This window comes from Antechinus flavipes, chromosome X, assembly GCF_016432865.1.
Source record: "Antechinus flavipes isolate AdamAnt ecotype Samford, QLD, Australia chromosome X, AdamAnt_v2, whole genome shotgun sequence".
Taxonomy (NCBI): Eukaryota; Metazoa; Chordata; class Mammalia; order Dasyuromorphia; family Dasyuridae; genus Antechinus; species Antechinus flavipes.
This window is the reverse complement of record NC_067404.1, coordinates 32,118,472-32,260,214: the sequence shown is the minus strand read 5'-3', so window position 1 is coordinate 32,260,214 and position 141,743 is coordinate 32,118,472. Positions and strand designations below refer to the sequence as shown.

The window sequence follows — 141,743 nt, the reverse complement described above, 5'->3', positions numbered from 1 at the left end:
ACATTCTAATGGGGGAGACACACGCCCAGGCTCTATAACTAATGAATCAGCCGGCATGTCTTGTCACTCATTAGGGATAGCTTGGTACAATGGACAGGAGGCTGGGCCTGAACTCAGGAAGAGCCAAGTTCAAATCGGGCCTAAGACATGTATTGCCTGTGTGGCCCTGGGCAATTCACTTCACTTCTGCATGCCTCAGTTTCCTCATCTGTAAAATGGGGAGAAGAAAAGCACTTTCCTCTTAGGGGTATTGTGAGAGTCATAAGATAATATTTGTAAAGTGCTTAGCACAGTGACTGGCACATAGGAGGTGCTTAATAAAAACCACTTATTCCTTTTCTTCCCTTCCCTTGCCTTGTCTTTCCATCCCTTCCCTTCCCTCCCTCCCTTCCCTTCCTTTGCCTTTCTCCTTCTCTCTCTTTCTGTCTCTGTCTCTGTCTCTGTCTCTGTCTCGGTCTCTGTCTCTGTCTCTGTCTCTCTCTGTCTTCTCCTGTCTCACTCTCTCTCCTCTCTTTGTGCCTTTCTCTGTCTCTCTCTGTCTCTCTCCCTGTCTCTCTCTCTGTGTCTCTCTCTCCTCTTTCTCTCTCTTTCCTTTCTCTCTCTCTCCTCTCTCTCTTTCTCTCTCTCTTTCCCTTTTTCTCTATCTCTTTCTCTCTCTCCTCTTTCTCTTTCTCTCTCTCTGTCTTTTTCTCTGTTTCTTTCTCTCTCTGTCTCTCTCTTTCCTCTCTCTCTCTCTTTCTGTCTGTCTGTCTCTCTCTCTCCCTGTCTCTCTCTCTCTGTCTTCTCCTGTCTCGCTCTCTCTCCTCTCTTTGTGCCTTTCTCTGTCTCTCTCTGTCTCTCTCCCTGTCTCTCTCTCTGTGTGTCTCTTTCTCTCCTCTTTCTCTCTCTTTCCTTTCTCTCTCTCTCCTCTCTCTCTTTCTCTCTCTCTTTCCCTTTTTCTCTATCTCTTTCTCTCTCTCCTCTTTCTCTTTCTCTCTCTCTGTCTTTTTCTCTGTTTCTTTCTCTCTCTGTCTCTCTCTTTCCTCTCTCTCTCTCTCTCTCTCTCTCTCTTTCTGTCTGTCTGTCTCTCTCTCTCCCTGTCTCTCTCTCTCTGTCTTCTCCTGTCTCGCTCTCTCTCCTCTCTTTGTGCCTTTCTCTGTCTCTCTCTGTCTCTCTCCTTGTCTCTCTGTGTCTCTCTCTCCCCTCTTTCTCTCTTTCCTTTCTCTCTCTTTCTCCTCTCTCTCTCTTTCTCTTTTTCTCTATCTCTTTCTCACTCTCTCCTCTCTCTCTCTCTCCCCCTGTCTCTCTTTCCCTCCCTCCTTCCTTCCCTCCCTTCTTCCTTCCCTTTCTCCCTCCCTCCCTCCCTATCTTTTCCTTCCTCCCTATTAAGTTCTTTTATGCAGCAGGCATTGTGTGGGTGACTGCAGGTGCAAAGAAAAGCCACAACAGCATCCGCCCTTAAAGACTTTCCATTCCAGTGAGGGCGCCGTGTGCCATACATTGGGCTACACAAGATACCCATAGAGAGGAAAGATAAGTTCTGAGGAGAGCGGGAGGGCCGCCCTACAGGAGAGAGACATTTGAATTGAATTGCAAGATTGAGATTCTAAAAGGCAGAGGTGGGGGGGAGCATTCCAGGCAAGGGGCACAGCTAAAGCAAAGGAACGGAGGTAGGGGATGAAGTGTCCTGTGGGAGGAATGGCACGAGGGCTAATAGGACCACAGCACAGAGTGCATGGAGGAGACCAGAAAGGGGAAAGGATGCAGGTTGAGAAGAGCTTTGAGAGCCAAACTGAAGACTTTATCGTTGATCCTGGAGGTGATAGGGAGCCACTGGAGTTTATTGAGTAGAGGATACGTGTCCGGACTCAGACTATAGGAAAATCATTTTGGCATCTGTGTGGAAGCCGTATTGGAGTCGGAGGAGATCTGAGGCAGGAAGGCCCGCCGGGAGGATACCGTGACGGTCCAAGTGAGGGAAGTCGTGGGCCTAAACTGGAGAAAGGAGACGGAAAGGGGCACACGTCGCAGACACATGCGGGGTCAAGGGACACGTATGAAGGGCACATCCATAGGACATACGGTACCGGGAAGTATGGGCAGTTGGGACTACTCCTACGTCCGGTGCTTCAACATTACTGCTATCCTCTGGTGATATGATATTGCTTTCTACTATTCTCTCAAAGGCTACTCCAAAGCATCCTTTGCTGATGCCCATCATGCTCCTCTCTCTGGAGGGGGTGGGGGTGGGTTATGATGCCTCTGGAGACCTTGGTCACCCTGTCCGCCTCACGAATGTTGAACCGCTCTCGGCTCCCACGTGCTGGGGCGTAACGGCTAGTGAGCCCGTCCCCGGCGGGGGTAGAACTAAAGCCGTTTTAACGTGCGGCCTACACAGGTCAAGCAGAAAAACAACAACAATAAAACCCCAAACTCCCGTGGTAAACTTAAGCCCGCTCTTCAAGGTAGCTGGGCAATACCGTGGCCCGGATTCGGGAGGACCCGAGTTCACATCTGACCTTGGACACTTACCAGTCTGGGCAAAAAAAAAGAGGTAACAATAGCATGCTTTGTAGGGTGTGTGAAGATCAGATTAGAGCGCTTAACACATTGTAGGCTCTAGACAAATGATGCTTCTTTCCCATCTTTGCCCGATGTTTCACCCTTGCTGTTCACTCGAGGCCCCTGGCCCCAGCCTCCAATCTGACTTGGGGTTAGAAAGTTCCTTCTTGAGCCTTATGGGATTCCTAATTGTCAGTCTATGCCCCCATACCCACTTCAGGTATTCCACTCAACAGAGCCCCACGGGAAGTGTGTGAGGGCTGGAATCGACAGGCTCCCCTCAGCTCCCATAATGCTTTTCAACATGCAAGGAAACCCAGGGAAAGGGCAAAAGGAACACGTGGAGCCCTCGTTCTCCCTTCCACCTCCATTATGCACAGCTGTCAGTCCCGAGACCGCCGACCGTTCGGCCTCCTGCTTAGGGCCCCAAAATGACTCCCCCCAAATGACGTGGCTAGGAGGTGGGGACCCAGACCTCTGCGTCCAGATTGAACGCTCTGTGTCGTCCGGCCCCAGCGCCTCGCGAGGAAGGCCGGTGGGGCACCGCTGTGAAAGGTGGGCCGGAAAACCACGCGGGAGGCTATTCACATAGGCCAAGTGAATGAAGAGCTGGCCCAGAGCCCCTTGAGGAGACAGTGTCTGTCCGCAGGGGCCAAGAGAGCAGAAGGCACCCGAATGGGACACCGAGGCCTCCAACCCGAGACCAACAGATACAGGCCGGTGGGGGAAAACCACAGCGCTGGGCTGCTCGGAAGAGTCCTGGGGGTTCCCTGCACGCTCCCCCCTGTACAGACAGACATGGCACTCCCAGTCGGCCAGGGAGGACGCAGAAGGGTAACCCAGTGGGCTCATCTGGGGCCCTCTCCCCACATTAGGCCTGGCCAGCCTGCCAGAGGCCTCTGGGGCCTGGGGGAGCCGCGGCAAGCAGCCCCACACTGGGAAGAAAGCCTCCTCTGTGCCGCCGCCGCCGCCGCCGCATATTAAGGCTGGGGGGGGTGGGGGTGGGCTGGTGGCCAGAGCTGCCGGAATGTGAAGAATGTGGTCTTGTGACCGTGGCCCCGAGCCCGGGCCCCCGTGGCACTGGGGAGGGAAGGAGGCCCGGGAGAAGGCCACGGAGGGGCCCGGGAGGAGGCCACAGAGGAGCCGGCCTGAAAGCTCTCGGTCTTCCCCGGGAGATCCGAAGAGCTCTGCTCGGACTCAGGCCGGGAAGGATAGGGTCGGCTCCCAGCATGCTGCAAACAGGGACGCCCCACCTCGGGCACTGGGGACCTCCAGAGTCCTACCTGAGTCAGCAAAGGCTTTCCTACCCAAATTGCTGCCTGCAGGACCTTGGGCAAGTCACTTTACTTCCCTGGGCCTCAGTAAAATGAGGAGGGGGCATGGTAGAGTAGATGGCCTCTGAAGACCCTTCTAGCTAGATCTGTGACCCTAGGCATGACCTTGGCAAGTCCTTTCAGCTCTGTGAACCTCAGTTTCTTCATCTGTACAACGAAGGGGTTAAACTAGCTGGTCTGTGAGGTCCCGTCTGGTTCTAAATCTGTGCCTCTGTGTGTGTGTGTGTGTGTGTGTGTGTGTGTGTGTGTGTGTGTGTGTGTATGATCCCTTGACCCTCTGCCTCCTCAAATCTTTTCTCCTGGGAGCTCTCCTTCCTGCTTTTCTGGGACTCTCTCCTGATTTCCCCCATCTCCCACCTATGTTCCCAACCCTGACATGAGCATTCATTATTCCACAACAGATTTCTTTCATCCAAGCAAAAGCCAGTTCCCTGCTTCCTGGGAACCGGCCCAGAACAAGGTCCAAACCAAGTGGACCAGGTCTCTCAGAGAGACAGTGGGAGCTCAAAGGTAGCTACTTTCAGAATCATCCTGGTGACTTTGGGGTGGCAGGAGGGGAAGATCTTACCCCTGAAATTTACTCCACGTCGCCTTGGACGAGTCACTTTGGGCCTTAGTTTCCTCCTTTGTAAAATGAAAGTTTGCTTTCTTGTCTCTCTGTCTTTGTTTCTATGTCTCTGTGTCCCTGTCTCTCCATCTTTGTCTCTCTCCATTTCTCTCTCTTGCTTTCTTTCTTCCTCCTCCCTTCTTCCTTTCTTCCTTCCTTCCTTCCTCCCTTCCTTTCCTCCTTCCTCCCTCCTATCTTTCTCTTTCTTTCTTTCTTTCTTTCTTTCTTTCTTTCTTTCTTTCTTTCTTTCTTTCTTTCTTTCTTTCTTTCTTTCTCTCTTTCTTTCCTTCTTTCTTTCTTTCTCTCTTTCTTTCCTTCTTTCTTTCTTTCCTTCTTTCTTTCTTTCCTTCTTTCTTTCTTTCTCTTTCTTTCTTTCCTTTTTCTTTCTTTCTTTCCCTTCCTTCCTTCCTTCCTTCCTTCCTTCCTTCCTTCCTTCCTTCCTTCCTTCTTTCCTTCCTCCCTTCCTCCCTTCCTTCCTCCTCCCTTCCTCCCTTCCTCCCTTCCTCCCTTCCTTCCTCCCTTCCTTCCATTGTTTATTGCAGCCTAAGTTTTCTTTTTTTTAAAATTGCCTTCAATTCTCCCATCTCCTTCCCTTGTAACCAAAAACAACCTCCCTGTACTTCCTACATGGACAGGCTCTGGTAGCCTATGCAGTGTTTCCCCCCAGTCCCTCACCACTACAAGGAAGAAAGGGAGGTTGACTCTCATCTCCGGGGTTAAGCTTGGCCACATCACTTTGCCCTTTCTAGGGGCAGTTCTCCTGCCAGCTAGTCCTCTCCCCTCTCCCGATTGGTCCTCCCCTCTCTGGCCCCACCTAGATCCTTTGTAGTTCTGCTTCCTTATCAAAAATTTGAGCTCTGGCTTGGAGTCATGAAGAGCCCGAGTTCAAATCCAGCATCAGAAACTTTGTAGCTGCATGACCTAGGCAAATCACTTAAGTTCTTTTTGCCTTCAGCCATCGGAGAAGGAAATGGCGGCCCACTCCTGTACTTTTGCCAAGAAAACCCACCGGACAGCTATGACGTGCTTCGGGGTCATAGAGTCAAAGACGACTGAAATGACTGAACAAGTGTTCTCTGGGGGGGGGGGGGGGGATACGTTGGCAAATATAGTTGTCAAAAACAAAAATATCAATAAAATATATTTCTGGGAAAATATTCACCTTAGCAAAGTCTTCCCTTAGAATAGCAGCCATTGCCTAGATAATAAGGAACTAGAGGTAACGGAATCGGGAAACAAGCTTTGATTTTCTCCCGGCCTTGTGAAATGGAGTCTTTGGGCCGGGGGATTTCTAAGGTCTCACCGAGCTATTGTGTCGAGTGACTCTAATAAAGGAGGTGGAGGATTGGAATCCTGACAAATGCTCCGGGCAAACCATACCACAGTGGTAGCCTGGCTCGGTGAAAGGATGCCGAGCTGGGAATCGGGAGCCGTGGGTTCAGATCCTGCCTTTGTGTGATCGTGGCTGTGTCGCTGACCCTCTCTAAGCTCTGGGCTCTTCATAAAGCTGTTATGAAGGAAGGTCTCGGTGAATCTTAAAATAATATAGAAATGGGAGCTAGTATTGGTATTATCCCAAAGGCAGTTGTATGGACATGATGACCTTCATCTTCTTCCAAGATGATCACTTCTATGCTAAGGATTTTTTTTGGTCTAGACTGTGATTTTATTGGTATAGGGAACTCCTAGTGAGAAAATGCCCTCTTCCAGGGCTGATTCCTGCCCTGCAGTAGAGTTTCAGAAAGGTTCCTGAGGCAGTGAGAGGGGAAATAACTTCCTCCAGAGGTGTGACTCGAACCCTGGCTTCAGAGCCGGCTCTGCATCCACTAGTGCTTATGGGCCACATAGACGGCCAGTATAACGCCGATCCCTCCCTGGCGATGGGGCTCTCCGCTGCTCGGCACGTCCATAAGCCCTGAATTCTGGGAGATCTCTAGTTAGGAGTGACAGCAGCACAAGGGCTTGGGCTGTTGAGGCAAAGGAAGTGAGCTTAATTCTTCTCCTTGTTTTGTTTTCAGTGTTTCCTGACAGAGGAGGAGCAGAAGGATGTAGGTAAGTGAACTCGGCGTGCGGACCGGGGTGGAGTTCGGGAACGCAAGAGAAGGGAAAGGAGCCTTTCAAAACGGGCTCCCGTCCATGTGGTCCCGAAAACGACGGCCACCGTGGAAGCAACGGCGAGTAAAAGACCTATGTCTTTTACTAGCCGTCCTCTGTGGCTTATGTTACAGGCTGTCACACTGAGGAAGCTCAGGGCCAGCTGCCAGTAACCGTGTCCCTTGTAAGCAATTACAGGAAACAGAGCTATGGTCCAAATATTGGCTGACCTTGAATATAGGCCACACCCCTAAAACAAGATCTCTTTGCAAAGAAAAAATAAGCATCCACTGGAAAATCCTTCCATAAGATGAATATATTTTGAAAACTGGGAAAGGCTTGTTTAAAGAGCTTTCGGGTCGAGTAAAGATATTTTAGTCTTTTCGACTCGTCACCGTTAACTCATCCAGAGCACGACTGAAGAGGGAATTGCAGATTTTGAAGCGGCAGACACAATGGATAGAGTCCGGACCCGGCATCGAGAAGACCGGAGTTCAAATCTGGCCTCAGATACATAGCTGTGTGACCCTGGACAAGTCATTTAACCTCTATTTGTCTTGGGGGCAGTCAGGTAGCTGGGATAGAACGCTGGGCATAACATTGAGAAGAGCAGAGTTCACATCTCTGTGTCTCGGACACTTCCTAGCAGCGTGACCCTGGGCAAGTCACTTCATCTCTGCCTCAGTTTCCTCAACTGTAAGAGGAGGATAATAATAGCATCTACCTCTCAGAGTTGTGGTGAGGATCAAATGAGATAATATTTGGAAAGCTTCTAGCCCAGTGCCGGGTATATAGTAGGTGCTATGTAAATGCTTATTCCCTTCTCCCCCACCCCCCAACTCTGTAAGAGTCCTCTTTGATAAAATGGGATAAAATTGGCCAGCGTACAAGAGCCCAGCAATGTTTGTGATCACGGGGCAGGCTTCTGAAGCAGAAGGGATGGCGTTACTCCATTGTTGTTCAGAAGCACCACTTAGGAGCCGGGTTCAGAATTTGCCTTCGTGCTAGCTACTCACGGGCATCAGAGGCTGTGCTTTAGCCAACTGTTTGTGTGGGATGAATGACTCCCTTTAATTTCTGCTCATGGGATCAGAGCCCTCTGTTCTGTAGGCATCTTGGGAACGGGTAAAATAACTCACCCAAGGTCACATGGCTAGTAACTAGCAGCCAAGAGTTCATCCCAGGTCTTTTGATACTCTGTCCAATGTCCTTTCCACTTCTTAAAGCAACACCTGGGATGAAGTTCCAGGGAGGGTGCAGGGAAGAGATGTTCACAAAGATCATAGTGGCTCAACAGTAGCAGGGATGGGCACCGGGATGGGCACCGGGATGGGCACCGGGATGGGCGTGAGACTGAAGAGTCCGGAAGCTACCAGAATTGGCTGAAACGATGCTGACAGACTCGGTAGGGATGGGGGGACACCGGCACCCTCCTCAATCCAAGCTAGCGGGATGCAGAGCACCCAGAGCCCTGCTGTGGCACTGGACACAAAGCTCAAGTTCTTGTCTTAAATGAATTTAGGTGAGCAGTGTGTGGGCCTCAGTTTCTCCATCTGTAAAATAGCTATAATAACCCTTGCACCACTAACCTCATGGTGGGGGGGGGGATTGTGACAAAATGTTCTGTAAACTGTAAGGAGCTTTATAGAAGTGGGACCTATCATTGTTTATAGTTGTTATTATAGAAAATGATTCTCCTCTTGTTCTATGGAGATCAGCTAGAAATGGTCCCGGGACAGGTCACTTTATTGTTATCCTTTTATCATTTCAAGTTCTGCACACTGTTACGCTTTCAAACTGTGGTGACTCCGAGCAACCTTCTGTGCCTCAGTTTCTTCCTCTGTAAAAAGTAGGGGTTGAACTTAAATGGCTTCTGAAGTTCCTTCTAGCTCTATATCTGTGATCCCTATGAAGACTTATTAGAGAACAGCATGACTTAATGGATAGTGTTGATCTCCAAACCAAGAAGACGTGGGTTCAAGTCCTACATATATTTGCTGGATGTATGATCCCATCACTTCAGCTCTCAGTCCTCTAGGGATCTCTCTAAGACTAGAAGTTACAGAGAAGGGACCAGAATCCCCCACCTAGAGCAACAAAATCCCAGATCTGGCGTTTGTGTCAATTCGAGTGTATTTCCCAGTCATCGGACAATTACATAGGTATATAAAATAACTGCTTTTTGTAATTGAATAAGAGCATTGGGATGTAAACTTATCTTCTTCAGGGTCACTAAAAGCATCCTGGGTACGATTAAGGTAGGAGACAATACGAGATCATGACGCATGTGTCTTCCGGCCCACATGGTTTTGAATTCTTCTCAGTCTCTATGTTTCGGAAACATTTTGTTCCATGCGATTTGGAGATTATATGAGTACTTGGTATGGCAACATCTATTTCCAAAGCCGTTCCTAAGTTTCCGTGGAATAGTGTTATGTTTGCGCAATTGTGACCAACCAGTCAATATGTGCTAATGTTCCTGTTCTAGTCCTGTCGATCAGTCAGTTCTTAAAACTATTGTGAGATCTAAATCAATAATTTGGGGATTTGTCATCTGATAGTCCACCAAATATTATGAGCTTCTGATGTCTAATTCCGGCTCCCAGGTCAAATCTTGCTAAATATTCAATAGATGCTGGTTTTTTTTTTTCAGATTGTAGTGTGTTATGTACCTTCTATCATTTTCTTGCATGATTTCCATCAATCATTCAATCCAGGCTCCTTAAGGACAGCCCTTTGGTAATTTCTGGTGGCAATGACCTGGTTCGTCTTAAACCTTCCTAGTTCCATAAACAAATCCGTGCCACTCATTTATTTATTTGACACTTCTTTGTCGACATAATTTGTGGCCTAAGTACATACAGATGTTGCCCATAGAAGGCCTTGTGATTCCACTCTTGGATCTGACTGAGCCTTTTATAAGTTCTATCTGGAAATAAATCTGAAGACAACAAAGTCCCCATACAATCTTTTCTCCTAAATCCACTCTTTTCCCGAATTTCTCTATTCCTGTCAATGGTATCACTCTCCTTCTATTTCCCTAGACTTATAACCTTAGTGTAACTTTGGATTTCTCATTCTCCCTCACTTAACACATACATTCAGTTGACAAATCTTATATAATTGTCACTTCCGTGATATCTCTCACATATGTAGCTTTCTCTCCATTCAGACGGTCACGATCCTAGTTTAGACCCTCATCATCTCTCACCTGAATCTCCTAATTATCATCTGTGCCTCAAGTCCCATCTCACTCCATTACATTTTCCACACTGCTGCCAATGAGATTGTCACTCTCCTGCTCAGTAAACTTCAATAGCTCCCTCTAGGATCAATATAAACTCTTATGCTTGACATTCATAACCCCCCCATAAGTTGGCCATTATATTCTTTCCTGAATTTACAACACATTACATACTCACCTTCACCCATGGAACTATCCAATTGAACTGAATCCTTATTGTTTCTTCCACATGGCGCTTCATTTTCCAACTCTGTTCCTTTGGGTTGGCTGTGTATACCTGGAATGCACTCGTTCTTCCCTTCTGCCTTTCAGAATCCCTGGCTTCCTTCAAGACTCAGTTTAAGCACTCCCTTCTCCATAAATCATTTCCAGATCCCCTCAGCAGGCAGTGCCCTCCCTCTGAAAAAAAAATCTATTTTGTATACAGGTATACCTTGGAGATTTTGTGGGTTCAATTACAGATCGCGGCAATAAAGTGAATATCGCAATAAACCAAGTCACACGACTGTTTCGGTTTCCCAGGGCATATTAAAATTACGTTTATACTATATTGTAGTCTTTTAAGTATACGATAGTATTATGCCTAAAAATGTACATGCTCTAATTTTCAAATACTTCATTACTAACAAAAGCTCACCCTCATCTAAACCTTCAGCGAGTCTTTCTCCTGGTGGAGAGTCTTGACTCAGTGTTGATAGCCTCTGATGGATCAGGGTGGTGACTGCTGGAGGTTGGAGTGGCTGTGGCCGTTAAAGTAAGACAGCAGAAAAATCTGCTGCATCGATCAGCTCTTACTTTCACTTGAATACTTAGAGGCCATTGTAGGGTTATTAATGGGTCTAATTTCAATAATTTTGTATCTCAAGGAAAAGAGAAGTGTGAGGAGAGAAGGAGAGATAGGGGAACAGTCAGTGGGTGTAGCAGTCAGAACACAAAACTATCTTATACGGGCACTGTTCATGGTACCTCTAAACAAGTACAATGGTGACATCAAATGGATCGACATAACAAATAAAATAATAATCTTTGAAATATTGAGAGAATTATGAAAAGTGACACAAAAATGATGTGAAACTGATGTGATGCGGTTCGAGAAATAGCACTAACAGGCTTGCTCTATGTAGGGTTGCCATAAATATTCTATTTGTAAAAGATGCACTATCTGCAAAGTGCAATAAAGAGCAACAAAACGACATATGTCTGTATACGTATGTAGCCCATATGAGTTCTGAGCATACTTATCCCAACTCCCATTCCGACTCCCACAGATAATTCATCTCCCTGAGCTTGACTACATAGTTCTGTCTGGGTTCCCCTAAAGAGTCAGGTGTGATTTTCTAATATTACCCCCCCCTCCTATGTTGTCCCCAGTGTTTATCAGCTGAGAATCATTTAGTTAGCCATTCTTTTGAAAAGGAACATTTAGGAAGGTGATAGAAGAACAGTTCGTACAAAATGTCCCCCCTAAAGTCGGGAAAACAATCTCCCACAAAGACGTATGTCTGTGTAGAGCCAGTAGGAGTAGATACAACCACAGAGAGCAGGGAGTCCTTTTTTTCCCCATTCGTGGAATATTGAAAAAATTCGCTTTAGGCAAGGCCTAATAGCTTCCCTGGGTTCCTTGTATAGCCCCGAGTCCAGTCTGTCCTTGGCTCCTAATGAAATAGACATTGCCACCAGTTGGTCCAAGGATGCCATTTAGGACACAGATGGAAAGATGAGAAGTCTGATACCCTTCATGGCATCCAGGAAAGGTGGAAAAGCAAAGCTCAGAGGAGCCTTGGAATTCCGAAGGTTGGAGCTGGGAGGGGCCTTACAACATAGAATGACAGAACTGAAAGGGGCCTTAGAACATGGAATGGTAGGGCTGGGAGGGGCCTTGGAACAAAGAACATAAAATATGGAGTGCTGGAGCTGGAAGGGACCTCCCCTCTAGACTGCTTCCCTGCCTTGGTGGCAGCATCTCTGTGGAGGTGTTTATTTTGATTGCTATGGCGGCAGACAAGAGGGGACCTATTCTGGGGTGGGAACACTGCTTTGATCAGCACACATCTGCTTCCCCCTTCCCCCCACCATTTCTGGCCTGTCACTACCGGCAGTTCCTGCTTTGGAAATGAGCATTCTGGGGGCACAAGGTCCGTGAGCCTCCCTCCCTGTCTGAGGGAAGGACAGACTTCTCTATATCAGAGACACCAACTGCAAAGGCTAAAAAGGAACCCCCAAAGCCTGAAATAACCCAAACACCAGCCCACAGCTGCTGCGATGGAGCTGAATCACTGTTGGGTTCCACTGCAGGTCCCTGTGTGTGCATGCGAAGCATGCGTGCTCATGGGGCACGTGTGCTCCGGAGGGATCCGCTGCTTCAGGTTCCTGACGAATGTGCATTTGCATGAACATGGTCACACAGGGTGGATGCGCACACTAGGAAGAGCACTTCCTGGCTCTGCTTGTGGGATCTATGTGTGTGTGGTTACACATGCGTGTGTCTACGTGTGCCCTGTGGTCTGTAGATCCACATCACGGACACCGTGTATGCGACACATGTGTGTATACACGCGTGTGTTACTATGTAGCCGTGATGTATGTTTATTTATGTTTGCACGCCTCTCTCTACACACAAAAGAACCAGCTTTTCCTCCATCCATCATCCCCCACCTCCACTGTAAGCTTTTACAAGGATAGGGCTGTGTCTTATATAATGTACCCTTGTGTGGTCATCCAAATTTGCCCTTATAAGATGTACAATCATAGATTTCAAGAGCAAGGCAGGACCTTGGAGATCATCTCTTCCTAACCCGGCGTACGGTAAATCTGAGAGCAGAAATTGGAAAGACTTTCGCCAGTCACATTGTGCGCCGGCGACCGGCCGAGCCACGCCTTAAGGACATGTCTTCTGATTTTCAGGTCCAATGGCCTGGTAGGCAATTATTAGCTTTGAGGGCCAGAAGGAAGTCACTTCCTTTCTCTAGCTTCCATTTTGATTCCCGTGAAGTAGGGAGAAAAGGAGGGCTGCCGAGCTGGAGCTGCTCTTAGAAGTGATTATAATGGAATTCCCCTTTAATCCCTCTGAGTCCCAAGGCATTGGGCCCAAAGTGACTTTGGACCTCAGGTCCCAGTGGTAAAGGCCTAAAGCATGTGGTATTGTCATCTGCCATTTGGACTGCTGCCCTGAGCCTTTTTCATAGACTGGAACCCAGCCAACACCTTTGACCTTAGCTCGGGAGTATCACGGTCCAGCCGTAACTCCAAGCCCCAAGATACCATAGTGTTCCACACAGGCCTCCCACTCCCAGCAGTTTGCAGCTTGCCTCCCCATGTTATAGCACTCGATTCCCAGCTCGGCTCGCCCCAGGCTCAAGCCGCTGACTTTTAAAATTTCCCCCAGATAGCTGCTCTCCATCAATCAAAGAGCTTGCCTGGTGATGTCCCAGGGCACGGTTCTCTGGAAACCCGAGTACAGAGACTCTCTCTCCGTAGCAATGCTCGCTCAGAATTGTGGGAAATGAAGTCTCAGAGAAATGCTCACAGAATGCATGAGTCTGGGTGTTTACTTGCATGTGTGCATGTGTGTCTTCACGTTTAAGCAGCTGGCATTGGGCAACTTTTAAATTTTATTTTTATTTGATTTATTTATATTATTATTATATTATTTTAATAATTTATTATTTATCATTATATAGCATCTGATATTTTATTATCTATTTATATGATAAATAGATAATATTTATATAATATATATATTTTATATATATACTATAATGTATAATTTATAATATAATAAATATATAATATCTGTTTATATAATAGATGAATATAGATTAAAATAAATTTAATAATAAAATATTATTATATGTTTCTAATAAACTTATCTTGTTTATTAAGCACATGCTATGGACCAGGCTCTGGGCTAAAGCTCTGGAGGTACCCTGGCAAGCAGAGACTTACTGCCCTTAAAGAAAACTTACATTCTAATGGTGGAAGACTGCCCCCCCCCAAAAAAAAAAGGGAGCTAGAAAGGGGGAAGAGGAGTGGAAGCCCATAGAAGCAGAAGCAAAAGCGAGAGAGGGAAGGACAACCCGCCTCTGCCCAAAATGGAGATGTGGGAGAGCATCCCTAATGGGAGCAAGAGCTCTCCCAGGGATGTTCCGGGATGAGAAAGCAGCTGTGACAGTGGAAAAGTGTCAAGAGTCCCAAATCGAGCTGGGAGGGAATTCTTCCTGATGGAGATTTCTTCCGTTGCTGATAAAGGGGGAGAGAAGTCCCATTAGAGCCCTTTGTCCCCTGAAATAACTTCACTGTGGATTGCCTCAGACTGAGCCAGTAATCATTTGCATGCAGTTTGCATTGCATTGCATTTGTCTGGAAAGTCTCTCCCCACTGAGATGCATCAACAATTCCCCAGGCCATGTGTTTCCCGACTTCCCACTGGCCTGGACTCCTTTCCACAAGGGCTGCCTGTTTGCAGGATTATCTTGGGGGGCTGTGCAGAAGTGTAAAGACACCTTCTGTCTCACCTGGGTTGATAAGCGCTGATGGGCTAAATGAGTTCCACTCCTCATGTGTTCTCGCCCTTCCAGGGTCTCCTTATTCGTCGCTATATCACAGGCTCCTTTTGGAGGCTACTCCCTGGTTAAAAATCGACTCTGGGAGGGACAGGGGAGAATCCAGCGGGAAAAAGAACCAGATTTTCCTCCATCCGGCACCCCCCACCTCCGCCGTCAGCTTTTACAAGGACAGGGCTATGTCTTAATCATCTTTATATCTTCCCCCACCTGCCAGCACAGTACTTTGATCCTCAGGACAATCCTAGGAAGTTAGATAGTCACAAGTAATCCATTTTACAGATGAGGAAATTGATTTTCTGAAGGCCACACAGTTGATAAGGACAGGACACAGACGCAGCTGTCTTGCAAGCAAGTCCAATATTCTGTCTACTATCTGTCTCCCGTAGAGAGGAGACCCACAGGGATTGGAAGTGCCCCAAACTCTGCCTTCAGATCACATGGAATGATACGAGATATACAATATGATATATCCAAATAAGCGTGATACAGATGGGAATACAGTACATGGATAAGAGGAGCAGGCCGGGGAGGGAGATCAGGAAAAGGAGAAGTCGCTCCATTCAAATCTGATTCTTTGTGGGCCCAGCTGGAGTTTGCTCGGTAAAGATACCGAAGCAGGCGGCCATTTGCTTCTCCGGCCCCTCATTTCCAGGTTGGGGGAGAACAGGGAACGCTTCATGAAGAAGAAAAACCCAGAGCAGATTATTAGAGATGGCTAGTGCACCTCTGGAAAAAGAAGCAGCACACAGGGAACTCTCTGGGCTCTGTCGGGAAGAGCTTAGGACAGACTGGCTCTTCTTTTGACAACTCTACTAAAGGAGTAGATCAGGAAATGCTCGAGCTATAACCTACCTAATCTAGGTGGCTCCATGGAGACCATGCTGCTGATGGGCCTCTGTTTAAATTCGGTTTTACATATTTCTTAGCCAGGATGAAGTCGCTTAACCTCTGTGTATTTCACTTTCCTCTTCTGTAAAATGGGGATAATAAGAACACCCACCTTCCAAAAAAAACCCCAGTCTTACCTATTTCTTAGCCAGGATGAAGTCACTTAACCTCTGTTCATTTCACTTTCCTCTTCTGTAAAATGGGGATAATAAGAACACCTTCCTTCCAAGGTCAACGTGAGAGTCGAATAATTATTGTAAAGTGCTTATCACATAGTAGGTATATATTTAAAAAGCCAGTCTTACCTATTTCTTAGCCAGGATGAAGTCACTTAACCTCTGTTCATTTCACTTTCCTCTTCTGTAAAATGGGGATAATAAGAACACCTTCCTTCCAAGGTCAACATGAGAGTCGAATAATTATTGTAAAGTGCTTATCACATAGTAGGTATATATTTAAAAAGCCAGTCTTACCTATTTCTTAGCCAGGACTAAGTCACTTAACCTCTGTTCATTTCACTTTCCTCTTCTGTAAAATGGGGATAATAAGAACATCTACCTTCCAAGGTTGATATGAGAGTCACATAATTATTGTAAAGTGCTTATCACAGTGCCTGGCACATAGTAGGTGTATATTTAAAAAGCCAGTCTTACCTATTTCTTAGCCAGAACTAAGTCACTTAACCTCTATGTATTTTACTTTCTTCTTCTGTAAAATGGGGATAATAAGAACACCTACCTTCCAAGGTTGATATGAGAGTCACATAATTATTGTAAAGTGCTTATCATAGTGCCTGGCACATAGTAGGTGTATATTTAAAAAGCTAGTCTTACATATTTCTTAGCCAGGACTAAGTCACTTAACCTCTGTTCATTTCACTTTCCTCTTTTGTAAAATGGGGATAATAAGAACACCTTCCTTCCAAGGTCGATGTGAGAGTCAAATAATTATTGTAAAGTGCTTATCACATAGTAGGTATATATTTAAAAAGCCAGTCTTACCTATTTCTTAGCCAGGACTAAGTCACTTAACTTCTGTTCATTTCACTTTCCTCTTCTGTAAAATGGGGATCATAAGAACACCTACCTTCCAAGGTTGATATGAGAGTCACATAATTATTGTAAAGTGCTTATCACAGTGCCTGGCACATAGTAGGTGTATATTTAAAAAGCCAGTCTTACCTATTTCTTAGCCAGAACTAAGTCACTTAACCTCTATGTATTTTACTTTCTTCTTCTGTAAAATGGGGATAATAAGAACACCTACCTTCCAAGGTTGATATGAGAGTCACATAATTATTGTAAAGTGCTTATCATAGTGCCTGGCACATAGTAGGTGTATATTTAAAAAGCCAGTCTTACATATTTCTTAGCCAGGATGAAGTCACTTAACCTCTGTTCATTTCACTTTCCTCTTTTGTAAAATGGGGATAATAAGAACACCTTTCTTCCAAGGTCAATGTGAGAGTCAAATAATTATTGTAAAGTGCTTATCACATAGTAGGTATATATTAAAAAATCCAGTCTTACCTATTTCTTAGCCAGGACGAAGTCACTTAACCTCTGTGTATTTCACTTTCCCTCTTCTGTAAAATGGGGATAATAAGAACACCTACCTTCCAAGATGGATGTGAGAATCAAATAATTATTGTAAAGTGCTTATCACAGTGCCTGGCACATAGTAGGTGTATATTTAAAAAGCCAGTCTTACCTATTTCTTAGCCAGGATGAAGTCACTTAACCTCTGTTCATTTCACTTTCCTCTTTTGTAAAATGGGGATAATAAGAACACCTTTCTTCCGAGGTCAATGTGAGAGTCAAATAATTATTGTAAAGTGCTTATCACATAGTAGGTATATATTAAAAAAGCCAGTCTTACCTATTTCTTAGCCAGAACTAAGTCACTTAACCTCTGTGTATTTCACTTTCCCTCTTCTGTAAAATGGGGATAATAAGAACACCTACCTTCCAAGATGGATGTGAGAATCAAATAATTATTGTAAAGTGCTTCTCACAGTGCCTGGCACATAGTAGGTGTATATTCAAAAAGCCAGTCTTACCTATTTCTTAGCCAGGATGAAGTCACTTAACCTCTGTTCATTTCACTTTCCTCTTTTGTAAAATGGGGATAATAAGAACACCTTTCTTCCGAGGTCAATGTGAGAGTCAAATAATTATTGTAAAGTGCTTATCACATAGTAGGTATATATTAAAAAAGCCAGTCTTACCTATTTCTTAGCCAGAACTAAGTCACTTAACCTCTGTGTATTTCACTTTCCCTCTTCTGTAAAATGGGGATAATAAGAACACCTACCTTCCAAGATGGATGTGAGAATCAAATAATTATTGTAAAGTGCTTCTCACAGTGCCTGGCACATAGTAGGTGTATATTCAAAAAGCCAGTCTTACCTATTTCTTAGCCAGGACTAAGTCACTTAACCTCTGTGTATTTCACTTTCCTCTTCTGTAAAATGGGGATCATAAGAACACCTACCTTCCAAGGTTGATATGAGAGTCACATAATTATTGTAAAGTGCTTCTCACAGTGCCTGGCACATAGTAGGCATTATATAAATGTTGGCTATTATTACTGCCCAGTTTTTATCCATGCATCTTTAGCGTCTATCCTTGTGGACAAAACAGAGAGTTGTGAGCTGAGCGATAAGACAATTCCAAACTGATTGAAAGGCCAAAGCCGACAAGTCTAGAGCCATGTCAGATGGAATGGAAGACCGATTTTGGCGACATGCTTTTTAACCATTTTCTTAATAGCTTGGTAGAAATGGCTGACGATGCCTTCGGTAACAGGCTTATCAGATGTGCAGATTACACGAAGCTGAATGGGATTGCTATTGACTTGGATGACAAAGTAAGGATCCACAGGCTAGAATGTTGGGCCAGATCTAGCAAGATTCAATTTAATGTGGGCTTGATGAAAAAAATCACACCTGCGTTCAAAAATCACCTTAAATCCATCAATCACCCGATCCATCAGCATTTATTAAGTGCCTCTTTTGTGCCAGGCTCTGTGCTAGCCGGATACAAAGACACAAATGAAATAACCTTTGGTCAAGTACAAGATAGTCTGTGGCTAGATAAGTTTGTTCAAAAAAAAAAAGTCTCCAGGGTATTTGAGAAGAATCAATAGTATCAAAAGGCAGCGAATTCATTCTGAAGTTACTTTGGGAAGCAGGATGTCTAGAATTAAAAGATGACGAGCTCTACTCTATGTTCAGAGCACATCTGAATCGTTGCCTCAATTCTGGGCACATAATAAATGCTTTAAAACGTTTGTTGCCTGCCTGGCCGCCCCGACCCAGAGGAAATCGCCAAAGATGGTGTTGAGGCCACTTTCCGAATCGGGAAGATTATCCCGTTCACTCAAAAGAAATGACCTTCGTTAAGTGAAAAGATTTCTTCCCTGAATAGATCAATCAGAATCTAGTGTGAACAGAGTCTGGACTCCTTCTGGAACCAATCAAAGCTGTTCTGTCAGGGACTCTGTCAGACCTGGAAGAATTTGTAAAAAGGGAGGGATCTATCTCAGAACAAGAGACAGACGGACCGACAGAGACAGAGAGAGAGAGAGAGAGGAGAGAACACAGAGAAATAGAGACACACACAGAGAGACAGAGACACAAAAGGGGGAGGCCTCTGAAGGCTGAAAGTGGTGAAAGAGCAGATCACACAGACAGAGCTGAGCCAAGAACTGGAGACCCAGAGCAACCAGTTGAGGAGAAAAAGAAGGTAAAATCGAACTGTGGAAGAGAAAGGTGATCATAAAGAGCAACACCGATTCTGAAGCAGAAGACTCCAGGCTGATGTCACCATCACGTCTTAACTCTTTGGGAACTTGGCCAAAGATACTGGAGTGGTTTGTCATTTCCTTCTCCAGCTCATTTTACAGATGAGGAAACTGAGTGAAGTGACTTGCCCAAGGCCACACATCTAGGAAGTGTCTGAGGCCAGATTTGAACTCAGGAAGATGAATCTTCCTGACTCCTGGCCCTCTGTCCCCTACACCACCCAGCTGCCCCAGCTACTCAGGGATCGAAAGAAATCCCAAGAAAAAGCTTAGGTCTTTCTCCGATTTCTCCCAAGCCCTGGGGCTGTAATATAACCCAGAGTTCCTTTATCCAAACCTTTCCAGTATACCCTAATTGTACCTCAACCCCAAAGAGCTCAGGGATTAACTCAAAGTAGATATAAATATAAATTAATGAAGAGGATTTAATCTCTGCCCCCCAAATAATGGAAGTTTCCCAACTGGGGGCTCAGAGCTATTGTGACTTAAATCATGACCTTTTTTTCCCTAAAAATGAACTCCCTAAAACTTAAGAAAAGGAAACTCATTTTAGGGGGTCATTCTCTTCCCCCTAGGCTTAAAATCAATAATAATTATTAGTCGGTATCGAGGTGGAAACCTGCATTGGTAGAGAGTTTCCTCACGTAGGAACTCTCTCTAACAAATAACATCTCAAGTCAGGCCTTTATATGGACACTCCATTTTAGGAAAAACATTGATAGGTTGGAGGTCATCCTGACATGAGTGGTCAAGATAATGAAGAGCCTGAAGATGATACCTTATGAGAATCGGTTGAAGAAATTGTTGATGTTTAGCCTGGAAGAAAAAGACAGAAAGGGGACACGATGGTTGTTTTTAAGTCTTTGAATTATTGTCTCCTGGAAAGAAGGATTAAGTTTGTTCTTCTTGGCCTCGGAGGGCAGGGCACTGGTAGAACCTTCGGGGAGACAAATTTCAGCTCGATGGAAAGATAAATTCCGTTGCAATTAGGTGTGTACAAAAGTTAAATGGACTGCTTGGTGGTAGTGGAGTTCCCTCCTCTCCAGACATCTTTAGGGGAAGGCTGGAGGAGAGTTTGCTGGGAGTACTAACCATATGGCCTCGGAGGCCCCTTCCAACTCTCAGATTCTGTGCTTTGATAGAAGTGCCCTTTGAATTTAGCCTGGAGGGATGTGGGCCGATCATAAAATCCAATCAGAAGCTTTAGGCATTTTTGTCCTTCGATTGTTGCAGTCGTGTCTTAACCCCCATTTGGGGTGTTTTTGGCCAAGATCCCGGGGTGGTTTGATGTTTCCTTCTCCAGCTCATTTTACAGATGAGGAAACTGAGGTAACTAAGGTGAAATGACTCGCCCAGGGTCACACAACCAGTAAGTGTCTGAGGCTAGATTTGGACTCGGGAAGATGAGTCTTCCCGGCCGAGGAAGTTTTGAATCTAACCCCTCAGCTCATTTCACGAAGGAGAAACCTGGAAATAGAGATGGGAAGAGACTTCCCCAAGGTCTCATGGATAGTAAGTAGCAAAGACAGGATTTGAATCCAACTCTTCTGACATACCTAGAAGACCCTGGACAAGTCATTTCAGACTCCCTCAGTTTCTTCCTGTGTAAAATATAGGGATTGACCACAATAGCTTCTGAGGGCCCTCCCAGCTCTAGATCTAGGATTTTATGGTGACTTTGGGCAAATCCCTTTGCTTTTCTGTGCCTCGGTTTCTTCTTCTGTAAAATGAAGGTATGGGACTTAGAGGGCTTCTGAAGCCCCTGGCAGCTCTCAGTCTAGAGTGCCAGGATTCCAAGCCCCCGCTCTTTCCACTCTCCCCAGCAGTTCCTGATGGGTAGCTCTGGGCCCTCTCCTGAGGAGTTCAAACATTTCATCTCGTCCCTGACTCCAAGGGAGGGGAAGGCCCGGCCTCCCTTCCCCGCTTCGCCCCTGGCCACGGGCTGCCCAGGCCGCCCTCTGGTTCTGCCCCTGCACAAGGCCCCTGTCTGTTGCCAGGAGCCTTTCAGGGCTTCTTTCCAGACTCGGGAAAAGTGGCTGAACTGCCTTGTGGAAGGGTGGGGGGGGGGTGAGAGGTCCCCTGTAACAAGAGCTCGCTCTCCCCACCCCTGTTGGCTCCAGGCAGACTGCAGCGAGGGGCCTCAGCACCAGGTCCCGTCCATCAGCAAGCTCCAGGTCCTCTCCCTCCCCCTGTGCTCAGAAAAGATCATTGGAAAAGGATCCGATTTCTCCACATCGCCCCCTCCCCACTGGAGGCAGAGGGGGTGGGGTCGGGGAAAAGGAAGAAATGGCCAATTCAAGCTGCTTTGGGGCTCGCTGGGTGGGGAGGAAGGCGGCTTCCTCAGAGAACTGGGAGAACTGAGAAACACTCCTCGGCCTGAATGTGTGCGCGCCCCGGCTTGGAGGGCAAGGAGGGCACTCGGTGCCCCCTTAGCGGGCTTCCGTCCCGGCTCGGACACGGTCCGCGTGTCCTTGGAAGTCACGGCCCCTCCTCGGGCCCGTTCCCTCCTCTACAAAACAAGGGACTAGGTGACTTGGGAAGTTATTTCCAGTTCAAGTCAAGTCAAGACAGCAAGCCTTTCAAGGCCTGGAGTTAGGAAGACCCAAGTGCGAAAGTAGCCTCACCCGCTTACTAGCTGTGGGACCCTAGCTGAATCACTTAGCCATCATCTGCCTCAGTTTCCTCCACTGTTAAATGGGGATAATAAAAGCGCCTCTCTTTTGAGGATGTTGGGAGATTCAAATGAGATGATATTTGTAAAGTGTTACTACCATGCCTGGCACCTAGTAGGTGTTTAATAAATGCTCATCTCCTTCCCCATACTCCTTGCCAGGCACTGTGCTAAGTGCTAAGGCAAAAAAACCCTCCAAAACAGTCCCTGCTGTCAGAGAGCTCACAGTCTGATGGGAGAGACAATATAATTGGAGATAATCAACAGTTAATTAAAGTCAAGGGTAATGAGGAAGGGCTTCCTGTAGAAGGGGTTTTTTAGCAGGGACTCGAAGGAAGCCAGGGGGGAGGAGGTGAGGAGGGAGAGCATTCCAGGTGTTGAGAACAGCTGGAGAAGATGGGCAGAGCCGAGAGATAAGGAGTATTGTTTGACGAACAGCGTTGCTGGAACGCAGGCACAGGAGGAATATGAGATGCACGGAAGCTAGAAAGGTCGGAGGGGACCAGGTTGTGAAGGATTTTGCATGCCGGAGGATCTTATATTTGACCGTGGAGGTGATGGGGGGCCAGTGGCATGCACTGAACTGAGATTAGGGGGTGACTTAGCCTGCACTTTAGAAATATTGCTCAGGAGAGGATGGACTGAAGTGGGGAGATAGAGTCAGAGATCACCCAGAAAGTTATTGCAATAATAAAGTGTGAAATGATGAGGGCCTGTATCCGGGCGGAGGCCGTGTCAGAGGAGAAAAGGGGATTTATAGAAAAGATGCTACGAAGGGAGAATCGACAAGACTTAACAGATTGGATGGGGGGGTCGGGGGTCAAGGGTCAGAGTGACGACCCGAGGGGGACACCTAAGGGGCAATCCCGAGCGGCCAGAGGAAGATGGCTTCTCCAATATTTATAGAGAAGTTTGGAATCTGTTGTTGCTGCCATTCAGTCATTCTAGTCATGTCTTTCTTTTCGTGACCCCATTTGGCGTTTTCTTGACAGAGATACTGGATTTAAGTATGCTTCTTCAACTCATTGAAGAGATGAGGAAACTGAGGCAAACGGGGTGAAGTGACTTGCCCAAAGTCTAGTGACCGAGGCCGGATTTGAACTCAGAAAGATGAGTCTAAACGACTTCAGGTCCGGAATGAGTTCTAGTTTGGGACATTGAGCTTGAGATGTCTACAACTCATCCAGTCAAGATGCCAATAGGCAGTTAGAGATGTGAGTCTGGACTGTCCAAGTAGCTCTGAAGGTCATTTGCACAGAGATGATCCATGGGAGCAGACCACCCAATGAAATATTGTAAAGACAAGAAGAAAGTCGGGGGCGGGGGGCACTAGTAGTTGGAAAGATCCTAAAAGGGAGACTGAGAAGTGATCAGTCAGGTAGGAGAACCAGGAGAGAACAGTCTCCCAAAATCTACAGGAGAGTAGTAAGGAGAAGAAGGTGATCTACAGTGTCAAATACTACAAAGAGGTCAACCAGGAAGGAAGGCAATAAGCATTTATTAAGCACCTACTCTGTGCTGGGAATTGCTAAAAACTTTACAAATGTTATCTCATCTGATCCTCACAACATCCCTGGAAAGCGCTATTATTACTAACATTATCCCCATTTTACGGTTTAGGAAGCTGAGACAGACAAAAGTTAAGTGACCCCGCCATAAAGCTATTACTTGCCTCAAACAGCACTTTATCCACCATACCATCTAGCCGCTGGGCATGGAGGAAGTGCCATTCGATTTGGCAATTTCGAGCTCACTGGGAACTTAGGAGAGGGCTCGTTGAGCTTCACTACAGGGTCAGAAGCCAGACCACTCAGTGAGAAGAAAGGGGTTCGCCGCGAAAGGATGATGGGATGCAGCTATTGGAGATGAACACGTCAAATGAGGGGTTTTTGAGGATGGGGGGGGTTGGGGGCAGTGTTTATCGGCTGTAGGGAAGCAGCCAACAGATATGGAGGATTAAAGATAAGTGAGGGAGAGTGCGTCAAAGCTGCTGAAGAAGACAGCTTCAAATGGAATCGCTGGTGAATGGAGCGAGGTTTGCTTGGCAAGAAGGGTCACCTTTTTTTCTCCATGGAGGAAATGGTGGGGGAATCATCTGAGTAATGGGAAATAAGAAGGACCCAAGAAGGGGGAGCTCTTAATGAATGACCCCAATTTTTTTTTCAGTGAAAAATGAAGCAGAGTTCTCAGCTGAGAGGGTGAGAGAAAAAGGAGCCATGGGAGAGGTTTGGGAAATGTGCTGTATCGAGTGGGATAGTCAGTTGATTAGGGAGGTGTGAAAGGATTGCCTTGCTGCAGTGAGAACCCGGTTAAAATTACGTACCACAAATTTGTAATCGACTCAATCAGCATGGTTTCATGACTTTGTCCAACTATATTCAGCAGCATGTGTTCTAGCCCAGCACCTTCATTTAATAAAGTAAGAAACTAAGGCTCAGGGAGGGGGAATGACTTGTCAAAGGTCACTAGGATTCTAGATGTAGCACTAGAAGAAAACTTGAAGCCATGTAGCCTCATTAATTTTAAAGAGGGGAAGGAAAAAGCACGTATTAAATGCTTACTGTGTGACAGAGATTGCTAAGTCCTAGTATATAAGCATAAAAAAGAGACAGTTTCTGCTCTCAAGAATAGAGAAAAGGGGGGCAGCTAGGTGGCACGGTGGATACAACACCAGCCCTGAAGTCAGGAGGGCCTGAGTTCAAATGTGGCCTGAGACACTTAACATCTCCTGGGCACGTCACTTAACCGCAATTGCCTCAGCAAAAGAAAAAAGAAGAGGGAAAAGACAGCACTTATTTCTAGCCCCCCCCCCCCTCTCTCTCTCTCTCTCTCTCTCTCTCTCTCTCTCTCTCTGTCTCTCTGTCTCTCTGTCTCTGTCTGTCTTGTTCTCGCTCTCTCTCATGCCATCATGAAGATGGCTGAAGCAGGCACGGTGGAGTGCCACAGAAAACACCAGGATCATCCTCTGCATCTCGGGCCATCCCCAGGCCTCTTGACTTTTGTCTCGGACATGGATGACTCAGGAAGGGAGAGTGAAGCTGATGACTTTGTGCAGCTCTGCCTCACTTAAATCCAATACACGGGCAAGTCAAAACATCACCCCAAGATGTCATTGGTCCTTTTCCAAAAGGAAGGGCAAACAATAGCAACATATCCCTCCTAGCCGTGAAATCTATGGTCCGGCCATCTTAGCCTACTGGCTGCTCTTCACTCGACACTCCATCTGCCATCTCCGTCTTTACCCCCAATATTTCATGCGTCTAAAAGTCCGTTTCCTCTGCCTCTTGGAATCCCTGGTTTCCTTCAAAACTCAGCTCAAACACCACCCCCATGAAGCATTTCCTGTTCCTAACATGCCAGGGCACCAACATTCTGTATTTATTTCTGTATGTGCTTGTTGCCTCCCCCATTTGAATCTAAACCCCTTGAGGTTAGGGCCTTTCATTTTTGTATCTGTGTCCCCAGTCTTCCCCAGCTCCATACTAGGCACTGAGTCAAAGTTTGTTGGTTTATTGATTGATCATCACTCTCCATAACTGTTATATGACCGCTTATGTGGGCCTTCCTCTTTCATAGAAACCCCCTCATCATCACTAGAACACAAACACTCCCGACACTGTCCCGATGCATCTGCCTCATAGTCACATCACCATCGCCATCCTACCCACCCGTGGCATCATCCCTAATACAGTGTGACTCTCGGTACCGTCTTCACTCACAGACTCACTGGCAGTCGCGTCTCTAGCCAAATTTCTCACCTTGTTCAGATGCTCGTTCAGAACCTGGCTCATGGGGATGGTGGCGCTGATGTGGTGGAAGAGGTGGAGGCGACGTGATGGGGGTGGTGAGGAGATACGATAGTGATATTGATGTGAGAGTGATAGTGGTAATGATTTGACTGTGTTGAAAATACTGTGTGATGATATGACAGTGATGATGATACCATCCCTTTATTCGACTCCCTAGACCCTCCCTTCCAATCTCTCAGCTCCATACAGGGATGATCACACTCTTGGTCTTGTCTTCATCCGCTTCTACTCTTAAAATCCTTTTTTGGATCATCTCTTCTTGCTCCTCCCAAATCTTTTCTTCATCTTACATAGTCTTTTTGTTCCTCAGTCCTTTCTCAGGCCTCTACCCCATACTCTGGCGACGTTCCCTTCCCTTCCCTATCTTAGTGAATGATTGATTCCATAATAAACCTGTATTTATGAAGCATTTACCATGTGCCTAGACATTGGGCTAAATGCGGGGAATGTAAAGAAAGACAACTGCTTTCCAAGAGTTGACATTCTATTAGGGGAGATGACATGCAAAAAAATGATATATGTGGAGTAGATGGTCAATGGAAGGTAATGTTAGTAGGAAGGCATTGGAAAGGGCACAGAGACTGAAAAAGGCCCGGTGCAGCAGGTGGGACTTGCGTTATCCTCTATTCCTGAATCTCCTGCTCCCTTGACCTATTACTGTTCTCACTTTGCCCAACCCCAACATTTGATTATTCCCTCCACCATTCACCTCCTACTTTCCTACTCATGTGTTTAAATGGAACTATGGAAATCAGAGCAATTTTTATTATCAAATCTCAATTGGGCCCTTCCTGCGGCAAGGCAATGAATTTACTCCTTAATAGATTGGCTATCCCATTTAACACAATGGCAGTTTCAAACTCCTCTTTTCTTCTCCCCTGATCTCTTACGCTATCTTCTGCTCCTCATCCTCTCAGATGAAGACTCTAGAGAAAACTGAGACTCTTCTCAAGGATCTCCATATTCTCCTCTCCTCTTCATCCCACGATCCCTTGACATCCCCCCTCCCCACGTTATTTCCTTTTTTACTCTATTCTCTGCCGGAGAGATGACCCTTCTTGTCAGGGCCAGCCCCTCCGTATGGACTTTTTATCCCATCTCTTCCCATCTATCCATACTTTTATCCCATCTAGTCTCTGGTAGCTGGATCCTTTATATCATAACTTGCATCTCTCTAATCTTTAGTCCCTCTCTTTCTCTTTTGCCCTGTCTCCATCTTTAATGCCCCTCTCTTGATCTAACCATCCCCACTGGCTCTCATCCTATCTTTCTCCTTCCATTTCCAGTCAAATCCCTTGAAAAAGCTGCCTGTGTTCTATGCTTCCCTTTTTTCCCTGAAGCCTCAGCAGTCTGACTTTGCGATCTCATCACTCAGCTGAAACAACTCTTCCCAAAGTTCTCAATGATCTCTCATTTGCCAAATCCCGGGGCCTTTTCTCAAGTTTTCTTCTTCATTTCTTCGAATCATCTGGCCTTGTTGGCCACTGTTTTTTCCCTTACTTTCTCTTCTCTGGGTTTTTGGGACACTGTTATATTTAGGTTCTCCCCCTTTCTGTCTGACTCAGTTCCCTTTGATGAGTCAAGATTCATAATGTGCTCGATGAATGTAAGAGTTGCCCGAGTTTGTTTGTTTTTTTTCCTGAACCCTCTCCTTTTTCTCCACTTTCTCTCTGAATGACCTCACCAGCATGCATGGGTTTAATTATCATCTCTAGCCAGATGACTGTCAGCTATATCAATCCATCCCCAGTCCTTCTCCTGAACTTCAGAAGTTCTTCATCTTACATGTTGTTCTTCAAATCCACGTGACCAACTGCCAGCTGGACATCTCCTGGATTCTCAATCTACAACTCAACATGTCTGACGCTGATCTCGATCTGTTTCCCCGCTTTCCCGGTTCAGTCGCCGAACCTTGTTGATTCTACCTCTCCGACATTTCTCTCGGCTGATACGGCCATCGTCCTCCTTCTGACCCTCATCACCTCTCACCTGGACCTCTGCAATAGCCTCTTAATTAGTCTCATCGCTTCCATTCTCGCCCCTATCCAATCCTCCTCCTGTCAAAGTGATAGCCCTCAAACAGAGATCTAATCTTGTCCTGACCCCCCACCTGTATTTTAAAATCTTAAACGGTTCCCTATTGTTTCTAGGATAAAATACAAATACTCAGCTGGAAATTTAAAGCCCTTCACAGTATGGCTCCCACTCACCCTTTGGTTGTATTTCATGCATTCTCTATCCTAGTCAAATTGGCCTGCTGGCTGCTCCCTGCCTAGGGTGTCCCATTCCTTGCTTTTGTAGGCCCGTCCCCCCACGCTTGAGTCGCAATCCCCGCTTCCCTCCACCTCTCGGGAGCCCTCGGTTCAGTCAGGGTACAGTCTGGGTGCCACATCCTCCCCCAAACCTTCCCCGATCCCCTCGGCTGGCAATGACTTCACGGTAGCTTTTGTTCTAAGTTTGTACTCATTGAGCTGTGTCATGTTGCCTTCCCCCGCTAGAATGGAAGTTCCCCGAAGGCAAAAACTGGTTTGTTTTTGTGGTTGTTTCCCTGGCATCTAACAGAGGGCTTGACGGGAAGAAAACATGGAATAAAATATTTTTATTAAACTGAATTTTACCGAGGAAGAAACTGAGCGGCAGAAAAGGAATGAGGGTGCTGGAAGATCACAAGATTCGGGAATCGGGGCAAAGGGACCTCATGGGATAAACTGCTGGGTGGGCAGCTATTTACTGGATTTGCCACTGGAGCCAGGGCTGTTTCTTTTTTTTTTTCTTTTTCTTTTTAAATTTTATTACAGCTTTTTATTTACAAGATATATGAATGGATAATTTTCCAACATTGACCTTTACAAAACTTTCTGTTCCAAATTTTCCCCTTCTTCCCTCTATTCCCACCCCTAGATGGCAGGTAGTCCAATCCATGTTAAATACGTTTAAATATACGTGTGTGTGTGTGTGTGTGTGTGTGTGTGTGTGTGTGTACAGTTATCTTGCTGCACAAGAAAAATCAGATCAAGAAGGAGAAAAAAAACCTGAGAAAGAAAACAAAATCAAGCACAAGGGCTGTTTCTAGAATGCCATTGGATACCCCTTTGGATCAATCCAAAATTGCATAAAATGATGGTACCTACTTTAGCTAAACCCTAAGGAAGATCGGTGACTTAGTTGGTTGAGATTCCATTACTCAGAGGGCTCTGTCTGCTTGAGGAAAGGGCAAATGCCAAGGGTCAGCTGGGCATACCGGAAAAAGCAAGAGATCTCTAGGCTCCAATGTTTGCTGATTCATGGGTCCTATGACTGGGAGTCAGGAGACCTGGGTTCTTGTCCTTATTCCATTCCATACAAGCCCTTTCTCTACTCTGAGTCTGTTTCCTGACTCATAAAAGGAAGGAGTTGGTCTAAGGTCCCAGGAGGTTCTGTATTCTCAGTTCTAAGGTCCCACCCATCTTTCACATTCTCTACTCAAAGACTCTGACATTCTGGGGACTAAGATCCTTCCCAACTCTCATATTCCACGTTCTAAGGGATCTTCCGGTTCGGAAAGTCTAAATTGGAAAAGGGCCAAAATAAGCATCATTTGGTGTTGGCGGTAGGACTCTGAAGACCAGCACTTGTAGGAAGTAGAACCCTGAGTCCGTTTCTCAGACCCGGTGGGAAGGGATTGCACCTTTCTCTTATCCCTGACCCTTTGCACGTCAGATGGCTGTCGAGCGTGGTGGCCACTGTTGGATTTGGCCTTGACTGCCGGCTTGGGGCACGCGGAGGTTACGCCCCAAGGTTGCCATCAGGTAGGGATGTGGGCAGACAGAGCAGGTGGCTTCCAGGCTCTGGGCTCAGACCCACTGCCTTCACAATAAAAAGAGAGGAAAAGAGAGCAAACAGGAAATCGTGACCCTTCTGTGCACCCAGTTGGGGGAAATTTTCCCCCCTCCCAAGCCAGCTCAGCCTTTAAGAAAACAGTAACAGCTGCTGAGACCGCATGGTGTAGGGGAGCGAACACTGGACTGATAGTCTAGAAGTCTGGGTTCTAGTCCCAGCTCTCCCATTAACGGGCTTGTACCTGATATCGATACCGGGAGCACAGTGACGTGATCTCTATCATTTCGTCTCCTGAAGAATTGCGTATGGATTTAACAAATACTTTAGAAACTCCTTGGAGGAGGAGAGCCTTCAGGGCTGCACTTTGCTTTACTACGTAACAAAATAATAAATCATCTCTCTCTCACTTATTGCATGACTCTGAATATGTAACCTACTCTAGAAAAGCAGTTTGTAAAGAAAGGTCTTCCGGTTCTCCTCTCATATTTTCATCAAGGATACCAGCACTGCATGCGTAGATCATTTTCAGAGACGTTGGAGATGAGAAAGTAGGCGTTGGGGGTAGGAGTGGTAGTTATAAACGGCCTCCAAAATTGAATAGGGGAGGGAGAGAGGGTTAGATGACACATGGGGGATCCTGCAGTGCTTCCCATGATCTCAAGCTGCTCCTCGAAGTAAAAATCTAACTCCCGAACATCAGTATTCTGTCAGGAGCGTTATGGCCACAAATCAGTCTCGTCGGTCTAGAGGTGGAGGGGGTCTTAGAGACGATGATCCAGTCCGATGCCTGCATTCTCTAGTTTAGAAAGCCTCAGTTGAAGCCCAAGGTCATATGATTACAGAGCTAGTCATGTGATCTAGACCTCAGAGACCATCTGGTACAACTTTCTAGTTTTTCTTTGGAGGAAACTGAGACCTATGGAATCACACCAGTAGCAGAGCTGGGATTTGAACCCAGGGACTTGAATTGTACCAAAGAGCTATGGAAAGACAGGGTAAGATCGGTGTATTGATAATGTTAATTTATATGTAAGAAATGGTATAAAAATATCATCCCGGAAATGGATGATTGGAAAGGGAGGTAGGCTGGGTGTCATCACCATCATTAGAATTAGCTTTTCTCCATGAACTTCAGTTTTCAATGTGAGATCGGTGGTATTATTACCTCCATCTTACAGTTGGGGAAACCGAGGCAGACAGTGGTAAAGTGCCATGCCTAGGGTCACACAGCTAGTAAGCAAAGACCTGCGTTCGAGTTCTGTCTCTTGGGCAAGTCATTTAATAGCCAGGTGCCTCGGTTTCCTCTTCTGTAAAACGAGGGGATTAGATTCCATAGCAGCTAGTATTTTAAGACTTTAAAAATGCTTTATAAATATTAATTTATTTTATCCTCACAACAACCCTGTGAGGTAGATGCTTTTATTATTACTATTATCCTCATTTTACAGATGAGGAAATTAAGGCAGGAAGAGTTTTAAAAATCGGTGCAAGTCACACAGCTAATAAATATTTAAAGTCCCGTTTGAATTCAGATCTTCCTGAATCCAGGGCCAGTGGCCTATCAGATGAATCATCTATCTGCCCTAGGCAATAGCAAAATAAATAAATAAATAAATAAAGGTGTCCCTGGAAGTTGAAAAGTCCTCCTGCTCAGAGCAGGAATGATTTATGGACAATTTATGTGGTGACTTAGATAAGAATCACATGGAATGAAGCGTAAATGTGTTTCTGTTTGCAACTTGGAGGGAATATCTGTGTGGATTAGATCAAGAATTCACTGAACTGACCTTGAAAAAAATGACCTCTTCTTCCCCGGGCCTCAGTTTCCTCCTCTGTAAAATGGCTTTGGACTGGGTAGTGAGTGAAAATTCACATTTTCTAGTCTATATTCAATATCCTAAGATCCCTTCCATCTCTGACATTCAACAAACATTAAGTGCCTACTATGTGCCAGTAATTAATCGGTAGCTCCAAAGGCAAAAATGAAACACCCCCTGCCCTTAGGGAGCATATGTTCTCTTAGAACAGTTTATGGTGACAGTCTTGTTTAGCTTTATGAATCTTTGGCTTTCCTGGCAGTGTCTTCTCAGGCCTTCAGAACATTCTGAGCAGGGAGACCTTATGTAAACAACCCGGTACCTAGACGATCCATACAAAGTCCATAGAAGGTAATCCCGGAGGAGAAGGAGGAAGAGGGCTAGGAAAGGCCCCCCGCAGAAGGTGCAATTTGATCTGAATCCCGAAGGAAGCTTCCAGACTGATCACGATGATAGCCGTTGGTGATTAGAATCATCTAGGTCAGGGCTTTTTCAACTGTTTCCACTCTTGACCCTTCTTACCCAAGAATTGTTTCCGTGGCCCCGGTATAGAGGTATATGAAAGCCGAGTACAAATCAAACATTTACTGATAATAAATCATCGTTTCATATTCAGTTATGAGACCCCCATATGGGGTCACGAACCACAGTTTAAGAAACTGGGGTCTAAGCCTACACTGGGATAGCAGCTTGAGGGAGAGCTATCGGGAAAAGGGAAACCACAAGATTTGCTTCCTCAGTGGTTCCGTGGAGTGGATGTTAAAGGAGATCAGAGTGCCCTGGACAGTAATAGAGAAGTTTGGAAAGGGTGGGGGATGTTTTTGACATATTGATCTTGAGCTGTCCCCGGAACATCCAGTTGGAAATAGCTAAAAGGTACTAGGTAACTGAAGACTGAGGCTCAGGAAGGATATTAGGGCTGGCTAAGCAGATAGGGGAATTATCAGCAGAAAGATTATAATGAATCCAGAGGAGCTGATGAAATCACCAACCAAGATAGAACAGAGGAAGAAGAGAAGGAGCCCTGGGGGATACCTCCAGTTGCCGTGTGTCATCTAGATAAGCAGAGGAGACCGAGGAAGGGTCAGATAGGTAGGACCTAGGCGAACCAAGAGAGAACAGGATCATGAAAACCAGAGGCAAAGACATCGAGCAAAGAGGGTGATGGATGGACAGTGTTCAAAGTTGCAGAGGGGATTAAGAAAAGGTCATTCGATTTGGCAATGGAGGGAACATTGGGAACTTTGGAGAGGGCAGCTTCGGTTGAATGATGAGGTCAGAAGTCAGACTGCTGAGAGTTGAGCAGAGTAAGAGGAGAAGTGGGGACATGGATGGGAGATGGCTTTCTCGCTGGTTCAGAGCGGGGGTGGAGGTATAGGATGACAGCTGGGGGATGGCTGGCTCAAGCAGGGGGGTTTGTTTGTTTTTTTAAAGGTTGGAGGAGACATGGGTGTGTTTGTAAGCAGCAGGGAAGAAGCCAGTAGATAGGGAGAGGTTGAAGATTAGAGTTGGGATGATAGAGGGGCCAATCTGCTGGAGGAGACAGGAAGGGATAGGATCAAGAATGAATGGAAGTGGGTTTGCTCCGACTAGGTGAAAGGCCACTTCTTCCTGAGAGACAGAGGCAAAGAAGGAGATAGTGAGGAGAGATGTCTGACCGATGGGATGGGAGAAGGGAAGAAGGGGGAGCTCTCGGCAAATGGCCTTCATTTTTTTTTCTGAGTTTGGAAACGTCTCACAGCTTGAACAGACATACTTGTCTGAAACTCAGTCGAGTCAATAAAAGGGACGGTTGCTTTTTTTAGAGAATTGCTTATAGGTTACAGAGTATGTTGCCCAGAATAGTCCTGGTGGGTACTGAATAGTTGTGTTATTCTGCCTGTTTTACCTAGAGGGAAACTGAGGCTTAATAGGAAAGAAACTCAATAAATCTTGTGGAGTAACTGGCAGAGAAGGGAAGAGCTCACATTTCTTTAGTTCTGTTCAAGTTGTTTTTCAACCGTGACCCCATAGGGGATTTTCTTGGCAAAGATACTGTAGTGGTTTGCCATTTACTTCTCCAGCTCATTTTCTACATGAGGAAATTGAGGTAAACAGGGGGAAAGTGACTTGCTCAGGGTTACACAGACCCAAGTATCTGAGGTCGGATTTGATCTCAGGACTGGCACTCTATCCACTGCAGCGCCACCTAGCTGCCACCTATAGTTTGTAAGGACTTTCAGGGGCTCAGATGCCATCTCCCACATGCAGTCTTTCCTGATAGGCCCTACTGCTGTGCCCTCCCTTCCTCTCTCCTTTGTATTTTTTTATTTAGGCTGTATATATTTCTAAGTGTTCTTATTGTCTTTGCCCATTAGAATGTAAGCTCTTTGAGGACAGGCCTTGTTTCATTCTTTGTACTTGTATCCTCAGTATCTAACACTGGGCCTGTGGCACATAGGGACTTCATAAATCCTTGCTCATTGATCATACAATCCTATAAAATAGGGCAATTCAAGAATTATTATTCTCATTTTGCACATGAGAAAACTGAATCTTGGAGAAGTGAGCTGGGATGTCCAGGGTCACAGATAGGAAATGTAGAGCTGGGCTTCTGATTTCAGGTCGAGGGCTTTTATTGCCCCCCACTCTCTTTGATGACAAGGTTGCCTGTAGATTTGGAGGGGAGTTAGAAGGTGGCTTCTGATTTCAGGTCGAGGGCTTTTATTGCCCCCCGCTCTCTTTGATGACAAGGTTGCCTGTAGATTTTGGGGGGAGGTTAGAGGGTGGCTTCTGATTTCATGTCGAGGGCTCTTATTTCCCCTCACTCTCTTCAATGACAAGGTCGCCTGTAGATTTTTGGGGGGAGGGTTAGAGGGTTAAATTTTATTTTTGGAGGGGAGGCTTCCAGCCTAAAGAAGGAAGATGGAGTCAGGGCAGAGATGGGCATAGTCAGAGAGACCAAAGCTAATCAGGAAAGAACGATTGAGCTAGGGGTAAAATCCCCCTGAAATGGGCAATGTGGGAAATACGAAGGTCTTGGCTTAGCTAGTAAGGCTACCTCTCCATGAACAAGGAAGAGAAAAAAGGAAAAAAAAAATCAAGAGAGACACGGAAGTGTGGAGAAGGAAGGGACAGGCTGTGTTGGTCTTTACAGGAATGGGAAGTAGAACCCTAGGATTCTCGGTTTAGAGCTAAAAGAGACTTTCAAAGCCATCTAGCTCGTCTTACAGACGAGAAAACAAATTCGGAGAACGACTTGTCCAAAATCACACGTAGGATCTTAAAATTGTAGATTGAGAGCTGGACGGGACCTCAGAGAACATCTAGTGTAACAGTGCATTTTTCAGAAGGGGAAACTGAGGCCCAGGGAGGAGAAATAATTTATCTCAGGTACACAAGTAGCAAAGATGGGATTTGAACCCGAGTCCTTGGGCTGCACACATAAAACTCTAGTCATTGCACCCAGAGCTAAGCTGTTTGATTCAGGTGTCCCGGTTTTCTTCTCAGTTCCTGTTCAGTCTCATCAGTGTGACAGGAGTATTTGAGCCGGTCTGTGTTTTCCCAGAGCACTACGCATTTCCAGTTTGTACTATCCAAATGATTTGCCCCAGATCTGATTGATTTTAGTGAGGACAAAGTTTGCTTCCATTATCTGTACTCAGTTCTGCTGTCCGCTGGCTGGAGTCCTTATCTAGGCCAGGTGTTCCAGAAGCAGGACTTACAGTAAGACTCCTAAAGAGGATCATCTACGGGTGCACAACTCATTCATTCTGGAGATTCCCCTCTCCCTTGATGAACCCATATTTTTCCATATTTCCCTTATCGATAAGTTATATGCCCCTTTCTCCTGCTCCCTGAGGGCAATGCAGTGGAGTGGCTAGAGTACCTGAGAAAAATCTGGGTTTGAATCCCATCTCTGGCACTTTGGGCTAGTTTTTTCCCTTCCCTGGGCCTCAGTTTCTTCCTCTGTAAAATGAGAGGGGACGAGGTAGACCAGATGGCATCTGAGGCCTCCTTAGATCCATGAAACTCTTTGTGACTTTAAGTTAGACATTTGTATTCTCTGGGCCTCGGTTTCCTTCCCTGTAAAATGAGGGGGTTAGACTAGATCTCTTCTGAGAACGAGATCTCCCAGTTCTAAGGTCCTCCACAATCCCTCATTTTATAATAAAGGAAAGTTAGATTCCAGAGAGAAAGCGATTTGTTCAAAATCTACACAGCAAAGCTGAGAGCTGGGAAGCCCAGCCTTCCCACTCCAGGCCTACATTCTTGCCAGTATGTGCCCCTGTAGTATAAATATGATTAGCCCCTTATTCAGCTGAAGAAACTGAGATTCAGAGAGGAACTTAGGCACCCAGGAGGTATTTGGGGCATGTTTATTAAGTAGCTAACTGGCGGTAGTCTTTCTGGAACAGGATCTTGGAGCCTGGCAACACGAAGGCTGTGGTTACAGACGGCAGAAAGCTTTTGCGTGCCCGTCTTCCTCTCCCCTGAGTTCCTAGGAAGCCGGCCTCAGGGAAGCCCAGCCCGGGTGTCCCTGCTAGCCGGCAGCCTCCGACCAGGCCAAGTGGTAGCTGCGAAATTGGGGGTTTTCTTTCCGAGATGATGTTGGGGCCGAAGGAACCTCAGGATGACTCAGCAGTGAGGCATGAGATGCAACCGCAGGTGGTTAAGGGGGGGCGGAGGGCAGATGGGCCCTCTCCTCACGTGGCCGGGCCAGCCGTGGCACCCGACCCACCAAGCTATTTGGGCTGACGGGGCACCTCTCGAGATGCAATAAGAAACTCGACTTCTGAGGCTGGGCTCTCCCCCAGCGTCCCCTCCCTCCCGCCGTGGCTCCCCCACCTCTGCAAGAGTTCAGAAGTTCAGATGGAAAGCAGTTGAGGCTTTCGATGTGTCTCTGGGGAGTTGGGGTTTGTTACTTTTGGTTGAAAACCTTCTATTTCAGCGAATTCACTTTGTCCTCCTCCCGCAGGCCAAATGTAGGACGTGGAAAAGCTCGAGTACAGTTTGAACACAGAATCCACTGCTTTCCACCCCAAGGTAGTATGGTCTGGTGCCCCCCCCCCTCCAGGAAGGGGGGCAGGCTCAGCTCTGGGCTGCTGCCTGGTTTGGCTCCCATAACTTGGCTCTAGCCACTGGCTCTCTCGGGTCCTCGGTTTGCCCGGATCTCGAAAATGAGAAGAAGCAATCAATCAACCATTTCTTGATTATCAGCTAGGTGTCAAGCAATGTGCTAGGCGCTGGAGAGACAAAGACAATGGAGGAAACAATCCCTAATCTAGAGGAGCTCACACTCAAATAGGAGAGATAAAAAAGCACGCATATAAGTACCCCACGCATAAATAGAAAGAGAATAAATGCAAATATACATTAAAGTCGCCTCCAGAGTAATTAGGGAGGGAGAACACAAGGAGGATCAGGAAAGGATGATGGTGAAGGAAGAAAGGAAATTTACTAGTTAGAGATAAAGTTGGGCCAGATTCCAGGGAAAGGAATGGAAGTAGAAGAAAAGGAATGGGAGAGAAACAGAGAGGCCAGTTTGGCTAGATCTCATACAGGAGAGAAAAGTACTACTATACCAGGAGGAAGGATAGGTCGAGACCGGCTTATAAAGGGCTTTAAAAGGTCAACAGAGAGACTTCTATTTGATCCTGAAGGCAAAAGGGAGCTGCTATAGATTGGTTTTAGAGAAATGACAGGGGATAACTAGATGGTGCAGTGGATAGAGCACCAGCCCTGAAGTCAGGAGCACCTGAGTTTAAATCCGGTCTCAGACACTTAATACTTCCTAGGTGTGTGACCCTGGGCAAATCACTTTACCCCAATTGCCTCAGCAAGAGAGAGGGAGGGAGGGAGGAAGGAAAGGAGAGAGAGAGAGAGAGAGAGAGAGAGAGAGAGAGAGAGAGAGAGAGAGAGAGAGAGAGAGAGAGAGAGAGAGAGGTCTGTCTTTAAGAAAAATCACTTTGGCAATCCTGTAGGGATAGGCTTGAGTGGGTAGATCTGGGACACATGGAAGAGATCGGGAATGGCAAGATTTGATAATTAATTGGATAGGTGGAGTGAGGACTCGAGGATGATGCTGAAGTTCTTCACCTGAGACACAGAGGCTATTTTGGCAGAAAGAGAGGCCTTTGAAAAGGAGACAGAGTCTGAGGGAAAGATGAGTTGTATTTTGGACAGCGGTTTGAGATGTCTCTGAGACTTAGAGATTGCAGCTTGGGAAAGAGACAAACTGGAGAGAGAAAAATCAGTCATCGGCATAGGGATGATAACTAAACACCTTGAGAGCTGATGAGGTCACCGTGTGACCTCAGAAGAAAAAAAAGGGGTGTCTGAGACAGAGTTTTGCAGGACATCTACTGTTGCAGAATATATGATATACTAGCAAAGGAGACTGTTAAAAAAAAAAAAAAAAAGCAGTTAAGTAGTATTACCCAGATTCAGACCTGGCATGTCCGCGTAAGACTATCCTCACTGGTGGAGAAAATGGTGATTCCACATTGGGTGCTTACATGAGGAGTGGAGTTGACTGGAGAGCTTGGGAGATAAGAGATATTCTTAATTTTGCCTCAAAAAAGAGGACACATGTGAATTTCAACTTAGTTGAGGGACACCAATGGAGAGAAAAAAAACAGATTTTGGAACGCAGAAATAGAGGGAAAAGCCAACTTCTCAATGTCTGTCTCTGATTTCCAGCTTGCCTCCTTCGAGATTTCAGGGAATGTTCCTTTGGGAGAGATCGGGCCTCTCTCTCAGTCAAGTTGTGACATTTTGCTCCCGGTGGGAGACCTAATTCACTTTGTATATCGTCTGGTATATTCGGATCTGTAGAACTTCTCTGATTTCTCTTTTTATCTGCTTGGATAGATGGTTTTTCTCACTGGTCACTAGAATCTTTTGTGTAACTAGCATTTCATGGATCAGGCTTTCTTGGGGTACTACTGCCTCTTTAAGAAATAGTCACCAGGCAGAAAAATTCCCCTGGACCAGCCATATTTAAGGGGGATAAGACATAAAATTCAACTCTCTAATCTCTAACTCTGCTCCCTCTCAGAGGGGAACACAGGGGCCCGGCTCCTTCTCTTGATCTCCTCCAGGCAGGAAGCAGTCTCCCTTGGGAAGAGAGAGACAAGATTTCAGTAATCTTTCATACCACCCTAAAAGCTGCATTGAGATAATGCATTACACTTCAACAACAATACTATACGATGACCAATTCTGATGGATGTGGCTCTCTTCAGCAATGAGATGAACCAAATCAGTTCTAATAGAGCAGTGATGAACTGGACCAGCTACACCCAGCAAAAGAACTCTGGGAGACGACTATGAACTACATAGAATTCCCAGTCCCTCTATTTTTGTCCGCCTGCATTTTTGATTTCCATCACAGGCTAATTGGACACTGTTTCAGAGTCCGATTCTTTTTGTACAGCAAAATAAGTTTGGACATGTATACTAATATTGTATTTAATTTATACTTTAACATATTTAATATGTATGGTCAACCTGCCATCTGGGGGTGGGGGGAAGGAGGGGAAAAATTGGAACAAAAGGTTTGGCAATTGTCAATGCTATAAAATTACCCATGTATATAATTTGTAAATAAAAAGCTATAAAATAAAATAAAAAAGAGAGAGAGAGAATGCATTAGGATATATATATATATAACTTACATGGGCAAAACAAATATCCCTGGTTCTCAGTTTCCTCCTTTGTCAAATGAGAGGATTGGAAAAGATAGCTTTTGAGGATCCTGGGATCTATGACTGCTCTGTAACAGGTAATTTTAGAGAGTTACCCGGGACCTGAGAGATCAAATGACTCTCCTGGATGTGTCAGAAATGACTCTGAAGTGGGCTCTCCAGCCATGATGCCTTTGGGGTTCAGAGAGAAGACACTTCTCAGGTCAAGGTCAGAGCACCCAATGTTTAATCACCATTTTCTCGGACAATGAGGATAGCCTTATGCAAATATACCAGGTCTGAACCTGGGTGAGACTATTTAACTGTTTTTTGCAAATCACTTCCTCTCTCTTGTCTCACTTTTATATAATGTAAAATGGGTGTATGGGGGGTGGGGAATGGATCAAATGACCCCTTACTTGTCTGTTCCAGCTCTGAAATTATGATATGACCCACGAATGAATGAATGAAAAGCACTTATTAGGTGTTTACTCTGTGCAGGCACTTGAGGGTACAGAAGCCAAAGACAGCTAGCTGCTGCCTTTCAGAAGCTTGTATTTTAATGAATGAAATGACACCTAAAGGGAAATGGTCAGGGAAGGGAATTCTGGGCTGGGAAGTTACAGAGTCAGTGACTAGAACACAAGGGGGGAAATGGGGATCAGCCCTCCAAGGACTGAATCATGTGACTTCCCTGAGTCTCACTTCTCTCCTCTGTAAAATAAAGTGGAATGGGTCAGAATCTCAGTCCATCAGGGAGCATTTAAGCACCTACGGTGTGCCGGATGCTGGGAATGCAACTACAGAGAATGAAAGAGTTCTTCCATCGGAACTCAGCAGAAAAGTATGATTGCTAAGGTCCTAGGTTCCCAGAATTCCAGGAGTCCCCTTTTTGCCTTCAGCCCCAGTTCTTCACAAATTCCAGGGCAGACTCACCTTGAACTCAGGGCCCCCTCCCCCAGAATCTGATAGATACTAACTCCTGCAGCTACGGATCTAAGAGAATCATCTGATCTGAGTTTGAAAGCCGGAAGGGACCTTAGAGGCCATCTAAGTCCACCTTCCCTGATTGTATAGAAAAAGGAAACTGAGGCCCAGGGAGGGGAAGGGGCTCACCTAAGTGAGTGAGTCCCTTCACTCTACTACTCTTTATAGATAGTAAGCATCAGAAGCAAGATTTGAACTCTGGGCCTCTAACTCAGAGTCAGTTCTCTTTTTCCCCTCTACCACTGCCTGGAGGTTCAGTCCCATCAGGACTACCTTGAACAAGCCAGGATTTGGGGTGGAGACCCGGTCCCCACCATGACGTCCCTATTGGGCCCCTGGAGGATGTCTTTGGGCTGTTCGGTGCCTTTACTTTGTTTAAAAGCTGCAGCGCTCATGGACCTCCGCTTCCACCTGGCCTCTTCACTAGAAGAACACTCTGATGTGATCAGACTAAGCACCTCCCAAGAGGGATTTCTCAGTCCACGCTAGTGTGCATTCACGTGCTTGATCCTATGCTACCCTACAGCTGTCCCCTGACTTAAGAAGGGCACATAATGCAATGTCCATCTTGCCAAGGAAGAAACTGATTGTGGGAGGAAGGGTGAGGTATCCAAGGTCACACAGCCAGGGGGAACCTGATGCCAGGGCTATTTCCACTATACCACACTCCCTCATCTCCAAGCATGGGTTTTCCCAAGATGGGGGCAGGAAAGGGGAAGGAAGGAAGGAAGGAGGTAGAGAATCGTGTTTAGCAACAAGTGGAGAAAGGAAAGAGGTTGAATCCTCTCTCTCCTCTCTCTTTTTTCTCTCTCTTCTCTCTTTCTCTGTCTCTCTGTCACTCTTTCTCATTCTCTCTCTGTCACTCTCATCACTTCTCTTTCCCTCTCTTCTCTCTCTTCTTTCTTTATTTCTGTCCTTCCTTTCCTCCTTCCTCCCTCCCTCCTTCTTTTCTTTCTTTCTTTCTTTCTTTCTTTCTTTCTTTCTTTCTTTCTTTCTTTCTTCTTTCTTTCTTTCTTCTTTCTTTCTTTCTTTCTTTCTTTCTCTCCTCTTTTTTTTCTTTTTCTTTTTTCCCTTCCCTTCCCCCCCCCCCTTGACAGACTCCTCTCTGGAGCTCATTTCCTTCGATTTTAGAAGTCTGTGTATGGCAGGGATGAACATGAATGGAGGGGCTCTCTTCTGGGGGGCAGGCCTTCTCCTCATCATACTGCTGCTTTCCCACCATTATCCTCATCTTTTCAAACTTCGAACTTTGCCCCTAAGGCTCCAGCCCTCCTCTGATAAAAGCTCTCTCGTTATTTCATTGGCTTCCCCTTCATTTGTCCAGCGTCTCCTTCCTTGGTTGCCATGTTCATTATACCCTCTGACCTGTTCGACATCATGTGTATTCTTCTTCCACTAGAATATAAGCTATCTGAGGGCAGGGGCTACTTGGCTTGCTTATATTTGGCTAAGCACAATGCCTAGCATGCAGTAAGTGCCTAATAAATGCACTCTCTACCTATCAATCTATTTTTCATTTTCCACTGGAGAGTAGGAGAAATTGGAAGGATGTGGTCCACAGGCTACAATGGAAAGAACCTTGGAGTCAGAAGATCTGGGTTCAAATCTCTCTGCTACAACCTGTATAATCTTTCTTGAGCCTCAGTTTTTTCTTCTGTAACATGAGGACATTGGACTAGATGGCCTGGGAGGTACCTTCTAACCTTATAGCTAGTATCTTATGATATCTCTCTGGGTCTCAATTTGCAATGAAAGGGTGGATAGAATGAAGTAGGAGAGTCTCTACTTTGGGCCTCAGTTTCCTCCTCTGTCAAAATGAGGGCATTATACTAGATGATCTTTCACCTCCCAGAATTCTATAAATCTGTGGAAGGATTAAGTATCCTGGTCTCCCTTTTACAGATGAGCAAACCAAGGGCCAGAAAAACAAAGCGATTTCCTACGAGATCTTATTACAAGTAAGTTCACAGGATTTGTTAACTGGCAGGGATCCTAGAGTTCAATCTCCTTATTTTGCAGAGGAGGAAAGTGAGTCCCAGAGAGAGGCAGTGACTTGACCAAGGTCATACAGGGAGTAAGGAGTAGATATGTAGATATAGGATTAGATCTTAAATCTTCTGCCTCTAAATCAAGAACTTGCCTGAGCCTGGACTAGAGCTCAGCTAAGTGGCGCTTTGGGCCTGGACTCAGGAAGACCCAAGTTCAAATCCAGCCTCAGACATTAGCTATGTGATCCTGGACAAGTTACTTTAATGCTGTCTGCCTCAGTTTCCCAAACTGTAAACAAGGGATTATAATGGGACCTACACCACAGAGTCGCTTCAAGGAACAAAGGCGATTTTTGCAAAGGGCTTTATGCAGTGCCCGGCTCGAGCGGCCCTTACTAAAGGCCTTTTTCTTTCTTTCCTGAGTCTGGTACTCTTTTTACGGAGGCATACGACACGGACTGGAGCTGCTACTTGTGCTCCAGCCACACATAGTACACAGAGCCGTCGGAAGCTCTCTTGGCCGGTCCCCAACCCGTCCTCCTTTGGACAATTCGGTTCCACTCAATTAACACCACTCTCTTCCTCCATCCCCAGGCTCTGTCATGTTTAGCCTCTGACTCATCCTGGCTCTGGGACTCTGGGGCAAGTCACCTCAACTCCGTCCTCTGGGCAGCTCTCTAAGGTTTTGGAGAGGCAGCCAAGTGGCCGGACTTTCCTCACCTGGGAGTTAATTCTGTCAAGGGAACACAGGCCCCGTGCTTCTCCCAGTCCCGGGTGCAGGCCCTGTGGTAGGTGCTGGTGAAATGAGGGCCCCAGTGAGCAAGCCATCCCTGCCGTGGGTGTCTACACAGACCCTGCCAGGGTTGTCTACGCCCGCCATGGGAGTCTCCGCTGAAGGCCTGCTTCCCTGCTCTGGCCCCTGGGCTCGGAGCTCAGGCCCAGCAAATCAGAGCAGGCCCAGAAGGCATTTCTTGAATAAACGCTGTAAAGCTCTCTGGGGAATCCCTGACTTCCTTGAACCTCAGCTGGGCATCCCCAAATAACTGAGTTCAGAATCCCGGAAGCCAGGGCTGACAAAGCAAAGTTTCTTGGATAAACATGCAGAAATTCAATAGCCTCACATTGGCCAGGTGTACACACACACACAAGCACTCATGAGCACAGACACATACGCCTGGGAAGGCTGTGAAAGGGGAGGAGCACGCAGCCTTTGCACAAAGAACAATAGGGTGGAAATCTGCCTGACTTTCCAGGGCCACAGGGAAGGGAAGGGAAGGAAGGAGCCTCAAGGAGACCAGCCTTCAGCATCCCCCCAGGAGCTCAGGTCACCTGGGCCACCAGACGGAGGGGACCACAGATTCTGCTCCTCCCTCTGTCCCTCGCCTTGCCATCCTGGGCCACAAATGGTCTCCCCAGGGAGCAATTATTGAAACGTGGAGAGAAGCAGATTTTGACATCCCAGCTCCTAACTGTGGAGCTAGAAGGGACTTCAAGACCCCCCACCTTATTTGCAGAGTAGGAAACTGAGGCCTAAGGAGGGAAAGGACTTTTCTGAGGTCACACATAGGATTCTAGACTTGGAGGCAAAGGAATCTCAGAGGCCATCAGTAGCACTCCAGCTCATTTTACAAAAGAGGAAACTGAGGGCCTTGCCAGTAGTAAATCACAGAATAAGAATTGAACCCAGGCCTTCGAGCTCCCCCTTTCACTTCCCCACAATACCTTTCTGCCCCGCGAAAAGTCCAAGATAAGAGATCGCACCCCAAACAACAACTAAGAATGAGTTACGCTTAAATCGTGTTTTACAATTACCAAGTAGGTATGATTCTCAGAAACAACCTTTGGAGGATTACCATTATCTTCCTGTTAGAGAGGAAGAGATTGAGAGTTTAAGTGACTTATCTGAAGATCACTCAGTCGCCAGTCAACTCAGGATCTCCAGCTTGAACTCAGGTCTTCAACTCTAAGTCCATTGTTCTTGCCATTACAGCCAGCGGCATGCTGGTAAATATTTAACAACGGGCTAGCTGGGCAAAAAAAAAAAAATGTGCTGACATACTTTTAGGTTTCATTGACATTACCGAACAATTTTTTCATCACTTTCTCAAGTCTAGACACTCGACGAAGCAATAAATCAAGCCCCCGATGGGTAGCGATCGAGCTATGGCTATCCGCGGAGGTCTCTGCTTAAATATCAAATAAGTGATGTGGGCAAGAAATACGTTTTGTCTGTCAGGAGGAAGGAGAGACAAATCACTCTGAGGACGGAAGGTTTCCCAGAGGAGGCGGAAATTGGATCTGTGACTCAAAGGATAAGTTGGATTTAGATAGGATGAAGGAGTGGGGATGGCATCCAGGCGAGAGGATAGCATGAACAAAGGTGTAGAGGGAGGAAACTATAAGATGTGTCGATAGAAGTGGGCTTGGTGTGGTATTTAAACAGATAAGCAACAGGAAATAAGGCTAGAAACCTCACAGGACTTGGAGCTGCAAGGAAACTTAGAGGTCATCTGATCTTCCCTCCTACTTTACAAATCAGAAGTGCAAAATGAATAAAATGGATTTCTAGCAATGATAGAGTGGATAATATAATATAATATAATATAATATAATATAATATAACATAACATAATATAATATAATATAGCATGACATAATATAATATAATATAGCATGACATAACATAATATAATATAACATATGATGATATGATATAATATAATGTAATGTATGTAACGCAGCACAATGTAACATATAATAGAATGTATTACGGTATAAAATGTAATGTGATATAACACAATACAATATAACGTGACATAATATAACAAATAATGATAAGCCTTCCTGTGAGAATCAGGTACAAAATAAGGAAACTCATTCTCATTTCTTTTATTTGATGCTGTATTAAAAAATCTAGTCATTGCAATAAACCACAAAAAATTTTGAGGTATTAATGTGAGAAATGAAGAGCTCAGAAGAGTCTAGTTTTTATATCATATAATTGTATATCTAGGACATCAAATGGCCTCACCAAAAAAGTCCATTGGATCCACATACACTCTACAAAATTTCCAGATACTAGATTAACTCACAAAAATCATCTGCATTCATATTTATTAGTAATAAAGGTATAGAATACATAATAAAAACTTCTTGTATAATAATAACCCCCCAGAAGATATTTAGGAATTAACCTTTTGGAATTTTTAATCCTAAATATCTAATTCTTAAATTGAATTTTGGTAACCATGGGACATGCCAGAAGGAGCTTTCCTTAAAACCAAATAAAGGTACAACTCACCAATTTTAGGGACATTCAGTGTTCATGGATGGCTCAGACTAATATAGTAAAAGTTATCCTATTCAAAGTATTTTGTATATTCACTATAATGAAAATTTTAAAAAACAGACAAGGAGCTTCTTTATAGAATTAGCAGAAATCCGAATACTGTTTTTAAGGGGAAAATAATGCAATCAAAAAAGTCAAAGGGCATACAGAAGAGAAAAGTTGATGAAGGTGGTCTTCTATTCCTAGGCTTTAAAACATATTAAACCCATTAAGCAAATTAAAGCATATTAAACTTTGGGTCACTATGTCATACATAGAAAGAGTGAGCAATGGAATCAAAAAGATATAACCAAAAGATCAGAAAATAAAAACTGGTGAAAGCAGTTGTTATGTAATATATATAGTGGGGACAATCGGTTGGCAATTTGGTAGGAAAGACCTTTATCTTTCATAAAATACCCCCAGTGAAATTTGTCTGTATGAGAGATGTAAATATTTTGTCTTTAAAAATTCATAGTGGATCAAATGGTCAAAAGATGTGACTAGGCAATTATGATTTTTAAATTCAATTTTTTTTGTCTTCTGAATTTAATGAGGACCCTAACATTCAGTGTTCAAATGTTCAGTTGCCTCTGAATATTTTCACATTCAAGGGGGAACAGGAAAAGAGACTAGAAAATGAACCTTTGAGTCCCTACCATATACACACAGCTTTTTAGCTATCTAATAAATTCACCCTGTTAACTTAAAAAACTATTCCTGCTTGTCGATATTTCCTTCCAACCTTTCTTTTGTTCTCTTCTAGACATTTTAAAAGATTTCAATGATCTTTTTTTCCACCTTTTTTTGGGACAATATTATTAACAACTCTCCTCTATCCCACTAAATTTTCCTCTTAAAGAAAAAAAAAATCCTTGAAACAAATACACATAGTCAGACAAAACAAATCCCCCCATTTCCCGTCCCAAAAAATGTGTGTCTCATTTAGCAACTTGTATCTATCACCTCTCTGTTAGGAAGAAAGTAGCACGCTTTATCATTAGTTCTCGGGGAATCGTGGCTGGTCATTGCTTTGGTCAGAATTCCTGAGTCTTTCAAATTTGTTTTTCTTTGTCGTGTTGATATTATTGTATAAATCGTTCTGGTTTTGATGAACAGTTTTCAAAAAAGGAAACACAAATTGTCAATAATCACTTGAAAAATGCACAACATCACTAATAATTTAAAAAGATACAAATGGAAACCTTTTCACATCCATCAAATTGACAAAAATAGTTTTTAAAGTAACGAAATTCATTGCCACTCCCACTCCACTCATCCATTACTGGTAGAATTGCAAATTAATCGAATTTTTTTTTTTCGGAGAACAGTCTGGCAGCACACAGTCAAAGCTACAAAAATAATCTTAGCCTTTGACCTAATCATTCCATTGTTGGGAATATGTCCTGAAAATGTTATCAAAAACAAACAAACCCCAAAGGACTATCCTTTCAGAGAATTTCTCTCATAGCAGTTAAGTAATTGCAAAAATCTGGAAGCATCCTCTCCTAAACGTTCAACCAGAGAGGAATGGACGAGTGAATTTTGTCACATTAACGTAATGGAATGTAACAACCTAATTAAGAGATGTAAGTTTGAGGAATATACCAAAAAATCCAGAAAGACTTTTCTGAAATAATACAAAGTTGGGAGGAGCAGAATCTAAAGACTAGAGTACCCTAAAACTCTGAACATCTAAGAAAGCAAATAAAGTGAATGGACCAAAAGAAATCCCTATGAGGACTTGGAAAATGTATGCTATCTTAGAGTATAGCACCTTTTCTGGGGTTACCCTGCCCTGCCTCTCTCCCGGCTCAGACATAGCTTAGGTCTTCAGATTCAAGGTATTCTATGGATTGGAACTGATGCTCACAAGATCTCACCGGGGTGTTCAACTTCAATAGTCTTCCAGTAGACACAATTAGCTTGAAAATAAAGGCATCGACTAATCTGATGTGAAAAAAGCAATAGCTACAAGAGCATTTTCCCCTCTTCCTCCCTAAACTCGGTACACACGTTTTTGATGACTCCACACTTTGGTCAGAGAGAAAAGTGGACGCAAGTCTAGAGCGCAGTTATAGAAAGTAATATAAATTGGAAAAACAGGCGGCTCGTGCTTCTGATGCTGTAGGGTCCCAAAGTTTTCTCTTCTAGCAGTATTCTAATGTTGTTCCTCTGGGGAATGGAAAGTAGGGAAACAGTGTGGAGTAGTAGAGAGAACCTTGTATTTTGCAGTAGAAAGACCTGGATTTGAGGCCTGGCTCTGCCACTTCCTATTTGTGTTAATCTTTTAAGTGTTAAATTGCATTTAACCTCAGCTATCTAAGACTGGAAGTTTAATTCCAGCTGGGCCACTTCTCACCTGGCTGACTTTGGAAGAGTCACTAATTTCTGTCAGTTTCTCTGGTGCAAAATGGAAGGGCTTTGGATGAGATATCTCAAGATCTAAATCCATGATTCGTGTTGTTTTTTTTTTTTTAATGAACCTATAAATTGATTTGTTCATGGCTGAAGTGTCTCTAGATACATCCTCAGGGATTTGTTATCCCATTATATTATACAGAAGAGACAGTGATGTGAGGTCAAAGTGCAGCAGAAAGGTAATGGTTTTCATTCATTGTAGAAAATGAGCAACCGACGAGGACGAAGGCAGTGTGAAGTAGGACAAATGATGCTCAATTTGGAGTCAGAACACCCGATTTCAAATCCGTGTCACTTCTTCCCTCTTGGCCTCAGTTTCCCTTTCTGTTAAAAAGGGTAATTAGACTAGCTGGCCTCTGAGGTTCCCTTTTAGAGCCCTAGATCTAGTATTCGCCGTGTGATGTTAGACAAGTCCCTTCCCCTCCCCGGGCCTCAGGTCCCTCTCTGTAGAATGAGGGAGTTGTGCTAGCCGGTCTCTGGGGATGTAGGAGTCGATCCTGCACATACTGAAAATTCGGATGAGCTAGGTATGAAACTGGAGAAGTAGTTTGATGGGAAGAGCCTTAAATGATGCGTGATGTCATTGAAATAATTCAGTTCTGTTTTAATAACTCTGGGCTTGGAGTTAGAAAACTTCCACTCGAGTCCAAGCTCTGAGCCTGTGTGATTTTGGCTCAGTGTCCGAACCTCTCTGAGCCTTACTTTAAAACGAATTAGAGTAAATGCATTCCCTCAACTCCTCCCGGGCTTGTTGAGAGGCTGGCAGTTTGTGTTGATATTAATAGCAATAACTATCCTATGATTCTATTTTAAAAGCTGTCATGTGGAAGACAGAATATTAGATGGTTTTTTTTCCATTCCAGGGGTCAGAATTAGGCCCTACTAAGGGGTCCTAATCCAGAAGTAGAAGGAACCTCAGAGGTCTGCTAGCCCCTCTTTTTACAGAGTAGGAAACTGAGGCTCAGGAAAGGAAAGGGACTGACCCCAGCATATACAGGGAGTAGTAAAAAGGAGGTGGAAGTGGAATCCAGCCCTTCTGACTCCAAAGCCAGCCCCGTGTCATGGCTTAAGCTTTCTCTGCAGTCTTTTTTGGGGTGACCATGTGGGAAATGGCTGCCGTGGCAGACCTTCCCCGAAGCAGCAAAAGGGAAACCCCACCGAGCCTGAGGAAGCTGAGTGGGGCGTCATCTTCCTCAGAGGGGAACTTGTCCCTGAGTCAGCCACCGAGGCAGAAGGCTAAGCAGGGAAAGGAGAAGCGAAAGGGCCTGGAAGCCCTCAGACTGGGGGTGGGGTCCTCCCAGTCATTCTTCCATGCTGGGAGGCTACAGGGCAGGGTTGAAGAGCCAAGAGGAGAAGTTGGGCCCGCCCGGACAGAGAGAGCATGCTGGGTATGGGGGGGGGGAGGGGAAGGGTGGGCAGCATTTTGAAGTCAATGGTCCACATGAAAAGGAGGTGCAGTTCAACACATTATCAGTTCCTGTTTTCTGGAACACAGCTGAAGCAGCTGATCTGGAGTCCAGAAGAGGGGAAGGAAGGGGAGGGGGAAAAGAGGGTGCTAGATTCCCTGTCTTGGAGTCCAGGAGAGGAAGGGAGGAAGGGGAGGGAGGAAGAGGGTCATAGATTCCCTAACCTGGACTCCTAGAAAGTATTTGGAAGGAAGAGGTCGATTGGTTGATTGATTAGATGAGCTCTAATCCTAGGATTGGCAGCTAGGTGGCGCTGTATCGGATAGAGCACCTGTTGTGGAGTCGGGAAGGCTCCTCTTCGGAGTTCAAATCCGGTTTTAGACACTTACTAGCTGTGTGACCTTGAGCAAGTCACTTCACCTTGTTTGCCTCAGTTTCTTCATCTGTCAAATTAGTTGGAGAAAGAAATGGTAAATCACCCCAGCATTTTGGCCAAGAAAACCCTACATAAGGTCACAGAGAGTTGGACATGATTGAAAAATGACTGAATGACAGTCATAGGATTATAGCTTTTAAGCTGGAAAGGGCGTTAAAGACCATTTAGACTTGACTGTCTTATTTTACAGATAAAGAAACTGAGGCCCACAGAAGGGAAATGGTTTATCCAAGATCACTTCGAAGAATTTGACCTCAAGTCCTCTAACTCCAAATACTGTTTTCTGTCCACAGCATCAGTGGACTCTCTTGGTTCCTTCTCTTTCGGGTTCCTTCTAGCTCTCTGTAATATTTGTAAATCTTCAGGCATGAGAACAATTATGCGATTCTGCTTCTGTGATTGATCGAGAAAGACTCAGGCATCGTTTACGCTCCCCCCAACACACACGCACGGGAACTGATCGGGTGACTTGGGAACAAGAGGGTTCATTTGTCCTAGAGAGCCAGCGGAAGAGATCGAGACTCGGGCCACCGCCGAACTGGCTTCGGGGCTCGAGTGTCTTGCCTTGGAACAGGGAAGGTGGCTTATAACCAGGAACTTTCGTGTCTGGGGCAAACACTGCAAACGAGGCTTCCAGGGTCCCCCAGTTCAGGCGTGTGCTGCGGGTTGGGAGAGCCAAGGTGATGCTGGGAAGTTCTCCGTAGAGGGAAGAAGCAGGGCAGAGTAGGATGATCATAGCTAAGATTTAGAGAGCACTTTTCAGCTTGCAAATCCGGATGTATAGTACCTTCTTTGGCCCTCCAATAGGTCAGGGATGAAGGGTATCTTGTTATCCCCTTTTCACAGAAGAGGAAACTGAGGCAGATAGAAGTTGAGTGACTTGCCCAGGGTTACCCAGTTAGGAAACACCTGGGGCTAATCAGAACGCAAGCTTTCCCGGCTCCCCAGTCTAATCTTCTATTTACTCATCTCCCAACTGGCAAATTCCTATTGAAATGAATTATTCTTCGGCACTGGTGCTCCGTTCTGTTCTTCGCTGATAGTAAAGTGCTATCAGAGTCTTGTAAATCTGTGCCCTGGCACAAAGCATTGTTTGCCTAACTTGTTGCAGCTTTGGTTCTTGCCTCCTCCGGGAACATTTGGGCACCCTCCTTATCTCCGGGAAAAAGCCAATACAGATGGGGACTTACTCCAGTATCTTGAAAGGATCAGTGGGGTAGTACCTGCTCTGCAACTTCTAGCCCTTAAAAGTTGCCTGGGGCACTGAGGTTGGGACTTGCTCAGGGTCACATGGCCAGTGTGTGTGTGTGTGTGTGTGTGTGTGTGTGTGTGTGTGTGTAGGTTTGAACCCAGACTTGTTCCTTTTCTGAGGCTGGCACTATCTCTGCCATACTTGGCCGCCCGTCCGCTGCAGGGGCTCTGAGGAAAGCAAAGCTCCTGCCCTGGCCTTGAGCAGACAGAGCAGGGGGATCCAGAAGCAGCCGGAGCAGGAGTCCCAGCTGAAAGGATGCTGTTCCCTTACTTTATTAAACAACAGGGAACGAATCAACTTAGTTTAGAGTCGGCAGAAACCTTAGAGATGCCTAGTCCAACTCTCATCAAATAGACACTGATATTGTGGCTAGATGACTGGAGCGGGAATCAGAAAGACAGAGGTTCCAATTCTGCCCATTAGCTGTGTGAACATAGGCAAGTCTCTCAGCCTCAGTTAACTACTCTGCAAAATGGAGATAAGGACACCCCCATGGCCTTGTAGTGAGGATCAATTGAGATTTTGTGTGTGTGTGTGTGTGTGTGAGAGAGAGAGAGACAGAGACACAGAGAGAAAGAAACAGAGAGAGACAGAGACAGAGAGAGACAGACAGAGAGAGGAGAGAGAGAGGGGAGAGAGAGAAAGAAAGAAAGAAAGAGAGAGGAAAGAGAGAGACAGAGAGAGACAGAAAGAGAGAGAGAGAGAGAGAGAGAGAGAGAGAGAGAGAGAGAGAGAGAGAGAGAGAGGGAGAGACAGAGAGAGACAGAGAGAGACAGAGAGAGACAGAGACAGAGACAGAGAGAGAAAGAGAGAGAGAGAAAGAGAGAGAGACAGAGAGAGAGAGAGAGAGAGAGAGAGAGAGAGAGAGAGAGAGAGAGAGAGAGAGAGAGGCGGGCTCTGGCTGCGGCAGTAGCAGTTGTAGCCCCCTATTACTGGTGTATAATCAGTTAAGCACGCAGGATGGCAGGATGGCAGGATGGCACTTTATTAATTACCCAACAAGGAGCATGGCTAACATTTGATTTGTCTCTCACTATACTCGAGTCACCAGCCACGTGGTCTTTCTGGCTTGCAGTCATGCTGGAGTCTCTCACCACCTTGTGGCTTCAAACAGCTAGGCAAATAACAGACCAACCTTGGCTGGGTTTTGAATGTTAGCCTAGGGGTTGATGTAAAATATTGCTCAGGCTTATTAAAATAGGAAGACTACGGCTCCGGCCCCCACCCCACATCTGGATCTTTCCCCACCTCAAGTCTCCACCCTCTGTATTTATACTATACGGACCGATCAGCTTTCTGTAACCATATGGTTTTAAAAAAAATACAGTGAATCAATTAACAAGCATTTATTAAGTGCCTGCTGTGTTCCGGACACCATACCGAGTCCTGGTGATGCGAAGCTATGAAAGATGGGAAAGCTAATATATTTACAAATAAATGCATCATCCCTGTCTCTCTCTATGTATGGACAGAGGCGTGCCGATAAATGTTTCACAACTAGTCCTCTGGGGAAAAAATTACCCACTTGCCCATGACACACTTCTGAGTTTAATCTGTATTATTAACACTTGGTCTGTCACTTTCTTACGTCTAGACAATTAACAAAACAATAAATCAAGCCCTGATTTGTCGCTACCGATTTTCGGAGGTGTAAATGTTCACACTCCAAATTTAAGCGTTGGCTCTTGGGAGCCAGTTTGAGCTGGCTCCAGCACACCACTGGATATATAATATATTGCAGCGATGGAGGAGGGGTGGAAACAGTGGTCAGTGGGGGAATGGAGAGAGTTTTCCCCAAGGAGGTGGCCCTTGAACCGAGTTTTAAAGGGAGCTTCAATTCTAAGAGTCAGGGGTGAAGAGGGAAAGTATCCCAGACACGGGGGACGGTCGTCCAAAGGGACAGACGGGAGATGGACACGGGGGACGGTCGTCCAAAGGGACAGACGGGAGATGGACACGGGGGACGGTCGTCCAAAGGGACAGACGGGAGATGGACACGGGGGACTGTCATCCAAAGGGACAGAGATGGAGTGTTTTGTACAATTGAACTGGATAGTGAGTGCTGGGGGGAGGGGAGATAATCCACCAGTCTGGATTACCAGTGACCCCGTGGAAGGCTCTCCATGCTAAGCAGAGAAGTTTGAGTTTTGTTCCAAATCCGGTGAGAAGTTAATGAGACTTCTTGAGCAAAGGAATGGCAAAGTCTCACCCATGCTTCAGGCATGTTGAGTGGGGGGTGCATTGGAAAAAGGGAAGATTTGTTGGGGGATGGGGCAGCGATAGCAACACTCCAGTTGAGGGGTCATTGCATGTGGAGGTAGAGTTGGTCACCCCTTGGTACCGGAGGCACAGAAGTCTACAAAGGATGGGTTGAGGCTGGCTTTGAGGAGCCCCAGTGGTGACTGGGAAGATGATGGTGCCTTCAAAAGACACAGTGAAGTTTAGAAAGGGGACGGTGCGGGCTGTGGAGAGCATGAGCTCTAGTTGAATGTGTCGAGCTGTAAGGGATCTCAAGTTGGGAATGTCCAAAAAGTGATGGGAAGCTAGGACAAGATTTGGAGATCTGGGAGTTATCTACATAGAGGTAATCAATGAATTCATGGAAGGCAGTCTGTGTGTGTGTGTGTGTGTGTGTGTGTGTGTGTGTGTGTGTGTGTGTGTGAGAGAGAGAGAGAGAGACAGAGAGACAGAGAGAATGGAGAGACAGAAATGAGGAGAGACAGAGAGAGAATGGAGAGACAGAAATGAGGAGAGAGAGAGAGAGAGAGAGAGAGAGAGAGAGAGAGAGAGAGAGAGAGAGAGAGAGAGAGAGAGAGCAGACCCTTGGGGGACACCCACAGATAGTTAGAAGTCCAGACATGATTGATTGATGAACCTGGAAAAGAGACCCAGAAGGCCTCGTGTCAAAAGCTTTTTCCTGGACTTTGGTTGAGAAGGGGAGGAAGAGATAGAAGGACAATAGCTGGAGGGGGTTAGAGGGTCAAACGAACGTGCCAGGGAAAAGGTTTCATTTTCCCTCCGTGGGTGCTTCACGCAGAGCACGTGCCTGGCGGGGCCAGAGAGAAAGGGGCCCCCGGGACCCGATCTGGAACCCTGAAAACAAAGGCGAGGCTGGAGGCGCGCGGGGGTGCCGGGCCCTGCCAGCCCCTCGGATCCCGGTGACAGAGGCTCCCAGAGCCGCCCGTCTGGGAATCTGCGCCGCGGGCTTTCCGACCCACACGGAGCGGGCTCGGGCACGGCCGCTCCCGGGGCTCGGGGCAGAAAGGGCCGTCGGGGAGCTAGAGAAGGAAACGGGGACCCGTGTGTGCACCCAGACTCCCTCGGTCCCACCCCCTCCCTCCTCCGTTTCCCCAAAGGCAGAAGTGAAGGGCCATTGTCGAAATACCGAGAACCCGCGCGAAATGCTTTGCGAACCTTAGAACGCAACCCACGGGAGCGGTGACTATTATTTTCTGGCTAAGGAAACAAGCCCAGAGAGAGGAAGTGTCTAGCCCGAGGACACACAGCAAATTGTGGTGGCTTCCCGACGGTCCGCTACTTCCCGAGGGGAGGGGGGAGGGGCCGGGAAGCTCGGAGACAGGAATGAGATGGGGTGAGAGAGGGGGCAGGAGCTGGAGACCTCGTGGCACTGGGGCTACAGGAGCGCCCAAGGTCCGGGTCACAGTGAAAGCCCCCCCTCCCTCCACCCCACCCCCCCGCACCAGCCTTGGGGGCGGGGCAGGGCGGGGGCCCCGCTGGCTACGCCCCGGGCCGAGGAAGGAGGCGGTGCTCTGGGGTCCGGAGCAGCCGGGGCGGTGCAGCCCGTCCCGTCCGGCCGTCGGGGCCCTCCCCCTGCCATCTAGCTCCACGTCCTGCTAGCGCCAGGTCCGGGCTCGGCTTCGGCTCGGGAGCAGAGCGGGGCGGGGCGGGGCGGAGCGGAGCAGCCCGGAGAGCCGCTGCAGCACATGGACCAGCCTCGGGGCCGGGGGCCGGGGGCCGGGGCCGGGCCCGGGCCGCCCCTGCGCCTCCCCAAGCCCAGTACGTGGACCCTGTGGCGCGCCAAGGGACCGCCGAGGAACCCGGCGCGCTGGAAGCCAGGTGAGCGGCGCCCGCCTTTCCCCGCGGCCGGGCGGCCGGGCGGGCGGGCTGCCGGGCGGGCTAGCCGGCTGGGCAGGGAAGGCGCTCGGCCGCTCGGGGCCGGGCTCGCCCGCCCCTCTCGGCTCGGCTGGGCTGCCCCGCGCTGCGCGCTGCGCTCCGCGCTGCCCGCGGCCGGCGCCCCCGCCCCCGGCCCCCCGCGCCCCTGCCCCATCCCCTCTCGGCCGCCACCCCACCTTTCCCCTCTTCTCGCCATCACCTCCCTTCGTCCGGTCCGCCTTTGTCCCTCTCCCCATCGCTCGTCCTCGGCCGCTCCTCTCACCTCTCCCGCTACACTCCGCCCCCCTTTCTCTCGGGCTCCTTCTGCACCCCCTTTCCTTATCTGCGTCTCCCCTCTCAATTTGCGTCCCTGCCCCCTTATCTGCCTCTAGCCTCCCCCTGTCTGGGCTGCTTCTCCTCTCCCCCCGTTCCCATCCCTCTGTCCCCATGTCTCTCTTCTGTCTCCTCTCCCGTCCCCGCTCTCTCCCTCTCCCGTCCCCGCTCTCTCCCTCTCCCGTCCCCGCTCTCTCCCTCTCACTCTGTCCGTCTCTGTCTGCGCCTCTCCGTCTCTGCACCCCTCCCCACCTCAACCCTAAGCCTGGCTCCCTGCGTCTCTCCTCGCCCAAATGGCTTTCTCTGGGGGCATCTCTAAGGGCGCCCCAAGCTTTCGAATCCCCGTGCCCCGGCCTGTCGGGAACGGTGCCCCCCGCCCCCTATCCCAGCCCCTCTCAGATAGAGGAAATAGGAAATAGGGTTGGGATTCTTGCCCTGTGACTCCCAGACAGAGGAGCCTAGGGGGAGGGGAAATTGGGGGTGGGGTGGGGGGAAGAGGAAATCTAGAGGCATCTGGGCATGCTCATTCTACGTCCCGGGAGGGTTATTGCCTCTAAACTCCTAAAGCGCTTAATGTCTATACCATTCATTTGGCACTTCCAAACAAAACGGCTTATCTTTTTCCGTGTGGATTTCTGGTTTCCCTGCAGACGAACTGGAAGCTCCTTGAGGGTAGGGTTAGGTCTGATCCTCCCCCGTATCCCCCCTCCCCCCAGTCCCTCGCATATTTGCTAGCTCGTGAGTAAATGTTTACCGACTGGGATTGATTGATGCACTCGGACTGTCTCGCAAAGTCGCGGCTCTCGTCCTCCTAAAGGGAACGTGCGGGGGACGGGCCCGTTTCGGGACCGGTTTTACCTCCGGGCCCGTGCAGCCCCAAACGAGTCCTTCGGCTTCTCCTGGCCTCAGTTTCCTACTTTGGAGAACGAGGGAGTCGAACTCAGTGGCCTGCCATCAAAGCCCTTCCGGCTCGAGCCTATTCTGCCTTCTCGGGTCATTTCTGAGGCTCCCGTGGCCCGGACTCGCCTATGGACCTCACCTTGGTCTCCCCAGAATCATCTGGAGAGGAAGTCCGAGCCCAGACTTCCGAGCCGGACGGTGCTTGGCGCGGGGAAGTCTGCCCCGGGCCTTCCTGCCTCTTCCGTGCCCCCGCTTCTACCATTCGCCCGAGCCCGAAGCGAAGGAAGGGATGGCCCTCCCCCTCCCCCTCGCCTGTCACTGCCTGTGCCCTGTCTGGCCTGATTTAGAAATCGCCAGATCCCGGCAGACCTGGAACGGCGGGGCAGGGTTAGGCCCCCGGCGACTGGGTGTTAAGAGCAAAGTTACATCCTCCTCTGACCTCCTGGGCCTCCGCGGCCTCCGCGTAAAGGCTGAGCACGGAGGCTTGAGGGGCAGGGGGATTTTGTGGGAGCGCGGAGCGCCCCCCCCAAAGGTGCTCGATAGCTTCCCGCCCCCATCCCTTTCCATAGCGCCCCTGGCCTGGCCGCCGAGGCACCCCTCAAGCCACGATCACGCCAGACTCCCCGAGGCCGGCCGGACTTCCTGCCGGTGGGAGAACCCTAGCTGGGGAGCTGGGGAGGATCTCCAAGGCGTCTCGTACCAGCTGCTCATTTTGCAGAGGAGAAAACTTGGGCTTGGGGAGAGAGCGTCTCTCCCCATTCCCCCCGTAGATCCGAGGGCCAGAACCGGGAAGGAACAACTCTTCCCAATTCGTTTTCCAGGTGAGGAAACAGGTAGAGAGCAAGGGACCTGCCCAAGGTCACGTAGTTTCACGTTCTCCTCTCCACCATGGGGCATCCCGTTGTGAAGATCAATTGGAATAATATGCATTCCAGGCTTTTTGGGAGGGCGGCTGGATTTGGGATTTCTCCGGTGAAAGGAAAGTCCTTCCTCCGATGCATATCACTGCCTCTTTTGGGGTTTTGTTTTTTTTAGATAGCCGCCCGAGGCGGCGGGAAGTTAAATTGAATCTAGGGGTAGCCCAGTGGTGGCCGAGGTCGGACTCGAACTCTCGGCCCGCGGGCTCTCCGGCCAGCGCTCCTCTCCGCTGCTTTATAAAGTGCTAGTCTGACCTCGGAGCTGTTATTATTATTGTTGGAAATTGATCTCTAATTAGGTATCTCTGCCCCAAGGCCGCCCCGCCTCCTGCCTTCGCTATCTATGTTAATGGCCCCACGGTCTTCCTAGTCTAGGAGATTGGAATCCAGGGAGTCACCTTTGGCTCTTTCCCCCTCCTCCTTCCCCTCCCCCTTCCCTTTCCCTTTCCCCATCCCCTTTCCCCTCCACCCCCCCAGCCTGTTCCCAGGTGTCCTGAATTCTAGCCCCTCCTCTCTGTTCCGGCTTCGACCCGGGCTCCTCACCTTCCCCTTGGGGGGATTGTAATAGTCTCCTAATAGCCTCAATTCACCACTCGCAGACTCTCTCTCCCCTCCCCTTTCCCTCTAGGACCGGTTACCTGGATTAACCTGCCTAAAGTCTCTCTATTATGCGGGGAAAGCCTTCAAACCGTTTTCCCGCTGGATAAAATTAAAATTCCTTAGCTTGGCATTCAAGGCTCGTCCGCCTTCCGGCCCCAATTTTCCTTTGCGTCCTTATCTCTTCCCCCATGAAATGCCGACCCTCCCACCGCCCTGGTCTGTTTGCCTCCCCATCCGTGCCACCCGTCTCTCCTTCCCCACCTTTTTGGCTTTTGCTCATCCGGTTTCCTCTACCTCAAGTGATCTCCATCCTCCCCCCCCTCCTCATCTTTCAAGGCCCAGCTCCAAATTCTGGGCCTTCCCCAAATCTATTTCAGCTCCGTCCCCCTTGAAGATGACTCCCGTTGGACTTGGCCACTCTTTTTCTGTATCTGTGGCGATGCAGTGTATATGTATGAGTCGGGTCCCAAGGCCGAGGTACAGGGCCCTCTTTTGCCAATTGTTGTTTCCGTGACCTTGGTCAGATTCCCTCTCTGAGGGAAAAAAGGGATGGGATGGAAACTCTCAAAGGTTGTCAGATTTTGTATTCTCAGGGCCTTCCCGGCTCCGACATCCCCCTGTTGTGAGAGCCTTCCTTTTCACAGCTCTGATGTCCTCTCTTCTGAGATCTCTGCTCTGGATCCCCGCGTTCTCTACTCTAAGGCCCCCCTCAGTTCTGCCATTCTGTCACTGATGTCTCTTCCTCCTGGCAACGGTCCCTGGGGACCGCCCTCGCTGTGGCCCTCACTCTCCATCCCGTCTGTGAGTGCCGGCCCTCCGGCAGTCAGTGGGAGAGCGCTCCCCGGATGTCTTCCCATCCGTCTGTGAGCTAATGGCGCAGAAGGAGCCGGGGCCTCTGGGACCTCACCGGCCACGGGCCCTCGCCGGCCACAGGCATGGGGCAGAGTTCTCTCAGGGAGGAGAGATTCTGTACAGGTTCCGAGGCTTTCAAGGACTAAACAGAGGGTTGCAGCTTCTCACTCGCCCCCAGTTTCTTCTCCTCCTTGTGCTGGCAAGGTATTACCCTCCGCCCCTTCCCCTTTTCTTCAGATTCTTAGAGCTGAGAAAGACCTTAGAACATAGAATGGGAAAGTCAGTCAACCTGTCCTTTACCCAGTCAGTCCACAAGCATTTATTAAGCACCTACTATTTGTCAGGTGCGATGCAGAGAGCTGGGGGGGGGGTGGAGAGGGAGACCTTGACGTACAGAATATCGGGGCCAGAAGTGACCCCGAGGCATAGAACATCAGCTGGCCAGACTTCAGAACTAGAGTGGGAGAGCTGGACTCGAAACAGACCATCAAAGTTGCGGAAGGCAGAACAAACAGTCCCGGCGCCTCCTGAACATTTCGGTCAGGCTCTGTGAGCTCCGGAGGGCTTCCCGAATATCGCCTCTCTTGATCTTTACTCCTGTTGGTGGGGGTGCTGTCGTTACCCAGTATCAAATTGGATCTTTCCCATTTTCCACGCATGAGCGCACGCTGGAGTGTTCTCACGAGCTTGCACACGCACGGCGGTAGCATCATGGGGAATTGATTAAACATCCTCCTTGGCACTGGATTTGACTTCAGAGATCTGTTATCTCCGTAACCTTAAATGGAGCCCTCTCTGGGCCTCAGTTTCCCTCTCAGGACAATGAGGAAGTCGGGCTCGGTGGCGGCAGAGCTCTTATAGATGTCAGACTTTCTGATCTTAATAATCCTCACGTGGTCTTCCTTCTGCCTTTTGCAGAGATCACGGGCCGTGACAGGGGCACTGCCGATATAATATACCCATTTTACAGGTAAGGAAAGTGAGGTTCAACAAGGTTGCCCACCAGCACATATCGAGTAAATGGCAGAGACAAAACTCAGACCGTGGTCTCTTGTTGAATTCTCTGATACTTTCCACACCGTGTGGCTCTTGAGCCGGAAGGGACCTCAGGGGCCATCTAGTCCATCCCTCTCATTTGACAGAGGGGGAAACTGAGGTCAAGAGAGGGGAAGAGATTTGCCCAAAGTTACACATAAGATCTAGGCCTAGAGCGGAAAGAGAACTTGAAGACCATCTAGTCCATTTAATGGAGGTGGAAACAGGAGGGGAAGGAACTTGCTCAGGATCACATGAATGCTAAGTGTCAGAGGCAAAATTTGAACTCAGGTCCCCAAGAGCCATTAGTTTTTTCCCTGTTCCCACTGCGTCCCCTAGCCAGCTCCTCCTCCCCTCCCGTTATCCCCGGGCACTCTTCATGCTCACACCAGTCACATAATATTAAACTTAAATGGAAACCCAGTGGCTCTCTAGCCCTGCTGAATTCCCTAGTCGGGGGGGGGGGGGTAGGGGGGCTGCAATCTGGCCAGTAACTGAGCTGGGATTCAAGCCCAGGTCCCAGTGAGGAACCTTGAGCTCCACCTCCAAGGCCTCCTTCCTTTGCCCAATCAACAGCATAACAGTAATGATTTCTGTTTAAGTGGAACATTACATTGAATGCTCACCACCACCCTGGGGCAGCTAGGGGGCGCTGCAGTGGATAGGACGCTGACTTACTAGCTGTGTGACCCAGGCAAATCACCTCACCCTGTTTACCTCGGTTTTCTCATCTGTCAAATGGGCTGAAGAAGAAAGTCACTTTCAAATCTCCGCCAAGAAAACTCAAAATGGGGTCCCCGAGAGTCGGACACTGCCGAAACTACCGAATAACAGCCGCCAGACGCTCTTGAGATGGTGGGTTATCCCTGGTAACAAATGAGAAAGCAGTTTTGCCCAAGATCCCAAAGGACAGCTCGGGGGTCTGGGCATTCTGGCTTCAAATCCGTTGCTTTTCCCGTTACTTTGGGATGTGAGTTTGGCTGTCCCAACCACCCCACTGCTCTGATCCTGCAATAAAGAAAGGGTTGGGACAAAGAAATCATTTAATCAGGTCTCCCTCAGAGTACAGATGGGGAGCCTGAGGCCCCAAGAAGACTCATTAGATCATTGATTTTGAGCTGGAAGAAACTTTAGAGACCCTTGGGTGGAGTCCCTTTATTTTACAGCTGAGTCAACTGAGGCACACTAATGAGTATCTGAAGCAGGATTCAAAGCCAGGTCTTTCCCACTCCTAGCCGAAGCCCTGTCCAACATGGCATGCTGCTTCTCAGGGGGAAGTGACTAGACCAAAGGCACGCAGAGCTAATAAGTAGTGCCAGGAGTGCAAAACATGACCCCTCGGCTCCAGATCCAGTTCTTCCCAGGGCCTTTGTCTATGCATGTCTCCGGGGAAGTGGAAGGGAATCTAGGGACTAAGGGCAGGAAGGGTTGAAGGTGCGGGGGGGGGGGGGGGGGGGGAAGGGGGTCCTGGGCAGAAAAAAGGGGAGACTGCATCCGCTTTTCCAGCTGTTCTTTTTCCCGCCTCATCCCTGGCCAGCCCCCAGAGGGGTCCACACTGTCTCGGCTGCGGGGTGTCAGCTTACGCAGAGTCCTCGTGGATGCCAACTCTGGGCCTGGCACTGGGGAACAAGCATGGGGGTGGGGTAGGACGGCCCCGCAGTTGTTGCTGCTATTTCTCAAGGTGGGGAGCGAGGACGGGAGGGGAGGCGGGGAATACATTCTATTAGATTTGGGGCTAGGGGACGCAGGGCCAGACAGGACGTGGAGACACCTGGGACGTTCATCGGCTCCAGATACAAATCCGGTTTTCCCTCTGTGTACACAACTCGGTTCTAGGCACAGCGATAAGATACTGGCCTTGTCCCCATGGTGCTTCTACTCTGGGAGGGTGCTAAAATGCAGATCCGGAGGATCCGGTGCACGCCTCCTTATCCTGGTCTGTGGATGGATTTCAGGGGCTTCTTGATGGGGAAAAATGGTATCGTTGCTTCACTCGCCTCTAAGTAATATTTAGTGTTTCCTTCGACTTAAAAACGTGATTTTGAGAAGAGGGTCCATGAGTCTCACTGGACACGGCCAAAGGGAAGGGGCCAGGCTATCCAGGTGGCTTTGAACCGTGGCAGAGTGATTCCAATCCTGGCTCTGGAGTTAGAAGGCTTGAGTTCCGATTCCTCCTCGGACACTTGCTATCTCTCTGACCTTAGAAACGTTCCTTCACTTCCCTGGGCCTCAGTTTCCTTTTCTGCAAAGTAGATGGTCTCAGGAGTCCCTTGGAGCTCTGCATCTAGGACCCTGTGATCTGCCAGATAGCTGTCATAAAGAGTTATAGACAGTCTGCTGTGGGGGATCAGAAGGGAGAGGGCCTGACCAATTAGGGGCGTGAATCGGGGTTGCTTTCCCGGAGGAGAGGACATTGTAATCAGATATTAAAGGATGGGGAGGAGAGACCATATCTTAGGCTTAGGGAACAGCCTGAGCAAAGGCATGGGATGTGGGAGGGATAAGCGTGTTCAGGGACAGAGAGGAACACAGTTGTTGTTGTTGTTGTTTAATAGTATCTTGTTTTTCCAAATCCGGGCAAAGATAATTTTCCACATTTACCTCCCCAAAACCTTGGGTTCCAATTTTTTCTCCCTCCCTTCCTCCCCCTCCCCCCAAGATAGCAAGCGGTCCAATATAGGTTAAACACGTGCAATTCTTAAAAACATATTTCCATATTTGTCACGCTGCGCAAGAAAAATCAGATCAAAAGGGAAAATAAAAACACAAGAAAGGGAAACCCCCCCAAACAACAACAGAAGGGGAAAATCTCATTTTTCCAAATTAACGCAAAGATAGTTTTCAACATTCACCTCTGCAAAATCTTGTGCTCCAATTTTTTCCTCCCCCCCCCCAAGACAGCAAACAGTCCAATATAGGTTAAACACAAGAAAAATCAGATCAAAAGGGGGAAAAAACCAGGAAAGAGAAAAAACCCCAACCAAACAACAACGATAACAAAAGTCTCCATAATTCTCTCCCTGGGTACGGATGGCAGTTTCCATCACAAGTCTACTAGAATTGCCTTGAATCAGAGAGGAACATGGTTTTACTGAAGCCTAGAATATGTTGAGAGGAGTTATGTGAGCCAGAATAAAATTGTGAAGAAGCATTGAATGCCAGGAACATGCATTTGAATTTTCCTCAAAAGGCCATAGGGAGCTAGAGAAGATTTTTGTTTGGAAGGAAGGGAAAATGCAAGTGACTTTCTTGGGAAATCGGATTATATGATATAATCCTATTTAAACTTTCTATATTGATATTTCTAGGATAATAAGATTAAGCATTGGAAGGTAATTTAGAGCTGTGAGTCCAGTCTCCTCGTTCAGCAGGTTCAGAGGGGTTAGGGGATTTGTCCCAAGCAACACAGCCCCAGTGAATGATCCGAGCTGAGATTGGAGAATCCAAGTGTTCTGAATCTCCACCCAGCGTTCTTAAGCCTTGAAAACGGCCAGAAAAGGCCTTCTCCTGCAGGGTGCCCTAGTGCCCGCTGCTGGGGATGCTGGGAGAAAAACGAAAGTTCCTGCCCTCAAGGAGCTTCTGTTTCGCCGAGAGGGAAAGAGCAGCCAGTCTAACAGAAACAAAGTAAATAGAGAGTCTTTTCCCGGAGGGAGGGAGGGAGGGAGGGAAGGAGGGAGAGGGCCCTTCCAGCAGGAGCCGGCCTGAGCTGAGCCTTGGAAGAGGCTGGGGCTGTGAGGTGGAGGTGAGGAGGGAGCGCTTTCCAGGCCTGGGGGGCGGCCCACGCCAGCCGGGCAGCAGAGATGGAATATCCCGCCTGCCCGGGGAGCAGGGAGCGAGCCAGGTCGGCCGGAATGTAGACAGTGGGAGCGGGAGTAATGTAAAATACGTCTGGAGAGGTAGCTCGGAGCCAGGGAGGAAGGGCTTCCGTCCCAAACGGAGCACTCGGTATTCGTCCCGGAGGCCAGCCCAAGTCACTGAGGCTGCTCCGGCGGGGGAGGGGCAGGGCGCCTTGGGCTTTGGAGCTGGGGGGAGGGGAGGGCCCGTCCTCGAGGCTGTTGCAGTACTCCTTGGTGACCCCGGGAAAAGAGAGGAGCCAGCGGGAGAGATGCCGGCATGGGAAATCTGGACTTGGCCACCGACCTGATCGAAGAGGGGAGAGGAAAAGGTCAAAGGTGAGACTGAGGTTGTGACCCCGGATGACCAGATACGGGGAGTACAGAAGGGAGGGGTAGCTCTAGGGGGAGCAATCACTATGTTCTCTTTTCGGATGTAGGGACTCGGAGAAGTTACATCCCTATAGAAATGGCCATCCAGAAGCTGGTGATTTGAAACGTGAGCTTGAGAGGGAGTTCTGGAAATCATCAGCTTAGAGATAGGAGTTGATTCCTTGGAAGCCGATGAGATCACCAAGTGATCTCCTTGTATAGAAGAGATAAGGAAAGACAGCCCGGGACAGAGCCTAAGGAGACACTTAACAGTTAGGGGGCAGGACGGAAACGCTGAGTCACTTAGTGAAAGTTTGTGTGTTATGTGCCAGGCTCTGTGCTCAACTCTGGAAACACAAAGCTCCTGCCCTCAAGGAGCTCACGGTCTCACCGGGAGCTAACGGGCTAACAACTCCGTATGACTCAGATACATACTATCCGAACTGAAAATAATCAATCAACGGAGGGAAGGTGCCTCTGAAGGGGATCTTTTCCCGGGGAAGGTGAGAGTTAACAGGAACTGGAGGGGAGCCGGGAGGAGAAGAGGGAGAAAGTCTGAAGCGAGAGGGACAGCAAGTGAAGGGGTCTAGGGTGAAGACCAGCAAAGAGGTCTTCTTACTAGGTCTCAGAATCCTTGGGGATGGGAAAGGGAGAGTTTGCATTTGATCCTGGAGGTGATTGAGAGCCACTGGTTTTGATCGAATAGGAGCATGACATGGCCAGACCTATACTTTAGAAAGGTCATTCTGACCACTGAGTGGAGGAATAGTAAGGACAGCCTTGGGGCGGGCAGGCCCACCAGCAGTTACTGGGGAGAGAAGGGGGCACATTCGGGAAATGTCACAAAAGTCAATTTTTTTTAGCATTATCTTTGTTTTCTTGGATTTGTATCTGTTTCCCCACTTATGTTTTTTAATTGTTTTATTTTGTGGTTATACTTGTCTATTAACTTTTAAAACACACATTTTTTTATGAATCATGTTGAGAGAGAAAAACCAGAACAAAAGGGAAAAAAAAAAACAAAGAAAAAGTAAACCTAGCGTGTGTTGATTTACATACAGGCTTCCTAGTTCCCTCTCCGGAGGCAGATGGCATTTCCTAGCCAAAGTTTATTGGGATTGCCTGGGATCACTGACCCGCTGAGAAGAACCAGATCTTTCATAGTGGATCACTATGATTTTGTTGTTTCTATGTACGTCCCACTTGTGTTTTAACCTGGTTCTAGCATTCGGGAGTTTAGCCGGTGGCTTGTAGCCTCTTGAGTGTGACACCTCCGTTTACAGCATCCATCTTTCCTGATGCTTTGTTTGGACTATATCGGAGCCTGCTTGGGTCCACCATTCTTCTCTCCTCTGACTTTTAGGTGCTCCTCAATTGCAGTTTCTCAGAGGCTATCTGATATTCCGTGGCTCACAGCTATAGTCGAGTCATTCACTGGGCTCCGTTCTTCAACGGCTTGTTACAAATTGGCCTGCTAGTCATCGGGTATATCAAAGGCTATCAAAAAATGGATTTAGGAGACGTGACGTTGAGTTCCGGGCCTGTCACTGCAAAGATAAAATTGACAGGCCATAACAATGCAGCCAAAGTGAAAGAGACTGATCATTCAGATAGAGAAGGGAGGAGGAGAACTGGGAGTGAGAAGTGTCCCAGAAAACCTTTCATCCTTAGTGATAAAAGCTGCAGAGATCTCAGGGAGGAGGAGGACCGAGGAAAGGCCATTGTGTTTCCCAATAAAGAGATCACTGGTGACCTTGGGGAAAAATAGCGGTAGCAGAACTCGGTTCAGAAACTGGACTTTGGAAGACCTGTTTTCAAATCCTGCTTGGGAGGGAAGTGGAAAAGGGTAGTGCCGCCCCAGCGATGGCTCCACTGGGATCAGACAGGGCAAATTTGCAGTGAACACAAGTCAACAGAGTTGTGGGACTTCTTCCAGTGGAGTTTGGCAGCTCAGGAGGAGAGATGGACGAGTCAGATGTGGGAGGGTGGGGGGGGGGTGTCATCCCGAGCTGGGGTTTGGAAAGGAATGAGAGGGGATAGAAGCAGGAGACAAGTGATCTGAACTGGTCAAAGGAGGCACTTGCAGGGAAAGGTGGAAGGATCGAACCAGGGAAACAATTGGTTTAGGAGAGAAGGGGGGAAAAGAAGGGAAAAACCATTTCTTAAGCACCTACTATGTGCCGGCACAGTTACCAAGCACTTTCAAGATATTATTTCATCTGCTCTTCCTTTTACTATTGAGGAAATTGAGGTATACCCAGGGTCACTTGGCTAGTAATTTCCAAGGCTGGATTTGAATTCAGATCTCTGCCAGTCACCCTACTATACTGTAATGGACTGAGGCTTGAGTTGATGCACTGAGGTAGAAATCAGTAAGGCAGAGAGGAAGATGGGAAGATTGGAGCTCGTGGTGAGAAGCATTTCCGAGTTCTGCATCATAGAGCGGTCTCTCTGTGGAGGGGCTGGAGTGCGAATATCCATGGCTGCTGAGGAGGTCAGGGGACCAGGGTTTTGGGGCGCCATCGAATGCAGTCTTTAAGGATTTAGGGTGTAGTGGGGGAAAGGAGGATTGTGAGACTGGTACTGAACCCCTTGAGAAAAAAGGATCAGTGAGTTGGGAGCTGAATAGCCCCTTGGGGAGATGGGGGGGGAAGAGGGATGGGATGAATTTTAAGAAAGGGGAGATTGCTGAGCGATGGCGAAAGAGGGAGAGAGATGTGAGGGTGAGGCAATGGTATATCATGTTAGGGGGCAGGAGAGAAGAGAGTGGATGCAGTGTCTTCTGGGAAGAAGACTTTGGAAGGGAACACAGCTGAGAGTACGCTGGCCCTGAGTTCAAAACTAGCCACAGTCACTTGCTACCTCTGTTTGCCTCAGGTTCCTCAGTTATAAAATGGGGATGATAATAGCAAAAATTATAGTAACTTCCCAGGGTTGTTGTGAGGATCAAATGAGATAATAATTTTAAAGTGCTTGGTACATAGTAAGTGCTACATAAATGTTAGCTGATGATGACACATAGTAGGTGCTATCTAAATGGATGAGGAGGAGGATTAGCCCAGTGCTTGGCACATGGTAGGTGCTATCTAAATGCATGAGGATGATGATGATGATTAGCCCAGTGCTTGACACATAGTAGGTGCTATCTAAATGAATGAGGAGGATGATTAGCCCAGTGCTTGACACATAGTAGGTGCTATCTAAATGGATGAGGAGGAGGATTAGCCCAGTGCTTGACACATAGTAGGTGCTATCTAAATGGATGAGGAGGAGGATTAGCCCAGTGCTTGGCACATGGTAGGTGCTATCTAAATGCATGAGGATGATGATGATGATTAACCCAGTGCTTGACACATAGTAGGTGCTATCTAAATGGATGAGGAGGAGGATTAGCCCAGTGCTTGACACATAGTAGGTGCTATCTAAATGGATGAGGAGGAGGATTAGCCCAGTGCTTGGCACATGGTAGGTGCTATCTAAATGCATGAGGACGAACATTAGCCCATTAGACACATAGTAGGTGCTCTTTAAAGGGTAGCCAATGTTGTTGTTATTCATGAAATGGGAGTCTAAATTCTCAAAGGGCGCTTCAGCAGCGGAGTGGGGGTACAGCAGAAGTAAGGGGAAGTGCAGGAGGAAGCCATGACAGGGGTCAGACTGACGTAGATGGGAATGAGGGAATGGGGAGTTGAGTTTGTTTAGGTTGCTTGGAAATCTGAATCCCAGGGATTATAGGAGAAGGAAGAGAAAGAGGAAGAGGAGGAGGAGGAGGAGTGTGCTAGCCAGAGGACAGTACATAATCACACCCTTCCCAGGAACTAAGGCAGCTGGGCCCCAGGCCTCGCTCACCGTTGATCAGATTATCATTCCCAGAGTAAAAGGTGGAAGGCTGGGAGGGGGCGGGGTGAGTCCCTGTCCAGTAGGGATCTCGCAGACCTGGCCTGGCCGGGCCGCCTGGCGGTGAGGGGCAGGGACCCGTGTCTGGGCACCAGATGGTTTTAGAGACAGGGCTGATTTCCTCAGCCTGTAATCATCAACCAGGATGGAGCTCCCTGGAGCGGCTTTCCCTGGATGGGAGAGTGGACGCGGGAGAGCGAGAGGCAGGTCTCTGGCCCCGGCTTGGACCCGGCGAAGGGGCAGGGGCCGGAGGTCACGTGGGAGATTTGGATCCTGCCACAGTTACAGCTGGTTGTGTGGCCCGGGCAATCGCACTTTCCTCCCTTGTGAAATGGGGGCAGTAACGATAGTAACAAAAATAATTATGTTCACGTTAATTTTCTATTTCTTCAGAGTGTAAATGTTAGGATTCAATGAACTGACAGATCTAATTAATTTCCAAGCCTTAAAGTACTCTCAAATGTCAGGTATTATTAATAATACCCTCTCCCCACGTTGATTGAGTGCCTACTGTATGCAGGTCTCATCAAACTTAGATCCTGCTAGAAAGGAGCAATCGAGAACAGAGGTACGATGGGCCGATTCTTAGAAAAGGGTTCAGAACGCGGGACTGTGGAAATTCCCCAAACGGGGAGATCGCTCCCAGCCGAGAGAATTGAAGACTTCTTGGAGGATTTCATTGGCAGAGACGGAAGGGGAAAGAAGAGAGAGGATCCCAGGCGCTGGGGATGACCCGGTCGGTGGCCGGGGCCGGGGTGGCGGCAGTTGGGTGATGGGTTTGGGGGATGGGGAATAGGGAAGTTAGGCTGAAGCCTAAAGTTCTTTGGAGGGGAGGAGTGTGAGATCAGGCTGGGGAGTTGGACTGAGCCAGATCGGAGAGGCCGTGAATGCCAGGAAAAGAAGCTGGGCCCTTATCCTCTAGGCAACAGAGAAACCCTGCTGGTTTTGGACATTGGGGGGGGGGGGGGACATAACAAACTGTGTTTAGGGAACCGCAGGCAGGCCCAGGGCTAGGTGCGAGTAGGCAGCCGCCCGGGGAAGTGGGGTGCGTGTCTGCGGGTGTCTGGGTAAGTAGGGACGCCTTTTCGTGTTCCTTTTACAAAAAATAAATGTACACATTTTTTAATACCAGAAAATTCCACTTTCCCCGGCCTGCAGATATTTATTTTGGGATGTTCAAATTGCATATGTTTCAGTGAAGACTGGTGAGCAGTAACCCACAAGCCCTACAATTTCCCAGCCTTGCCCGGGGTACCCAATCGCAGGGCGGTGATATCATCCGATCCGCACACGAAGAAGATGATTATCTGGCCTGGGGAGGGCGGCTGGCGGTAATGGGGATGGCACGGGTGGGGAAGACGGGAGTTGAGATCACCGGATCAGAGGTCTAGAGCTAGAAGGCACCTCAGAGATACTCTAGTCTGCACCCTTTCAGAAAAGGCAACTGAGGCCCAGGAAGGAAAAGAGACTTGCTCAAGGTCACTCAGTAAGCTCAAGTTGGAGGCAGAGTTGCTATCCAGTATTTTTGACTTCGAGGCCAGTGAATTCTCCATTATCCCTCCTCCGGAACCCCGGCTTTGGCAGGGGACTGGTTGGGGGAGGGGGGCAGAGGAAGGGGAAGAAAAGAATCCAAGATCCAAGGGAAGGAGCCCCAGATAGATGGCGTACTTTATCCGGATGAAGAGACTTGATGCTGGGAGAGGTTCTAATTCTGCCCCCGATGCTCTGTGAGAATCTCGACCTGGTCTCTGCCTTAGTTTCCTCATCTGTTAAACGAGAGAGTTGTATTTCAGTGGCCTGGAAGGCGCCTCCCGATTCCCAGGACCTTATGCATGAGCTAGCTAGCTCCAGCCTCCTGGGGAGGATGAACGGGAGCCCAATCTGAGAGACCCAGCACTCTCTCGCTCTGCATAGGAAGCATTACATCTTCCTCCATTCATTCACCTCCAGGATGGGGTGACCAAAGCAGCAGGCTTCCAGATGGGGTTGGCCCTCCCTGGCCCGGCAGGTGGAGGCTCTTTCTGAAACTTCCAGACCCCCGGGGAAGAGTGGGACCGCCCGGCCAGTTTCACCCGGCTGGCTCCCCCTTCCGGGTTGCCAAGTTCCTTGCGGTCTCCTCTTGAGTTAGCTCCCCTAAACCGGCTGCCAACCCCAATCTGGGCCCCAAGGGTTAGGCTAGTGGGGCCCTCGGGATCGTGTTGTGGGCAGCAAAGCTTCCCGATGGCGATCCTTGAGGGAGACCCCTCTTAGAGGCTCGCGGTTCCTCTCTACCTGACACTGGCGGGGTTTCTTTGGGCACACTCATCCGGGTTTCTTTGGGCACACTCATCCGGGTGTGTTTTAAATCGGGGTGTGTTTTAAATCCCGTTGATTTAAAACAATCAGAGGGTGTGTTTTGAGATCCCTTTATTTAATGAGTGAAGGACCACTGTGGGATAGAGAGCTAGCTGGCCCCCGAGCCGGAGAGGCATTAGTTGGTTCAAGTCCCAACAGCCTTAGCTGGGGGACGGTGGGCCCCCTAACCTTTCAGTGTCCCAGCCGCTCTCCTGGCCCATCGGTGGAAGAGAAGGCATCCCACTTGTTGCTAGAGCGAGTTTCCTCTGGTCCAGGACGCGGGAGTATCAGTGAGGTCACTTCTGGCCCCCTAGCCTTAATTCCTGCTCATTAATGGTGCCAGTGCCTCATCCCTTCTAAAAATCATCTCGTGTTTATTCGGGCTCTGTGGAGATGCCCTAGGTGCCGAGCCCCCTCCCCCCCCCACCCCTTTCTGTCCCGCCCCCGTCCGTTGGAGAGGCTTATTGAGTGCTCAATGATGGATTAACAGCTTCTTTCAGGCGAATGTAAGCTGTGTGAAGGCAGAGACGGTTTGCTTTTGTCTATTTTTGAGGCTTTTTGTGTGTGTGGTTTCGGAGGGAGAGGGGGGCAGATTTGTGGTTTCATCGGCCCGGAGAACTCCGGAGAGGGAAACGCCCTGGCCCAAAGCGGCCCGTGCCCTGACACCTCAGAGGCTGCCGGGGGCACCGAGAGGTTAGGCGAGAGCAGGAGGCGGCAGCGGGTGACTCGCCCAGGCTCCTACCGCCAGGCTGCTTCCCGGGACGGCCCGCCAGTCTCTGCCGCGTCTCACCCCAGCGTGGCTCGTTGCCCTATCGTCGGGCCCCCTCGGCGCACCTCGGTTCGGCCGGCCCCGAGGAGACCTCGGTGGTCCGGGGCGCCAAGTCCCCCTCGGGCCATCTCTCTCCCTCCGCCGTCCTCTCCAGTTCCCTCCCCTCCCTTCCCTTCCTCGCCTTGTGACACGAGGGAGCCCCAGCTGCGCGGCGATTGGTGGAGGCCGGAGGCAGGAGCCCCGCCCCCCTTGCTTTGAAACCCTTTCCAGGGAGGCGGACCGCGACTGAGTGCGGCTCCCATTGGCCGGCGCGTCCAGGGGTGGGCGGGGCCCGCGAAGCTCTCCTCGCCGCCCCCCCCTTCCCCCAAGCCGAGCCCCCGGGCTGCGCGCGGAGTGGGGGGCTCTCAGAGCTCGGCGGCCGACGGACGCGAGCCCTGAGGTGGCCTTGGCCGTGGCTCGGCCAGCCCCCGCCCCCGCGGGGCTCCCCTGGGGCCTCCTCCGACGCCTCCGCTAGCGGAGTAGCCACAGCGTGCGCTCCCCGGCCCCAGCCCGGGGCAGAACCCCGACGCTGTCTCCAGGTAAGCCGGCGCAGCCCTGGGGCCACGGGGCGCCTTCCAGCCGCCGCGCGTTTGCCGCGCGCCTGCCGCCCTCGGGAGCGCTTTCCGAGAGAGCCCGGGACCGAGCGCTGCGGGGCTCGCTCTCGGCTCGGCTCAGCTCGGGAGCGGCGGAAAGCGGACGCGGTCGGTTCGAGGATCCCGGTTGGATCGCGAGCCGCGTGACCTTGGACTGGGCATTACCCTCCCTTGGGCCTCAGTTTCCTCGTCTGTCAAATGAAGGGGCCGCTCAGCTCCCCCGTAGGGAGGGCTTCCTGGAAGAAGTGCCCACAGAAATGACCCAGAAACGCGGGGGCATTTCTCGGAGCCACAGTCTTCCTCCGCCCCCGAGTCTGGGGTTGGGACACAGGGGGAAGACACTGGAGCTGGGCGGAGGTGGGAGTGAGGTTAGCCTGCTCGCCCAGCATGGAGTGAGTTCACTGGGCCTCTGCCAGGTCTGCGAGTGACATACCCGCTCCCCACCCCCTTTTCCCAGCCAAGGCAAGTTAGGTGGGGAGGAGGGAGCTAGACTGGAGTCCATCTTCATTCTTTACCCACCCCCACCCGCCCCTGCCCGCCCCTCCCCAAGCCCCCTGCTTTAAAGGTATCTGGTTCAGGACTCAGTGTGTGGCTCCAGCAGGACAGAAATGTTTTCTTCCTCTCCCCTTCTGAGAAGCATCTGGGAATTTCTTAGTATGAATAATAATAATAACGGAAATTGAAAGCATAGATCCAGCCCTGTCACTCCTCTGCTCAGGAAGCTCCCGTGGCTCCCTCTCGCCTCCAAAATCAAATACACCTCTGTTTGGCTTAAAAAAAAAAAAAAAACCCCTCATAACGTGGCCCCAGCCCGCTTTTCCCGGCTCAGTGTACGCTTTTCTGCCGCGGAATTCTGCGTTCCACCCAAACCGGCCTCCTGGCTGTTCCCTGCCCAGCCTTCAGATTTCATCTCCTGCCCCCACGCCTTTGCAAAAGCCGGCCCAGAGCACTTCCTCCTTACCTCTGCTCCCCGGACCGAACTTCCTTCCAAGCCCGAAGCGCCACCTCCCAGAGAAAGCCCCTGCCCCATTCTCACCTACACAAAGGTCTTCTATGACTCAGGCTCCCTTCCTCCTGATCCCCCCCTCCCCAATGGAAGTGCCCCCCTGCCCCCCCCCCCCAAGGGCAGTCACTGCCTAGTTTTGTTTTGTTTTTCTATTTGCATCCTCAGTCCCTGATACTTGGGGCACCTTGGCTTCCAGGAATGAATAAAGAGCTCTTGTCACCTTACTTTTACAGATGGGGCCATTGAGGCTCTGAGAGGTTAGGTCAGAGGGGTAGCAGATTTCTGAGATTTGAACCCAGTTCTCTCCTGATGACACATCCAGCACTGGAGAAGGGAATAAAATGAAATCATCTCCTTCTCCTCCTCCTCCTCCTCCTCCTCCTCCTCCTCCTCCTCCTCCTCCTCCTCCTCCTCTTCTTCCTCCTGCCCCCCCCCCCAATTCTCACTGAGCTCTGGAGAGCCAGAAAGCTCCAAATATAGCTTTTGTAAATGTCATGGTCTCTGAAAGGAACTTTGAGGGATGGCCCATCCCTGGAACCACTAACTTTTATTGAGCACTTACTGTATGTTTGATGCTGGCGCTGGAAAGTTTTTTTTTTTTTGGGGGGGGATGTTTAACTAGTATCTAAATGCCAGACAGTTTGGGGAGTGGGAGTTGCTGGGTACTAGTTGTAAGGGGGGGAAAAGGGGGGGTCAGGAAAGGCCTGGGGTATGAGCCGAGCTTTGAAGGAAATGAGAGACCCCAGGAGGTAGGGCTGGGTACCGAGTGCACGAGGCATACATAACCTATGCAAAAACCCCAGACGGATGGCGTGCTGAGTGAGGAGTGGCCCAGCCAGATCGCAGAAAGGAAAGTGCTGTGGCAGCTAATCCCCTTCCCCCATTTGACAGATGAGGAAACTGAGGCTCAGAAGGTAAAGTGACTCCAGGGAATCTGCCTCGGAAGGGAGGTGATCTAGTGCTGAGTTGTACTCAGAGGAATTCCTTTCCCTCTCTAGCCTCAGTTTCCTTTTTTGTAAACTGAAGAGTTTGAACTAGATAGTTGCCTCTAAATCGAGGCTCCTCGTGCCAACTTAAACCCCAGAGGACCCGCCCTCACCTAGCTTCCGCGGGGCTTGGCCAAGGTCACCGAGGAGCGAATGGCGGTACCGGGCCTGGAGGTCCGGGGGTGGTGCTGCCGGATCTGAAGGGCGGCTCGCCCCAGCCCCCCGGGGCTCCCGAGGGCCCGGCCCGTGAGCCCCGTTCCTTTCTCTGGCTGGTTTCCCCTGCTCTCGGTCTGCTGGAAAGTGGCTCGCTTTGGAGACACTCTGGCCGAGACGAGCTGTGCCCATGGGAGAGGTTGAGATGGTCCCGTAGCCCAATCAGGTGGAGAACTGGGGTGGGGGCAGAAGCCAGCCGGCCCGTGTGGGAGGGGGCCCGTGTGGGAGGGGGCCCGTGTGGAAGGGGGCTCCTGCAGGCTTCCTCTGGAGCCAGCAGATGGAAGCCAGGGCCTTGTGGAAGTCGGTCTGCTCCCCAGAAAGGGCGTCCCCAGTTCCGCGTGCTGGTTCCAGGGCCGTTACTGTGAGACCCCTGCGGTCTGCACTCCCCGCCCCGGGCTGCCTTCTAGCCCTTCCTTTCATGTCCTGGAATGAAGGAAGGAAAGGTCAGGCTTGGGAGGGGACCGCAGCCGAGCGAGTGCGGATGGGTTTCAGGAGCAGGTTTCTCGGGGTTGTTTTTGGCTGCGTTACCCGGTCCCCCTGCCTTCCTGCCTGCTTCCAACTGAGGCTTGGAAGCCAGGCCTCTTAGATTCCCAGAATATTTGTGCCAGAAGGGACTTCTGAGCTCTTCTAAGTCAACCTCTGGGGTTTCTACAGAGGAGGAAACTGAGGCTCAGGGAGGGGAAGTGATTTGGCCAGGCAGAGCCCCAGACAGCCTACCCAAGGCCACACAGTATAGAAAGCCAGGGGTCAACATTGAGCAAGTCTTCCAACTGTTAGGACACAGACTCCTAGACCTAAAGCTGGGAGGGCCCTCAGAGGCGGGAGTGGGGGGAGGGGGGGTCCAACTCCTTATTTTACAGAGGGAAAAACTGAGACCCAGAGACGGGAAGAACTTACCTAGGCTCAAGTCAACAAATTTACACAAAATATTTTTTTTGATAACAGCTTTTTATTTTCAAAATATACGCGTAGGTAGCTTTCGACATTCACCCTTGCGAGGCCGTCAACAAACATTTATTAAACACCTACTATGTGCCAGGAGTTGTGCCGAACGACGGGGACACTCAGAAAGGGAAAAGTCCCACTTTGGAGGAGCTGGCGGAGAGAGACCACGCGAACGGAACCGTTTCGAAGCCGACGGCTTACAGGCCGGCCGGTTGCAACGGAGCAGCGGGGGAGAGGGAGAGGCAGATTGGAAAAAGCTTCCCAGACTGGGATTTTAGCTGGGAACCAAAGGAAGGTGGGGAAGCTGGGATGGGAGGGGGAGGGAAGGGCTAGAGCATTGCAGCACCAGGGACTGGCACTGGGGGGCGAGGCCCCAGCCTATCGGAGTCTAAGGTTGGGGCGGAAGAAGGCTGCAAGGGTGGGAAGGTGTCTGGCTACGGAAGGCTCCTGGAGGGGACGGTGAGCCCTCACCGTTGGGGAGTTAGGGACGACGCGGGCGGCTCGGACTTGCCATCTTAGGGTCAGTTTGGCAGCCGGTGGGGATGGGCTGGGTCGGGGAGACGCCCCCTGGTGAGCTGTGGCAGCAGGCCGGGGGTGAGGTGACGAAGGCCCGGCCCAGGGTGGGGGCATGTCAGAAGAGGCGAGAGCCGTTCGAGAGAAGGTAGGAGTGGCGGGTGCCTCAGAAAGGCGAGAGAGCGAGGGAGCCTGGGTGACTGGGCGGTATCCTCTCTGGGAGCAGGGAGATTAGGAGGAGGGGGAGCCCTCAGGGGGAAAGGTCACCCGTAGAGCTCAGAGAGACCTCTGAGGTGGCAGGATGTTGGAAAGGTCCGCAGAGAGTATGTGAAAAGAATTCCCATCATAATAGAGTGGCCCGGCCCCAACGTGTTACAGGGCAGGACTCGGGACCGGGGACTGGGATTGACTTGTCCAAGGTCACCCAGGCAGTAATTATCAAAAGTAGAATGTGAATCCAGGTCCTCTGTCTGCAGAGCCCTTGTTCTTCCCGCCATGGTACCTTGCTACTCTACGATGGGCGTTGGACGAGGGAGGCTTTCTGGGTGTGTGAGATCGAGGCTCTGGGGCAGGTCAGTATAGAACACCGAAGGAGATGGAAGGGGCCTTGGGGAACCCAACGCCAGCGGCCTTAGAATGCTGGCCCCAGAGGGCCCCCGTTGCCTCTTGGATAATAGAGGGCCGGTGTTCTCCCCATCTTAAGGAAGAGGAAGTTGAGACCCAGAGGGAAGCCACATTGCCCAAGGGGACGCAGCCAGTTAAAGGGCCGCTCTCTCAGCTATTCCGGCTGGGTTCACTAGCACACTGAGTGTTGAGGGGGCAGGTGGGGAAAGGGAATAGGCCTTTAAGTAGCACCTGTTAGGCGCCAAGTGCTTTACGAGTATTACTGCATTTGATCTTCACGTAGGTGCTGCTATTAGTCCCATTTTACAGTTGGGAAAACAGGCCAACAGGTGAAGTGACTTGTCCGGGGTCACACAGCTAGGAAGCGTCTGAGACCTCAGATCTTCCTGCACTATCCGGTCCACTCCCCTCTTTTGTGGGATGCTTTTGGGGAGCAGCCTCTCTGCTCCAGTATGTACGTGTTAGGTGGACACATGACCTTTGGGACTGTTTTGATGCTGTTTCTTTCTGAATTTCTGGGGTCTTTGTTTCTGCGGCTGAAAGGGGAGTTCCGGACCTTTCCGCGTGTCCCCTCTACTGTCAAACCCAGGCTTACCCAAAGCTCATCGAGCGACTGACTGAGCTCCCGGGAGGTCACCGTCTGAGCAGGCCCTCCCCGCTCTCCCTTCCCCCTCCCTCGGCCTCCGAGGCCAGTTCCGAGCAAAACAGGATGCATCCTGGATGAACTTTTTCCTAGCATGTCCTCTAATCATTCTGGCTCAGCTTGGGGCTTCCTCTCTCAGGAGCAAACCCTTGCGGGCCCTCTCTTCCCACCAGGGGCGTGCAGACTTCCTCCATGGCCAGGCAGCTTCTCACAGAACCAGAGGATCTCACAGACCGTCAGCCCTGGAAGGAGCCCTGAGGTTCTGGGTCCCAGTCCCGACTCCACCACCTATAGCTGGCTATCTGACCTCGAGCAAGGGACCAGTCTCCCTGGGCCTCAGTTTCCTTCTTCCGTACATGGGGCAGTTAGAATAGATGGCCTCTGGGGTTCTTTCCAGCTCAAAATCTGGGATCCTAAGTTACTTTCTTTCTCTGGACCTCAATATCCCCATTGGTAAAAGGGGGGGATGTCTCGAGGGGTCTCCCAGTATCACATCCTATGACTTTAGGGATTATCTAGTGTAATCCCCCCCACCTTTTTAAATGAAATTTTATGTCACGTGCTTTTGTCATACAATGTATTCCACCCCCGTCTTTCTCCTAGAGGATCATCCCTTATAACAGAATAAGAAAGAGGAGCAAAAACCTAACAGGGAAAAAGGCTGACATGATACGTGATGGTCCACAGTTCCCCACCTCTGGAAAGGAGGGCCCGCCCCGCCGATGTTAGCAGAGCAGGACGCCGAGGTGCTGCAGGGTCTCCAGCCAGTAGGTGGACAAACTGAGCTGGGCTGGAAGCTAGGCCTCCGCGCCAGCACTTGGTATTCTTTTCCAGGGGCGGTAGACGCAGGTGCCGAGTGGGAAGGGCCTCCCTTTGGAGGCCAGGAGGCATCGGGTGGACGGTAAGATCGGGACTCCCGCCCGTTCCCGCGAGACCCGATGCCGCCCACAAGTTCAGGGTGCAGAGACTGATCAAAAATTGGTCCGGGACTCGGCATCCGGCAGCAGAAGAAGCGTGTGGCAGACAAGGGACGGGGGGAAGGGGGTGGGCGGCCGTCGATGTCCACCTCCCAGGAGCATAGGATTGGCAGCTGCAAGGCTCCTGAGAGTGTGGGAGTCCAGGCCTTTCACAGAGGAGAAAACTCAGGTCCGGAGAGGGAGACTCACTTGTCTGAGCTCCCACAGATAGTCCCGGGGCTCCCCAAACAGTGCCCTTTCCTGTAAACCTCAATAGAGCCAAACAGTTGGCTTTTAGCAGTTCTAAATCTGGGGTTCATGGGGTAGAGGTTTCAAGGAGCCTGTGGATTTAGATGGGGGGAAAAGCTCCTCTTTATTACTGCCAGTCTCCAGTTGAAATTTAGCACATCTTTCCAGTACGTATGGAAGCACCCAGGGGCCCACAGGCTTCCCCAGAATGCCACGGGACTCCCCGAGGGAGAGAGGGACCGGCTCTGCCGCCCTCGTCGGCTTGCCCCCTTCAGTGGGCACTGCATGGAGTGGTTGGGACACGGCCCCAAAGTTGAGCCAGTGGAGCCCCCTTTGGCTTTCACTCTGCCACGGGAGCCCGCTTTGACAACCACAAAGGGAACCGAAGCGAACTGTCCTTGTGGTTCTGGACGAGGCGTCCCACGTCTCCCTCCTGCCCCTTGCTGGACCCCGTTGGCCTCGTGCCCTTCCCCTTGGCTCCCAGGAAGATGTGTTCGGCCTCTCTCCCAGAGAGAAGAGACCCCCGGGATTCTCTGCCTGTGGGGGCGTGGGGAGCCACGAGAAACTGACGTGCCGGCCCAAGCTGATTAGATCGCCTTAGTCAGTGGCCAGGAATGAATCGCGCACTAGTTGACCTCCTAGCTGTGCCCACAAAGTCTGGTAGCAAGCCCCACCGTCTCCTGGGCACTGAGGGAGAGGGAGAGAGACAGAGAGAGACAAAGAGGCAGAGACCCAGAGAGGAGAGCGAGGCTCCGAGCTGCCCCCTTCCCGGACCGGCCGACCAGTTGTTGTCTGCCTGCCCTTGGGAGGGGAAGTGGCCTCTTTCCAACAGAGCCTGGGACCTGCTTTAGCATAGTTAATGATTGAGCTGTACAACCACCTCCTGAAAGTCACCTCCAGAAGACGGCCATTAACCAACTGCCTGGCCCCTGGCCATTCCAGCCCCGGGCCCGAGACTTTGCAGCCTGGACTCGGGGAATTTGTTTTGTGGGTGGGCCGATCACTGCGCTTTAGGACCCGGAGTTTCCTTTGTGATCCCCTGTATTTGCTTTGCAGTCTGTAAGCTCGGAATTCTGAAAAGGGAGGCCGTGGACTTCCCCAGACTCGGACCCCCCATCGGAGGGGGCCGGGACACACAAAAGGAAAAGAGGTGATGGCTTCCGGAGGACCCGACGCTGAGCCTCTCCCTGGGAACCTCAGCCCGTGAGCTGTTTTCCCCACTGGGATCTTTTTATATCAAGTCACTTTCCCCACGGCCAGTGGCAAATTACAGCGCCACGGCCTTCTCGTCTCCATAGTCAAAATGACTTAGTCTCTACACGAGTGGCCAGGATGCTGTCCAAAAAGTAGAGAACCGGACATAAATTCAAACCCTATCTGGGCCACTATTCTTGTGATCTTGGGCAAATCATTTTTCTCCTCCCTGGGACTCAGTTTCCTCATCTGTAAGTTGAGGAGGTTGTACTAGATGGCAACTGTCAAGAAACTTGAAACTATAGAGTGTCTGATCTGGGAAGGCTTCAGGAACACAAAAAGTCAGCTGGTAGAATTCTCAAGGGATGGTTTTATAAATGACTCATCCAAGGTCACACAGCTTAATTCTATTTCATTTTAGTTCTTGATTGCCTCCTGTCATCCGGTCCTTCCATTTTCTCCTGACGGTGCCGTGTCCCCTGCTTATTTGGCGACCGTCCTTCTGTCTCTTTCCTCAACAGCACTAGTGGGACAGATTGATTAGAGGCATCAGGGAGGGTACAGGACACAGACACGGGCCATGCCTAGGGCCCCTGGGCCTTCTAGCTCCCTCCCCCTCAAGAGTAGTCCGGTAATTCCCGTCCGACATCAAAAATGGTTAGTCCTGAGCCGGGTGGAGACCTGGGCTGGAGGCCCGGCCGAGACCTCCTCCAGGCGGATGGACCTCCTGTTCCCGGCAGAGCCTGCTCCCAAGGCCCCTCAGACCACACCAGTTTCAGTGGTGAGATTTAGGGAGAAGGGAAGACACAGTAGCTCAGTCACAAGTGATGGAGTTGGACGGTCTGACTTAGCCAAGCACAGATTGGGTGAAGTCACCTAGCATTTAGCAAGTGCCTATTGTGCCGAGCACTGTGCTAAGCCCCCAGGAAAGGCAAAAAGAGCTCTTCAACGAGCTCTCCTTTGAATAGAGGAGACGACACGTACATACAACTAGATACGTGGAAGGTACACTGATCCTGGCAGTAGCTCGGCGCTGGCGGTACCGGTGGGGATGAGGGATGGATGAGTGATACCTTTCAGAGCAGCCGGGCCACCCTCTTACCTAACACTGGATTGAATTAAAAAGCCTCCTATTTACTAAGTGCTTCTTGTGCTCTAAGTTCTGACAATACAGATGGAGATGTAAGAAGGCTCTCGGGGACCTTACATTCTCATGGCGGGGGGGGGGGGGGGGGGGAGGAAGCCACGTCGCGGACAATGACGACTTAGGTGACAAGGTCTGCCGGTCCTTGGGGGTGAGTGGGGGTGGCAGCAGTGACCGAGCAGATGCTTAGGCCTCCTCCGGTTGCTGAAATCCTACTGGTTTCTGGGAGCTCCAGGGATGTGGGATTGGACATTTCTTTTTCTGGGTCTTCAGTAGGTGGGGCAGGCTGGCCTTCGCATCGGTGACCCTCGGTGTTGTTGACGGGGAGGTCATGTGTGAGTGTGGAGGCTTGTGGGCACTGGATGATGCCTGTGTGTGACCGGGGATGTATTTGAAGGCTTTCAGGGCTTATTCCCGGGGCCTGGCTAGAACCCAGTACCGTGTTTCTCATCCAGATTGCTGTTGATGTGGGACGCGAGGGCAGAGTGGCAGCCGGCCCAAGGTGTCGGACTGACCGCCGTTCTGAGATTCGGTGTTCCCGAGACAGCTGCGGCTAAGGTTCCTTCCAGCGCTGATATTCTCGTCTTTGCCTTTTCTCTTTGCTCGTCCCCAGAAAACACCGTATTTGATGCAGCACGGTGTAGCGCCCGGCTTCTCAAACCCTGGCTTGCGATCCCTTCCGGGGTTTCGTGACCTAATCTGGGGACCATGAAATTCTGATTTATTATCAGTAAGTGTTGGACCTGTATACCCATTTTATATACCTGTATAAAAATGTTTCAGGCAAAAGGGGGTTGTGAGTGGAAAGAGTTTAGGAAGCCCCGGTCTAGTGACCAGAGTGCTAGCTTTGGAAGGAGGGCCCTTTACCACTTGCATGTCTTTCTGGGCCTTAGTTTCCCCAGCTGTACATTGAGGAGGTTGGCTGAAGTGGCATCTAAGGTCTTTTCTGGCTCTAGCTCTAGGGTTTGTGTTTGAGGGGGTGGTGGTAAGAAGGATGGCAACAGCTGGAGGCTGGCTTTTTGATCGAGAAAGCTTGGGAAAGCCTTCTTTGCCAGTCTCCTCCCCAATCAGAACTTTTCCTGCCCCTTCTACGAATGAAAGCGGAACTGACTTTTGCCGGGCTCTGGCCATTAAAGAGTCTCGCTGTCTTTTGTCAGTTTAAACAGCTCCTTGCTGGGCCCAGCTTCCCCCTGGCTTGGCCCACCCCTCTGAAATGTACCTGCCCCAGCTGACCCTGCTCCAACCCATTCAGCCTTGGGTTAATGAGTGACCCATTTTTCCCTGTGCCAGCTAGGGTTCTGGGAAGGGAGGGCCCAGCCCATCACGGACCCAACCGGTCAAGGCTGCTTGGGCCCCTTACTTCTTTAATAACCTTTCCGACCTCTACCCACCAACTTTTTTTCCCTCTCCACGGAGCCAGAGGATCCCCGGCTTCTACATTCCCGATCATTGCCAAGACTCTGCCCGAGATCTTTCTCGCAAAGATGGCTCCTGTTTCGGTCCATCTTCTAGCTTGCTTCCCAGCCTGAGTCTATGCTGCAATTAGAAGAACTCTAGCTGGTAGCCAGGGGAATACTAGCTGCCCTCTAGTTAAGTATTTTAAAAGTACTCTGTATGCATTCTCATTTGAACCTCCCAACAATCTACCTACATTATTATCCTAGTTTTAAAAATGAGGAAACAGATTGAGGTGAAGTGACTTGTCCAAGGCCACACAGCTAGGACAGGTTGGAAGCAAGCTGTCATCTTGACTCCAAGACCAGACCTTTTCTCGCTGTACCGGAAGGGGAAAACACTTTGGTGTCGATTTACCCTGTCCTCAGAATCCATCCGTGCCTTCCCATTTTGGGGCGCCTTTTGTCCGTGCCCTGCCATTGATTTTCCCCTCGGTACGCTGGAGGTCATGCTCTAGATCTCTTCTGTATGGTATGGCTGCCAGTGGTGTGTGCAGGCGGTCTCTCGGTTATTCCTCCCTTGTGGTAGTTCATGGCTGGTCCACTTCCCTTTTGAGCCATCCATCTTTTGGGCAACTACTTCTTTGCTGGTAGTACACTGGAGCCTGTTCGTGACCTCCATTTTGGATGACCTGCCTCATTACTTCTTCATAGAGTTGGGGATTCCGTGACTTGTTACTGAGTTAGAAAGAGGTGATTTTCTTCCCTGTGTGGGAACTTCCTGGGAGAGTGAACTGCCTTTGCCAAGGCAGACTCAGAGCTCTTTGGGTACTTTTTGGTCTAGGAGTTGCTTGGGTACCTAAAAGGTTAAGTGATTTGCTGAAGAACAGAGAGCTAGTAGGTAAGACTCTTAAGGTAAGACTTAAAGCTTTATTCTCTCTAATGGGACCTAATTGTATCTATCCTATTTCTCTACTAGAAGAAAATTGACCAAAAGAGATAGGCTTTGTTTTCACATTCATCTTTATATTCCCAGCACCCAGCACAGTACTCAGTGCTTAATTTTTGTTGGCCTTCATTGAATTTGAGCCCTCGTCTCTTGGGAATGACTCTTTTCTCATATATTCCCATTAATTTGCTATATATTTGGGATGTCAGATTTTTATCATCGCTACTTGAGACGCGAAGGTTTTCCCAATCAACTTTTCCTCTAGGTGCATTGATTTTGTTCCTGCCAAGTCTCTTTCATTTTATATCATCAGAATTATCTCTTTTATTTTTTATGATCACTTTTATTCTCATTTAAGGATATTCTCTGTAACCATAGTTGTGAAAGGGACCTTTATCCCTTCTAAATTTTTTATGATGTGATTGTATTTAGGGTATCTGTCACCTCACTGAGACACTTAGTGTCTCCCTGTTGCTTCCAGGATAAAGCCTTCCATAACCTGGCCCCCCCTTTTTTTTTAACCTTTCCAGTCTTCTTCCACATTACAGACTGCCAAGGACTCCGCAGTCTAATAACATAGGCCACTTGGCTGGTTTTGCATATACAACGCTTCGTCTCCCAACTGGCCATTTGTGCCGGCTGGCCCCCATACTGGTACTCTTTCCCTCCCCATCTTGGCCTCTTGGCTCCTCTCATTTCCTTCAAGTATCAGCTAGAATCCCACCCTCTACAAGAAGCCTTTCCTTATTCCCCTTCATGTTAGAGTCTTCCCTCTGTTGAATTGCTCCAATTTATCTCACACACATACATATACATATTTTATATACATTTCTATATACACACTTATAAACATATCTGTCTGTCTCTCTCCATCTTTACATTTACCTACTTACCTCTCTACCCATCTTTCTCTATATCTCTCTACCTACCTACCTGTGTTCATGGTATCCCTGAGCATTCATACCACATCTCATTGCTTCCAGATCTTGCTTACGTGGTCCGTTTCTTTGGCCCGCCTCTTTGATTTGTTTCACCCGTTATCATACTTTTGATGGATACCGCTTTATAATCTAGTTTCAGAACTTATACCACTCTGGCTCCTTTGTTTCTACTTTTTTCATTGAGCCTTTGTTTCCTCCAAATGGATTTTGTTGCTGTCTGGTCCGTTTCTATGAAGAATGCTTTATGTTAGTATTCGTTTGAATTTTGAGTGTGTGTTTTAGTTGGTAGGCTCACTCCCATATATTTTTTGCATGAGTGTGTAGTAATTTCAAAGGGAATTTTCTGTTTTTAGCTCTTCCTGATGGGTTTTGTTAATCAGCCTTTTTTGGGGGGGGGGCAGGGGGTCTATTACCATTTTATTAGTATATTTTATATTGTGTTGCTTTATTGTCTCCATTTCCCTCCCCAAAAGATCTTTACAGATCTTTTCTATTTCTTCCAGTTTAATCTGTAATTATCTTCAGAGTCAATGGCTTAATTGGATTTTTCATCAACTTTGTTTAGGGTTGTGATTGTTGTTTTCCCTCTGTTTCTTCTAGTTAGTTTTGGAGGTAACGCAGCTCATCTACCTCTACATCATTCTACCATCTCTGTCCTTAAGAATTTCTAAAAAGAGTGTATATTTGAAACAAATTTTGCCCTTGATTGCTAGCTCTCTCCTCTTGGCAAAGAGACAATGTGTTTCCTGGCTGAGACTGTTTCTTAGTTCATTTGAACTCCTTGTTGTGGTGATTAGTTTATATCGCTTACGTGCCCTTTGCGGATAATGATCGTCTGTGTCAGCGTCCTTTCGTTCATTTCCCATTTTGACATCGATAGGTTCTTTAAGCCACTTTGGGGATGCTTCAGTTATTTACCGTATCTTTAGATTTTGATGGCTTCTTCTCATTTTTATTGATTTTTATCCTTGTTCTACCAGTCTGATGATTTGACTATACACACACTTGATTCAGACGTGGCGGCTGAGTCTGTAACCAGTCATTTTCTATCTGAATATAATGAATTCAAGCTTTTTTGTCATGTTTGGCACTCTGTCCAGAGACTCCCGACTCTTTCTTTAAAGAAAATATTCATGATATATAAACATAAATCTCTATGGTCTAGAAACTGACGGTTTTCCAACTTTATGAAATAATGGCTTCATTTTCTGCAAAAAAAGTTTTGCTACTCCACTTGTTATGGTTTTTGTAACACAATTCTTAAATATACAAGAAAAATAACCATACACGGACATTTTATGGTTTTCATGGTTTATGGTCCATAAACTGGGTAACTTAATCATATTATTATTAATGTGAGGCGTGGACTTGGTTTTGGGGGAAAATGTTTCTCAAAACTTAATGTCTTGGGTATTATCACTCATAATTTTTCCAGCTAAATTAAAAGTGATATTTTGTCTTCTGAGAGGTGCTTGGTAGAGTGGACAGAGCTGGCCCCAGAGCCAGGAAGACTTGCCTTTCTAGCATGTGCTACCTTTTGACAAGTCACTTGAACTCTCAGTTCTCTAGGCATTCTCTAAGATTTCAAGTTGGCAAAAAAAGGTGGAGACCTGTATTAGTAGCTGGAGTTTCTTCACTTTATGGATGAAATCACCAGTCTAATTCCCATGTTTATTTTGTTTTTATAACAGCTATGCTAGAAAACCTTCTTTTCTGCAAATAAAACATTATGAATGATAAGAACATTTATATTTGATAAAGCAAATACCTCTTTATTCGCTTGTAGCCAAAACATAAGATCTTTAGATTTAAATGCTTATTTCAACATCCTACCAAGAAGATGAGTCTATTCCCTGTTGTTCTGATGAGATAAGAGCAAATGACTTTATGATGAAACCACACAATAAATCAAAAAAATTTATTAAACTAGGTGGTATTGTGGATAGAATTCTAGCTCTAGAGTCGGGAAGATCCGAATTCAAATACTGCCTCAGATACTTATTAACCATGTGGCTCTGGGCAAGTCATTTTCACTCTGTTTGCCTCAGTTTCCTTCTCTGCAAAATGTGCTGGAGAAGGACAAATGTACCAACACTGTGCTAGATACCAAAGAGACAAAGACAAAAGTGAAATAGTCCCTGTCCTTCAGGAGCTTGCATTCTAGTAGAAGAGCCATTGTCTCTGTGTGTGTGTGTGTGTGTGTGTGTGTGTGTGTGTGTATTTGTGTATTTGTGTATGTGTGTGTGTGTCCAGTTTTCTGTTGACCCTATTTGGGGTTTTCTTGGAAAGATACTGGAGTGGTTGACAATTTCCATCTCTGGCTCATTTTACAAATGAGGAAAGTGAGGCAAATAGGTGAAGTGACTTGCCCAAGGTCACACAATTAGGAAGTATCCTAGAGCATATTTGAACGCGGGTCCTTCTGACTTCAGGGTAGGCACTCTGTCCACTGCAGCACCATCTAGCTGTCCCATCTACATTCCATCCCACCCTCTGTCTCTCTTTCTGTCTCTCTCTCTGTCTCCATCTCTCCCCTTTCCCCCCTCCTCTGTCTCTGACTGTTTCCCCCCCCTTTCTCCATTCTGTCTCTCTTTCTCCATTTTCATCTCCCTCTCCCTTTTCCTGTCCCTCTCTCTTTCCCTCTCTCTCTCCTCCCTCAAATACTTCAAGAGCAGATAATGTAACTTTGTGGGGTAGGGAGACAAAGGAAAACCTCCTCCAGAAGGTCGCCTTGGGGCTGAGTTTGAAGGAACCTGGGGATTCTGGGAGGTAGAAGTGAGTAGGGATTGCATTCCAGCCATGGCACTGAGGAGGGAGCTGGAGGGTTGTGGGCGGGGCACAGCTGGGCCGCCAGTTTGACTGGACTGTGACCTGGACTAATATGTGAGAAGGCTGAAAAGCTAGACCAGAGTGTGAGGAAGAATTTCTAGTAATAATAAAATAATAATATTAATAATATAATATTATTATTAATAACAATAATAATAAAAGGGGTAATAAGGAGTCGCTCTTGCCCTTTCTCCTTCCTTCCTTTCCCCTTCTTTCCTAACTTGAGAGTGAGACTGAGAGACAGAGACACACACACACAAAGAGACAGTGAGCTGAGACAGGGAGTGTGAAAAATTTGTTTCATCTTAGAGGAAGTCCCTCCCTCCCTTTCCTCTCTCTCATTTTCTGCTTCCTTTTGTGTGTTATCTTTCATCCCCCTTTAGAATGCAAGTGCCTGGAGGGCAGGGTCTGACTTTGTTTTTACTGGTTTCCGGATCCTGTATTCTGTATCTCAGTGGTCCCATACTGAGCATCTAGAAAGGGGCAGCTAAGACTTTTTTTCCTGTCCTTCCTATTTCATTTGCAGGTGAGATTTGTTTTTTCTTCTTCAAGTTGGGAAGGATGTAAAAAATACTGGTTTACAATATTATTTTTCCAGAGCCCTAACTTTTCCATAGATACAATTACTTTCCCTTTCTGGATCCAATATGAATCCCAAGACTTTGAATTGATTTATTGAATACTCATCTTCTTTTTCAAAAATATCCACGAGACACACATTTCTTAGAAAACTTTTGTCATAATGAATTTACTTCCTCTCTATTATTATTTATGTAACTAAGAAAAAATGGCAGTTTGCTCTTTAAGCTCTAACAGCCTGAATTGATCATTCTCTGGTATGAGAAATCAGCATGTTTGGCACTAAGTCCCTTATCCTTGGCCTACTATTTTGCAAAACCCTTTCTTGTATTTGACTCTTTAAAAAAAATTTAAGTTGATTACTCTGATAACAACCTGAAAGTCCATTTATTTTCTTGGTCATATTTCTTGATCCAAGCGATGATTTATGACTTAATCAGCCAGGATTATTAATTTTTCTGACCATAGTTAGCAAAGAGAAATTGTGCTAAGTGCAGAGTTACTGAGAAAAATTGAATACCAGTTCCTGCCGTCCTGCTGTCCAGGAAGTTATATTCTGCTGGGGGCGAATAACAAAAGAGCAATCAGAACATATAAGATAGATCTAGAGAATACCAAAGATAATTTTAGAGGAAATCAAATGTAATCTTAAGAATAATCCACAAATTTCATGAGGACTTCATTTTTATCTAGTGCTTGTACACAGAGCTCTCTGTTGAATTTCTCCTGATAACCATTGTGCTCTCCCCATTGCAGAGCTCCATACAATTTTGCCACATTAAATCAAATTAATCAACTATATTGAAGTTTCCCCCTGATGTCTACAAGTCTGCAAAGTAACAAATCTTCCTGAACATCCATTTCAACAAAGTAGCAAACATATGAAGTCAAATAAGCATTTCAAACTCTATCTGTTCCTTCACTTTTAATGCAGATTAGAATGATTTTTATCTGACCATTGAGTGCCAAGGTGTTTTTTTAAACACTGACCATTCTCACTGTTTATCTGCTGCTGGAATCATTTGCATCTGCTTTGTACTGTTTCAACTCGTATCTTTAGCTGCAGGTTACAGTAACCTCCTATCTACTGTGGACTGAAACTTTTTACACTTTGCAATTCTATCAACAGCCTTTTATGATGCAGTCTTTTTGATGTCAGAAACTTGGTATTTGCAAAAAAAAAAGTTTCTTGTTGCTGATTTTAAAAGCATCCACTTTTCCCTGGAAAAATTCTTGTGTTGCCAACGTAGTCTGCATATCCTTTCAAAATTTCATTATAATTTAATCAGCTTCATTTCTTTTCCTTAATTTAGTAAGCTTCCTGCTATTTCAGCTAAAACACTGGTCTAAGCAAACACCGCTGCCATCCTTCCTCATCGGTAACAGTTTCTGTGATAGATATTACAGTCGATCACATTTTCTGGATTCGGGCTTATTATTTTGTGTCTCTCTACTTCGGCCATTATCGTCTTTGCTTAGACTAGTTTTTGCAATTCCATTGGATCTTCTCTTCCAACTAAGTTATGTGTCCATTAAAGGATATGGCCTTTAAAAAATCGAGACAGTAAAATAAAGACAATTACATCTAACTGTTGAAAATTTCAGATGATTAACTGTTCTTGAGTTCTTCTGATTTTCTTAAAAGAAGTTGTAATTTTGGAGGAGGCCTATTTATGTCCTTGCCAAAATTAACAATGCTGAGAAATGTAACAGATCTTATAGTAAGTAGTTTTGACTTCTGCACACAGATTGTTTTGGTCAGGGGTCACCGTTTTCCTATTTAGATTCGGCAGACATGTTAATAAAACGATGGGAACTGGGGCCAATCGCATCCGCCTTGCTTGGACAAGAATTTACTCTGATATGACTTCATTTGTTCATACTGCATAATGACCGATCTGATTTCCCTGTTGGTTGGAGGGAATTCCTTGTATCAGGCTCCCCCTTGTTAACTTTGATTTGAACTCTGTTTTTTATTGAAAAAAAGTAGATGTATTTAGGCAAGAGTACTCAAATCCCCAATCATTTGAACCACTGCTTTGTCTGCCCCCTACAGGAGGGAGGACTGTACCTCCCAGTTGAGATAAATGCTCTAAACCTTCTTCCTGAACTGCATTTTTCATCACACTTTGGTCATCATCGGCCTGTCATTGCATCGAAGTCCCTAAATATGAGAGTAGATGTTGATTTAAGTTGGGGGGAGGTAGGTGAGAGCAGGGTATCTTATCAAGCTCTCCAGAGACTTTCTCATCCTTTTCATTCTCCACCACACGTTGGCCCATGGGCTGCAATTGTCTTCACCGAGGTCTTTTTGTACCTGCTTTTTGAAGGGCCTTGTATCAATAGACGACCTAATGTGTGTCCCATGAAACGATGATTTTGTGATTGATAGATGACTACACGTCCCTTGAAATAATGATTTTTTGTTGTCTCTGGGGGCATGGTAAAATCAGCTCTCCCGTTTCGGAGTCCCAGGGTTGTGAGGGACTTCAGAGATCATCTAGTTGACTTAGTACCTGAACAGAACTTCTCTTCTACCCCACTGTTAAAGGGGGGGGCTGCTATTTCCTAATGTAGCCCCTCCTGCTTAAAGGCAGCTCTAATCTTTAGGAAATTTGTCTTCACAAAAAATTTAAGTCTGTCAGTAGAACTTACATCCAATGCTCCTATTTCAGTGACCAAGTTGAACAGGGCTGCTCCCTCTTCCTGCCGATTCCTTTTTCGAATGCTTAAAGATGGCTTTCACGGTACATCTGAATCTTCTCTTTTAAAGGTTAAACATTCTTTCCTTCAATCAGTGACATGATCCTGAACCCCTAAATTAGTATCTTTCCCTGGAATTCCTAAATCTGGCCTAACCAAAGAGAAGTATAGGGATAACAATAGCTTAACATTTATAAATTGCTTTACGTTCATTTTTTCATTTGAACAACCACCTTTGGAGGTAGGTGCTATTATTATTCCCATTTTACTTATGAGAAAACTGAGGCAGAGAGTGACTCACTCAGAGCCACACAGTATCCAGGCTGGAATTCATACTTGGGTCTTTTAGACTCCAAGACCAGTACTCTATCCTCTATGCCACATAACTTTGGAACCCAGCTATTGATCGAAAGCTATCAAAACGACCTTATCCATATTGCATAGTTCTGAAGCTGCTGGGAATGTACAAGCCCTCAGCAATAAGGGAAAAGGAGAAAAGGATCTTTTTTTTTTTTGAAAACTCCTGTTGAGGAAACTTCTGCCAGTACAGCCTGATACCTGTTCTTTAACTTAAATGGTTTAGAGAGTTTAACAGAGCAATGAGAAGTTAAATGAGTTGGCCAGGGTCACACAGCTTGTCTGTCTCAGAGACCAGACTCGGACGTAGCTTTTCTGACTCTAGGACCTCTCTTCATAATTCTGCATGGCCTCTCAAGCCCCTTCATCTTCTGATAAGCCTGTTCAGGGCTCTGTGATTCAGAGTAACTCACAAGGAACAGACTGCCTGGTACCTAGTAGGTGCTTAATAAATGCTTGATATTTGATGGATTAATTAATAGTTTCCTAAAATCAACCGTGGCCCAGATCACAGGTTCGGTCTATGTGGCGGGGTCGTCCGAACGACAAAACACACCATCGGAGGATTAGCAGAATTTCTTAGGTATCAGAAGTTGCCCTCTTAAATGAGCCTGGCTTTTCAGGCCTCCTAGAAGGGAAGGGGCTCATTTCAGGCAGACTATTATCGTTCTTGTCCTTGGCCCATGATTTACAAAGATGCGACTCTTTGGGCTCCTTCAAATATGTTGCAATCGGCAATCATTTATTGAGTTCCCGTGAGCGTACCAGACTCTGATAGGCACCGGACATAGATACAAAGACGAAAATGAGCCTCAGTTCTCAAGGAAATCAAGTTTCTTACGGGGAAGACAATGTGCACATATAAAAGTACATGCAAAATAAACACCAAGTGGAGGAGGGAAGGTGCTAATGACGGGAAGGAGGAATGGGAGGAACATCATAACAAGATAGTGCTTGAGCTACACATCTTAAAGGAAAAGGGGGACTCGGCCCAAGGCAAGGAAGGAGTACATTGTAGACATTTGGGACTGTCTGTACAAAGGCCTGGAGATTAGAGATGGAGGATCCTTGTGTGAGGAACAAAGAGAAACTGATGAGGCTGGAAAGGTTGTTGGGGCTAAAGATAAAAAAGCTAAACAAAGGAGCTGATATTTTATCCTAGAGGAAAAAAGAGAAAACACTATAGTTGGTCACGTAGAGGAGTAATATGGTCAAATCCTCACTTAAGGAAAATTATTTTGCCACAGGTGGCATATGGAGTGGAAAAAGACTTGAGACTAGACCAGATGCTGGGAGAGATCTGCAAGAGATGTTGTGAAGGGAGAGATTGCAAGATTAGACAACTGATTATACTTGTTGAGCGAGGGAGAGTGAAGAGTCTAGGAAGACACCGTGTTTATGACCTGAGACTCAGGTCACCTGAGGCTGGTGAATCTGGGAATCATCTGCATAGAGATGATAGCTAAACTCATGGGGGCTGATGAGTCCAACCAAGAGAGGGTGGAGAGCTGGAGCTCATACTCTTTCTGTCATAGATCCCTTTGGCAGTTTGTAAGGAGAAGGACTCCTCAGAATAATGTTTCTTAATATATTTTAAAATTACGTCGGCTTGCAAAGGAAACCAATTATTTTGAAATAAAGATGTATTTTTTCCCCATCCAAAGACGTGGACCCCTTAAAATCTATATACAGAGCTAAGGGTTTTAACCCTTGGTGAAGGGGCCCAGGATAACCCTGAGGGGTGCCCCAAAGTAGGGGGGCTTATATAGATTAGATGAGGTACCAGTAAAGGAGATTGAGAAGAATTGGTCAGACAAGGAGGAGGAGACCAGGCAAGAGTAGGGCCTCAAAAACCCAGAGAGGAGAGAGTATGTTGGAGAGGAGAGTGGTCGGGAGCATCAAATGCAGTGGAGAGGTCAATAAGAATGAAGACTGAGAAAAGACTATCAGATTTGTCAACGAAGTGATAATTTGCCACTTTGGAGAGAGTATGTTCAATGGAATGAAAAAGTCAAAAGCCAGATTGTAGAAGGTTAAGGACTACGTGAGAAGAAAAGAAGGGGAGGTGGGCAACGAATACAGACAACCTTTTAAAGGTGTTTGAGGAATAGATGAGAGATATACCTAGTCTAATGATTTGTCATGATAGTAGGATCCAAAGAAGGTGTTTTAAAGGTGGGGGAAACTTGGGTGTGTTTGAAGCCAATAGGAAAGAAACCAGCTGTTTAGGAGCGGTTGAAGATTCAAGAGATGAGATGAGCAAGAGACCAGTCTGCTGGAAAAGTCAGGAGGGGATGGTATAGAGTGAATGTGCAAAAGGGTTGATCTTGAGAGGAGGAGGAGCAAATAGGAGATGATGGCAGTGGTTTCGGAGATGAAGAGAATGGGAGAAGGAACCCTCGTTGAGTCACCTTGATCTTTTCATTGATGTGGGAGGTAGGATCTTCGAGTTAGAGAGAAAAGAGAAGAGGAGGAAATTTGGGAAGCTTGAGGAAAGAAGACAAGGTTTTGAGGAGGAGTAATGTACGATGGCTGTGAAGGAAAGTTCCAATAAATTTATGAAGAACTTGAAATAGCAAACACTCCAACCATGCCTCCCCACCTTGAGCAATGGATTGTTTTGACTCAGAACATAAAGTCTATATTTGTTTCTATTAAATTCATTGGGTTCTATTAAACCCAGTTAGCTTGTCACACACTCTGTTAGCTATCCCTCCTAGCTCTGTGTCATCTGAAAATGTGATTATCAGACCATCTATGCTTTTAATCTGAGTCGTTAATATAACTGTTTGGTAGCATTGGGCTGAATATTGAATCTTGTGGCCCTCTCCTGGAGATCTCCCACCAGATTGGCATTGGATCACCGAAGAAGGATTTCCTTTTGGTTCTGATCAGCCGATCGGTCTCAAACCAACGTATTTGTAATTTCATCCAGCTTTCACCTCACTTTATAGATACATAAAATAAAGCTGAGAAAGGTGAAGGGGTTTGCTTGAGGTCACGAAGGTAGTGTTAGAGTTGGAAGACATCATAGGCTATAGAATATTAGCACTGGTGGGGCCATTAGAGATATTCCAATCCAATCTTTTCATTTTACCGATGAGGAAACTGAGGTTGTAAAGGGCTTAGCACAGTGCCTGGGACATAGTAGAAATGTAATAAATGCTTATTCCTTTGCTTATTCCCTACTATGGACTTTGTTACTTTACAAATATTATCTCTTTTGATCCTCACAGTAATCCTGGGAGATAGGTTCTATTATTATCCTAACTTTACAGTTGAGGAAACTGAGGCAAGCAGAGCTTAAGTGACTTGTCTAGGGTTGCATAACTAATGAGGCTAGATTTGAACTCAGATCAAATCCAGAGCTCTATTCACTACTTTACTTATTTGTCTATATATAAGGAATTAATTCAAATTTATAAGAATAGGCGTCATTCCCCAATTGATAAATGGTTAAAAAAAATAAGCTTAGGTGGAAGAAAGAATGCTCCAAATCATTAATAATTAGTTAAATGTACATTGAGGCAATTCGGAGGTTCTCTCTCACACTCATCAGATTAGCATAGTTGACAAAAAATAGAAAATAAATATTGGAGGGACTGCAAGAAAACAGGCGCTTCATGCATTATTGTGGAGCTGGAGATTGGTCCAAGCATTCTAGAACAATTTGTAACTATGTCCCCAAAGTCACATACTGTTTGATCAAGCCTGAGCCTAAACTAGTTCAAAGAAGGAGGAAAAGGATCCATTTATACCTAATTATTTAGGGCAGCTCTTTCTGTAGTATCAGAGGACTGGAAACTAAGGAAGTACTCGTGAATGGCTGAACCATTTAGGATACAGGAATGTAATGAAATACTACCGTGCCATAAGAAACGACGAAAGGGCCGGTTTCCCCGGAGAAACCGGGGAAGACTCGTATGAACTGATGCAGAAGGAAGGGAGTAGAACCAGTAGGACGATTTACACAAAGACCACAACAACACTGACAGACGTTGATAAACTGTGACTGAACGGTGACCGATCCCGTTTCCAGATGATGAAGGATGATCCTCACTTCTTGACCTAGAGATGACGGATTGAAGATGCAGAATAAGATAGCGATTTCCGGAGGGTCCGGCCAGTGTTGGAATTTGTTCTGCTTATGCTGGACATATTTGTCGCAGAGGTTTTATTTTTCTTTTCAATTGGGCCGGGATGGAGAAACCATGCGAAGTCTGTTCTTTGAATTTGTTTTTTAAAGTAACTACGCTTTTCAAAGTTGCCAATGATTTTTTCATGGCCTTTTCTCAAACATCCTTCTTGACCTTTCTGCAACCTTTGACTCTGGTTACTCTCTTCCCTCCGGTGTTTGTGATACCGGCTCCTGATTTTCCTACCTGTCTGACCACTCCTTTGCTTGATCTTCTTCCCTATCACACCAGTAACCGAAGGTGTCCCCCGAGGCTCTTTCCTAGGTCCTCTTCTTTGCTCTGTTCTATTTCACTCGATGATCTCATCAGCTCTCACATATTCGGTCAGCTCTATGCCTTGGGATCTCAGATCCAGCCTCAGTCTCTCTCCTGAGCTCCAGCCCCATATGCCTGCGCTGCCTGTTGGATCGGGCTATCAGAACTCATCATCTTCTCCTCTCCTGGACTTCCCTATTCCAGACTGTCAAGGGAACCACGGCCCGTCCGGTGAAGTGAGCCAGACCAGGAACTCCAGTCTTCTTCACTCTTCTGACTCACCCCCACACGCCCAGTTCACGCTCATATCTTTTGTCTGCCATTCCATCATCCCTCACATCCGTCCTCTCCTCTCCTCTGATGCCTCAGAGAAGCAGTGGCCTGCTGAGGAGTGTCCCCGCCTCAGTTTCTCTCCTCCCTGTCCAGCTTTCACTCAGCTGCCAAAGTGATCTTCCTAGGCCTTGGGTCCCACCCCGCCGTTCATTGAGCTTCACTGGCTCACTCTCACCTCCAAGATCAAATAGAAGGCCTTCCCTCTGCTTGGCGTTCAAAGCCCTTCGTAAACAGCCCATCTTTTTTCTTTTTACTCCTCTGTGATCCGGTGCCACCGGCTCCTTCGGGTTCTTCTCACGAGACTCTCCATCTCCCAACTCTGGCCGTTCTCTCTGGCCGCCCGTTCTCTGACGCCTGGAACTCGTTTGCTCCTCGCCGCCGATTCCTTTCCTTCCTTCCATCCCCCCTCCTGCAAGAAGCCTCTTTCTGGTTCCCCTCCTGCTAGCGCCTTTCCTCTGAGGCTTACACCGTAAATATCTCGGGTGCACGATCTTTTGCATGTTGTCTTTTCTGTTAGACTGTGAGCTGCTGGAGGGCAGGGGGAGGGGAAGGGAATGTGCCAGACATTCTGCTAAGTACTATAGAAATGTCATCTCATTTGATCCTCTCAACAATGCCGTCCCCATTTTACAGGTGAAGAAACGGAGGTAAATAGGGTGAAGTGACTTGCCCAAGGTCACACAACTAGTACAGATCTGCGGCCGGGTTTGAATTCAAGTCTTCTGGACTCCAGGTGCAGGGCTCTGTCCACTGTACCACTGAGTTACACGTCAGCCACTGTGTTTTTGCCTTTCTCTGTGTACCCAGTGCTTAGCACAGAAGCTGGCCTGTGGTAAATGCCAATTAGATGGTTGGTGTCTGAATGACCAAGTCTAGAGCTTGATTAGTGTGCCCATTTTCCATATGAGGAAGCTGAAAGTGGCTCGCCCAAGGTCATCTAGCTCTTCCAGGTCTGGGAGCAGCCAGTGCTCTTTGTACTGTGCTACTTTGCTCAAGGAACTCTGGGAGGAGAAAAGTCATGAGCGTAGATCATGGCGGAGGAGGTGAGGCGCACGGCCAGGCTTTGAGCTCACCTGCCTAGGACAGCGGACCGCAAAGGGAGGCCTTCCTAATGGCAGTAGGACTTCCCCCAGGTCATCCGGTAAGGAGGCCTGCGGCTTCCCCGTCTCCCAGCAACCCCTAGCGCCAGCCTCTCCCCAGCCCCCAGGCCCAGCCTCGCTCTAGGGTGAGCCTCAGCTGCAGGGAGGAGGGAGGATTTCCTGCCCCTTATCTCTGGCTGACCAGTCGCCCATCTCTGAGGAGCCCGAGATAGGAAGATGCCACGGGCCAGTTGGCTGTTCGGGGCCTTAAGGTTCGTCAGGGAGTCCAGCCTCAGATTCTTCCCCCTCATCTGGCTTTTTAGTAAAAGCCTCTGCAGAGGTGGCCGAGTGTTGGGAAGGGAGCCTCCATTTTCAGAATGAAAGCTGGGAGGGACCTTGGAGGCCCGAGGGGACTCCACACGTCTCCTGGCGGAGCCGGCCGAGTCCTGTGTGAAGCTGCTCCGGAACTTCCCGTGTCATGAAGAGACTTCTCCCTCTTTGGGGCAGTATAGCCACTCCTCTGGGGAACTTGCCCATCCTAGCAAGCCCCCAGGTTCAGAATGTCCATGTCCTCATTCTCCTTCAGCCATGAATATCCAACCAGCTGCTAACTCCCATCAATCCCATCTTCCACTCCCTTCATTCCACTCACTCCGCTGCTTCTCTCTGCCCACCCCCATCACCTTTCACCTGGAGCTTTATACACATATAACTAATAAAAATAATTATCAATATTATTTTTAGTAAAACTCGTTATGGTCTCCTAATCGGTCCTAATCCTAATCCTCCCGTCTAGCTCCATGTTCTCCGTCTTCCACTCCCCGGCCAAAAGTGAAGGCAGGTCTGAACATGTCACCTCCCCCCTCCAAAAAAAAAAAAAAAAAGAATTGCATTTTATCCGGACGGCTAAAATAGGGTGAACGGCATTCTTGGCACTTAAAGGACTTTGCGATTCGGCTCAGGCCTACCTCTCGCCCCTCTACCTGAGTGAGGGCCCTTGCCGTGTGCCATCCTCGGCGCTGCTGCGCCTCGGGAATTTGGGTGCCTTTGCATGCACTACACGTTCTTTTCTGCCGATGGGAGCTCCTTGGGTCAGGTCTCCGACCACACTGATTACAGGGCTGGACAGGAGAGCAGAGCATTTGGGGTTTCTCCTCCGCGGGCTGTACCCAGAGCACAGTGTGAATTGCCTTCAGCTGCCTTTGGGACTGCAAGAGAACAGGCGAACTTGACAGGTCAGCAGTATATTAAGGCAGGGGCAGAATGTCTCCGGAGTCAAAGGGGCTTAGATCATGGCTCTGTTTACATTGGGAAGAGAACTCAGAAGAACCCTAGTCCGGTCCCCTTATTTTCTCTATGAAGCAGAACCGTGCTTTAGTCCTACCTCTGACTTAACCATTGCACGAGTCACTAGACCTCAGCTCCCTTCTATAAAACAAGGGGCTTGGTTGGGCTAAAGTAGCTCCTGTGCTTCCCCCTTCCCAGAGTCAGTAGAAAATCCTGGGCTCTTCCCTCCGTGAGGCCCTAAGGCGACTGCTGCTCTGGAAGGAGAATCTCCCAGACCTCAGAGCAGCGGCCACTTGTACTTTCATGTTGACAGCTCCGTTAATGGCCCAGTCCCTGCTGACTAAGGGCCAGGCCCCAGCTGCCTAATGAGGCCCTGGCCCGAGAGGTGTCTTCTGGGTGACGGAGCCACAGGCGAGGCCCCCGTGGGAATAATAGCCTAACTGTCCTGTATTGATAGGTTAAGAACACTCCAAATAGATCCAGTGGCATCCTGGGTTCCAGCCAGGGATGCCAGGAATCTCTGCCCCTCCCCTCTCCCCTAGCACGGGAGGGGGGGAGGGAAGGCAGCAGGGGCTGCCGGAGAGGAAGGGTAACTCACCCGAGCCCATTTCCTTTCCGACCAAGAGACAGTTTTCCCCAGATCGTGGGGTGTGGCCCGGCTCCTTAAAGGCATTTCCTGTCTGGGAATTTATATTTGGTTTAGCGCTAAGGGAAAGGGAAGTGGAGAAGAGGCAGACTAGGGAAGTAGGGTGGGGGGTACGGCAGGGGCGGGGATCCCAGGGCCGTGGGTGGGGACAGGTGACCTTGATGTCAACCAGCCATGCTATCTGCAGGCAACTGAGGCACTGGGACTGGTGGGGGGAGGTGGAGAGAAGAGAGAGAGGGCCCCGGTGAGCTCTCCCATAGAGCCGAAAGCAGAAGGGGTCACAGACACCATTTAGGACAAAGAGCTCTCTGATTTGGTAGGTGTGAGGCCCTCCTGGGTGAGGACGTGCCCTCCCCCAATGCCAGGCAGCACCTGTTCTGCAGCCAGTAATCTCACATACTTCTGTGGGGCACGGGGAGCTTGAAGGGCCTTGCCCAGAGTCCCATGGCCAGCGTGTTTCAGAGGCTGGTCTTGAACCCAGAGCCTGGGATTCCACACGGAATCCTTGAGGCCACGTTCCCGTACGCCGGAGCCGATCTGCCGAAGAGCTGCAGAGTTCCAAGGCCGGCGAGCGGAGCGTGGGGCTCGGAAGCGGGGGGGGGGCGAGCCCCCTCACCAGTGCCCTTTCCCCAGGAGCCGCTCCCCTATGTCTTCTACCGTGGGCACTGGCCCGGGCTGTTCCGTCCCGTATCTCCTGTGCTTCTGGCTGGGAACAGCCTGTGACTTTGCGGTCTGGGCTGGGCCGAGTGGGAGGTCATGGGCCCCCTCAGCCCCCGGGCCGTTCCCTCTGTGGATTAGAAAGTGACGTGGACACCATGGGGCCTTAGAGACCACGTAATCCAATGGGAGTCAGCGTGAGTCAGTGAAGATCGTGCCGGGTTTGGAGCCAAAGGACAGATGCTTCTTATCCGCTGGCCTCGGACCAGTCATTCAACCTCTGTGGGCCTCAGTTTCCCCCTCTGTAAAATGAGGGGCTTGGACTTGACCCCCAGGGTCCCTTCCAGGTCTGACCTCCTCATCTTACATGGGAGTTAGCTCATCCAGGGTCACTGAACGAGCGAGAAGAGCAGGAGAAAGCAAAGGAGGCCATTTTGCCCGAGCATGGGATGGCACCCGAGCTCAACAGAATGTTTCCTTTTTCTTCTCTGGAGCTGTGACCTTGCACGGGCACTTGGTGTGTTTCAGGGAAACCGAGTGACCGAGCCGGGGTGGGAGCTCTGGCAGGTGGGTTATTTCTCTAGGAGGGAACGACGACGAGTTTGATTCTTCTGCTATTGCTTGTGATGTTGGGTGAGTGGCTTCCCTTCCCTCCACCTCAGTTTTGTAAAATAAGTCAAGTCACCAGGCCTTTGTTAAGTGCCTGCGTTAGAACAGGTGCTGCGTTAAGTGCTGAGGGAGCAGGGAAGGGCCCAGATCCGGGCTCGCCCTCGAGGGGCTCCCGGCTGAAGGAGGGAGACGGCGTGGCGCAGGCTCTCGGCTGCTCCAGTGAGGAGGCGCTAGAATCGGGGGGGGGGGGTGGAACAGGGTTTTGGAGAAGAGGGGTTTTAGCTGGGTCTTGAAGGAAGATGGGGTGGAGGAGAGGAGAGAGAGCACCCCATGCGTGGAGGCTGCTGAAGAAAGTGCCCCAGGCTGGAGATTGCATGGCTTGTTGGGGGAACAGGAGGCCGGGCTCACTGGAGCACAGAGTACTCGGAGGGGATAAGATGTAACAAGACTGGAAAGGTGAGGGGGGGGGGGGCGCCAAGTGATGAAGGGCTAAAAAACCCAATGGAGGATTTTCTATTTGATCCCGGGGACGATAGGAAGTCGCTCGAGTTCGCTGAGGAGGCAGTGACGCGGCCAGGGCCAACCTTTGGTAGCCGGCTGGAAAATGGACCCCAGTGGACAGAGACTTGACTTCCAGAGCCCGATTAGGAAGCATTTGCAGTACTTCCAGGGTGAGGCGATGAGGGTCTGCACCAGGGCGGGGACCACGGCGGGGGGAGATGTGCGAGGTGAAACGCGCAGGCCTTGACGTCGTATCGGACGGGGAGGTTGGGGAAAGAGCGAGAAGTCCCGGGTGTCCAGGTTGAGGACCCAAGAGCCTGGGAGGAAAGCCGGGCCCTCCACGGCCCCAGGGAGCTGAAGCTGGAGTGTGTGAATGGGAGTCCCCCTGGCCTTTAGATTTAGGATCTTCTGGTTATGTTGAGTGAGTCTTTGGCCTCACTTTCTGAATCCTCTGAGACTTAGAGCTGTGAGACCCGGGTGTGGATCAAGCTCTACTTCTGGGATGACCTTAAATGAGTCATTTGATTTTTTTCTTTCAAACCCAAATTTCCTCTTGGGGCAAATGGTAACAGTGATACTCGGTTCTGAGGGAAGCCCTTGGAAACCCTGGAGCTCCATGTGAATGTATAGAGGCTGTTTCTTGTGCTTGGATGCCTCCCCACCCCCTGCACAGTGCCTGACACGTAGTGGGTGCTTAATAAGTGCTCGTTGCCCGATTTCTCATGAAATGGGGGCCTTCCCTCCTCCCACTGTGTGCCCAGGGGAGCAGTTCTGACCTTCAGTGTTCCAGGGAAGTCCCCGCCTTGGCACGGGGGCGGCAGCTGTCAGGACGGCCACTGCCCACGCTGCTCTAGTGCCCCGGCAGCCAAGCTCGGGCTCAAGTTTCAGTGGCCCCGGGGAACTCGGCGAGGCGGCGGCGAGGCGGGCCCGGGCCAAGTCGGGTAGCGGCGATCCCGGGGCAGCCCGAGGGATCGGGGCAGTGCGGTACACGCCTCCCGCAGAATCCCCACCCCTCCACGGGGGAGGAAACCGAGGCTCACAGAAGGCCACAGGTCGTAGAAGCGGGGCTGCCACTTCTGCCTCCCCGGCCGGTCTCACTGGTGTGGGGTGGTAAGAGTCGGGAGCCGGAGTGATGCCGGGAATGGGGGAGGCCACTCGCCTTGGAGTCTAAAAGTCCCACCTCGGGCACTTAAAGTCATCTAATCCCTGCTCTTCAGTTCTTCCAAATGAGGGGACCTCGGGCTAAGTGGCCTTTCAGCCTCCTCACAGCTCCTGCGGGGGGGGGGGGCACCCTGTGGAGAGAGCCGGGCCTGGAATCGATGACTCAGGCCAAATCCAGGGTCAGATACTTCCCAGCAGGGTGACCCTGGGCAAGTCACTTTACCTTGTGTGCCTCAGTTTCCTCATTTGAAGAACGAGGTTGTACCCCCCCCAACAGTTCTCATGATAATATTTGCAAAGTGCTTTGCAAGTGAGAAGAGCGTTATATGAATGCCAGAGATTTCTTGGCTCTGACCTAGGTTGGAATCTTCCCTCCACTACTTGGCTGAGGCACTTCCCTCCAATGAGCCTCAGTTTCTCCCTCTGTAAAGCTCTGTAAGCCTGGGAATAGCTTCTCTGAGCCTATTGGCTCTCTTGAAAATGAGGGTCTTGATTATTGTTCCTCATGAGACCATTGTGAGGAAAGGCTTTGGAAGACATTAAGGTTCCCTGTAAATGTGGTCTGCTTTCAGCTCCTCTTTTCCTTTTTTTCTCTTCTGTCTCCCACAATGGAGCCCATAACCAAAGAGCCCTGGGATCAAACGCCCCTTGGCCCCGGCTGTGCCTCAGAAGCCATTTGGAAGGGAGTCTCTGGGTCACTGCCGCTCTGGGGAGAGTGCGAGGGGCCCGGCCACGCCCTCCCCCGCCTTTCCTGAGGCCCAGAAATCTGGGGCACTGAAGGTGCTGGGACTGAAAGGGGCCTGGAAATGGCGCCGTCAGGCAGGGGCTCAGTGAGAGGGAGAGGTGCAGGGCTCAGTGAGGGACAGGTACCAGGCTCAGGCTGTGGAGGCCCTGCATGGTCTGGGGTAGCCTGGAGGTGCCCAGAGAAAACCCAACTCCCAGGGCTGATGCTGCCCCATGTGGCCGCAGTCAGGCGGCCCCCCAGAAGCCCCTAGTCCTGGACAGAAGGCCAGAGAAGGAAGACAATTTGGCCAAAGGAGTGGCACATCTCACCCGGAGTCCGAATCAACTCAAACTCGTGTTGTGCTCTTACTGTGCCGTCCTGTCTCCTCATCTGCAGATTGGACAGAGCCATGCTCCCCAGGTGTGTGTGTGTGTGTGTGTGTGTGTATGTGTGTGTGTGTGTGTGTGTGTGTGTATTAGCTGATTCCTAGTTAGAATTCTGGTTTTAGAGAGAAAAGAGAAATAATTTGCACACTCCCTCAGCATACTGAGGGGTGAGCTTCCCTGGGATGAGTGTGAATAAAGCCCCTTCCCCCACCCCCAGTCCATGCCAGTCAGCCTGGGAGGCAGAGGTGGCCTCCAGTTCCCTTAGAGCCCAGCACTTAGAGGCCCCCCAGAGGGAGGCCCAAATCGGGTGGGCAGAAGGTGCTGCTGGGGGCCCTGCCTCCTCTGACACCTCCCAGGGCTGCTGCTTTTGACGCTTCAAGGGCCACTGCTTGTGGGCTCATTTCTCCTCCTCCAACAAAAACTGGCTCGCAGCCTTGTGGCTGTGGCTTGGCCACAGATAGGCCGCCTAGCTCGCCCCTGCTCTAATTGCTATCCCATGCTCCTGACGGGCGGGCGGGTGTGTGCGAGCCTCTCCGGGAGGAGGAGGGAGCCCGGGGACATAGTGGCTGCCGGGGCGGGGGTGGGGGGGCAACCCCATTTAGCATTTGCATTCCGGTGCCCCTTCTACTCTTTCCAACTGCGGTGCCCGTTAGAACCGAGAGACCGGGACCTGCTTGGGAAGCGGTTTTCCCTCCAGCCCCTTCTCCCTCGCCACGCCACGTGCACGGGCCAGTTTAGCTCTGAGTTTCCTGCCTCGTTCTCTGCCACGATGGGGTCATGGAAAGAGCCTGGCCGAGCGATTCGGAAAACTGCCCCGACCGTCTCGGCTGTGGGACGCGTGGCCCGAGTCATCCGCCCTCCCCGAGTCTCAGTTTTGTCACTTGTCAAAATGGGGATAATGGCTTCCTCCCCCGCTCACCCTCCAGAGCTGTAGTGATGAGTAAGTGGGATCTGAGGAGTGGGACTTTCTTCCCCGGGAGCAGCAGAGACCAAAAAAGAGACAGCAGCAGAGACAGAGCAGAGACAACAGAGCAGCAGAGACAAAAAGGAGACAGAATAACAGAGACAGAGCAGACACAGTGGCAGAGAAAGAGCAGAAAGAAAAGACAGAGCAGCAGAGACAAAGCTGACAGAACAGAGACAAAGTAGAGACAGAGCAAAGGAGAGAGCAGAGACAGTAGAAATAGATCAGCAGAGACAAAAAAGAGACAGAGAAGCAGAGATCAAAAAAGAGACAGTAGAGATAAAGCAGACAGGACAGAGACAGTAGAGACAAAAAGGAGACAGCAACAGAGCCAGTAGAAACAGACAAAGCAAACAGAACAGAGACAGAGCAGACAGAAAAGAACAGCAGAGACAGTAGAGACACAGCAGGAGATAGAGCAGAGACAAAAAGGAGACAGAGCGGCAGACACGAGAGCTCCAGATCCTTGGCTTGTATCCTGGCTGGGTGTTCCTGAGGAGGTCACTTGTCTTCTTAAGGTCCCAGGCTGGTGATTCTCAGAGACATAAGGGCAGAGGTGCTAAGTGTCTGGCACTCTTCCTCATTAGCTGGGAGCGGGGTGGGGGTGGGGATCGGGGGCTTCACGTTATTAGATCTGGCGCCATGTGCTCACGGCACCTCTAGGTGGATTCTTAACTCTACGTGTGTCCCATAGACTTGGGGCATCTGGTGCCTTCTTGGAGTGACGCCACGAAGTGCACAAACCAAAGTGCCCGGGCCTATAATTCTATTAGAGCCCAAAGTTGCCAGCCCCTGGGTGGGCTCTAAGTTGCAGAGAAGGCGGCGGCCTGCCTGGGTAGACAGAGTTCCCCCCCGCTACTGATTCCTGTCCAGATCCTTATTATTCAGGGGTTCTGTTGCCTAATTGTGCTGCAGGGGGATTCTGGGTAGCTGAAATCTTTGCACAGCGACCACGAGCTCTGCCAGGATACCCCATGAGACCCCCTGGCAAAGCTTAGAAAGTCAGATCTCTAAGAGGCAGGCCACTGTTTGTTTTCTAGCCACAGAAGTTGTGGCCTGGCTGTGCGTGGCGTCAGGGGAGGGGACCCCACTTCGATGATAAAGTCACAGGTCCTTTAAGGAGGAGACGGTAGGCTGGTTTCCTCATGGGGGGCTCTGACTTCTACCATATCGGCCCCAAGAGGTTATGCCTTTCCTCAGATGGGGCTGATGGAAAACCTGAGGGTACCATATAATGGGGGGGGGGGATTGTCCAGTGAGGAGCAGGAGCTTTTTTTTCTTTCAAAGGGAATTTCATTTTGGGTATGATGATAAGGGATGTCTCCACCCCTTTAGACTGATGGGGTACAGCTCCATCTCCCCCAGATTTATAAGGGATGTCTATACCCCTCTAAACTTATGGGGTACAGTTCTATTTTTCCCCCAGACTGATGGGACACAGCTCCATCTCCCGCAGACTGATGGGGTACAGCTCCATCTCTCCCCGCCACTCCCCCAGTGGAGCAGCAAACACAGGGCCCCACATACTTGGTCCATCCCGGTGCTGGGTAAATCGTTCTCCCAGATCTGTCCATTGCGCTCAGTTTCCACCACCGTGCCGGGCTGGGCTCCAGGGGCTGGCAGGGCAGACCGGCTGTGTCGGGACTGGGGAAGGGGAAAGGTTGAGACAAACCCAAGCCTCTCTAGCAACAGGCAGATTGGAGCCAGCACATTGGCTGGCAAACCAGGGGAACGAAAGAGGGCTGGCTACCTCTGTGGAGACGCCGAGTCTCCCTGAATCCCTATGTGCTTAGGGCCTTTCGGTGAGGGTGCCCCGCCTCAGCACTTCTGCAGGACTGACAGTCTGCCTGGGCCCAGGAAAGGGATCTCGGGAAATGGGGCCGGGAGGCCCAAGTCTTGGCCTCGCGGAGCTGCTCAGCCCTCAGGCCCGTGAGCCGCTCTCGCCCTCGCCGCTTCTGCCTGTTTCCATCTCGCTCTGTCTTTCTGTTTTTCCTTTTGCCTCTGAGATTTATGAGATTTCAAGGACTGAAATGAGGATTGCCCGATCCCGAGTAAGGAGAGGCGGCCTCGAGAGGTTAAATAAGAAGGACTTGAGTAAGAGAGGGCGGCTGCACCCAGGGGCCTCTAGGTGGTACTCTGCCTCGATTGCCTGGACCTCTGTCTCGGGAGATGATGAAATTGCTCTGTTGAGGAGGAATCCAGAGGTTTCAAAATGAAATGGAATTGCCTTTGAAGCCAGCTCGAAGGGAAGGTGGCCAAGTTTCTGACCTGGGCCGCGGGGCTGAGCTGCCAAGGCTGTCCCAGTTTCTGCTGGGCTGGCTCTTACCTTCGCTTCCCCATTCCTGGAAGTGCATGTCCCCACCCCCGGCAGCCCTGCCCCACGGACTGCCCGGGAAGCCTCTGCCTCTGTGGGACCCAGGGCCTTGTCTCTGGGCTTCATTTGCACATCCCTTCACTTCTCCCTCCAGCTGCCTTCACTTTCCACTGTGGGCAAGTCTGTGCCCCGGTTTGAAAGCTTGGGAGGCCAGGCTGGGACGGTAGAAACTAGGCTTAGCGTTTAGAGTCAAAAGACTTCAGTTCAAGTCCTGCCACTTGTGCTTATTAATTGTGGATCCCTGGATAAGCCCCCTTTCTTTTCTGAACCTCAGCTTCCCTCTAGAAATCCAGGAGGCTGGCCTAGACCAGCTCAAACATCTCTTTCAGCCCTAGATGCTCTGCTGGGTCCCCCTTCTATACTCGTGGCCCTAAAGCACTTTCTCGTGTGTTAGCCGTAGCCCCACGCCTCCACCTCGAAGCTCCCGGGGATCACGGCCAGTCTCGGAGGGCCCCCCCCAAAGTCAACTCTACCTTCTTTTGCTCCCCCTGTTGCCTCTGAGAATCTCTGAGTATAGGCTTTCAAAGATGTAGGTAAAAGGGCCCCAGCTCCCATACAAGCACTCAAGGAGCTTCAGGAACTTGCACCACGTGGTTCTCCTCCCCATCTCTCAGGTTACACCATTACCTCTCTGCGGTCGGGTCTACAGACTTTTTCAGGGGGAGCCGATGTTTGGATAGAGCGGACCCCTGCCCTAGGTGGCCTCGAGCAGGTTTTGGCCGATGGAGATGGTGCAGATGCAGCCGGGGTCCGCCCCTCCCCACCCCCAGATGGACTCTGAGTCCTGCTGTTATTCTCTGGGCTGTGTTCGGCACTGTCAGGATCTCTCTGAAAAGGCCCAGCCCTTTCCAAATAAATAATTATGTTTTAAAGATGCTTTTGTCTTTACATCGGTCATTTCCCCTCCTCCCCCGGAATGAACCTTCCCTTCTGGCAAAGAAAAACAATTAAATAAAAACATCAGACACAGTGACTACGGCCGACCAAGGGTATAATGTTCTGTCCCAGCAGGCCTCCCACTCTCTGTCCCAAGGCGGTGGGCTCGTTTCATTGTCCGTTCCACTGGCCCGGCACTGCCTTTTCCATCACTGAGAGATTACCTTCCCCTTACTGAGCTTTTCATTCAAGTCATCGCAGTCATCGGCTCTTCTGCTCCCTGGTTTCTACTTGCCTTGCTCAGCATCAGTTCATAGAAATCTTTGCGTGTTTCTCTCAATCCCTTCTAGTCTTTATTTCTTCCTGTTCGCTGATGCTTCTTTGCATCCACAGCTCAGAGGTTTTCACAGTTCCTTCTTAGTCATCGAGAGCCTTTTTGTGGCTACACAATTTAATCATCGAGCGCCTTTTTGTAGCTGCACAATTTAATCATCGAGCGCCTTTTTGTAGCTCCACAATTTAATCATCGAGCGCCTTTTTGTAGCTCCACAATTTAATCATCGAGCGCCTTTTTGTGGCTACACAAAATCCTGCTGGGAGGTTTCTTGACGTGTTAGACCTCCGTTTCTGTCTTCGATTTCCTTGGAATATGCTGGCTCAAGGATATAGATCGATCAGTTGCTTTTCTTGCTTAATTCCAAATGAAAACCTCAATGATTGGCCGGCTTCTCTGGCTCCACCAGCCCCTCCCCTATTACCTGTAGCCATTTGTTGTCATCTGTACCAATTTACTTCTTGTCCTGTGAAACCTGGGTTGCTTTATCTTCATTTCTCTCACTGTAAGTTTGGAGCTTGTTCCGTCTCCATAATGCTCTTCAGTTGTTTGCGTCAGACTTTCAGGGGAGGGGTAGTCTTCAATAGATAAATGGTGAAAGGAGATAAATGGTTACTCCCATCGTTGTCCATGTCGGGGAGTCCTGGCTAGAGCTGAGAAGGAGGTCCAAGGAAAGTCACTAAGCCGTCTGTACACTTTGATGCAGCAGATCACTGCAACTGAACTTGTTGCAGACTGGCCCCAGTGCAGGCTGGTGCAGTGGTTTGGGTTTGGGATTGGAACCCAATGAGATCCTCATAGACTGTCCAGCACTGAACTTGAAAAAATGTATTTAAATACACTAGCATGGCATGTATAATTAAAGATTGTTTCAAGGGGAGGTGGCTCCCTCTTCTCCACGCTCTTCTCCACGCAGCATATGTAGGATCAGAGGAGGGTGGGGATTCTTGCGGCACTCTGAGCCTTTCTGTGGGCCAGGTGATGGAGAGGCTATGTCGTCAGTTTGAATCCCAGTACTCTAGCCCAGTCAAGTCTCAGAACGGCCTTCCTGCCTCTTGGGGGAAAACTGACCCATTCTTTTGGCAGGAACCCTTGCAGATGTTACTTCTGCTACGGCAAGAGGGACCCCAAGTAGGGTCAAGATGGGAAACGGAGGACCGCCATGTGTCACGCCATTCGTAGCTGTCCGTCGGTTGGGGAATGGCTGAAAAAGCCGTGGTCTATAAATGTGGATATTATTCTACTCAAAAATGATGTGGAATTTAGAGAAACATGGAAAGATTTGTGTGAGGGAGTGAAATGAATAGAATCAAAAAGAAAACACCAAATGAGTACAGCGGTATAAGTGGAAAGATCACTAAAACGAAGCCGAGTCATGAAAAAGCAGTGAGAAGAAACGAGGGATAACATAGCACCTCCCTCGTGGTAGAGAATGGATGAGATCATTGTAGTCTTTGTTGCTGTTTCTCACTAGGGAAGATGGGAATGGGGAGGGGGAAGTAAAGGACTATGGCATAAAAACACAAAAAGAGGCATCAATACAACAGTGTAAAGAAAAAGTCTAAAAATAAAATGAAGTGGGATTTTTTATAAAGCTTTTTATTTTTAAAACAGATACATGGATACTTTTTCAACACTGACCCTTGTGTTTCAGATTTTCCTCTCCTTACCCCCACCCCCTCCCCTAGATGGCAAGCAATTCACTATATGCTAAACATGTTAAAATATATGTTGAATCCGATACGTATAAACATATTGATACAATTCTCTTGTTGCACAAGAAAAATCAGCTCAAAAAAGGAAAGAAAATGAGTAAGAAAAATGAAGCGGGATTTCCAAAGTTCATTCTAGCTGTAGAATATGAAGAAGATAGCAGAAGGGAGTCTCAGAGAGGAAGTAACATGGTCACATGCCAGACTCAGTGCCCCTTTTGAAAATCCAAATTTGTTCTTTTAATGAACAAAAATCAGCCTTCCTTCCTCCCACTTCTCTACTCCCACCAATATAAAAGAAGAAAGAAAAATAACAAACAAAAGCAATTTCCACATTGACCGTGTCTACAAAATGTATGTCTCCTTTTTCACTCGGAATCCACCCCCTTTCTGTCAGGAGGTGGGGAGCAGCCTGCGTCATCGATTCTTTGAGATCCTGGTCGATCATTGCATTGAGTAACATTCTTAAGTCTTTCAAAGTGGTTTTTGCACTCTGATTTGTTCTCCCGGTTCTGCTCACTTCAACATGTATCAGTTCATGCAAGTTTTCTCAGGTTTCACCGAAAGCATCCCTTTCATCATTAGAGAACAATAGTATTCCATCCATTTGTACACCATAATTTGTTCAGCCATTCCCCAGTGGATGGGAAACGTCTTAGTTTACAATTCTTGTCTACCTCAAAAAGCTGCTATAAATCATTTTGTAGAAGAGGATCCTTTTCCTCTTTCTTTGATCTCTTCGGCGGCGTCGCTGGGTCAGAGGATATACACATTTTAGTGGCTCTTTTGAGCATCGTTCCAAATTATTTTCCAAATGGGTAGATCTTTTTTATAGCTCTGCCGGTGGTGCATTAATGTGCCTGATTTCCAACAGCCCCTCCAGCATCTGTCATTCCCCCCCTTTTTTTTTAACTTTCCCAATCTGATAGGTATAAAGTGGAACCTCTGAGTTGTTTTAATTCCAGTTTCTTGGACAATTGGTGATCTGGGGGGATTTTTTCAGGTGATTGTAAATAGCTTGGAAAACTACCTTTTCATGTCTGTTCTTTGACTACTTTTTTTTTTTTTTTTTTTTTTTTTTTTTTTTTTTTTTTTTTTTTTTTTTTTTTTTTTTTGCTGTTTCCCAGAGAAAGAAGGTCAGGGTTCAGGTTATTAGTCCCTTGTTTATTGCCCTGATTCCAAGATTGGGTGTCCTTTGCGTGCAACTGAACATGCCCAAGTCTTTCTCTTAGCCCTGCCCGAATTCTCCTTGGGAGTCGAGCTCAGGTCCCTACTTCATCTCCAGAACGATGTCCTATATCATAAATGAGAGGGAGAGTATCGGAGAGAAATCATGGAGGCAAGCGGTCTTTTCTGTTTACAGTCTCAGAACTGGGGGGAGCCTTAGAGGACTCCAAGTCCCACCTTCACCTGGGTGGGCATCTTTAATACGATGAGCCCAATGAGAGGCCATTGGGGCACCACTATCTATTGAGATAGTTCTTTCATCCTATGGAAACAAAGTCTCCGTCTCTGTTACTCTGATCCCATCAATTCTGATTCTTCTCCTTTGACCCCTTGGGCCAAAAGCAACTTGGGCCGAAGACTGAGCCCTTTTTCACGTGCCAGCCCTTTGAATATCTCTGACACTGTTTTTCTTCCCCCCTTTCTCCCACTTGCCTCTTTTCTGGGTAAACATCCCAAATTCCCTGTGGAACATGGTGTCCAGCCACCTTCCTCTGGGTGCTACCCAGCTTATAAATGTCCTTCTCAAAGTATAGCACCTACAACATAAGGCAGGTTCCTTCCTGAGAGAAAGCCGTCCTCATATATGGGAGGGGCCGTCATATGGAGGAGAGACTAGACTCATTGGGTTTGGCCCTGGGGTAAGTTGAGGCAGGGAGCAACTTTCTACCTCTAAAAGGAGAAGCAGCTACCTTCCGAGGGTGTGAGGCGCTCCCCCTTGGAGGCCTTCAAACAAAAGAGAATGAGGATGTTTGTTGGATCTGCCGTCCTCTGTGTTGGACTCTCTAGGCAGTTTTCACATGGCTGCTTCTGTTTCCCTGCAAAGTTCTATTTCCATCGAGTTATTTTTTAAATCTAAGCGTAGGGTTTTATTCGACAACCTGATAGTTATCAGTTTCTGGAGGGGCTTTTATATGGAGGGAGCTTGTTAGCCATTTTCTGTCTCCACTGAAGTCAGAACAATAGGCAAAGAATCGAAATTCAGGCGAGGAGATTGAGGTTAGCCAGAGAGAAGACGTGGGGTGAGCCCTTTGCATGTATTAGAGGGAAGCAATGACATCTGGGGAGGGGGTTTGTGTAACAGAACTACCCTTTTCAGGCATGTTAGTGGAGGAAAGGCCTTTTCTAGAAGGTCCTAACCAGGGTTGTGCTGGTGAATGTTTAACAACCAGCTCCCCGGGATGTGTGTGTGAGAGAGAAAGAGAGAGAAATTTCACCTGCATTATTCACATCTTCTTTATCACTTTCTTAAATCTAGATACTTAAAATAATCAAACCCCGATGAATACCTGCCTACACTGAAGATTGAACAATTGGTTCCATCACATCATGGTGTTTGGGTTCCTAGAATTGCAGAGAAACAATTTGGTTAAATTTTATTTATTTTTTTTTGCCAATCGTTTTTTATACTTTATTTCCAACTATATCCACAGTCTTCATCTGTAGCAACAGCCAAAGAATTCTGGATTTGAGTCGGAAGAACTGGCTTCAGATCCTAACCTCTTGCTACTTGTGTAACTTTGTATGAGTCAGTTCCTGTCTGTGAGCCTCAGTTTCCCTCACTGTCCAATGAGGAGTCGCCCAGTTTCTTTTCAATGATGGCTAGATCAGGGACCAGCAATCGGGAGATCGGGTTTCCAGCCACGTGACCGTGGAGAAGTCTCTTTGTTTAGGCTCTAGGCTCCTCCTCTTGTTCTAGTAATCTATATTCTAAGAACTGCAAGGAACCTTAGGGTATAAGCCATAGAATATAGAATGTTCTTATTGTTGTTAAAATGCTTTTCTTTATTTTTTCTCAGTTACATGTAAAAATAATGTTTGTATATTTGAAAGTAGCTCCCTTCCCAAGCATCGGCGCTCAGTGTTCTAAGGGCCTTCTCGGCTCTGCCAGTCTGTGATCTTCCTCTGAAACTACGGGACCTGGCTCTGGATCCGGTCGTCTTTTTTGGTGAAAGGGTTTTGCGACACTTATTTACCGTTCGTGGAAGTAAATACGCGTGTGCACACACATGTCCTTATATGCTCTGATACCCACGCCATCTGAGAGTAGGTGTTGAACCCAAGGGCCAGCCTTGAGGAGCCTTTTCCTTCCCGTTGATGCCATCTGCAAGGGCCCCTAACTTGCAAGCTGAACAAATGACAGGAAAGAAAGAAAGCCTGCTATTCCATGTGCAGAAAGGAAAGAAAGAAAGCGTTTCATTAAACACAGACGAGAAAAGAATTTTATGAAATATATGGAAAGGAGGAAAGAAACACTTTATATGTAGAAAGAAAAGAAAGAATTTCATTAAATACATATAGAGAAAAGAATTTTATGAACTACATGGAAAGAAAAAAAGGCAGAAAGAAAGAAAGAAAGAAATATTTTATTCCATATAGAGAAAGAAAAGAATGAAAGTATTTCATGAAATACATACAGAGAAAAGAATTTTATGAAATACATGGAAAGAAAGAAAGAAGGAAAGAAGGAAGGAAGGAAGGAAGGAAGGAAAGAAAGAAAGAAAGAAAGAAGGAAATAAAGAAACATTTTATTTCAAAAGTAGAAAGAAAAGAAAGAAAGTATTTCATGAAATACATACAGAGAAAAGAATTTTATGGAATACATGGAAAGAAGGAAGGAAAGAAAGAAGGAAGGAAGGAAGGAAAGAAAGAAAAAGAAAGGAAGAAAGAAAGAAAGAAGGAAAGAAACATTTTATTTCATATGTAGAAAGAAAAGAATGAAAATGTTTCATGAAATACATACAGAGAAAAGAATTTTATGAAATACATGGAAAGAAGGAAGGAAAGAAAGAAAGAAGGAAGGAAAGAAAGAAAGAAAAGAAACATTTTATTTCATATGTAGAAAGAAAAGAATGAAAGTGTTTCATGAAATACATACAGAGAAAAGAATTTTATGAAATACATGGAAAGAAGGAAGGAAAGAAAGAAGGAAGGAAGGAAAGAAAGAAAGAAAGAAAGAAAGATTTTATTCCATATGTAGAAAGAAAAGAATGAAAGCATTTCATGAAATACATAGTGAGAAAAGAACTTTATGAACTCCATGGAAAGAAAGAACGCATTTTATGAAATACTTCTAACGTTGGGAGCATGGTGCTAAGTCTGGAGATAGGAATATTAAAAATAAAACCAGGCAGACCACAAAGCCTCCCAAGGCCCGTCCAAGCAACCTCCTTCCAGCCTAGAGATCACATCTGTCTGTGACCTGTTCTTCGAGTCTTCATCGCTCTTTTCCGATCCATTTCCTGACCTTGTCCTCCTTCTGCCCCATCTCCCTTCCCCAATACCCCTCCCCGCTGCCGTTCCCCACCCCCCCCCCCAGCCATGGTCCCTGCCTAGCTTCTCAGAAATACTGTCTTGTCTTGTCTGTTGGGCCTGGCTGCCAAGATCCCATCCTGGATTTCCTTTGGAGGGAGGGTATGGAAGGGAACGCTCTTCCGGTCTTGGAAAAAGTGATCCCTTCTCTCTGGGAGGCCACGCCTGACCCACCAGAAGGGCCTTGACCTTGGCAGTGGTGGGGCCGGCATAGCGAGGCTGGGTTCTGGGGGTGGAGAGATGGGGAGAGGAAACGCTTGGGGATGGATGGGGGGCGTGGCAGGCAGGGGAGAAGCAGCCTTCTGGCTTAGGGTTCCACAGCCAGGGCTGAGCCCCGCGAAGGAGACCAGAGATGCATGTTTACAACAGTAGTGGACGATATATGGTGGGCTAGTCTGCAGTCTAGACTGAATGCTGGGAAAAGAAGACATCGCCATGGCTGGGCTGGGCGGGAAAGGCCACCTGGCTTGGGTGGGCCTTGGAGAGCCGGGAATCTTTGAGGGCTGGGGTGGGGAGCGGGATGGGGTAGTAAGGAGCAAGGAGATCAGCCTGACCGGGAGAGAGGGAGGTGGAGAGGCAGACCGAGAAAGACTGTTCTGGGGAGGTGGAGGGGGGATGGGGCAGTGGGGAAGGAGTCATGGGAGATAAAGTTGGACCCAATTAGAGAAGGCTTTGAAAGACTTGGACAGGAGATGAAACTTGATTCCCTAGGAAACAGGGAGCCTTTGATGGTTTTTGAGCAAAGGGAGTAGTAATGAAAGTTTGATCTGAGAAAGGTTCCAGTTCTCTTCCATCAGTTCTCATGTATCTTCCTCTATTCTTTGTGACCTTGGAGGGTGGGCCCAGGGTGCTTTAGGTCTTGCCCGGAGAGCTCAGTACAGTCCCCTCTGGTCCAAATGATCATTAGGGGGTCTACTTTTCCTGTGGCTCCCTCCTCCAATCCTCCCTTCATAGATGTTGGCCTGAAATAGGAGAAACCAGAAGAAACCTAACGCTAGGTTAGTTTTTATTCCTGGGTTTTTTATTTCCTTGCCTCTTGGGTAATTTTTTGAAAGAGGTGAGACCTGCGGGTGAATCCTACCTTTCATGCCTGTTTTGCTTTCTCCTTCACCGTGGGCTACCAGGGAAAGGATGTGGATGTTGGAGTGGGAGCTCCTGGCTCTCCGAATGACCCGTAGCAGTCATTTCCCTTCTCTGGGCCTCAGTTTCCCTAGCCTGTATAATGAGCGGTTTCGACCGGAGGAAACGAGGCCGAGGGAGCTGAAAAAGACCACACGTTTGTTTGGCAGAGGAGGGGGTCCCCTCAGAGCCCCCACTTGGGTGTTTCGTGGGATTTACTCAGGATCTCAGTCTTGTTCCTGCTTCGTTCTTGAATCCGCCCTCTGGGCTCACCTGCTGGAGGGACAGAGGCTTCTCTCCCATCCCCCCCCATTCCCAACTTCCCCATCCCTGCCCATCTCCAGGCCCCCTCCCCCCCAACACTGACTTTCGCTTGTTCTCTGTTTCAGAAATTGAGGCTAAGAAAGCTTGTGACTGGCTGCGAGCAGCGGGGTTTCCCCAGTATGCCCAGCTCTATGAAGGTAAGGGCTAACCCTCTGGGCACTCACTGGAGACCCCCTCCCTCCATCTCTGACTTCCCTCTGCTTGTGGTCCAGGGGGCTCCTGGGAAAGTGGCCCAACAAGTCCCTTCTCTCACGTAACTGAGCGGCAGAGGCTGAGCCCCGAGCTCTCCGCCGCCCACTGTGTGCAGGGGTGGAGGCCGGGGGCCCAGCGGCTGCTTCTGGAACTTTGGACGGGCCAAGGGCCCGGGCCGCCGAGCTCCCGGGCTCCGGGTATGATGTGCGGGCCCCAGCCCTCATCTCTGACCCGAGCTTCTGGGGCCACAAGAGGGTTTCCTCCCCGTGGAGCCTCCAGGGGGGAGAACTGACAGATGGTGCGGCCCGATTCCTGCCCTGAAACTCCGTAAGGAATTCCTAGAAGAGTAAGCGGACGCCGGGCCGGTTTGTCCGGAGGCTTGTCTGACCGCGGCAGAGTCTCTTGAGCCGGCTGGGGCACGGCTCTTCCCTTCTCTGGAGCTTCTGTAAAATACACGCCTTCTCCCCCGCTCCACACGTGTATCCACAGTTCTCAGGCGTCTGGCTCCAGACTCTGGCACAGTCTGTGGTCTGGGAGCCCTCCTCCCCAGGCCCTGAGTCTGCATTTGGGAATCCCCTTCCCCAGGTCTGACACAGCCTACATTTGGGATCCCCTTCCCCAGGATCTAGTAGAGTCTGTTTTCCGTGATTCCCCCCGACCCCCAACATTTCTGTGGTTTTCACCACACCCCCTTCCTGTCCCCCCAGATTCTCTCTTCCCTCTGGATATCACCTCTGTGAAGAAGGACCATGGCTTTTTGGACCAGGATTCCCTGCGTGCCCTCTGCCGGTAAGGCTGGCTAGAGAAAAGGCCCCAGGTCGCAAGGGGAAGACGCCTTCTGAGCTGAGGAGCTCTGATGGGGCCAGTGCTAATGTTGGGTTGGTGTCAGAAAGGGGATGCGTGTCTGAACGCTTTTTCCCTCTGCTCCTCTTTTGTAGGAGACTGATGACCCTCAACGCCTGCGCCTCGATGAAACTGGAGGTTCGCAGTCAGCGCAAAGCGGTGAGGCTAGGCCCCCGGCACAGGCCCATGGGGAAGGCGGGGAGTGCTGAGCGAATGTGCCATATGGGGATCCAGGTTGTGCGTGTGTGTGGGGGGGAGCAGTTCCCTCCTCCGGGTGGCCGGACGGCCTCTCCGAACGGGGCGGCGTCCGCGAGGATTTCGGGGGAAGAGGCCGGGGAGCCTCCGTGAGCCGCAACCAGGGCAGCTCACCCTCGATTGACCCTCCTGAGCAGATCTCGATTCATTTTTCAGAAGAGATCCATGACCCCTGCAGGGGCAGGGACTTGTCCAAGGTCACGCCACCGGTTGGTGGCAGTCAGTCAATCGACAACATTCATTGATTGCCCGCTGGGTGCCGGGCGCTTTGCATCAGGCCCGAAGCACCCAGGTCTCGTGACTTCTGTTACCTTTTGCAGTAAAACCCAGTAGTTATTTACTCAATGGAGTCTTGCCTCTCAGAGAAGCTATTTCCCAAGCTAGGACGGCCTCGTCCCCAGGCCGGACCACCGAGTCGACTCCTGGGATCCTCTGTCCCATTTCATTCTGTTTCCTTTCTTCTGGGGGTTTGTGGGGGTGTGAAGAGAGTTGGGGTCTCCCTGGAGTCTCCCAACTCCCTGGAGGGTGGCTGGCGGGGCTGGGATTGACCCATGAAGCCCATGGGCCCGAGCTGGGGACTCTGACTCTTGGGAATCTCGTGCAGAATGAAGACCCAGAGGAGGAAGACTTGTGCGCCATCAGCAACAATTGGACTTTCCAACGGGATAGTCGGCGCTGGTCCCGCCTGGGCTCTCCGGACCTGGTGGTGTCCCCCGGAGCGGGCCTGTGGGCGGCTTCCAGCCACGAGAGCATCCTCACCAACGTCAGCGCCGCATCCCAGGCCAGCCAGCCCGGCGATATGGCTCGGGACGCTCTGGCTATCGTGGTGTCGCCCCCTCCGGAGCCCCCAGATCAGGCCGGGGCCCAGCTCGAGTCGCCGACGTGGGCCCCCAGCCCCAGCTCCCTCCTCGGCCTGCCCCAGGAGGCGGACGGCCCCTCGGACAAGCCGAGGAAACGCCGTACCCGAAGCTTTCTCCGGCACCTCGACTCTCTGCGGAGGAGGGAGAAGCCGGGAAGCCCCGAGGCCAGGCCGGCCCCGGGGGAGCCCAACGCTGCCGCCAAGGCCGCCGCCCCCGATAAGCTCGGGAAGGCTTTCTCCTTCCACAGCCGCCGGAGCTTTCTCTCGGCCGGCTTCTACTCCTCCAAGAGCCAGGATCCAGACACAGAGACTGAGGGGGCCGGGGCTCGGGGCCCGGGGCCCGCGCCAGAGTCAAAGTGGCAGCAACAGCAGCACGGACGCTGGCAGGCCTGCTTGGTGCACGTGCCGGGGGACCACAAGCCGGGTACCTTCCCCCGATCTCTGTCCATCGAGAGCCTGTGCCCCAAGGAAGGGCGCCGCCTAGTGGACTGGCAGAAGCCGGGGAGCTGGGGCCCAGAGAAACGGCGGGGCTCGTGCAGCTCCATGGACAGCCGCCTCAGCGTCTACGACAACATACCCGAGATGGCGGGCAGGGGGGAGGAGCCGAGAGACTCGGAGCCCGAGGCCAACTGTGCCCAGCTGGACGACATCCTCCAGGACATGTGGGGCCTACAGAAACACGTGGAGCTCTGGTCCCAGGCCGTGTGCCCGGAAATGGGGCCGCCTCGTCAGGAAGAGGAGGATGAAGAAGAGGAGGAGGACACGGATTCGGTCGGAGAGCAGGCTTTCCCCTTTAGCCTGCACCTGGAAGAGGAGCACTCCATGTCTGACGTGGGGACGTCTGCCAGTGACTTCGACAGCACCGGAAACTCCCTGAACGAAACCGAGGAGACCGAGATACGAGAGCGCCGGGACTCCGGCGTGGGAGCTTCGCTTACCAGGCCCTGCAGGTGAGTTACCGAGGAAACGTGGCAACTGCTGATACAGGAGGTCACAACCCAGAATGCAGAGCTGGGACAGCTTTGGGACAGCCTTGGAACGGGGAATGGCAGTGGGGACGGGCCTCGGAACAGGGAAATGCAGAGCTGGGAGGGGCCTCACGGGGGATGTCATGTCCGAAGAGGAAGCGATCTTGTCCATTCCTTCGTTTTCTGGATGTGACAACCGAGACTGCTAAAGAAGTGACTGGCTCTATAGGCAGCCATTGGCAGTGGAGGTGCTACCCACGTGCCTTGGTTTTTTTTTTTTAATTAAAAGCTTTTTATTTTCAAAATTTAAATATGCCTAATTTTCAACATTCATCCCTACACCCCGTGTTCTCATTTTTTCTGGCCTTCCCTCCCCCCCTCCCCCAGTGGAGATGCCTTAGTTCTGTTAGCCAGAAACTCCTGACATGCAGGGCATCACTCCGGCACAGGAAGTAGAGGGAGCCCCCAACCCTCTTCCCCCGACCTTCCCTTCTCCCTCTCCCCCCGACCCACAAGAGCTTCCCAGGCCCACACAGACTCTGCATTCTCTCTCCCTGTGGCCTCCTTGTGGTGCTCTGTTGAGTGACCGTGGCAGGGACCGGGGCAGGGAGAGCCAGAGGGGGCCTTCCGGTGTGCACAGGCTTTCTCCCACACCCCAGGGAGCTCAAGCTGGGGCTAACTGAGCGGCCACGAGCAGCGGCCTCTGTTGCCCTCTAGTGGCCTCGGCCCAGATGCCTCTGCAGGCTCACTTGATGCCATTGGCTCACGGAGCGCATGGGAGTCGGTTGGAGTCTTTTGAGCCTAATTTTGCCAAAGCCTGGGAACCTGGGCCTGGAAATTATGAGTGGAAAGCAGGGAGTGAGTCTGTAGCACTTTTACCCTGTGGGAAAGTAGGGGCTGATCTCCCCATAGACGGGAGGCAGCGGGACAGGGAAAGAACACGGAATTTGGAGGTTAAAGAGCTGGGTTCAGATCCCAGCTTTATAATTTATGACTTGTCAGATCCCAGGTGGCGTGCCTCCCCTCCCTGGGTCTCAGTTTCCTCTTCTGTGAAATGGGGGAGTTAGACTTAAAAGGCCCCTGAGGTTTCAGGTCAACAGTAGGGTTCTCGGGATCTAGCCCGAACACTGTACGTGGGTCATTGACCTTTGACGTTAGGGACGACAAGCCGCCTTCTCTAGCCAGCTCTTCGGTGGCCCTGTGGGAGCCGATATCCCGCATTGGACAGGACCGATGAATGACCCCGGGAGATATTGAGGTGTTATTTAAGCAGATAGTGTGTGCGAGGCACTGGGGAGCCAAAGAAATCCAAGAGTAACAGCCCCGGTTGTGCCCCTAGATGAGCATGGTACGAATGGAAGCTGATTCCAGAGGACAGGTGCTATTGGAGGGAAATGGAGATGAGCAGTTCCCGAACCCCACTTTTCTCTCTCCCCACCAGGAAGCTCCGCTGGCACAGCTTCCAGAACTCCCACCGGCCCAGCCTCAACTCGGCTTCCCTTGAGCTCAACCGCCAGTCCGTGGCCCAGCTCAACCTGCTCCACAAGGGGTCCCTTCTACGGCTCACGGCCTTAATGGAGAAATACTCTGTGCCCCACAAGCAGACCTGGGCCTGGTGAGCAAGGGTGTTGCTGGGAGCCTTGGGGAGAGCCTCCGGTGAGGCAGACTATCGGGTGCGGGGGTATAGGCGCACCAGGGAGGTGTCTCGGGAAGGTGCGCAGCCCACGATGTGCTCCTGGGGAGGAAAGTGGGACTGAGTGTGCAAAATGGGCCCGAGCTGTGTCTAAGGCCCGAGCTGTGTCTAAGGCACGACCGAAGTGGTGTTAGCCCTCTTCGGGGAGAATCTGGCCGTGGGACATGGTTCCAGGCAGGTAGCTCCCGCCAGTTCCGGGCCTCGGCCTCGCCCGGGCTCTGAGCGTGGCCTCCCGCCCTTGACAGGTCAGTCCCCAAGTTCATGAAAAGGAGCAAGACTCCCAGCTATCAGGGCAAGAGCGTCTTCGGCGTGCCCCTCCTGATCCATATGCAGAGGACAGGCCAGCCTCTGCCTCAGAGCATCCAGCAGGCCATGCGCTATCTCCGGAGCCAGTGCCTGGACCAGGTGAGATGTGGGCCCCACGTCCCCCTCGGGCGCCATCTCCGAGCTTCGGCCTCCGGTCCGTCACCCAAGCTCGTTGCGTGCGAAGGGAGTTAGCCAAGTACAAGGGAAGAGGTTGCTCTTGGCCCCGGGGGCCCAGGCGGCAGAGCCACAGCCCCTCATTCTCCTACGATTGCCCCTTGCCCATAGCTTGGGATGCCCTTCCCTCTTCCTGCTTCTCAGGTCTAATCCCAGAATCCATTTTCTCCCCCACCCATATCCTCTCTGAGCTCATGGAAGGGTCCTTAGCCTCTGGCATCTGCCCCAGCCCACCCCAGGGCCGAACCTTCTGCACTTTGACCTCTGTGTCTTTGCCGGGCTCCTGCTGACCTCACACGGTCCCGTTTTGCTCACACGTTGCCCGATTTCATCACGTGTCTTTCGGTTCCCGTGTCCTTCTCTGCGATGACGTGGCTGGCCCGGGGCTCCCACCGGATCCCCAGCCGTAGGTTGAGGTGACCCCGTCGGCCCCGAAGGGGGACCGGTCATCTCGCTAGGAGCAGCTGAGGGAAGCGGGAGCCTGCCTGGAGCCGGGCGGCGGGGGAGCCCTCCCGCTGAGGGCGGGCCTCTTCACCGCTTTCTCCTCTCCTCTGGCTGGGCCAGGTGGGCATTTTCCGCAAGTCTGGAGTGAAGTCCCGGATCCAGACCCTGAGGCAGATGAACGAGGCCTCCCCGGAGCACGTGGTCTACGAAGGCCAGTCGGCCTACGACGTGGCGGACCTGCTGAAGCAGTACTTCCGAGACCTACCGGAGCCCATCTTCACCAGCAAGCTGACCACCACCTTCTTGCGCCTGTACCAGTGTGAGTGGGCTTGATCTACTGTTCGGGGAAGGGCCTCGGCCCCGAGGCTCGGCCTAGCGCTTGCCCTGTGCCCTCGGACTTGTCCATTCCCTCGCCTGGAGGATGAGGGTATAGTGTTGCTCTGACAGACGAGTCGTATAAATATGATCGGTCCCATTTCACAGCTAGAAAGACTCAAGCTCAGAGGAGAAGTGACTTGTCTAGGGTCCAATTTAAGTAGCGTGGCTCTAGGAGAGGGAGAATAAGCTGTAAAGATCCCATTTGATGGCTTCCAGACAGGGCGCTGCAGAGGAGCAGCCCACAGCTCCGATCTGCCCTTATAACTTTGGGCCTCTATTTCCTCATCCGAAAAGATTAGGGGTGTGGTATGATAGAAAGAGAGTGGGATTTGGAGCTAGAGCACCTTGGAGTCAGCTACTTATTCTCCCCAAGCCTCAGTTTCTTCCTCTGTAAAATGGGTGCAATTTGGATGTGGTAGCCTCTAAAGCCCTTCCAGGAGTGAATTCTGAGGGTCCTCCAGATCCACCTGTGCCCCATTAAAGGGCTTTGCAGGCAAAGGCTGGGGCGGGGCGGGGCAGGGGTGGGGGGGAAGGGTCGGGGAGGAGCAATGAAGGGAGGGAGGGCCTGGAGCGCAGGCCGGTGGATCTGGGGAGGGTCACTTGGTCCTTCTTCCCTATCCCAGCAGTTGTCCCAAAGGACCAGCAACTGTTGGCCGCCCAGGCAGCTGTGGTTCTGCTGCCTGATGAGAACCGAGAGGTGCTGCAGACCTTGCTTTACTTCCTGAGTGACATCGCTGCCGCTCAAGAAAACCAAATGACCGCCGGCAACCTGGCCGTGTGCCTGGCACCCTCCATCTTTCACCTCAACGTCTCAAAGGACAGCACTTCACCCAGGTTAGGGGTCGGGGCCGGGCCGGGCTACACGCTGGCGACCAGATGACGTGCGGCCGGCGGGGAGCACGGGGAGATGGTGGCGGGGCTGAGTGGATTAGGTCCTTCAGGGAAGAGTCGGGGGGCCCGGGCTTTGCTGGTCCGGTGAGAAGCAGGGGGATTCTGGGGCGGGCCGGATGGCAGGATTGCCAGAATTACTAGCTGGATGGGAGGGAGTGGGATTGGGTGGGTTGAGGAGAGGAGTGGAAATGAAGGTACTTGGACTTGGCCTTGTGGCCGAGGGACCTCGAACCTGACCTAGAAAGGAGACCCCACAAGGGGTCAGCCCGGCACCCATGCACAATACCTGGCTCTCTCGGCAGATCTGGGAGGAGGCGGAACTGCGAGCATCCCGGGGCAGGCCACCTGACGGTGTCCTTACCGAGGGATCTGGCTCAAAACCGGAGCCTCCTCATCCACAAAATGAGAATTTTGTAGAGCCCACGACTATTATTTATTTGTCCGTTTGCTCGTTTGCCTCCTCGTTTACATATTCGTTCCTCGGTTTTTCTCCGGCAGCCTTCTGACGGGGGAGATTCCCTTTTCCTCTGTCGATTGACGCCCCTTCCACAACTTTGGGTTGTAAAGTTGTCTTGGGGACAGTGGGGACTGACTTGCTCGGGATCGCATTGGAGCCCAAGGCCCCGGAGGGAAGATCGGCCCTCCCTCGTGCTGCGTCTGCTGCACTCGGCGCACGTCCATCCGTGTTTTTCGGAGCTGGGGGGTCAGGGCGGGGTCGGGCCGGGAACCTCAGCGGTTTTTCCTCCCGTCGTCTCCTCCAGAGTTATTCCCAGACGCGGCCAGTCGGGCAAGCCGGCCCCGAGAGACCTGAGCGAGAACATGGCTGCCACCCAGGGCCTGTCCCACATGATCACGGATTGCAAGAAGCTCTTTCAGGTGAGATGACAAAAGCAGCGCGCTTGGAATCGGAAGGGAAACGACGAACGGGGAGAAGGAATCTTCACGGAAAATTTGCTAAAGATCTGATATCTATAATGTAGAGGGAACGGATACGTCAGAACAAAAGCCATTCCCCAATAGAGAGATGGTCGTAGGGTGTTAACGAGCAGTGCTCCAAAGAGAGGCTCCTCCTCCCAAAGAGGGCGCGTCCCGCTCTCCGGACCGGGGACTCTTCCTCGGCTGTTTTGGTCCCACCCTGGTGGCCTTCTTCAGATTTCCCTTTTTTCCCGTGGGGCTCCCTTTCTTTTTTCCTTTCTGCACCCAACCGGGCCGCCAGAGAGGCTGGGGGATCCATTCGTGTTCTGGCCGTCCCCAGGTGCCCCAAGATATGATGCTGCAGCTGTGCAACTCCTACGTGGTGACCAAGCCCAACTCCCCTCCCCTGGCTCTGGCCGAGCTCCGGGACAAGCCCGGGGACTACCTGGAGGGGAGCGTGCAGAGCCTGCTGCAGGAGGCCTCCGAGCGATTCAAGGGCTGGCTCAACATGCCCGGACCCCAGCACACGGAGCTGGCCAGTAAGAAGGTCAGTGCGGCCGCGGTGTCAGCGGGGGCGGGGCTGTCCCCGGGGACCGGGCCGGGGCCCTTTCCCCAGCGCTCGGGTCAGCTCGGGGCTACCCCAACGGTGAGCCCGTACCTACGGCCCGAGGACACGATAATACCGAGGCCTGGGATGGAAAGTGGGCCTGCCCTTTCCATTTCACTGCCATGGGGAGCTCCTAGACAGGAAACTCAATCCACCTTCTCTGGAACTGTGCTCTCAAGGGATTGCCTGAGGCACTAGGAGGGTAAATGCGTGTCAAGGGCTTTAAGTTTGCAGATTCTCTCCTTTGCTTCATGCAACCCTATGAGGTGGATACCATTGTTATCCCCATTTCACAGATGGGAAATAGAGGCTGAGAGGGGTCAGTGACTTACTCAGGGTCCAAGGGAGGGCTCCTACTTGGGCCTTCCTTACTTCAAGTCCTTATGCTTTCTCCATTAGCCCTCAAGAAATAAAATAATAGGGCTATTCAAGAGTAGGTCATCAGGAACCAGAGAGCAGACGTCCCGTCTGCCCCCCCAACGGAACGTTACGGATACACGGGATCTCAGAGAGCGTCTAACTTTCTACCCAGTCAGGCTACAGGGGAGGAAGGACCCTAGGTCATACAAGTTAGGACGGAGGGTATCCTGAGGGGTCAGAGGTTGGGGGGTGGAGCAGGACAGGGGAAGAGAAAGGGCAGAGAAATGAGGTTTGAATTGACCCAGGAGAGGGGTGCTGTGAGGAATCGTGGGCCGCCCCGGGGGGCCAGCACCAGCGCGGTGACTCCTCCGAGTGTCCCACAGGTCCGGGATGGCCACCCCCTGCGCCTGTGGAAAGTGACCACGGAGGTGGCGGCTCCGCCCGTGGCGGTCCTGCATCGAGTGCTACGGGAAAGGGCCATGTGGGACGAGGACCTGCTGCGGGCTCACGTGCTGGAGTCCCTGGGCCCCGGGGTGGACGTCTACCACTACGTCACAGACAGCATGGCCCCTCAGCCCTCCCGAGACTTCGTGGTGCTCCGGTGAGCTTCCCGCCCATGAGCGGGGGTGGGGGGGTGGGGGGGGAACAGGCAGCGGGCCCTCCCCAGCCAGATTGCCCTTGGCTCACTTCTCTTTCCTCCCCCAGGATGTGGCGCTCAGACCTACCACGAGGGGGCTGTCTGCTTGTTTCTCAGTCTTTGGAGCCTGAGGAGCCAATTCCAGAGTCTGGGGTCCGAGCCATGCTGCTCACCTCTCAGTACCTCATCGAACCCTACGGCCCGGGGCACTCCCGCCTAATCCACATTTGCAGGGCCGACCTCCGGTAAGAATCCCATCTCTGGCTGAGATCCCCTGGCCCTGGGATCCTCCTGCTCCCCTCCCTGGCTCTGGGATCCTCCTGCTCCCCTCCCTGGCTCTGGGATCCTCCTGCTCCCCTCCCTGGCTCTGGGATCCTCCTGCTCCCCTCCCTGGCTCTGGGATCCTCCCACTCCCCTCCCTTCGTCTCCCTGGCCCTGGGATCCTCCAGCTCCTCTCCCTTCTTTCCCCCATCCCAGAACCTTTTCTCTCTTCTGTCTACGTGTCCCTAGATCCTTATTGGAGTCAAGGCTTCCCCTCAGTCCAGAACATCCTGAGGAGAAGCTGGGATGTTCTGCTTGCTCTGACTTGCTGCTTTTACTTCCCTAGGGGCCATTCTCCTGACTGGTATAACAAGGTGTTTGGGCATCTGTGCGCCATGGAGGTGGCGAGGATCCGAGATTCCTTCGCCACCATGCGGCCCATCCCTGAGACAAAGCTGTGAACAGGTGGGGCCAGGTGGGGCCCAGGGATGCTCTCGTTTGGGTCTTCCCGGCATAGCTAGCTGAAGAGAGCAAACACATGTGGCCCCTGAACTGGGCCTGCCGAGGGCCTCGCCACCCAGCGTGGCCTATGTGGCCCCCCCTTTCCTTTCCCTTACCCCTGCCCCCATCCCCATCCCCTGACTGCCTCATCTTGAGGTATAGAAAATGGATGGCCTGGAGCAACTCCTATTTACCAGCCAGAAAACCCCAAGCCCCAGTGAAGGAGCTCCTTCCCCTCCCAGAGAGAGAGAGAGAGAGAGAGAGAGAGAGAGAACTAGAGAGAGAGAGAGAGTGAGAAAAAGAGAGTGAGAGAGATAGAGAGAGAGGAAGAGAGAAAGTGACAGAGAGAGAGAGAGAGAGAAACAGAGCTTGCAGGGAGAGAAAGTGGGCAGGTCTGCTTTGACTGGCCTAGACTGGATCTGAACCAGTGTTAATGCCAGCTTCCAAGAGGCCCCCAAATGAGAGCCCCAGACTGGGAAAGGTTGGGGAGATCTTCTTGTGGCCCCCAAGAGACCAGCACCTCCCCTGCTGTGTGGAGGTTTCTCCCCCCAGTGAGCCCTTATCATCAGTGCCCGGACAAAGGGAGACCGAGTGGGATGTCGGGGTGTCTCCTAGTATGGAGCCAATCTATCGGAAAGCATGGCAGAGGGCGCTTTGTCCGGTGCTTGCCCGATATCCCTGACAAGCCCTCCGACCCCTGCTCGAGGGCTTCCCTCTCCCTCAGGCCCATGAGGCTGCCCATCAACTTCCCTTGGCACAATGCCGCTCGGTGGGAAGGTTTTCCTTGATATCAAGCTCAAATCGAGGGGCAGCATGGCAGGTAGGAAGTTGGGCTTTGGCGCCAGGAAAGCCTCGATTCCAGTCCTGCATCTAATCCGTCCTGACTTTGTGACCCTGGGCAAGTCCTTGACCTCTCACTGAGACTGGTGAGAATCTGCCCTGGTGGAGAGACTTCTCAACCGGAGGGACCTTCCCCTCTCCCAGTGACATCCCAGATCCAATCGCCTGGCCACCAGGCTGTTGATTTCCTCCTAGATGCAGTCTACATTAAGCGCCACTGGGTGACAGCGGCGCCGGGGCCGTGGCCCCAGTGGTATCGGCCGGCGGCCCATTCCGCTCGGCGGCGCATTCCGCTCGCCGCCCCAGTGGCTGCTAGAAGGCGACGGCCTTTACGTGCCGTCGCAAAAGCGGGAGGCGAATGAGAGCTCCCCGTGCCCCGGCCTCCGGCCTGCCCGGGCCCCCGTTTCGGCCGACCTCGGCGGCCCGGCGTTGCCCGAGCCGTGGGCGGTAGTGTGATCACGCAGGTAGCCTGACAGACCAGCTTAGCCAGCATTGCTTAAGTGCTTACTGTATACGAGACACCGACTGTGCTAATCAGCCGGGACTTCATCCCCGAGCGTAGTAGTGATAGAAAGGACCTTAGGGATTAGCCCGGTGGGCGAAGGGGGCGGCCTCTCCTAAGGTCAGAAATAGCTAGTCAGGGGCAGAGCTGGGGCTTGAACTCAGGTCCCCCAAGTGTCCGGCTAGTGCTCTCTTGCCTTTCTTCCCATAGCCATAACCACTCTTGTCTATCTCTGGCATTTCGAATCCCACGCCTTTTTTGTAGAAGTAATTATTGGGACGGGGTGGGGGGAGTGGGGAGGGGGGAGGGGAAGGGGGAGGGGACATAGCTGTTAATCTAATTAATTACAGTTTTTAAGCCTGTCTCTTTTGTACCTATAAATACTGTACAGTCGGGATATATATTAATATATACATATGTATATGCATATCTCTATACATATATACACATATATATTGTGTATATATCTCACGATATGTATTTGTGGTCTTGGGGGGGCAGTGGTGTGAGGTGCTTAAGACAGGCAGGTATGGGGAGAGCAAAGACCCTTCACCCGGCAAATAAAGTACTCATGAGCATTATCCGTGTGTGGCTGTGTACTGTCAGCGGGCGCCGTGGTGGGATGGGGGGGCACCCCACGTGCGGCGGCACAGGCGTTCGTTGAAGTCGAGAGGACGAGGGTTGGACCGGGCCGGCCGGTGTGTCCGTGGGTGTGCGGGCCGCCCTTCCTCCCTTCCGGGGGAGAAGAGATGGCTCCGGACGGCGGCCTGTGGACATCCCAGCACGATTTGGCGAAAGAGATGAGAATTCGAACAGAGATCTGGACGGTGGAGCTGAGGGCCGGACCTCTTCCGCCGGGGAAAGCCGGTCTGTCGTTCTGGCCTCTTTTCAGCGTTGGATGGCGGTGGAGAGGCTTCTTTCCCTCACTCTTCTGTGACCCGTGAACACTCTTCCCACACTGACCACTGGTCTCACCAGCTCGACTCCTGGTGCCCCTTGCCCATTTCTATTGCCCCGGGGCAAGCACTGGGATTTAAATCGGGCTTCTTAAACTTTCCTACTGGTAATTCTTGTTGCCCAAGAACCTTTTACACGACCCTGGGTATATAAAATATGATAACAAATAAATAACCAATAAAACCAAAAGAAAAATGTAAAATTAAAAATATAAAACAGGCACACAAATCAAACACTGATAATAGATCACTACAAGTTATTTTAAAACACTTCTCCGGTATACATATCATTTTACCATTTATTAAAGAGGAAAGCAAATTTGTCTACTACTTGTTTATTTTTACGGAAAGAATTAAGTCTTGACTGAATATATGACCCTCCAGAATGCAGAGCATTTTCAACATTTTTTGCAATATTTTGTGTCCCCTCCCCCCCCCCCCCCCCCGCCGTTCAGTTACGCAGCCCCATATGGCAGTCGTGACCGACCATTTAAGAAGCTTTGATTTAAATCAGACTTATCTGAATCCTAAGATTCTAGAGATGATTAAATGGACGACACAAGGCCAAAGGTGGCTGTCGAAGGGGAGACGAGAAACGAGCAGGTCCCGTCGGGGCTTGGGCCGACCCCTGGGCCTCAGCTTTTGGCATTCGGGAGACGGCCTCACCAATCGGATTTGTGGTTACTCCCGGGACTGAGCCGGTCTCATTCCCTCCCACCCCTGCTCCCCGCTTTCTAAATCGATTCTGCAGACATACCCTCTTGCTCCCAGTTAGATCCTTCCCCACCTAGTCATTTTTTGATCTTTATTTTTATTTATTTATTTATCGAAGGTTTTTAACTTTCGAAACCTATGCACGGACAATTCTTCGACATCCGCCCTTGCAAAACCCTGTGTTCCAATTCCCCCCTTCCCCCCACCCCCTCCCCTAAATGGTCAAATAGATGTTAAGTCCAATATATATGTACATATTTACACAGTGATCTTGCTGCACAAGAAAAACTCAAAAAGGGAAAAAAATGTGTAAGAAAACAAAATGCAAGCAAACAACAACAAAAGAGTGAGAATGTTATGTTGTGATCCATTCTCAGTCCCACAGTCCTCTCTCTGGGTGTAGATGGTTCTCTTCATCACAAGACCATTGGAACTGGTCTGCCATCTAGTCATTCTTGTCCCTTCTCAGTCTTCAGCGACCTTTCCTCCCCTCAGTTCCTGTGCCTCTGTTGTCCTGGGAGGTCCCATAGAGGAATCAGGTGGTAGTAATTCAAACAGAAGAGGGCCCTCGGGCCCCAGGTCCACTGAAGACACTGGGTGTGGAAGGAGCAAAAAGAAAGGAGATGGGGGAGGAATGGCAGTGGAGGGGTTAGGGCTGGACGGGAGACTCATAACTTCGACCCAGCATCTGGAGCTAGAGTTGCAGAGGAAAGGGGGCCAGCAGGCAGAAGGTGGTGGTGCAGGGATTCCGGGGAACAAGTTTCTGTGGAGGAGGCACTGGGCTTAGAAGGGACCCCATCAGAGTGTGGAGGGCCTAGGACACGTGGTATAGGTGGCTTAAAGGGCACATTACAGGGGAACACAGCCCCTCCTCCAGGTAGGATGAACAAGTTGCAATGCTGATAAGTGTCAGAACTGGGAGAGACCTTGAAGAGGTCAACCCTTTCATTTTACAGAAAGGGAAACAGAGGCATAAAAAGGGGAAAACTTTAAGGTCACACAACTGGAGAGGAGGGGCCCACAGAATAAGATCTATAGAGAAGGAAATGTGTGTCTGCTAACTAAATGACAGTCTTCACTCAGGAGAAGGAAGGATTTATTAAGTGCCTACTATGTTCCAGGTGGGCAGCTAGGTGGCAGGGTAGAGTGCCTTTTACTTTTACTAAATTCAAATCCGGCCTCAGACACTTCTTAGCTGTGTGACCCAGGGTAAGTAAGTCATTTTACCCTGCTTACCTTACCTCAGTTTCCTCATCTGTCAGAAGAACTGGAAAAGAAAACGATCAACCACTCCAGTAGTTCTGCCAAGAAAAATCCCAAAGAATCGGCCACAAGTCTACAAGGATATAGGAATGAAAAACACCAGTGAAAGAGGCGATTTCGGATTCCGTGATCAATCTTGGTTCCAGAAGACCAACGATGAAGCCCATTTCCCTCCTGCCAATAGAGATGGAGAGGCCTGGTGTAGAATGTCCTATATCCCCAGAACTCGCAGGGTTGGTTTGATAAACTGTTTCTCATTGGTACTAGGGAAGGTTCAGTGGGACGGTGAGAGGGGCATATCGGGGTCATGTAAAAAACCAAAAGGTCTCAATAATTGTAACAAATATATAGAGGGTCCCCCAATCCACAAGCATTTATTAAGCCCTACTATGTGGTAGGCCCTGTGCTAAGCAACGGGGACACAGAGAAAGCAAACGGCAGTCCATGTCCTCGAGGAGCTTCTTGTTTAATGAGGAAGATGTACACCAGTGGGTATATATGCAGTACTACAGAATAGGAAGAAGGTAGCCTTAGGGGAGAGGCTCTAGCAGCTGGGGGAACCAGGAAAGGCCTCCTTCTGAAGTGGGCTTTGTGCTGATTCTTGAAGGAAGCCAGGGATTCTTTTCTGCCTGATGGACCCATGGATTCAATGAATTGTCATTCTTACCAGATCATTTTTTTTTTCCAATTTTAATGGTATTTTATTTTTCCAAATCTGTGAAAATGTAGTTTTCAACATTCACCTTGGAAAAACCTTGTGTTACAGATTTTTCTTCCTCTCCCCTCCCCTCCCCAAGACAGCAAGCAATCTGATATAGGGTAAATTTGTACAATTCCATCCATGTTTCCGTATTTGTCACGCTGAGCCAAAAAAAGACCCAAATCAGATCAAAAGGAAAAAACAACAACACAAAAATGATGAAAATCCTATGTTTTGATCCACATTCAGTCTCCATCGTTCGCTCCCGGGATGGGGACGGCACTTTTTATCCCACGTCTATTGGAACTGCCTTGAATCACCTCATTGTTGAAGAGAGCCGCATCCATCACAGTTGATCATCACATAATCTTGCCGTTGTTGTGGACGATGATCTCCTGGCTCTATTAACGTCACTCAGCGTCAGTTCGTGTCAGTCTCTCCCGGCCTCTCTAAAATCATCCTGCTGATTGTTTCTTATATTCTTATATTTTCTAATCTTCACATACCATAACTCGTTTGGCCATTCTCCAGCCGACGGGCCCCGGCTCAGTTTCCACTTTCTTGCCGCTATAACAAGGGCCGCCACAAATATTCTTGCACATGTTCCCGCTGAATATTTTAAAGTCAATAGATCCAAAGTGAAACTTGTCTCTTGCCCAAATCTTTCCTCTTCTGACCCATTACCATCAAGGTCAACACCATCCTCTCAGTGACTCATGACCCAAGTGTCATCCTCAGCTCCTGGCTCTTCCCCACACATCCAATTTTGTCTTATATCCGTCTTCATGTTTCTCCTTCTCTGTCCGCCCATATAACTGTCACTCTTGGGTCAGGTCCTCATCTGCCAAAGGGATCTTCCTAAAGCACTGTGCTGACTATCACCCTCCTGACTCAAACTCCAGTGGCTCCCTATTACCTCCAGGGTGAAATATAAAATCCTCCAGCTTTGAAAACCTTTCACAACTTGGACTCGTCCTCCCTTTCCTTGATGAAGGGGGCGAAGGGGGGCTTTCCAAATGCTATTCTATAGCAGACTGCCTTTTTACAGTCATGAATACAAGGTTCTGTTTCGCTAATTGTTTGTTGTCCCTAAAAGAGCATTGGATTTGTTGGAGACGACACCCTCTTCGAAAGCTGTCTGCGACAAATTGTTCCCCTTGCATATGTTCAAATCAGAAATGGCAGCTGGCGGTGGGTGGTGAGTGCTACAGGTGGACTTGGTAGTAAGTCCCCCTTCTTTCCTCCCCCTCTCCTCCCCCCCCCTTCTCATTCCCTTTCTATCCACCTCTTTATCTATGTTCGCATTTCCATAGGTAGAATCCCTCAGAAGAGGGAGCTCCATGAGGACAGGGCCTGATTTTGCCTTTTCTTGCCAGCTTGGCAAACAGTAGGTGATTGATAAATGCTCCTAAGTTGATCGCAGGGATTGCTGTTTCCTCAGGACAAGTATTCAATCAGTTAAAGGGCAGGGGGTGTAGTACGGTATTTTCGCCACCAGATGGCAACCCGGCTACACACGGCCTACCCGCCCCTCCCGTCTGCTGACTCCTCCCCCTTTTGGATTTCCCAATCTACTTGTAAAGCAAGCCCTTGGGTGGTTCATAAGCCTCCAGCAAAGGGCCCAAACGTGCCTCAGTTACCAAAATATGAAATTCCTCCCATCCCGGTTGTCCGTATTCCTACTCAGTCACAGTCTTCCATTGAAAAAGCTTAGATAACTCACTGCTAAACACATGATCTGGCCCTCTCATTTTACAGAGTGGGAGACTGAGGCCCAGAGAATGAGCGGCCCAATGTCACACATACTGTCTTAGTTCTAAAGTTCTAAGCATCCTCGGAAGGCATCTAGAACAAATCCTAATTACCGAGGAGTACACTGGATCTCAAAGGAGGGACGCAACTTGCCTTGGGTCATATATTCTAGGTCTAGGGCTAGAAGATACCCATACATGCTAGTAGAGTGTCAAAGGTTATTTAGTCCCATTTCCCTCATTTTACAGTTAACTGAGGCCCTGAGAAGGGAAGTGATTTGACTGCAGTCCTTCACTTGTATAGATTCTATGATCTAGTGCTGGGAGGGACTTCAAAAAGCACCCAAAGCAACCTCTCATTTCAATGAGGAAGAAACTGAGTCCTGGAGGGAGGGAGGTTGAAGTAACTTGTATGGGAACAGCTAGATGGCACAGTGGATAGAGCACCGGCCCTGAAGTCAGGAGGACCTGAGTTCAACTCTGACCTCAGACACTTAACACTTCCTAGCTGTGTGACTCTGGGCGAGTCACTCAACCCCAATTGTCTCAGCAAAAGAAAAAAAAATGTAAAAAGAAGTAACTTGCATGGGATCACGGGCCCTTTAAGGCCAACTCACACATTTTACAGAGGGAGAAACTGAGGCCCACAGGAAGTGAAGTGACTTTGCCCAAGGTCACAAGTAGGCTCCTAGATCTAGAGCTCAGAGGAACCACAGAGGGCGGCTCATTCGGCCCCTTCATCTTAGTGGCCAAGAGATCTAGTAACACAAGCTGGTAGTTTAGACATACAAGCAAATAGTAAATAAAGGGGTTCAAATGGCAGTTTGCCATTAGGAGCTTCCATAGCTTGGGGAACGATCTCCCTTCTCCTGAAGCCTCCTCCTAACACACATGCAGCGAGGCCCACGGTTCAAGGGACACTGTTCCCGACTAGGCCGGCATCATCCTTCATTTGTCCATAGCACAGCGGGAGTTCATGTGCTTTGGCTTGCCAGTCTAGGCCGTGGTCCTCCTCTTCCTTTTGTTGTTGTTGTTGTTGTTGTTGTTGTTGTTGTTGTTTTTCTTCTTTTGTTTGTTCTTCTTGTTTCTTCTTCTGTTTCTTCTTCTTCTTCCTCCTTTTCCTCCCCTCTCTCTCTTCCTCCTCTCCCCCCTCCTCCCTCTTCCTCTCTCTCTGTATCTCTCTCTTTCTTTGTCTCTCTCTGTCTCTGTCTCTCTCTCTCTGTGTCTCTCTCTCTGTCTCTTTCTCTTCTCTCTCTCTCATTTGGTCTCTGGTTTCTCTCTATGTGTGCCTCTCTCTTTTTCTCTCTGTCTCTGTTGTCTCTCTGTCTCTCTCCCCTCTTTCTGTCTCTCTCTGCCTCTGTCTCTCCTCCCCTCCACCTCCCCTCTCCCCTCCCTTTTTCTCTGTCTCTCTCCCCTCTTTCTGTCTCTCTCTGCCTCTGTCTCTCCTCCCCTCCACCTCCCCTCTCCCCTCCCTTTTTCTCTCTCTCCCTCCCCTGTCTCTATCTCTTCTGTCTCTCTCTTGCTCCCTTTCTTTCTCTTTGTCTCAGTCTCCATCCATCCATCTGTTTTTCTGTTCTGAAGCCTGCCTCCCAGTCCACAACACTCCCCCCAAAATCTCAGGGCAGAAATTCTTCCAAGACGACAAGAAGATCATGTGGAAGTCGCCGGGGCCCGTCTCTTCTCGTGTCCCCCTGTCAAGTGCGTAGGAACAGCCTCTTTCCACTGGCTGAGTCGTTGAAGCTCGCTGTATCTTGAAAATGACCAGACTCTTCCTGGTGGTATCCGGGAGGGCAAAGGTCACTGTTATATAAAGAAAGGCCCAAACCCATCTCTGCTCTAACTCTCCATTCCTCCTCTTCCTGACCTTACGACTAAAACCAAGACCACTTGTGGGATTAGAACAAAGAAAAAAGCATGTATCTTAAAATAAGAAAACAGAGTCAACGATCAACTTAGAGTTTAATTATTTTTTTTGTCTTGACAATTTTTATGCATTATTTATTATTGACTTTTTAAAAAAATTTTTATTTAATAATTACTTTATATTGACACCTGTTTCTGTTCCGATTTTTTTTTTCCCTCCCTCCCTCCACCCCCTCCCCTAGATGGCAAGCAGTCCTTTATATGTTGGATATGTTGCAGTATATCCTAGATACAATATATGTTTGCAGAACCGAACAGTTCTCTTGTTGCACAGGGAGAATTGGATTCAGAAGGTAGAAATAACCCGGGAAGAAAAACAAAAATGCAGATAGTTCACCTTCGTTTCCCAGTGTTCTTTCTTTGGGTGTAGCTGCTTTTGTCCGTCATTTATCAATTGAAACTCAGTTAGGTCTCTTTGTCAAAGAAATCCACTTCCATCAAAATATGTCCTCATACAATATTGTTGTCGAAGTGTATAATGATCTCCTGGTTCTGCTTAGAGTTTAATTAAACAGGAGAGTTCCTGTCACCCAACGGGACGGCTGCCTATTCCCACGTGTCTTCCCAAAGCACCCGCCTGAACCCCCAACCTGGCAGGAGGGAGTCTCATCATTACACCGAGGGATTGTTCATCTGAAGAAAACCGGCTTTTCTTACTCGATATATGTTTCTGGAGACTGGTTCCTGTGGCAGGAAGGCCGCCGGGCCCTTCACAGGGCTCCTTTCTCCCTTTGGTGTCTCCCGCTCTCCCATGGCTCCAAGAAGCTGTAAAGTTCACAGAGGGTGCACCCTAGTGAGCCATTTTGGTAGACGGGCTAAACCAAAGGTCTCAAACCCTACAGTGAGCAGGGGGTTGGGGGTGGGGTGGCTACCCCAGGTAGCCAAGACTTCCTCTGGTGGAATGGACGGACGAGAGCAACGTGCTCCAATGGCCGTGGAGGCGGCTGAAATGGACGCTGTGGAGCGCTTCGAACTTGGTTAGACATCGAAGGCCCCGAGGTCATCCACTGCATCTGAAGGAATCACCAGTTGTCCTGGCCCTGTCCCGCCACCGGCTGGTGGTGACTGGAAGATGGTGAGGCTGACAACTTAAGTACCTTATTTAAATCCAATTTACACACCAATCAAAAGCCATCATTCAAAAAACATGGGGAGCAGACTAACGCTGTTTACTTCTCTATTGCTCACATGTTCCGCCCAGCCTAGCCGACCTGACTGGTAGTCTCGCAGCTGCCTCAGTGCCTAAAACAGTGGAGTCACCTTAATATCTGAAAATGTCTTGTCTTTTTTTGAATTAAAATTTTTTATTTTCAAAACAACCGCACGGATCATTTTTCACCATTGACCCTTGCAAAACCTTGTGTTCCAAATCCCTCCTTCCCCCACCCCCTCCCCTAGATGGCAGATTATCCAATAGATGTGAAACACGTGCAATTCTTGTATACTTACTTCTACAATTATCTTATTGCCCAAGAAAAATCAGACTATCTGAACATTTAGCAGAGCACGGAGCCCAGTCACTTCGACGCCCACAAGAGGGCAGCACTTTAATGTCCAGAAGCTGGTAGCTGCCCTTCTGAGAGGAAGGTGGAAATAGAGCCTCGGGTCCCTTCCTCAAGTCCAGTACCAAACAAAAAGTCAAGGTCAAGGACCAGTGGCCATCCCGCACCATTTCTCCCGCCCTCTGTGATGTAGAAAAAAGTGTAAGAAGCATAGTTTGGGGGTAATAATTCATTTTCGGAATCATCCAAATATACATTTAATTAATCATAATACATCCACCCCGCCACCCAGCTGCCCCCTGGCTTTCTTCCCTTAGAGTTTGGCCTGGTGAATTTTCTGGTTGGAGGAGCGCTTTTTGAAGGGGGTCAGAGGGGAGCTGGCCGCACTGCTTCCTAGCACTCCGCCAAGTTGGCATCAGTTTCCTGGCCCCAGATCCCCGCCTCGCTCCAGTCCGTCCCTCACTCCACTGCCAAAGGGATTTTTCTAAAGTGTGTCTGGCCAGTCCCCCCTGCTCACTGGGCTCCCACGTCTCCCTCTTGCCTCTCGCATCAACTGCAAACTCCTTCATTCTGCCATTTAAAGGCCTTAATCTGGCTCCTGCCTCACTTTCCTTTTCCTTTTTCTCTGTTTAAAAGTCAATTTTCTTTTCTTTTCAGCTCTAAATCCTCTCATTCCCATCAGCCTTGGAAAAAAAGAAAAACCAAATTCATTCCAGACATGTCTAGTGAGCAAAACAAATCCTCCCATTAGCCATGGCCCAAATCGAGATCTATAGCCATATCTATATATATATTTAGAGCTCTACCCATCTCTGTTTCTATCCTACATCTACAATGCACACACACACACTCTCTCTCTGCCTCTGTCTCTCTGTTTCTGTCTTTTTCTGTCCCTGTCTCTGTCACTCTTTCTGTCTCTCTCTGTGTCTCTCTGTCTCTGTCTCTGTCTCGCTCTCTGTCTCTGTTTCTCTCTGTGTGTCTCTGTGTGTCTCTCTGTCTATCTTTTCTGTCTGTCTCTCTTCTTCTCCATCTCCATCTCTCTGTTTCTGTCTCTATCTTCCTCCCTCCCTGTCTGTCTTTTTGTCTTTGTCTCTCTGTGTGTCTCTGTTTTTTTCTTTTTTTCTGTCTCTGTCTCTGCTTCTCTATATCTCTCTTCCTTCCTTTCTGTCCGTTTCTGTCTCTCTGTTTGTCTTCATCTCTCTGTCTCTGTCTGTCTCTCTCTGTCTCTTTTCTCCTCTCTCTCGCTCTCTGTCTTTGTGTCTCTTTCTCCCTCCCTCCTAGCCTGTCTCTTTCCCTGAATCTCTTTCTGTCTCGTTCTCTCTGTTGATCTCTGTCTCTGCTTCTACCTCTGTCTCTGCCTCTGTTTCTGTTTGTCTTTCTCTTTCTCTCTGTGTCTGTTTCTGTTTCTTTCTATTTCTGTCTCTCTCTGCTATTCTACCTCTGCTTCTCTGTCCCTGTCTCTGCCTCTCTGTCTCTTTCACTCCCTCTCTCCCCCTCCCTCCCTGTCTATCTATCTCTTTGTCTCTGTCTCTATCTCTTAGTTTCTGAGTTTGTCTCTCTGTGTGTGTGTCTCTGTCTTTCTCCCTCCATATCTATTTGTCTCTGTCTCATTGTCCTTGTCTGCCTCTCTGTATCTATCTCTCTCCCTTCCTCCCCATCAGTCTATCTCTTTGTACATGTCTCTCTGTCTCTGCCTTTGTCTCTCTCTCTTTTTCTTTCTCTTGCCTCTGTCTCATTCTTTCTCCCTCAATCCCTCCCTACCCATCTCTCTGAATCTTTTTCTTTCTCTTTCTCTTTCTCTGTCTCTGTCTCTCTACCTCTGTGGGTCCCTGTCTCTTTGATTCTGTCTCTGCCTCTCTCTGCCTCTGTCTCTGTCTCCCTCTTTTCTTTCCTGTTTATTTGTCTCTTTGCTTCTGTCTCTCTTTTTCTTTCTCAGTCTCTCTGTCTCTGTGTCTGTTTTTGTCTCTGCCTTTGTCCCTCTGTCTCTCTCTCTCTCTTTTTCCCGCCCTCCCTCCTTACTGTCTGTTTCTCTCTCTAAATTTTTCTCTCTGTGTCTTTCCTCTTCCCTCCTTGTCTATCTGTCTCTGTCTCTCTGTCTCTTTTTCTCTCTTTCTCCCTCCCTCTCTTTCTATCTCTCTTTTTGTTTTTCAGTGTTTGTCTCTGTCTCTGTCTGTCTATTTTCCTCCCTGTCTATCTGTCTCTTTGGCTCTGTCTCTGAATCTCTCTCTCTCTGCCTCTTAGTCTCTCTTTCTATCTCTGCCCCCCTGTCTCTGTCTTTCCATTTCTGTCTCTGACCCTCTGTCTCTGTCTCTGTCTGTCTCTCATCTCTTTCTATCTCTCTTCCTCCCTGTCTGTTTTTTTTTTTTTGCCTTTGTCTGTCTCTGTTTTTTCTTTTCTCTATTGCTCTGCCTTTCTCTGTCTCTGCCTCTGTGTCTTGTTTCCTTCCTTCCTGTCTATGGTCTCTGTCTCTGTCTCTCTTTCTGTTTCTCTCTTTGTTTCTGCCTCTCTCTTTCTTCCTGTCTGTCTCTCTGTCTCTGTCTCTGTCTCCCTTTCTCCCTATCTGTTTTTTTGTCTTTGTCTCTCTTTGTTTTTCTTTTTCTCTATCTCTGTCTTTATCGTTCTGTCTCTGTCTGTCTGTCTTTCTGAGTCTCTCTCTTCCTGTCTGTTTTTTGTTTCTCTCTGTCTCTGTCTCTGTTTCTCTCTGTCTTTTTTATCTCTGTCTCTGCCTCTCTCTCTGTCTCTCTTCCTCATTTCCTGTCTCTGTCTCTGTCTTTCTTCCTCCCTGTTTTTTTGTCTTTGTCTTTCTGTTTCTGTTTTTTCTTCTCTGTCTCTGTCTGTCTCTATCTGTCTCTCTTTTGTCTGTCTGTCTGTCTGTCTCTCTTTTCTCCTCCCCCCTCCCCCCTCTGTGTATCTGGCTCTTTGTCTCTGTCTCTGAATCTCTCTGTGTCTCTGTGTCTGTCTCTCTGTCTCTGCCCCTCTGTCTGTCTCTGCTCCTCTGTCTCTGTCTCTGTCTCCCTTCCTCCCTTTCTATCTGTGCCTCTGTCTCTGTTTTTTCTTTTTCTTTTTCTCTTTCTCTTTCTCTGTCTTTCTCTGTCTTCCTTCCTTCCTATTTGTCTCTGTCTGTCTCTGTCTTTCTTTTTTTCTCTCTCTGTCTCTATCTCTGCCTCTGCCTCTCTCTCTGTGTATCTTTCACCCTCCCTTTCTGTCTGCCTATCTCTTTGTCTCTGTCTCTCTGTCTCTGTTTCTCTCTGTCTCTGTCTCCATCTCTCTCCCTCCCTCCCTGTCGATTTTTTCTTTTGTCTTTTTCTGTCTCTGTTTTTCTGTCTCTGTATCCACCCCTATCTTTCTCTCTGTGTCTCTCTGTCTCTCTTCATCCTTGTCTATTTGTGTCTTTGTCTCTGTTTCTGTCCCCGTCTCTCCCTCCCTCCCTCCCCCCCCCTCTCCCTCTCCCTGTCCCAGAGAAGGCTCTGTCTCCCTTCCTCCCTGTCTGTTTTTTGTCTTTGTCTCTGTTTTTCTTTTTCTCTGGCTTCTCTTTTTTCTTTCTCTTTGTTTCTCTCCATCTCTGACTGTCTGTCTCTCCCTTCCTCCCTGTCTGTTTTTTGTCTTTGTCTTTATGTCTCTGTTTTTCTTTTTCTCTATCTCTGTCTTTCTCTCTCTGTCTCTGCCTTTCTGTCTCTTCCTCCTTTCCTGTCTATTTGATTCTGTCTGTCTGTCTCTGTCTTTTTCTATATCTGTCTCTGTTTCTCTCCTTGTCTGTTTTTGCCTCTTTCTGTCTCTGTCTCTCTCTGCCTGTCTCTGTCTCTCTTTGTCCTTCTCCTCCCTCCCTGTATTCATATTTGTCTTTATCTTTCTGTTTTTCTGTCTCTATCCTTCTGTCTGTCTCCTTCCCTCCCTCTCTTTCTGTCTCTGACCCTGTCTCTGTTTCTGTCTGTCTTTGACCCTCTCTATTTCTATCTCTCTCTGTCTCTCTCCCTGCCTGTCTCTTTGTCTCTGTCTCTTTGTTTCTGTCTCTGCCTCTTTCTGTCTCTGTTTTTTCTTTTTCTCTCTCTTTCTCTGTCTCTCTTTTTTTCCCTCTCTTTGTCTCTGTCTTTGTGTCTTTCTTTGTCTCTGTCTATCTTTATCTCTCTGTTTATATTTCTGTTTGTCTATGCCTCTGTCTCTCTCTTTCTCTTTCTGTCTCTGTATGCCTCTGTTTTTGTTTCTCTTTTTCTCCTTCCTCCCTATCTTTCTCTTAATCTCTTTCTTTTTGTCTCTGTCTCTCGTTGTCTCTGTCTCTCTTTGTTTCTGTCACAGTCTCTGTCTTTCTTTGTCTCTCTTTTTTGGTCTGTTGCTCTCTCTTTCTCCCACCCTGTCTTTCTCTTTGTCTCTGTCTCTCTGTTTCTGTCTCAGTCTCTTTCTCTCCCTTCATGTCTGTCTCTCTGTTTTTTGTCTGTCTGTTTCTGTCTCTGTCTCTCCTTTTGCCTCTATCTCTGTCTCTTTGTCTCTGTCTCCATATCCCTCCTTGCCTGTCTCTCTCTCTGAATCCCTCCTATATGTCTCTTTGGCTCTGTTTTTCTGCCTTTGTCCCTCTTTTTGTCTCTTTTCTCTGTCTAAATCTCTCTCTTTCTGTCTCTCTGTATCTTTCTCTGTCTCTCTTTCTTTCTCCGTGTCTCTGCTCCCCTCTGTCTCTGTCTATGTTTGTCTCTGTCTCCGTTTTTCTCTCTGTCTGTGCCTCTCTCTTTCTGTTTCTATTTTTGCCCCTTTCTCATCCTCCCTTCCTCCCTGTCTCTTTGTCTCTGTCTCTTTGCTTTTCTGTTTGTCTTTTTCTATCTCTCTTTTTTTACTCCCTTCCTCCTTACCTACTTGTTTCTCTCTATGAATCTCTCTGTGTGTCTGTCTCTCTGTGTGTTATCTCTCTCTGTCTTTCCGCTCCCTCCCTCCCTGTCTGTCTGTCTCTTTGTCTCTGTCTCTGTCTCTGCCTCTCTTTGACTCTCTGTTTTTCTGTCTCTCTGTCTTTTTCTTTCTTCCTTCCTCTCTTTCTGTTTTTCTGTCTGTCTCTTTCTTTGTCTCTGTCTGTCTCTGTCTCTGTCTCTTCCCCCCCGTCTCTGTCTCTGAATCTCTCTTTTTCTGTCTTTCTATGTCTGTCTCTGTCTCTGCTCCCCCTCTCTTTCTGTCTCCTTTGTTCCCTGTCTTTTTTTGCCTTTCTCTCTCTCTGTGTGTCTGTTTTCCTTTTTCTCTCTGTCTCTGTGTCTCTTCTTCCCTCCCTGTCTATTTGTCTCTTTTTGTCTCCCTGTCCATCTTTCTCTCTGTGTGTCTCTCTCTGCCTTTCTGTCTCTATCTCTGCCTCTTTTTCTCTGTTTCTATCTCTTTTCCTCCCTCAATATGTCTTTTTGTCTTTGTTTCTCTGCCTCTGCCTCTGTCTCTTTCTTCTTCCCTTTCTGTCTACCTGTCTCTGTCTCTCTGTCTCTGTCCGTCTCTGTCTCTCTCTGTCTCTGTGTCTGTCTCTCTCTGTGTGTCTCTGTCTCTGTCTCTTTGTTTCTCTCTCCCTCCCACCTCCTCTCTCTGCCTCTCTCTCCTTCCTTCTTCCCCTCCCCCCTTCCCTCTGAATTCACAAGCTCTCATTCTGGAGGTGGCCAGCACATTTCCTCCCGAGCCCTCTGGAACGGCGGTTGAGAGTTCCGAAGTGGTCTCCGGTCCCTCGTCTCGGACCACGTGTTTCAGAGATGGCTCCAGTCTCTGTTGCCGGAGGGAGTCTCCTCCCCTGCGAGATTCTCGGAGCAGGGAAATCGCAGACCGGTTCCTCTCCTCATCTTCTCCTTCCTCCCAGGGCCGGCCGCTCCTTTTGTGTGTCACATGTCTATTGGCTAAGGGGGGGAAGCCTCTGGACTTTTCATAATCACCTTTTTAAACATGTAAAACACACAGCATTTCAACGCAAGCCCATCCCATTGCAATTTCCTTTTAAAACATCCTTTTTTGGAAAACAAGTTTCACAAAGTGCAAAGCTTCGGTGCCAAGTCCCCCTTGACCGCTTACATCCCTCTTTTGACTGAGGACTCACTACCTCGGAGTTGGGCTCGTTCCGTTTTTGGTCGGCACCGTTATCAGAGAGCATCTCCCGGTAGGATGCCCATCGGAGGCGCCGTCCGAGTTACTGAAAAGGTCCTTGAACTTGGACACGGGAGAGAGCTGGATTCAATCCTGCTTTCAGGATTGTGTTTCTCGCTCCTGAGACTTCAGTATATGTGACTACAGGCGAATGAAAGTGACCCTGGGCCCTTTCCCCGTTCTCTCGCCCTCAGTTTTCTCACCTGGAAGATAAGATACCGATGCTTGCGTCACAGGGTTAGCGTGAGTATTGAATGAGATTACGAAAAGCCCCTCGTCAACCTTCAAAGGGTTACATCAATATCAGTTATTGTTGTCCTTTGTTCAAATCAGCCCGTGGTGTTAAACACACGGGAAGTGCCCGTTTCAGGAGAATCCTTCAGTTTGATAAACATCACACAGCTCTGCTGTTGGGATCTGCCAGATTCTTCTAAGAGGAGGAAGATTGGTAGCCCTAGAATTAACAGAGATATGTCTGGGGGACACATAATCTAGTAAACGGAGTCCTCCAAGTCAAGAACACAAGTTGGAATCCTGATGGGTTTGGGGTTTTTTTGGACATATTCAGATTGTGTGACTCTGGGCGAGTCATTTAACTTCTCAGTGTTCTAGGTCACTATCCAAGACTGAGTTGCTGAGATGATGTTCATCTGTAGTAGTGAAGTTCGTCCTTGGAAGCTCCCTATACTGACAAAATCACAGGTCTGATTAAAAAAAAAAAAAAGGACAGCTATGACTCCTCCCCCTTGCCCCTCTGTCCCTACCCCTCCACACCCACTTTGGATTCCAGAAAAGAGAAGAAAAGGTGAAAGTTAAAATGCAACCCAGATGTAGGGTTTCAAACTTGAAGAGAATAGGGACCTAGTTTCTCCTTCATCTTTTACAGATAAAGAAACTGAAGCTAAGGCAATTTAAGTGACTTACCTGAGGTCACAACAAGTAGATAGTGCCAGAACCCAGATTCAGATCCAAGTCGTTTGATTTCAAATCCAATCGTAGCACGTTCTGTGGCCCTGGTGAAGACAGGGAGGAGACGTAGTTGTCAAATTACCCTTCTCCATGCCCTGGCCACAGTCACACTAATTATACTCGATTTACTTGAAGTGTCTTGTGGGTCTTGAAACGAAGTGAAATAGCTCATGTCAGCCCCTCCCTCCCCCCCCCCCCCCAAGCTCTGCTTCTTGCTTCTTCCCATTCTCTGTCTGGCTCATCTTGAGCCCAATGTGTGTAGGATACTCCTAGAGCACAGGGTTCTGTGAAGGACGATCATGGTTTGGAGAATGGGGGATAGCAGGTAGGTGGCGCTGTTTCTGGAAATTCACAAGCCAACTCTTTTGGTCCGTTTGCCATTTTTGAAACATGACGTTTCTTCTTCCATTTCCACGCGTTTGCACTGACTGCTTGCCGGCCTGGAACCCTATGGCCTCTCACTTGTCTCTCTATTTCTTCAAGACCCAGCTCCTTCAACAGCAAGCCTCTCTGGGTCTCACTAACACCACATCTGTCAAATTCAGTAACTATATATTTGCTTATTTACATGTAAGCTCTGCTATTAGAATGGACACTCCTCAAGGGCACAGAATGGTTTTTAAAACCTCTTTGTGGCCCTTAGATTTTGCACGGTGCCTGGCACGCAGTAAGTGCTTAATAAATGCTAG

General features: G+C 49.1%; 1 protein-coding gene across 2 annotated transcripts; it reads left to right on the top strand.

Annotated features, from left to right (window-relative positions):
* The first annotated feature begins 54,637 nt into the window (after positions 1-54,637).
* Positions 54,638-124,111, top strand: STARD8 (StAR related lipid transfer domain containing 8). 2 transcript variants are annotated; one of them, XM_051968202.1, is made up of 14 exons: positions 54,638-54,755; positions 113,629-113,700; positions 114,463-114,544; positions 114,694-114,757; positions 115,458-116,662; positions 118,122-118,295; positions 118,619-118,778; positions 119,418-119,616; positions 120,302-120,509; positions 121,328-121,442; positions 121,822-122,028; positions 122,832-123,049; positions 123,154-123,330; positions 123,693-124,111. In XM_051968202.1, the coding sequence occupies exons 4-14, from the start codon at positions 114,701-114,703 to the stop codon at positions 123,805-123,807; spliced, it is 2,835 nt and encodes a 944-aa protein (XP_051824162.1). In that variant the 5' UTR covers positions 54,638-54,755; positions 113,629-113,700; positions 114,463-114,544; positions 114,694-114,700; the 3' UTR covers positions 123,808-124,111. The 2 variants fall into 2 exon arrangements, with proteins under 2 accessions (XP_051824162.1, XP_051824161.1); XM_051968201.1 differs by having other exon boundaries at positions 120,299-120,509.
* Positions 124,112-141,743: the final 17,632 nt, after the last annotated feature.

Bases quoted from the DNA above. Each gene is read 5' to 3' on its own strand.
- STARD8 (XM_051968201.1), top strand. From the start codon at position 114,701: ATGACCCTCAACGCCTGCGCCTCGATGAAACTGGAGGTTCGCAGTCAG. The intron at 118,779-119,417 runs GTGAGATGTGGG...TGGCTGGGCCAG, and splicing joins GGAGCCAGTGCCTGGACCAG to GTGGGCATTTTCCGCAAGTC. The intron at 119,617-120,298 runs GTGAGTGGGCTT...TCCCTATCCCAG, and splicing joins CTTCTTGCGCCTGTACCAGT to CAGTTGTCCCAAAGGACCAG.